We start from the raw sequence: 144,179 nt of genomic DNA on the forward strand, positions 1-144,179 counted from the left end.
CTTCCTGGTCCCTAAAGATTAGGTTTTTGATAACCACCTCTTGAAATTCCAGGAAAGTTCCCCTCTTGCCTGCACATCGACGTAGCACGTACGGATTGTACAAAGCCATCTGTATGATGTGCACGGCCAGCTTCTTATACCACACCCTCGATTTCCGCATGGCGCTGTAGGGCTTCAGGACTTGATCTGTCAAGTCCACCCCTCCCATGTACCTATTGTAGTCCATGATGCAATCTGGTTTGGGGGTCTCTGTACTGGTACCTCGTACTGGTACATGGGTACTGGTGTGGCCATGTATTGTTGTCAATACAAGGACATCTCTCTTGTCCTTGTACTTGACACACAATATGTTTCTGCTAGAATGTGCCCTGCTCTCACCCCTTCTGAGTGTTTGCCCTAGCAGAGTCTTAGGGAGGCCTCTCAGATTTCTTCTAGCAGTGCCGCATACCGTAGTACTTCTGGAAGCGAGGCACTTGAAGAGTGGGACGCTGGTATAAAAATTATCCAGAGGTGGTAACCCTGGTCCAGCAGTGGGTGCAACAAATCCCACACAATTTTTGTGTTAATTCCCAGTAAGGGGGGTCATTCTGGGGGCTGAATACTGCTGTCCTTCCCTTCATATATCCTAAATTTGTAGGTATACCCTGATGCACTCTCGCACAGCTTATACATCTTCACGCCATACCTTGCCCTCTTACTCGGCAGGTACTGGCGGAATTGAAGCCTCCCTTTAAAATGTACCAGGGACTCATCAATAGAAATACACTTCTCGGGGGTGTATGCTTGGACAAACCGGGCACTGAAATGGTCTAATAGGGGTCTCAGTTCATATAAACGGTCAAAACTGGGGTCATCTCGGGGTGGGCACTGCTCATTATCGGCATAATGTAGGAAGCGAAGTATTGCCTCATAACGCATCCTGGACATGGCCATACGGTACATCGGGGTGTGGTATGAGATGTCTGTGCTCCTAATGGATGGATTTTCAGAAGCCCCATATTCAAGAGCAGTCCCCAGAACTTGCCCAACTCTGCTGCGTCTACAGGAGTCCACCTGTGGGATTGGGCATAATATGATGTGGGGTTCTTTGTTATATACTGCTGGGCATATAAAAGAGTCTGGGAGACCATTAGCTCTATAAAGTCATCAGTGAAGAAGAACTTGAAAAAGTCCATCTCACTGAGCCCTGCCGTGTTAAAGTTGATCCCTGGGCTGCCCGTGTACTCAGGGATTTGGGGTTCATAATTGTCTAGTGTGGGCGTCCAAATGGGGTCACTTCGCTCGGGGGTATCACTTGTTGTGGGGTCACTTCTCTCAGGGATTTCAACTATGGTGGTGGTCCTGGGGTGTCTCCTAGGGGGTCCCTCCTCTTCATCGCTCGATGAGGAGGTAGACAAATAAAACAGTGTCTCACCAGCCTACGAGTCTGTGTCGGAGGCCAGAAATGAATACGCCTCTTCAGCAGTAAATGTGCGTTGAGACCTGCTTGTTGTGCTAAGACAAAATGTATATACAGTAAGAAAATAAATCCCTAACTGGGAGCAATAGGCTAGCACAACTAGAACAAATGTGTGTTTTGTTTTTAGAGAGCAAGTGGACTTCCCTAACACTAAAGCTAACTAGGGCGAGGGTTCCTAACACTAAAGCGAACTAAATTTTATGTGAATTTCCCTAACGCTAAACCTAACTACGGCGACGAGTCCCTGACACTAAACCTCTCTAGATTATTCCTAGCTTCCCTGACACTAAACCTAACTACGGTGACGGGTCCCTGACGCTAAACCTAACTACAGTGATGGATCCCTAATGCTAAACCTAACTACGGTGACCGATTAGTGGGTAGTGGATGGGGAGGTGGGAAGCAAAAAAAGTTGTTTTTTCACTTTTTTTTTCACTTTTTTAACTTCTTTTCTCTTCTGTCTCTCTGCTCACAACCGCTCTGAACGCCTCGCTAACTCCAACAGAGGCGTTCAGGGCGGTTGCAGCAGGATGTCAGGGAGAGGAAGTGAAGAGACCGATCACCGCTATTGGTCAGTTAGACTAGCCAATAGCGGTGATCGCCGAGGCGGGACCATAGCAACTGGTCCCGGCACATTATGCTGTGATAGCCTGCTGTCAGAAACAGCAGCTATCACAGCTCGTGAACGCGCGGGCACGAGCACCGCTGTGCTGAATGAGACCGATCGCTGCTATTGGTCAGTTAGTCACTGACTAGCCAATAGCGGCGATAAATGGTCCCGGCATATTATGCTGTGATAGCCTGCTTTCGGAAACAGCAGCTATCACAGCTCATGAACGCGCCGGGCGCGAGCACCACTGTGCTGATTGCAGCACGTACTATTAAGTCATGGAGTGCGAATGATACAGCTACCATGACATAATAGTACGTCCAGGAGCGGGAAGGAGTTAAACGTAGACAGTTTACACTCCGACTTGTGGCTGCACAAAATTAAGCTGGCAAATGTCACGTTGCCAGTCGCACCTATTAACAATTAATGCAATCGCCCACAAATCCAACGGGATCTAACAGCAACGCGAGCACATTCACTACCATTAGGTGTAATGTAGTAGTGTGACATTATGATCTTATGTCGCACATTGTGTAGCCCTAAAACTAGACTAGAATAAATTTGGCGCATCTTGCTATACACCGTGTTCCAAATTATTATGCACATTGGATTTAAGTGTCATAAACATTTAATTATTAGTTTTTCAATTAAACTCAAGGATGGTATTGTGTCTTAGGCCGTATTCACACGAGCGTGTGCGTTTTGCACGCGCAAAACACGCGGCGTTTTGCGCGTGCAAAAGGCACTTGACAGCTCCGTGTGTCAGCCCCGTATGATGCGCGGCTGCGTGCTTTTCGCGCAGCCGCCATCATTATGACACTCCGTTTGGATGTTTGTAAACAGAAAAGCACGTGGTGCTTTTCTGTTTTCATTCATCCTTTTCACAGCAGTTGCGCGAATCACGCTGGTCGCACGGAAGTGCTTCCGTGTGGCATGCGTAGTTTTCACGCACCCATTGACTTCAATGGGTGCGTGATACACGAAAAACGCCCAAAGAACGGACATGTCGTGACTTTTTTTCAGCGGACTCACGCTGAGTACAAATCACGCACATGTCTGCACGGCCCCATAGACTAATATAGGTCCGTGCGACGCGCGTGAAAATCATGCGCGTTGCACGGACGTATATAACGTTCGTCTGAATAAGCCCTTAGGGCTCTTTGGATCATTGTAATCAATCTCAGACACCTGTGATAATTAGTTTGCCAGATGTGCCCAATAAAAGGAAAACTACTTAAGAAGGACGTTCCACATTATTAAGCAGGCCACAGGTTTCAAGAAATATGGGAAAGAAAAAGGATCTCTCTGCTGCCGAAAAGCGTGAAATAGTGCAATACCTTAGACAAGGTATGAAAACATTGGATATTTCACGAAAACGTAAGCGTGATCATCGTACTGTGAAAAGATTTGTGGCTGATTCAGAGCACAGACGGGTTCGTTCAGATAAAGGCATAACGAGGAAGGTTTCAGCCAGACAAATTAATAGGATTAGGAGAGCAGCTGTTAAAATGCCATTGCAAAGCAGCAAACAGGTATTTGAAGCCGCTGGTACCTCTGGAGTCCTGCAAACCTCAAAGTGTAGGATCCTCCAGAGGTTTGCAAGTGTGCATAAAGCTATTATTTGGCCACCCCTAAACAATGCTCACAACCAGAAACGGTTGCAGTGGGATCAGAAATACATGAAGACTAATTTTCAAACCATGTTGTTTACTGATGAGTGCTGTGCAACCCTGGATGGTCCAGATGGATGGAGTAGTGGATGGTTGGTGAATGGCCACCATGACCCAACAAGGCTGCGACGTCAGCAAGGAGGTGGCGGAGTCATGTTTTGGGCTGGAATCATCGGGAGAGAGCTGGTAGGCCCCTTTAGGGTCCCTGAATTTGTGGAAATGACCTCTGCAAAGTACGTAGAGTTTATGACTGACCACTTTCTTCCGTGGTACAAAAAGAAGAACCGTGCCTTCCGTAGCAAAATTATCTTCATTCATGACAATGCACCATCTCATGCTGCAAAGAATACCTCTGTGTCATTGGCTGCTATGGGCATAAAAGGAGAGAAACTCATGGTGTGGCCCCCATGTTCCCCTGACCTCAACCCTATTGAGAACCTTTGGAGCATCCTCAAGCAAAATATCTATGAGGGTGGGAAGCAGTTCACATCAAAACAGAAGCTCTGGGAGACTATTCTGACATCCTACAAAGATATTCAAGCAGAAGCTGTCCAAATACTCACAAATTCAATGGATGCAAGAATTGTGAATGTGATATCAAAGAAGGGGTCCTATGTTAACATGTAACTTGGCCTGCTAAGTTTTTTTGGATTGAAAGAGCTTTTGATTTCTGTAAATATGACCTCCTGATGCTGCAAATTCAACAAATTACCATTTTAGTTCTCTTTACAACCTTTCAAATGTTTTGATCTCTGTTGTGCATAATAATGTGAAACAGTGCATTTTGAGTTTTTTACTTCTAAACAAAAACCTGTTATCATTAGGAGATTTGTTCAATAAAATTCGCATTATACTCCAACGGTTGATGGCTTGACGATTATACTGACTGTCATTTGCATCGACTATTTAGGAAAATCAGCGAAAAATAACATTTGCATAATAATTTGGAACGCGGTGTACATGTAGCACTTTTGGCCTTGTTCACACTGCGGAAAATTTATGGTAATTCCAACATGTTTTCCGCATCGGAATCAGCGTGAATTCTGCTTTTAAAAGGCCTCATATTGTGTTCAATGGGAAACTGCCCCATTGTTAATAAAAGGCATAATTATTCACGGGCGGAATTGCAAACCATCTCGCTCAAAAAAAGAATTGACATGTCACTTCTTAGCGTGGTTTCAGCATCATAATCTGCTGCCACAAAAGCACTGGGTAGCTACATGCAGAATTTTTTCAGTGAATGGGGTTAATCTGCGTGCAGAAATGCATCTGCTTGTACAACAAAACTTCGGCAGAAATCCGAGGATCAGCCTCAAATGTCTGCTGCGGAATCTCGGCCAAATCCACGTTGGATATTTCCTCTTGGAAAAATCCATTGTGTATTCAGTGCCTTTCTCTCCCTTATGACATTCCTTGGTTGGCTTATTTTAAACCAATATTTTGAACCAAACTTTCAGCCACGCCCCTTTTTCTTAACCCCTTAGTGACCACTAATACGCCTTTTTACGTGATTCACTAATGGGCTTTAGGCTAGGCTGACACCTTTTCACGTCAGCCTAGTCTAAGTCCTGCACGGGTCTCCCGTGCAGGCAGGAGCCGGGGCTCTGCTGTCTGATGACAGCTGAGCTCCTGCTCCAACGCCCGCGATCGAAGTTTACTTCGATCGCGGCCGTTTAACCCGTTAAATGCCGCCGTCAATAGCGACCGCGGCATTTTACTTTGTTTACAGAGGGAGTGCGCTCCCTCTGTCACCCATCGGCGGCCCGCGAATGCAATCGCGGGTCTCCGATGGGGTGTCATGGCAGCCGGGGGCTTGATAAAAGCCCCCAGGTCTGCCCTGGACATATGCCTGTTAGGACGCGCCGGAGGCACGTCCTAACAGATTGGCTGTCAGATTTACACTGACAGGCAATAATGCTCTGGTATACGAAGTATACCAGAGCATTATAGCAGCGATCGGAACATCGCACAGTAAAGTCCCCTAGTGGGACTAATAAAATAAGTCATCAAAGTGAAATAAAGATTATTAATAAAAAGTACAGTAAAAAAATAAATAAAACCATTTTTTTCCATAAAAAGTGGTTTTATTTAGTAAAAGTGTAAAAAAAAAAAAGAGTACACATATGTGGTATCGCCGCGACCGTAATGACTCCATTAATAAAGTTAATATGTAATTTAAACCACAAAGTGAACACCGTAAAAAAAAACGCAAAAAACTATGGCGAAATTGCAATTTTTTTCCATTGCCCCCCAAAAAAGTCATAATAAAAATGAATCAATAAGTCCCATGTACCCCAAAACAGTACCATTCAAAACTATGTCTTGTCCCACAGAAAACAAGCCCAAAAAATCACTACATTGATGGAAAAATAAAAAAATTACGGCTCTTGGAAAGCGACGATGCAAAAACAAATAATTTTAGTTCAAAAGTGTTTTTATTGTGCAAAAGTCGTAAAACATAAAAAAACCTCCACATATGTGGTATCGCCGTAATCGTACCGACCCATAGAATAAAGGTAACATGTTATTTACGTCGCATAGTGAACGGCGTCAATTTAAAAACGCATAGAACAATGGCGGAATTTCAGGTTTTTTTTATAATCCCCCCCAAAAAGGTCAATAAAAGTTAATATAAAAATTATATGTACCCAAAAATGGTGCCATTAAAAAGCACAACTAATCCCGCAAAAAACAAGTCCTCATACAGCTATGTAGACGAAAAAATAAAAACGTTATAGCTCTTTGAATGCGACTATAGAAAAACGAATAAAATAGCTTGGTCATTAAGGCCTAAAATGGGCTGGTCACTAAGGGGTTAAGCCTTGATCCATTGACCCACGTGTACTAATGCTATCTATAGTTAGACAGTGTAAACTTAGATCAGGCATGTCAGAAGTTTGGATTGATGGGGTCCGAGCACTGAGACCCCCACCAATCGTTAGAACAAAGCAGCTGAAGCGCTCATGTGAGCGCTCAGCCGCTTTGTGTCTGTTTGGCTTTTTCCGGAAATAAATGTATCGGTGTACAGACTCAGTAGAAAGTCTATGAGCCCGTACTCCGATACATCGGCTTTCCGGAAAAAGCCCTACATATACGAAGCGGCCTAGCACTCACACGAGCACTACTGCCACTTCGTGTTAATGATTAGTGGGGGTCTCAGCGCTCGGACCCCCACCAATCCAAACTTCTGACATGTCACTATGACATATTCAGAAGTTTGTCAAACGTTTAGCTACACTTTAAGGGCTTATTCAGACGAACGTAGAATACGTCCGTGCAACGCGTGACTATGTTAGTCAATGGGGCCGTTTAGACGGTCCATGATTTTGACGCAGCGTATGTCCGCTGCGTAAAACTCACGACATGTCCTATATTTGCCCGTTTTTCGCGCATAGCGCACCCATTGAAGTCGATGGGTGTGTGAAAACCGTGCACGGCACATGGAAGCACTTCCGTGTGCTGCGCACGATGCACGCTACAGTAGTCAAAACTATGAATGAAAATAGAAAAGCACCACGTGCTTTTCTGTTTACAAACATACAAACAGAATGCCATAATGATGGCGGTTGCGCGAAAATCACACAGCCACGCATCATATGCTGCTGACACACGGAGCTGTTATGGACCTTTTGCGCGCGCAAAATGCAGCGTTTTTTGTGAGCGCAAAACACACACGCTCGTGTGAATCCGGCCTAAGGCTCAGAGCCCATTTTTTAAATCTGACATTTTTTAGTTTATGTGGTAACAACTTCGGAATGCTTTTACCTATCCAAGCGATTCTGAGACTGTTTTCTCGTGACACATTGGACTTTATGTTACTGTTAAAATTTGCTCGGTACATTTAGTATTTAATTGTGAAAAACACCCAAAAATTATGAAAAATTGCAAAAGTTTGCATTTGTCTAAATTTAAATGTATCTGCTTGTAACACATGCAGTTATACCACACAAAATTGTTGCTAATTAACATCCCAAAATTGTTGCTAATTAACATCCCCCATATGTCTACTTTAGATTGGCATTGTTTTTTGAACGTCCTTTTATTTTTCTAGGACGTTACGAAGACAGAACATGGGGGTATTTGGCAGTGCACCCGCCATGTTCTCTGCCTTCAGTGCCGGCACTCATTAGGGCAGCACTGGCCGCATCACATCATGCTGACCGTGCGCACACTTGTCAGTAGTGGGGCAATGGCTGTATTACACATCCGCAGCCCCGCTCTGACTACATTCATGTATTACAATACTAAGCTATGCGGCCGCACAGCTTAGTATCAAAATAAATGAATTAACGTTATTGAACACTATTTCGATGCATCATGTAACCCTAGGGCAGACAGTTCCAGGGTATGGGGGATGCTCAGCAAATTCTGAGTTATTAGTACAGCTCAGTGGCGTAACTACCGCCGTAGCAGCAGTAGCGGCTGCTACGGGGCCCGCGGCATGAGGGGGCCCGACTGCTGGCTGTTTTTTTACGGCCAGCGGTCAGGGTCCTTAAAACCCGAGCCATAGACTTTCTACGGCTCGGGTTTTAACTTTCTGCCCGCGCGATCGGGCAGCTGAATGTTGGGTCTCCGGCTGTCAGTGACTGCCGGGGACCCCGAGGAGAGGATAGAAGCAGCTTTTGCTGCTTCTGTCTTCTCTGATCACTTGTACACAGCGCTGAATGCGCGCTGTGTACAGGAATAGAGACAGCAGCAGCGGCGCTGTCTCTATTCCTCCCGGTGATCATGTGACTGGTCACATGATCGCCGGGTGGCGTTAGTGGCAGACTGCTGCTGGGTCTTACTAGACCCAGCACAGCCCTATTAGTGACAATCGTCACTATGAGAGGGCTGATTTCCCCTGATTTCCCCTGATTTCCCCTGTAACTGGGGCTGCTGTGCAGCCCCAGTTACAGTGGAAAAACATAGTGTAAAAGAAAGAAAAAATATATATAAAGTTCCCCAAAGGTCTTCTTTGACCTTTGGGGGACAGACCATAGTAATAAAAAAAAAATAACGTCTATTAACCCCTATCCGCACCAGGACGTAACTGTCCGTCGTCGTGGGAGGTTACTTCCCGCACGAGGACGTACAGTTACTGAGTTTTTCCCGGTGCACACTGTCGGCGACAGTGTGCACCGGGAACCGGGAGGTCAGCTGTCGCCGACAGCTGACACGCCACTCTTGCCGACCAGCGGTCCTTTGCCTCTGGTTTCGGCGAATTAACCCCTTAAATTCGGCGATCAGGTGCAATCGCCGAATTTTGGGGGTTTCTAACATATCGGCAGACCCCGGTCCGAAATCGCGGGGTTTGCCGATAGTTACTATGGCAAATGGAAGCCAAACAATGGCTTCCGGGTCTGCCATGGACGGAAGACCATCAGGACCAACCTTCGGCTGGTCCTGATAGGCTTCCTGTCAGAGTGACAGGAAGTCACTGTGTCGTTCCCGATGGCACACTGTCGGCGACAGTGTGCATCGGGAACTTGGAGATCAGCTGTCCCCGACAGCTGACACTCCAGTGTTGCCGATCAGCGGCTCATCGCCGCTGATTTCGGCAATTAACCCGTTACATGCGGGGCTCGATTGCGATCTCTGCATGTAGCGGGTTTGTTGCGCATCAGCAGCCCCCATGCAATCGTGGGGGCTTCTGATGCTTGTGATGGCACCCGGGGGCCAGACAACGGCCCCCAAGTCTGCCATGTATGTCAGCCTATGAGGATCAGCCTCTGCTGATCCTCGTAGACCAACTGTCAGAGTGACTGTGACGTCACACTGACAGTTGGAATACATTACACTACCTAGGTAGTGTAATGTATTCTAGCAGCGATCAGAGCTGCAGGTCAAAAAAAGAAAGTGTAAAAAGTAAAAAAAAGTTAAGAAAAATGTTTTATAAAAGTGTAAAACTAAAAGGTTTTGTTTTCCTATAATAAGTCAATTATTATAGGGAAAAAATGAAAACGTTAAAAAAAAGGTACACATATTTGGTATCACCGTGTTCGTAACGACCCAAACTATGAAACTATAATGTTAATTTTTCCGCACGGTGAACGCCGCAAACAAAATAAACTGAAAACTGTCAGCATCGCTATTTTTTGGTCACCACCCCTCCCAAGATATAGAATAAAATGTGATCAAAAAGTCGCATTTACCCCAAAATGGTACCAATAAAAACTACAACCCATCCCGCAAAAAGCAAGACCTCCCACAGCTTTTTTGACGAAAAAATAAAAAAGTTACGGCTCAGAATAGCATGTCTCAGAAAATAAATTATTTTATAGAAACTTAATTTTATTGTGCAAACGCTGCAAAACTTTAAAAAAACTATACACATATGGTATCGGCGTAATCGTACCGACCGGCAGAATAAATTAAAATGTAATTTATTGCGCACGGTGAACGCTGTAATAAATAAAGAATTTAAAGCGCCAAAATCGCTGTTTTTTGGTCGCCTTAGATCTAAAAAAGATCCTGAGGGGCCAAAATGCTCACTATACCCCTAGAAAAATTCCTTGAGGGATGTAAATTCCAAAATAGGGTCACTTTTGGGGGGTTTCCACTGTTTTGGTCCCTCCGGGGCGTTGCAAACCCGACATGGCACTGAAAACCAATCCAGCAAAATCTGCGCTCCAAAATTCAAAAGGCGCTCCTTGCCTCCTGAACCCTGCTGTGGGTCCAAACATCAGTTTACGACCACATATGGGGTATTTCCGTAATCGGGAGAAATTGCTTTACAAATGTTGGGCGGCTTTTTCTCCTTTATTCCTTGTAAAAATGAAAAAATTCTATGTTTCCACAGAAAAATAGGTGATTTTCATCTTCACAGACTAATTCCACTAAATTCTACAAAAAAACTGTGGGGTCAAAATGCTAACTATACCCCTAGAAAAATGCCTTGAGGGGGTGTAGTTTCCAAAATGGGGTCACTTTTTGGGGGTTTCGACTGTTTTGGTACCACAAGACCTCCTCAAACCTGACATGGTGCCTAAAATATATTCCTAAAAAAAGGAGGCCCCAAAATCCACTAGGTGCTCCTTTGCTTCTGCGGCCTGTGTTTCAGTCCATTAGGACACTAGGGCCACATGTTGGATATTTCTAAAATCTGCAGAATCTGGGCAATAAATATTGAGTTGCGTTTCTCTGGTAAAACGTTCTGTGTTAAAAAAAAATCTGTATTACAAATGAATTTCGGCAAAAAAAATGAAATGAAATGAAATGTGTAAATTTCACCTCTACTTTGCCTTAATTCCTGTGAAACGCCTAAAGGGTTAAAATATGTAGGAGATAGAGCATTTATAATCTGGTGACAGAGCCTCTTTAAGTTTACTATTTTATGCACCCGTGATCTCATGCACCCCCATAAGGTAAAACTAGCGGCGATAACCTTACGATAATGCACAGCAATCTTTCATGATCAAATACCTTGCACATACCTCCCAACCGTCCCGGATCCGGCGGGACAGTCCCGGTTTCTCACCGCTGTCCCGCCGTCCCGGGCGGTCTGTAAATGTCTCGCTGGGCGCTGCATTAGAACAGCTGTGTCCATATATGGACAGTGTAGTCACTCACTTCTCCTGTAGCGGAATCCCCAATCCCTGGCCGAGGATTGGGGATTCCGACTCCTACAGGGAGCAAAAAAAGACCCTCCTCCTCCTCCTCACATGCACTCTGCACTGTGAGGAGGAGGAGGAGGAGGAGAGAGAGCGACACAGCCGTCACTCGGGACATGTCACTCACCATCAGAAGAAGGCAGGAGTCTTGCGGCGGTGTTCTCACTGGGATCGATGCCGGCCTGTGAGTGGACCAGTCCAGTCACCTGACCTGTCACCGGTCAGGTGACTGGACTGGTTCACTCCCGGGCTGGCATCGACACCAGTGAGAACGCCGCTGCAAGACTCCTGCCTTCTTCTGATGGTGAGTGACATGTCCCGAGTGACGGCTGTGTCGCTCTCTCTCCTCCTCCTCCTCCTCCTCACAGTGCAGAGTGCATGTGAGGAGGAGGGTCTTTTTTTGCTCCCTGTAGGAGTCGGAATCCCCAATCCTCGGCCAGGGATTGGGGATTCCGCTACAGGAGAAGTGAGTGACTACACTGTCCATATATGGACACAGTGACGTCACTCACTTCTGAAGCGGAATCTCCGACGCTGTGGCCGGGGATTCCTCTCCAGGAGAAGTCAGTGACTACACTGTCCATATATGGACATTGAAGTCAGTGACTTCTCCTGGAAGGGGGGGATGGGTGCAACCTACAGGGGGCTGTGTGGCATTACCTACAGGGGGCTGGGTGGCATTGCCTACAGGGAGCTGTGTGGCATTACCTACCAGGGGGCTGTGGCATTATCTACAGAGGACTGTGTGTGGCTACAAATTTAAATGAAATTCATCCGATTTTAAAACGGACAGGGAAAAAAACGGATGCAAAACGGGTCAAAATCAGCCGATAAAAACGGCAACACGGCTCGGAACAGAATCGGAACCGATGCAAAACGTCCGGGAAAAACGGCCCAAAACGGCCGCTCTGGCGGCAATGTGGCACCTGCAGGGGGACTGTGTGTGGAGCTATCTACTGGGGGGCTGTGTGTGGAGCTAACTACAGGGGGGCTGTGTGGCGCTATGTACAGGGGGCTGTGTGTGCCGCTATCTACAGGGGGCTGTGTGTGGCACTATCTACAGGAGGCTGTATCTGATGCTATGTATGGGGGCTATATCTGGCGCTATGTACAGGGGGGCTGTTTCTGGCGCTATCTACAGGGGGCTGTGTCTGGCGCTATCTACAGGGGGCTGTGTGTGGCACTATCTACAGGGGGCTGTATCTGACGCTATGTACAGGGGGCTGTGTGTGGAGCTATCTACAGGGGGCTGTGTGTGGAGCTATCTACAGGAGGGCTGTGTGTTGAGCTATCTACAGGGGGACTGTGTGTGGCACTATCTACAGGGGGGCTGTGTGTGGAGCAATGTACAGGGGGGCTGTGTGTGAAGCTATCTACAGGGGGGCTGTGACTGGAGCTATCTACGTGGGGCTGTGAGGGGCGCTATCTACAGGGGGGCTGTGTCTGACGCTATCTACAGGGGGGCCGTGTGGAGCTATCTACAGGGGGGCTGTGTCTGACGCTATCTACAGGGGGCTGTATCTGACGCTATCTACAGGGGGCTGTGTGTGGAGCTATCTACAGGGGGCTGTATCTGGAGCTATCTACAGGGGGGCTGTGTCTGGCACTATCTACAGGGGGATGTGTGTGGAGCTACCTACAGGGGGCTGTATCTGGAGCTATCTACAGGGGGGCTGTGTCTGGCACTATCTACAGGGGGATGTGTGTGGAGCTATCTACTGGGGGGCTGTGTGTGGAGCTATCTACAGGGGGGCTGTGACTGGAGCTATCTACGTGGGGCTGTGAGGGGCGCTATCTACAGGGGGGCTGTGTCTGACGCTATCTACAGGGGGGCTGTGTGGAGCTATCTACAGGGGGCTGTGTCTGACGCTATCTACAGGGGGCTGTATCTGACGCTATCTACAGGGGGCTGTGTGTGGAGCTATCTACAGGGGGCTGTATCTGGAGCTATCTACAGGGGGGCTGTGTCTGGCACTATCTACAGGGGGATGTGTGTGGAGCTACCTACAGGGGGCTGTATCTGGAGCTATCTACAGGGGGGCTGTGTCTGGCACTATCTACAGGGGGATGTGTGTGGAGCTATCTACTGGGGGGCTGTGTGTGGAGCTATCTACAGGGGGGCTGTGTGTGGAGCAACCTACAGGGGGGCTCTGGTGGATGATTTTTCCATTGACCGGTAGCAGAGTTACACAACTGGAAAAAAAAAATCCCCATCATGTAACTCTGCTACCTGTCAATTGAAAAGTCATCCACCACAGGGTTTTGGTTTGTCCTGCAGCTGCTGCCGCCGTGATGAGCAAATATTATACCCCAGATAGGAAAAGTAACATAAAGATGATATAACCGGATCCATAATATCTCTGATATCCAGACCGACTAGAGATCCGCAGTGACAATGTGCGCTTGTTATTTGCAGAAGGATCTGGCCATGATTTGATGTGTTTTTTTGCGGGATATTGGGCGTGGTTAGAGAGCGTGGCTTAAAATGTTCCTCTTTTACAAATTCCTCTGTGACAGCCCTATTATGGCTATGAACAAGACAGAGCCGTAACACGGCCATGTGTATGAGAGTTAAGGTAAGTTCACACTGAGTTTTTTTACACGTTTTTTTGACGTGGAAGCCGCGTTGGATAACGTGCCAAAAAATGGCCGAAAATGACTCCCATTGATTTCAATTGGGGGTGGAGGCGGTTTTTTCCCACGAGCGGAAAAACAGTCTCGCGGGAAAAAGAAGCGACATGCCCTATCTTCGTGCGTTTACATCTCTGACATCCAATTGACATCAATGGGAGGCAGAGAAAGTGTATTTTGCTGCGTTTTTTCGCCCGCGGCGCTCAATGGCCGCAGGTGAAAAACGCCACGAAAATCGGCGTGCAGGCAGAGCAAATGGAATTTTGAGGCAGATTTTCTGCCTGCAAAAAACTCTGTGCGTACTCAGCCTTAAAGTGGCATTCCAGCCTAAAACATTTATCACCTATCCACTGGATCGGAGAGGATGACTGCAGCAAGGAAGAGTTTAAATGGAGCAGCGGTCAAGCATGTGTGTTACTGCTCCATTCAAAGCCTATGGCACTGATGGAAACAGCCAACAGTGATCGCTGGCGGTCCAAGCAGTCACACTCCCACCAATATACATTTAAGGACACATCCTAAGGACGCAGATACAATTGAGTGCTGGGGACCTGTTCCGGGTTCCCGCTTCACCCCGTTTCTCCAAACCAGCTGGAATTTTAACAAACGGTTCGGGAGAACTGAGGCGAATCGGCTGGATCCCATCCTTGCCCAAAGGTGATTTTGGCTCGTAAATTGCACATTACCTGTCCAGATGATCTCAAAGAAGTTCATTTGGATTGCAATTGGGACTCTGTGGTGGCCAAACCGTGATCCAACCACTGATCATACTTTTTGGAAAAACAGGAGGTATATTTAGGGTTGAAAAAAGCAAAAATTAGATCCAGCGCTGAGTCCTTTTGGTCTGTTTAAAATAGGAAACTTCTTCCAAGTTTTATTGACAAGAGGATAAAAACAAGTGCGGTGAAATAAAATTATTTCCAGAGTACAAATAGAGGGATAATGAAGCAGTGTGAGCGGTGCCTACGCGTTTCTAAGGTCATGGCTTCGATGCGATTGAGGGGCGCCGATGGTTGTCATGGCAGCCAGGGGGCTTAATGAAGGCCTCCAGGACTGCCTTCTGTCTGGCTCTACTAAGCCATGCCTCCGGCAGGGCTTAGCAGAAGTCCATACAAATGACAATATACTGCAATAATTTTTTCAGGAGTGTAAAAAAAAATAAAACAAATATTAAAAGTAAAAAAAAACAACCCTTCTACTATTTTTCCCCAAGCACAATGTAAAAAATAAAAAATATAAACAAAATTAGTATCACCGCGTCCCTCAAAGTCAGAAACCAGAATCTTTCTTTTTATTTTTTTAAATGTAATAAAAAGTGATAAACAGATCGTATATACCAAAAAAATTATACCAATAAAAACTACAGCTTGTCCTGCAAAAAATAAGCCCTCACACCACTCAATTGACGAAAAAATAAAAAATTTATGGCTCTCAAAATATGGTGAAACAAAACAATTTTTTTTAACAAATTGATTTTACTTTGTAAAAGTAGTAAAATATAAAAAAAACTATATAAATTTGGTATCACCGTAATCGTGTTGAGCCGCAGAATAAAGTTAAATTGTTTGTTTTTACCGTACGGTGAAAGCCGTACAAACAAAACCCAAAAAACAATGGAGGATGTAAAGGATCTGCCAGGCACAGCTTCGGGGTTAACTTCCATAGGTAATCAGTCTTCACCTGAGTCTATGTCTCTGAGACTGACTCCAGCTTCCACCACTCAGGCTGGCAGGCTTAGGAGTGGGAGAGCCTATCGCAGCCTGGCCAGACTCAGCTAGCTCCCGCCCTCTGTCTATTTATACCTGCCTTTCCTGTTCCTCCTTGCTTGTGATTCTTCCCGTGTGGTTTCCTGGCCCAGCTACAGCTTCTGACTATTTGATCCTGCTCAATACTGACCCTGGCTTACTGACTACTCTCCTGCTCTGCGTTTGGTACCTCGTGCACTCCTGGTTTTACTCGGCTCGTTCACCACTCTTGTTGCTCACGGTGTTGCCGTGGGCAACTGCCCCATTTCCCTTAGCTTTGTGTACCCTTGTCTGTTTGTCTCGTGCACTTACTGAGCGTAGGGACCGCCGCCCAGTTGTACCCCGTCGCCTAGGGCGGGTCGTTGCAAGTAGGCAGGGACAGAGTGGCGGGTAGATTAGGGCTTACTTGTCCGTTTCCCTACCCCTATCATTACATAATCACAAGCCCATATACCTAGTCTACCCTGGTCCCTGACACTACTATGGACCCCCTTGAGACCCTGGCCCAGCAAATGCAGGGTCTCTCCCTACAGGTCCAGACCCTGGCTCAGAGGGTCAACCAGCCTGATGCTACCATGGTAGTCCCCCTCACCTCACCTCTTGAACCCCACCTCAAGTTGCCTGACAGGTTCTCAGGGGACCGGAGGACTTTTCTCTCCTTTCGGGAGAGTTGTAGGCTCTACTTTCGTTTAAAGCCTCACTCCTCAGGTTCTGAGAGCCAGCGGGTGGGTATTATTATGTCCCGGCTCCAGGAAGGGCCCCAAGAGTGGGCCTTCTCCTTGGCTCCTGACGCCCCTGAACTTTCCTCCGTTGATCGTTTCTTTTCTGCTATCGGACTCATTTATGACGAGACTGACAGGACTGCCTTTGCTGAGAGTCAGCTGGTGACCTTACGTCAGGGTAAGAGACCTGTTGAGGAGTATTGTTCTGACTTTAGGAAGTGGTGCGTAGCTTCTCTTTGGAATGACCCTGCCTTAAGGTGCCAGTTTAGGTTGGGTCTGTCGAACGCCCTGAAAGACCTGCTAGTTAGCTATCCCTCTTCTGACTCCCTTGACCAGGCTATGGCTTTAGCGGTACGACTTGACCGACGTCTCAGGGAACGACAACTTGAAAGTTTTTGTGTTTTCCCCTCTGACTCCCCCATGATGCCTCCCGAGGTCCCGTTGCTTCGCTCTTCCACGGAAGACTCGGAGGTACCCATGCAACTCGGGGCCTCCGTGTCCCCCCGACAACGTAGAGAGTTCCGCAGGAAGAATGGTCTCTGCTTCTATTGTGGGGATGACAAGCATCAAATGAACACCTGCCCTAGGCGTAAGAATAAAGCAGCCGGAAAACTTCCGCGCCTAAGTGATCATCGGGGAGGTCACTTGGGCGCACAGGTATTTCCCGTAAATATGAAACGTAATAAAATCTTGCTTCCCTTTCAGGTCTCTTTTGGGGGTAGGTCTGCTACCGCCAGTGCCTTCGTGGATTCAGGGTCTTCTACTAATATCATGTCTGTGGAATTTGCCATGTCTCTAGCTATGCCTTTAATTGATTTGTCTAAACCTGTCCCGGTAGTGGGTATCGACTCCACTCCTCTTGCTAATGGTTATTTTACACAGCATACCCCTGTTTTTGAACTCCTTGTTGGCTCCATGCATTTGGAGCAGTGCTCTGTACTGTTGATGCAGGGATTATCGTCCGATTTGGTTTTAGGCCTTCCCTGGTTGCAGTTGCATAATCCCACGTTTGACTGGAATACTGGGGAGCTTACCAAATGGGGTAATGAATGCTTGACGTCATGTTTTTCTGTTAATTCTATTTCTTCCCCTGAGGAGGTGAACACGCTACCTGAGTTTGTTCAGGACTTCTCTAAAGAGGCCTCCGAAGTGTTACCTCCTCATAGAGAATACGATTGCGCTATCGAATTGGTACCAGGAGCTAAGCTCCCTAAGGGTAGGATATTTAATCTTTCTTGTCCCGAACGTGAAGCCATGAGAGAGTATATCCAGGGATGCCTGGCCAAGGGTTACATTCGCCCCTCTACTTCTCCGGTAGGTGCTGGCTTCTTCTTCGTAGGGAAGAAGGATGGTGGTCTTAGGCCATGCATTGACTACCGTAACTTGAATAAGGTCACTGTAAGGAACCAGTATCCCCTTCCTTTGATTCCTGATCTCTTTAATCAGGTTCAGGGGGCCCAATGGTTCTCTAAGTTTTATCTACGGGGGGTGTATAACCTTATCCACATCAAAGAGGGGGATGAGTGGAAGACTGCGTTTAACACGCCCGAAGGTCATTTCGAATACCTCGTCATGCCCTTTGGGTTGTGTAATGCTCCTGCGGTCTTCCAGAATTTCATAAATGAGATTTTAAGAGTTTACCTGGGAGTATTTCTTGTAGTGTACCTTGATGACATACTGGTGTTTTCCAAGGACTGGTCCTCCCACATTGAGCATGTCAGGAAGGTGCTCCAGGTCCTTCGGGAAAACAAACTGTTTGCAAAACCGAAAAATGTGTGTTTGGGGTACAGGAGATACCATTTTTGGGTCAAATCCTCACTCCTCATGAATTCCGCATGGACCCGCCAAGGTCCAGGCTGTGGCGGAATGGGTCCAACCTGCCTCCCTGAAGGCGTTACAGTGTTTCTTGGGGTTCGCTAATTATTACAGAAGATTTATTGCTAACTTCTCGGTCATCGCTAAGCCTCTTACGGACCTCACTCGCAAAGGTGCTGATCTCCTCCACTGGCCTCCTGAGGCTGTCCAGGCTTTTGAGGTCCTTAAGAAGTGCTTTATCTCGGCCCCGTTGCTGGTTCAGCCCAACCAAATGGAGCCATTTATCGTGGAAGTTGACGCATCCGAGGTGGGAGTGGGGGCTGTCTTGTCCCAGGGGACCAGGTCCCTCACCCATCTCCGTCCCTGTGCCTACTTCTCCAGGAAGTTTTCGCCCACTGAGAGTAACTATGATATTGGCAACCGCGAACTCTTAGTCATTAAATGGGCATTTGAAGAGTGGCGCCACTTCCTGGAGGGGGCTAGGCACCAGGTAACGGTCCTTACCGACCACAATAATCTGGTTTTCCTAGAATCTGCCCGGAGGCTAAACCCGCGACAGGCTCAATGGGCGCTATTTTTCACCAGATTCAACTTTTTGGTTACCTATAGGGCTGGGTCTATAAATATTAAGGCCGATGCGCTGTCGTGTAGCTTCATGGCCAGCCCTCCTTCGGAGGAAGATCCTGCTTGTATTTTGCCTCCTGGTATAATCATTTCTTCTATTGATTCTGATTTAGTCTCTGAAATTGCGGCTGATCAAGGTTCAGCTCCCGGGAACCTTCCTGAGGACAAGCTGTTTGTTCCCCTGCAATACCGGCTAAGGGTACTTAGGGAAAATCATGACTCCGCACTATCTGGTCATCCAGGCGTCCTGGGTACCAAACACCTCATTGCCAGAAACTATTGGTGGCCTGGGTTGCCTAAAGACGTTAAGGCCAACGTCGCCGCTTGTGAGGTTTGTGCTAGGTCCAAGACTCCCAGGTCCCGACCAGCGGGCTTACTACGTTCTTTGCCCATTCCCCAGAGACCTTGGATCCATATCTCCATGGATTTTGTCACCGATTTGCCTCCATCTCAAGGCAAGTCGGTGGTGTGGGTGGTAGTAGACCGCTTCAGTAAGATGTGCCACTTTGTGCCCCTCAAGAAACTACCTAATGCCAAGACGTTAGCTACCTTGTTTGTCAAACACATCCTGCGTTTCCATGGGGTCCCTGTCAATATTGTTTCTGGCAGAGGGGTACAATTTGTTTCATTGTTTTGGAGAGCCTTCTGTAAAAAGTTGGAGATTGATCTGTCCTTCTCCTCTGCCTTCCATCCTGAAACTAATGGTCAAACTGAGAGGACTAATCAATCTCTAGAACAATATTTAAGGTGTTTTATCTCTGACTTTCAATATGATTGGGTCTCATTCATTCCCCTGGCCGAATTTTCCCTTAATAACCGGGTCAGTAACTCGTCAGGGGTCTCCCCCTTTTTCTGTAATTTTGGGTTTAATCCACGGTTCTCTTCCGTTTCACCTGGTAGTTCCAACAATCCCGAGGTAGAGGTCGTTCATCGGGAACTGTGTACAGTCTGGGCCCAGGTTCAGAAGAACCTAGAGGCGTCCCAGAGCGTACAAAAAACTCAGGCTGATAGAAGACGTTCTGCTAACCCCTTGTTTATGGTCGGGGATCTGGTGTGGTTATCGTCTAGGAACTTGCGCCTTAAGGTCCCGTCCAAGAAGTTTGCTCCCCGCTTTATTGGGCCGTACAAGGTCATTGAAGTCCTCAATCCTGTCTCCTTCCGACTGGAGTTGCCCCCATCTTTTCGAATACACGACGTGTTTCATGCCTCCCTCCTTAAACGCTGCTCCACGTCCTTGGCTCCCTCGAGGAAACCTCCTGTTCCCGTTCTCACCCCTGAGGGGGTGGAATTCGAGGTGGCCAAGATTGTGGACAGCAAGATGGTCCAAGGCTCCCTCCAGTACCTGGTCCATTGGAGGGGATACGGGCCTGAGGAGAGGACTTGGGTACCCGCCCGGGATGTTCACGCTGGGGTATTGGTCAGGAGGTTCCACCTTAGTTTCCCCAATAAACCAGGTCCACTTAGAAAGGGTCCGGTGGCCCCTCATAAAAGGGGGGGTACTGTAAAGGATCTGCCAGGCACAGCTTCGGGGTTAACTTCCATAGGTAATCAGTCTTCACCTGAGTCTATGTCTCTGAGACTGACTCCAGCTTCCACCACTCAGGCTGGCAGGCTTAGGAGTGGGAGAGCCTATCGCAGCCTGGCCAGACTCAGCTAGCTCCCGCCCTCTGTCTATTTATACCTGCCTTTCCTGTTCCTCCTTGCTTGTGATTCTTCCCGTGTGGTTTCCTGGCCCAGCTACAGCTTCTGACTATTTGATCCTGCTCCATACTGACCCTGGCTTACTGACTACTCTCCTGCTCTGCGTTTGGTACCTCGTGCACTCCTGGTTTTACTCGGCTCGTTCACCACTCTTGTTGCTCACGGTATTGCCGTGGGCAACTGCCCCATTTCCCTTAGCTTTGTGTACCCTTGTCTGTTTGTCTCGTGCACTTACTGAGCGTAGGGACAGCCGCCCAGTTGTACCCCGTCGCCTAGGGCGGGTCGTTGCAAGTAGGCAGGGACAGAGTGGCGGGTAGATTAGGGCTCACTTGTCCGTTTCCCTACCCCTATCATTACAGAGGAATTGTTGTTTTTTTCCAGTTCCACCCCACAAAGATTTTTTTCCCCGTTTCCCAGTACATTATATGGTACTTTAAATGGTGGCAATAGAAACTACAACTCCCGCCGCAAAAAGTAAGCCCTCACTCCTCTCTATTGACGGAAAAATATGAAAAAAAGTTATGGCTCTTGGAAGGCGGGAAGTAAAAAACTAAAATGTAAAAACGAAATAAATGTCTGGGTCTTTAAAGGGTTAATGGACCTAAGCAATGGTTTTCGAGTTGCAACACATCCCTTCAAGTCACTGGCTGCAAGGCGGCGTTCGACAGTCGCCATTGACGCGTTTTTCTTCCTTATTTCCATCAGAGCAGCACGGATCCGAGGAGCAGTTTTGAATCTGCCCCATTTGGGGAACCGATAAATTTGTCCTGTTTTGTGGTCACTCATGTTTGTCCAGGTCATAGTCGATCACGTACACTCTTGCTTTCAGCATATCTCTTGAGGGTACACTGCACGCCACCAAGAGAAACCTCCAGACGAGCAAGTTCCCGCAAACTATGCCCTGCATTTCTCAAAGCGACTATGGTAGATCGCATTTCGATTGATTACTCCTTCCTGAGAGCCATTTACCAGACCACTCTACACGTTTTCACACGTTTACACAGTATCACAATACAAGGCGAACACCGGAGTTATTTCACTGTGTACAGTGGGGATTTAGAAACCTGTGTAAAAGAGAAACTGTCTTTATTGCCCATAGCAGCCAATCACAGCACAGTTTTACTGCCTGATTAGAACGATTTAAAATAGATTTTAATGATAAAGTGTTAAAATATGGCTCATGTAGCCCAATTAGACATATGTTCAGGCTCAGACAAAGTGGTCAGGGATAGAAGATGGTCTATTAGACTTCCCAAGTGCAGACCAAGATCTCCTCTTATAGTATACAGCCCTGACAGCTACTTGCTGAAAAATGATTGTTCCAGCCCACCGGACTCACAGCATGTGGTCAAAGAGAAAGAATCTGAAAACAGTCCTGTTAACAGACCGCTACTAGGAAACTCTGAGACCACCTGCTGAACAAATGATTCCAACCCTACGCGTTTCAATGTCACTAATGAATGTGACACATCATCAGGAATTGTTTCAAATTCAAATTAGTTAAATGCCGATTAGCACGATTTCTGTGCTAACATTATTTCTCCCGACTCGTGCACGACTCTAATGCAAATGGCCGCACACGAGCCGGCAAGACTGGGAGCATATGAAGGGCAAGAGCCCTCCCCCTGCACTGACGAGGCTGCTGACTCCCCGCCAATCACAGACAGACACGTCACAAAAGTGACGTATCCGGACTGCGGCGAGCCTCCTTACAGCCTGGCCAATCAGGATGAAGTATGACGACACGGCGTCCCTCGTAACTCTGGAGACCTAAAGCGGATACACCTACAGACTCGGGACAAGCATGAATCAAGTAAATATACTGAGGGAAATAGTCAATACGAGTCACAAAGCAATGTTCAGTGACTTATACTCCATTGCTTGTCGGATAGGACTTGAGTAGTGCAGACAACGGCCATTAGTATAAAGTAAAAGTACTAAACCTCAAATAACAATATCATATTGTAGATAAACAAGGTTGAGGCTATTAGAAGAATTAAGTTCTTTAGTGGAACATGTAAACCACTCAAAAACGCATATAAAACGCATATATGCCGCATCTCTCCCAAAGATGGTAAAAATTGCAATTCAATACTTAGAGAAAACACGCATAGGAGATCTGTTCATTTAAACCCGCGGGCCTAATGGTCTGCATGCGATATATCCACTGTGCTTCCTTTTGTAGGATCTTTTTGTCATGGTCACCACCTCTCGCCAATGGTTTAACATGCTCAATCCCTTGAAATTTTAAAGTCAGAGAGTCACCATGATGGCATTCCCATACGTGCCGCGACACCGGAGTATCTTCTTTTCTCCTTACATCCCCAATGTGGTCCCTGATCCTTCTTCTAAATTCTCTCTTCGTTTTACCAATATACTGCAGTTGGCAACCACACGTAATCAGATAGACTGAGGAGACTATTCGTGGCACCTTTCTTCCGGAACATATTGGTTTGAATATTCCCAGATGGTGTTTTAGAGATCATAACATCGAGGAACGTTACCTTGCTATCATTGACCTCACACGTAAAAAATAAACCAAGATTGTTTTACATTCAGAGTCGCCACGAATTCCTCAAATTCTGCCTTAGTACCTTTCCAGAGGATCAGAATATCATCTATAAATCTCAGCCATAGCAGAATGCACGATGTCCATTTTTCCATTTCTTCGTTGAAGACAAATTCTTGTTCCCACCAGCCCAGGTATAAATTAGCGTAAGTGGGAGCACAAGGGCTTCCCATCGCTACTCCCCTGAGCTGGTGGTAGATCTTCTGGTCAAACATTAAAAAATTATGCTCCAGAATAAATCTAAGCAATATTCCGACAAAGTCATTATGAGTCTGAAATTGTATGCCTTTACCCTTCAAGAAGTATTCAACAGCTAGACAACCTTGATCATGAGGAATGGAGCTATACAAAGCTTCCACATCAAGCGATGCCAACAAGACGTCTTGATCACAGCGTATGCCTTCCAGTTTACGCAAGACATCCATAGTGTCCCTTACATATGAAGGGAGGGACACTACAAAGGGTCTAAGGATCTGGTCAATATAGGCGTTTTGAGATAAGCTGTCAATTCCTGACACAATTGGCCTACCCTTCAGTGGCTTAGTCCCTTTGTGTATTTTAGGGAGGCAATAAAAGGTGGCAGTCTGTGGGAAATCGGGCAGCATAAATGCCATCTCCTTATCACTAATGAGACTGAGACATTTTGCTGAACTCAGGATGCATTTTAATTGATTTCTGAAAATAATGGAGGGATCAGATTCCAACACTCTGTAGCATAGATGGTCATTTAATATCTGATAACAAATCTTGCTATATCTCATGCGGTCCATTACCACAATATTACCGCCCTTATATCAGAGGGCTTTATTATGATAGTATCATCACTTTCAAGTGATCATAGACCGACCATTTCATCTTGCGTTGTATTAAAACCACAAATCCTAGAATGATCCAGTGATCTAAATTGGTCCTCGACCACTTTAATGAAAACGTCAATCGGGGTATTGTCATTAAGGGGAGCAAACTTTGTCGAGGGTACCCTAAGTTCGCTAAAGGGACCCTTCCCCTCCTCCCTATGACTTTCTTCCCACAGGCCCTCCAATAGCTTAAGGTTTGGTAGATCCTCTTCCATTATCCCCAATTCAGCACATTGCCGTTGATCATGCGTCTTAAAAAACTTCTTCCATTTTAGTTTTCGTGCAAACAGGTTTAGATCTTTCACCCATTCAAATAAATCAAACCTATTAGTAGGGACCAATGACAGCCCCTTACTAAGGATGCCCAGTTCCTCAACAGATAACGTTCGGGAGGACAAATTTATCACCTGGGAATCATCATTACAGATAGGTGGCCCCGATCTTACACCTCCCTTCTGTCCCTCAGAAGGTAGTCTGAAATGGGGTGGTTTTTGGATAAAAAAAACCCCCGATTCATTCCTTTTCCTCTGCCTCTACCTCTTTGGTTTCCACGGTTAGGATATCTGCCTGAATCCACCCCCCCCCCCCCCCCGCCCGGTGTCGCCGAGGGTGGCTTCTAAAATGTTCTGAGTCAGATAATTCTTGCTCAGAGGAGGACACATCCGTGTCCAATTCATGGGACACACCTGTTCTTATGCTGTAGTCAAATATTCTCCCCTCTTTGAAATCAAGAGTGTCACGCACGAACTGAAAATGTTTTCTTTCCTTTATGTGACTAATAAATTTTTCCACTGTTTGCTGTAATACAGTCTCTTTTCTCTCATAATCTTGATTGCTGGAGAATTTATGTACCAAATTGATTCCATCTTTCAATTCCTGTGTGCTCCTGACTAGACAATTTTTTTCTTCCTCAAGCAATATTCCCATAAATCTCAAAGAGGATTCAATCGACTCCTTTTCCCACTTTTTAAGAAAATCAGGTGATCTGATTCTCGCTGCAGGTGTCAATGAAATCCTAAGGCCTCTAGGGACGATTTGATTTTTAATGTATGTTTCCAATGTTTGGACCTCCCACCATGATCTAAGATGATCTTTATAGGCTTTTGTAAGTTGACGAAAGGATGCAGTAATACTAAAACTCTGGGTGGACGGCACAATTTCATTCTCAGAGAATACCTCCTTAGCATCATGAACCCATTTATCCATGTCAATGTCCCCTGTAAGAAATCCTGCCATCTCCACTTTAATTAAGTATAAATTGTGTAATAAATTGAATCAAATTGCTGGTTGTATTATATTCCGTTCACTAAATTGGTAATTTTACTGCCTGATTAGAACGATTTAAAATAAATTTTAATGGTAAAGTGTTAAAATATGGCTCATGTAGCCCAATTAGACATATGTTCAGGCTCAGACAAAGTGGTCAGGGATAGGAGATGGTCTATTAGACTTCCCAAGTGCAGACCAAGATCTCCTCTTATAGTATACAGCCCTGACAGCTACTTGCTGAAAAATGATTGTTCCAGCCCACCGGGCTCACAGCATGTGGTCAAAGAGAAAGAATCTGAAAACAGTCCTGTTAACAGACCGCTACTAGGAAACTCTGAGACCACCTGCTGAACAAATGATTCCAACCCTACGCGTTTCAATGTCACTAATGAATGTGACACATCATCAGGAATTGTTTCAAATTCAAATTAGTTAAATGCCGGTTAGCACGATTTCTGTGCTAACATTATTTCTCCCGGCTCATGCACGACTCTAATGCAAATGGCCGCACACGAGCCGGCGAGACTGGGAGCATATGAAGGGCAAGAGCCCTCCCCCTGCACCATCTTTGGGAGAGATGCGGCATATATGCGTTTTATATGCGTTTTTGAGTGGTTTACATGTTCCACTAAAGAACTTAATTCTTCTAATAGCCTCAACCTTGTTTATCTACAATATGATATTGTTATTTGAGGTTTAGTACTTTTACTTTATACTAATGGCCGTTGTCCACACCACTCAAGTCCTATCCGACAAGCAATGGAGTATAAGTCACTGAACATTGCTTTGTGACTCGTATAGACTATTTCCCTCAGTATATTTACTTGATTCATGCTTGTCCCGAGTCTGTAGGTGTATCCGCTTTAGGTCTCCAGAGTTACGAGGGACGCCGTGTCGTCATACATCATCCTGATTGGCCAGGCTGTAAGGAGGCTCGCCGCAGTCCGGATACGTCACTTTTGTGACGTGTCTGTCTGTGATTGGCGGGGAGTCGGCAGCCTCGTCAGTGCAGGGGGAGGGCTCTTGCCCTTCATATGCTCCCAGTCTCGCCGGCTCGTGTGCAGCCATTTGCATTAGAGTCGTGCACGAGTCGGGAGAAATAATGTTAGCACAGAAATCGTGCTAATCGGCATTTAACTAATTTGAATTTGAAACAATCCCTGATGATGTGTCACATTCATTAGTGACATTGAAACGCGTAGGGTTGGAATCATTTGTTCAGCAGTTGGTCTCAGAGTTTCCTAGTAGCGGTCTGTTAACAGGACTGTTTTCAGATTCTTTCTCTTTGACCACATGCTGTGAGCCCGGTGGGCTGGAACAATCATTTTTCAGCAAGTAGCTGTCAGGGCTGTATACTATAAGAGGAGATCTTGGTCTGCACTTGGGAAGTCTAATAGACCATCTCCTATCCCTGACCACTTTGTCTGAGCCTGAACATATGTCTAATTGGGCTACATGAGCCATATTTTAACACTTTATCATTAAAATCTATTTTAAATCGTTCTAATCAGGCAGTAAAATTACCAATTTAGTGAACGGAATATAATACAACCAGCAATTTGATTCAATTTATTACACAATCACAGCACAGCTTTCATTTTATATTCTGCTCTTGAAAAATGAAAGCTGTGCTGTAATTGGTTACTATGGGCAACATAGACAGTTTCTACGATGCATGCGAGTGCTGAAAGTGTTTAAAACAGTAGACTCATTTCTGTGCAAAACACACGTATCACGTTCATCCTTCACAGAGAAATCGAGGAATCTGGGCTGCGCATTGAAATTTAGGGTGTGTTCACACGCTGTGTTTTCTCTGAAAACAGCTCCGTAATTTTCAGCTGTTTTTACTTGAGAGTGTGAACATACAGTTAGCAGCGTTATATATGAGTGCAGTATAGTGGCGTTATGTATGGGTGCAGTATAGGGGCATTATTATTTATTTCAGTTACTTATATAGCGCCAACATGCTGTACAGAGGTCCTCTTGTTTGTGGGGCTCACAATCTAAATTCCCTATTGGTATGTTTTTGGGGGTATGGGAAGAAACCGGAGTACCCAGAGGAAACCCACACATACCCAGGGAGAACATACAAACTCCATGCAGATGTGTCCTTGGTTGCAACAGTGCTAACCACTGAGCCACCATGCTGCACCGTAATGCGTGCTGCATTATTTATGGGTGCAGTATAGTGGTAATATTTATGGGTGCAGTATAGTGGTATTATTTATGGGTGCAGTATAGGGGCATTATTTATGGGTGCAGTAGAGTGGCATTATTTATGGGTGCAGTAGAGTGGCATTATTTATGGGTGCAGTATAGTGACATTATTTATGGGTGCAGTATAGTGGCATTATTTATGGGTACAGTATAGTGGCATTATTTATGGGTGCAGTATAGTGGCATTATTTATGGGTACAGTATAGTGGTATTATTTATGGGTGCAGTATAGTGACATTATTTATGGGTACAGTATAGTGGTATTATTTATGGGTGCAGTATAGTGACATTATTTATGGGTACAGTATAGTGGTATTATTTATGGGTGCAGTATAGTGGAATTATTTATGGGTACAGTATAGTGGTATTATTTATGGGTGCAGTATAGTGACATTATTTATGGGTACAGTATAGTGGTATTATTTATGGGTGCAGTACAGTGGCATTATTTATGGGTGCAGTACAGTGGCATTATTTATGGGTGCAGTATAGTGGCATTATTTATGGGTGCAGTATAGTGGCATTATTTATGGGTGCAGTATAGTGGCATTATTTATGGGTGCAGTATAGTGGTATTATTTATGGGTGCAGTATTATTTATGGGTGCAGTACAGTGGTATTATTTATGGGTGCAGTATAGTGGCATTATTTATGGGGCAGTATAGTGGCATTATTTATGGGGCAGTATAGTGGCATTATTTATGGGTACAGTATAGTGGTATTATTTATGGGTACAGTATAGTGGCATTATTTATGGGTGCAGTATAGTGGCATTATTTAGGGGTGCAGTATAGTGGCATTATTTATGGGCGCAGTATAGTGGTATTATTTATGGGTGCAGTATAGTGGCATTATTTATGGGTACAGTATAGTGGCATTATTTATGGGTGCAGTATAGTGGTATTATTTATGGGTGCAGTATAGTGGCATTATGTAGGGGTGCAGTATAGTGGCATTATTTATGGGTACAGTATAGTGGCATTATTTATGGGTGCAGTATAGTGGCATTATTTAGGGGTGCAGAATAGTGGCATTATTTATGGGTGCAGTATAGTGGTATTATTTACGGGTGCAGTATAGTGGCATTATTTATGGGTGCAGTATAGTGGCATTATTTAGGGGTGCAGTATAGTGGCATTATTTATGGATGCAGTATAGTGGCATTATTTATGGGTGCAGTATAGTGGCATTATTTATGGGTGCAGTATAGTGGCATTGTTTACATGGGTAAAGTATAGTGGTATTATTTATGGGTGCAGTATAGTGGCATTATTTATGGGTGCAGTATAGTGGCATTATTTATGGGTACAGTATAGTGGTATTATTTATGGGTGCAATATAGTGGCATTATTTATGGGTACAGTATAGTGGCATTATTTATGGGTACAGTATAGTGGCATTATTTAGGGGTGCAGTATAGTGGCATTATTTATGGGTGCAGTATAGTGGTATTATTTATGGGTGCAGTATAGTGGCATTATTTATGGGTGCAGTATAGTGGCATTATTTAGGGGTGCAGTATAGTGGCATTATTTATGGGTGCAGTATAGTGGTATTATTTATGGGTGCAGTATAGTGGTATTATTTATGGGTGCAGTATAGTGGCATTATTTATGGGTACAGTATAGTGGCATTATTTATGGGTACAGTATAGTGGTATTATTTATGGGTGCAGTATAGTGGCATTATTTATGGGTACAGTATAGTGGCATTATTTATGGGTGCAATATAGTGGCATTATTTATGGGTACAGTATAATGGCATTATTTATGGGTACAGTATAGTGGTATTATTTATGGGTGCAGTATAGGGGCATTATTTATGGGGCAGTATAGTGGCATTATTTATGGGTACAGTATAGTGGTATTATTTATGGGTGCAGTATAGTGGCATTATTTATGGGTGCAGTATAGTGGCATTATTTATGGGTACAGTATAGTGGCATTATTTATGGGTGCAATATAGTGGAATTATTTATGGGTACAGTATAATGGCATTATTTATGGGTACAGTATAGTGGTATTATTTATGGGTGCAGTATAGTGGCATTATTTATGGGTGCAGTATAGTGGTATTATTTATGGGTGCAGTATAGGGGCATTATTTATGGGGCAGTATAGTGGCATTATTTATGGGCACAGTATAGTGGTATTATTTATGGGTGCAGTATAGTGGCATTATTTAGGGGTGCAGTATAGTGGCATTATTTATGGGTACAGTATAGTGACATTATTTATGGGTGCAGTATAGTGGTATTATTTATGGGTGCAGTATAGTGGCATTATTTATGGGTGCAGTATAGTGGCATTATTTATGGGTGCAGTATAGTGGTATTATTTATGGGTGCAGTATTATTTATGGGTGCAGTACAGTGGTATTATTTATGGGTGAAGTATAGTGGCATTATTTATGAGGCAGTATAGTGGCATTATTTATGGGGCAGTATAGTGGCATTATTTATGGGTACAGTATAGTGGTATTATTTATGGGTACAGTATAGTGGCATTATTTATGGGTGCAGTATAGTGGCATTATTTAGGGGTGCAGTATAGTGGCATTATTTATGGGCGCAGTATAGTGGTATTATTTATGGGTGCAGTATAGTGGCATTATTTAGGGGTGCAGTATAGTGGCATTATTTATGGGTGCAGTATAGTGGTATTATTTATGGGTGCAGTATAGTGGCATTATTTAGGGGTGCAGTATAGTGGCATTATTTATGGGTACAGTATAGTGGCATTATTTATGGGTGCAGTATAGTGGCATTATTTAGGGGTGCAGTATAGTGGCATTATTTATGGGTACAGTATAGTGGCATTATTTATGGGTGCAGTATAGTGTCATTATTTAGGGGTGCAGAATAGTGGCATTATTTATGGGTGCAGTATAGTGGTATTATTTACGGGTGCAGTATAGTGGCATTATTTATGGGTGCAGTATAGTGGCATTATTTAGGGGTGCAGTATAGTGGCATTATTTATGGATGCAGTATAGTGGCATTATTTATGGGTGCAGTATAGTGGCATTATTTATGGGTGCAGTATAGTGGCATTGTTTACATGGGTAAAGTATAGTGGCATTATTTATGGGTGCAGTATAGTGGCATTATTTATGGGTGCAGTATAGTGGCATTATTTATGGGTACAGTATAGTGGTATTATTTATGGGTGCAATATAGTGGCATTATTTAGGGGTGCAGTATAGTGGCATTATTTATGGGTACAGTATAGTGACATTATTTATGGGTGCAGTATAGTGGCATTATTTATGCGTACAGTATAGTGGTATTATTTATGGGTGCAGTATAGTGGCATTATTTATGGGTGCAGTATAGTGGCATTATTTATGGGTGCAGTATAGTGGTATTATTTATGGGTGCAGTATTATTTATGGGTGCAGTATAGTGGTATTATTTATGGGTGCAGTATAGTGGCATTATTTATGGGTGCAGTATAGTGGCATTATTTAGGGGTGCAGTATAGTGGCATTATTTATGGGTGCAGTATAGTGGTATTATTTATGGGTGCAGTATAGTGGTATTATTTATGGGTGCAGTATAGTGGCATTATTTATGGGTACAGTATAGTGGCATTATTTATGGGTACAGTATAGTGGTATTATTTATGGGTGCAGTATAGTGGCATTATTTATGGGTGCAGTATAGTGGCATTATTTATGGGTACAGTATAGTGGTATTATTTATGGGTGCAATAGAGTGGCATTATTTATGGGTACAGTATAGTGCCATTATTTATGGGTACAGTATAGTGGTATTATTTATGGGTACAGTATAGTGGTATTATTTATGGGTGCAGTATAGTGGTATTATTTATGGGTACAGTATAGTGGTATTATTTATGGGTGCAGTATAGTGGCATTATTTATGGGTACAGTATAGTGGTATTATTTATGGGTGCAGTATAGTGGCATTATTTATGGGTACAGTATAGTGGTATTATTTATGGGTGCAGTATAGGGGCATTATTTATGGGGCAGTATAGTGGCATTATTTATGGGTACAGTATAGTGGCATTATTTATGGGTGCAGTATAGTGGCATTATTTAGGGGTGCAGTATAGTGGCATTATTTATGGGTACAGTATAGTGACATTATTTATGGGTGCAGTATAGTGGTATTATTTATGGGTGCAGTATAGTGGCATTATTTATGGGTGCAGTATAGTGGCATTATTTATGGGTGCAGTATAGTGGTATTATTTATGGGTGCAGTATTATTTATGGGTGCAATATAGTGGCTTTTTTATGGGTAGAGTATAGTGGCTTTTTTTATGGGTACAGTATAGTGGCATTATTTATGGGTACAGTATAGTGGTATTATTTATGGGTGCAGTATAGTGGCATTATTTATGGGTACAGTATAGTGGTATTATTTATGGGTGCAGTATATTGGCATTATTTATGGATGCAGTATAGTGGCATTATTTATGGGTGCAGTATAGTGGCATTATTTATGGGTGCAGTATAGTGGCATTGTTTACATGGGTAAAGTATAGTGGTATTATTTATGGGTGCAGTATAGTGGCATTATTTATGGGTACAGTATAGTGGCATTATTTATGGGTACAGTATAGTGGCATTATTTATGGATGCAGTATAGTGGCATTATTTATGGGTGCAGTATAGTGGCATTGTTTACATGGGTAAAGTATAGTGGTATTATTTATGGGTGCAGTATAGTGGCATTATTTATGGGTACAGTATAGTGGTATTATTTATGGGTGCAATATAGTGGCATTATTTATGGGTACAGTATAGTGGTATTATTTATGGGTGCAATATAGTGGCATTATTTATGGGTACAGTATAGTGGCATTATTTATGGGTGCAGTATAGGGGCATTATTTATGGGGCAGTATAGTGGCATTATTTATGGGTGCAGTATAGTGGCATTATTTATGGGTGCAGTATAGTGGCATTATTTATGGGGCAGTATAGTGGCATTATTTATGGGGCAGTATAGTGGCATTATTTATGGGTACAGTATAGTGGTATTATTTATGGGTACAGTATAGTGGCATTATTTATGGGTGCAGTATAGTGGCATTATTTAGGGGTGCAGTATAGTGGTATTATTTATGGGTGCAGTATAGTGGCATTATTTAGGGGTGCAGTATAGTGGCATTATTTATGGGTGCAGTATAGTGGCATTATTTATGGGTGCAGTATAGTGGCATTATTTATGGGTGCAGTATAGTGGCATTATTTATGGGTGCAGTATAGTGGTATTATTTATGGGTGCAATATAGTGGCTTTTTTTATGGGTACAGTATAGTGGCATTATTTATGGGTACAGTATAGTGGTATTATTTATGGGTGCAGTATAGTGGCATTATTTATGGGTACAGTATAGTGGTATTATTTATGGGTGCAGTATAGGGGCATTATTTATCTGTACAGTATAGTGGTATTATTTATGGGTGCAGTATAGTGACATTATTTATGGGTACAGTATAGTGGTATTATTTATGGGTGCAATATAGTGGCTTTTTTATGGGTAGAGTATAGTGGCTTTTTTTATGGGTACAGTATAGTGGCATTATTTATGGGTACAGTATAGTGGTATTATTTATGGGTGCAGTATAGTGGCATTATTTATGGGTACAGTATAGTGGTATTATTTATGGGTGCAGTATATTGGCATTATTTATGGATGCAGTATAGTGGCATTATTTATGGGTGCAGTATAGTGGCATTATTTATGGATGCAGTATAGTGGCATTATTTATGGGTGCAGTATATTGGCATTGTTTACATGGGTAAAGTATAGTGGTATTATTTATGGGTGCAGTATAGTGGCATTATTTATGGGTACAGTATAGTGGTATTATTTATGGGTGCAATATAGTGGCATTATTTATGGGTACAGTATAGTGGCATTATTTATGGGTACAGTATAGTGGTATTATTTATGGGTGCAATATAGTGGCATTATTTATGGGTACAGTATAGTGGCATTATTTATGGGTGCAGTATAGGGGCATTATTTATGGGGCAGTATAGTGGCATTATTTATGGGTGCAGTATAGTGGCATTATTTATGGGTGCAGTATAGTGGCATTATTTATGGGGCAGTATAGTGGCATTATTTATGGGGCAGTATAGTGGCATTATTTATGGGTACAGTATAGTGGTATTATTTATGGGTACAGTATAGTGGCATTATTTATGGGTGCAGTATAGTGGCATTATTTAGGGGTGCAGTATAGTGGTATTATTTATGGGTGCAGTATAGTGGCATTATTTAGGGGTGCAGTATAGTGGCATTATTTATGGGTGCAGTATAGTGGCATTATTTATGGGTGCAGTATAGTGGCATTATTTAGGGGTGCAGTATAGTGGCATTATTTATGGATGCAGTATAGTGGCATTATTTATGGGTGCAGTATAGTGGCATTATTTATGGGTGCAGTATAGTGGCATTGTTTACATGGGTAAAGTATAGTGGGACGGTTTAGGGGCAGATCAGTACATTTTTATAGTAATTTATTTATTTAAGTATTTTCTAATCACGAACCCTCTTGACAGAGCCTGGGTAAGCCCCCGGCTGGGCACAGTATTATGGATATACTTCCTAACACTAAACCGGCAGAACCGCCACCACACATTCCCCGGTGCCGCGCATGTCTTGTCCTGTGTTCACCGCGTCACTTCGCCACGCTCCTCCTCACGTGGTCTCATGTTGCCTAGCAACCCACGCGTCTGGTTGGTAGAAACTTGTCCTGAGCCTGGCACAGCACCGGCCCCGCTGCATCTATAACCCGATCCGATAATCTGAGACCGCGGGAGATCGTCCAATATGATCACCACTCAGGTGGGAGCTGCCAGAGGGCACAGACTGGCAGTACTAGGAGCTCATGGAGGCGCAGTGCAACTGTATACATAACAGTGTAAAGAGATCAGCGCTCTGTCCTCCCCTCTTATACCGGGGGAGGGGGGGGGGTCGTATTCATTGCTGTTATCTCACTGCAATAACTATGGATGACATCAATAATCCTGCTCCAAATTCACCACAGCAGCATCAATTAAAGGGGAATGTATAGAGTATATAGAAATGCCATAGTTGTCTCAGTATTTTGCTATTCCATTGAAATTAGTGAAATCCAAAAGCTCTGTGCAAAATCGATGGGGTAAAAAAACATACAGATTGGTTAATCTAGAATTGACGTGAGCGGTGCCAATCTCTGTACAGCGCTGCAGAATATGTTTGCGCTATATATAAAAAAAATGAATTGAAACAAATTGCCTAAAATCTACACTGTTTTGAAAAATCCCAGAGACTATAATGGGCTGTATATTCAGTTATGTGCCGAAAATAGGCAGCAATTCCTCATGTAATCTATCTAATCCTGCTTTAATCTAAATTAGGCTGGAATCACACATGCAGTTTTGGTGCAGTTTTTTTCCCCAAAAGCCTGGAGTGGATACAAAAGTAAGGAAATGTGTATAGGAAAGACATATATCTCTTCTCTTTGTATCCACTCCTGGCTTTGGCTTAAGAACTGCACCAAAACTGCATGTGTGAATCCATCCTAAAACACATGCAAACTTTAGGATGGATTCACACATTCAGTTTTTTTTAGCCTGGATTCACACATTCAGTTTTTTTAGCCAAGCCATATGCAGTTACTGTATAGACAGAATAAATAACAATTACATCCAGGAACTCACAGGTGACGTCTTCTCTGATTGGAGTCGTTCTCTTTTTACTTTTTTTCTCCATCTGACCCAGACCATCATGATGACTTCTCGTGATGGCTGACAAAACCCCCAAATTAATCAGAGCCTAGACCAGACCCCCAAAATTGATAAGACCCCAGAAAATGTCTACAAGTACTTCATATGTATATATGTTGCTGTTTTTGTGCTCATTAATCTATAGGTCATCCATTGTTACCTATGATAGCAGACTGCATCTTCTCAGATTAATAGATTGAAGCATAAAATAGATTTGAGTGAGTTAGCCAGAGATTAATAGGTAAATAAAATATGTATTTTTTTAGAATGAAAGATATTTTAGCAAGCCTAGGCTTGGAAACTTTTATGAAAGTGCAGCTATTCTAAGGAAAGAATCGTAAGTGGATGAAATGGTGGTGAACTACTCAGCAGTGGAGCTGGACTAGGGGCTTACATAAGCGTACTTCTGGTCTGAGTGCCTGTCTTTTCCCTGTCTACTTCTGTCCAGCATCAGGACCCTGTGCGATTAGGATTAGTGATGGTGCGTTCCGCTGGTTCCTTAATGTTATCTGAATGAAAGAATCCAGGTGTTTTGTGAAGCTCCTACGAAATTGGAAAATTACCTTTGAAAGCCATTCACACAGTTTAAATATCGAATGAATCTAGATACAAATTTTAGTAATTTTGTAAATACAGTATATTTCATTATTAATCATGATAAACGTCCTAGGGTAAGGCCAGACATTTCACTGCAAATCTGCTGTAATGTTTTACAATGCAGATTTTGTTGTGGATGTGCTGAGAATTTCACGCTATGCATTGCAAAGGGTAAGATCCGCCGTGAAAATCCTTACAAATCTGCGGCATGCCTTCAATTCTGTTCTGATTTTCTCCACTACATATGTATGGGGTTTTGAAAACTCCATCTATCTTTATTAGGTTCAGTTCACACATTGCGTAAATGCTGCGGGTTTTTCCACAACGGATTTAGTTGCTGAAAATCCACAGCATAATACAGTAGCAGCAAAGTGGATGGGGAATTTTATTCCGCAGCATGTCAATTGTATTTCCGTAAATGCTGATTATTTGTTGACGGTTTCCCCCATTGGATTCAATGGGGAGGTAAAACCCGCAACAAATAGCAGCGATTCCACCGCAAAAAATGCAATTCATAAAACAAAAATAAAATCTTATACTTACCCAGAAGTCTGTGTTCTTCCTCCAGGCCGGCCTCCTGGGATGTCGTTTCATCCCATGGGACCATTGCAGCCAATTACAGACTGTAATGGCGGTCACATGGGATGAAACATCATCCCAGGAGGCTGGGCTGCAGGTCGCCAGAGGGATGTGTCGCCATAGCTATGGGTAAGTATATACTTTTTTAACGCACTGTTTTCCACAGCGGACATTCCAGCCGAAAAACTGCACCACGGCCTGGATGACGTCAGAGTGCCGCCCTCTTGGGATGACGTTTCATCCTGGGTGACTGCCGCTGCAGCTGTCTCATGAGATGAAACGTCATCCCAGGAGGCCGGCTGAATGCTGCAGTTTATGCAGCGGACAATCTGGCCGAAAAACTGCACCACAGTGTGGTGTGGTTTTTCACCCAGAATTCCCTGAGGCGCACAGGGCGGATACGCTGCGTGCTATTACGCGTGCTATTATGCAGCATATCTGCCACGTATGAACTCTACGCAGCATTATACTGTAAATTACTGCAAATTTTCACTGAGGAATCTGTTTCAACTTCACCATGTGTGATCGTGGTCTTAGGGTAGGTACACAAATGGCAGAGAAATTCCCCCGCAATCTGCTGTGAATCTGCATCAAAATTTGCATGTGTGACATGTGGCTTTTGCTGTAGATCTTCTGCGGATTTCACCCCTCCACATTAAAAGGGTTAAAAGCGGCAGTGAAAATTTGAAAAACAGAAATTGTCATGCTTCACATTTTCCGTGCGCAAATCCACATGGAAAATCTCCTGCATCCGCTATGTACAATGTACTCCCTTCCTGCATTCATTAGTTAGGGGTGGTCTTTAACAAAACTCAATTGCGTGGGACTCCAGAGATCACAGAACCCCTAATGGATCCTTGCACAGCCTGGCGCCAATAACGTTACTACATCGTGACGGCCTACGCAAGGTTCCAGTCTTGCGTCTCATAGGTTGCAGGCCTAACATGGCTGGGGAGGACTGCTGTGCAGCTCCTTTCGTTGTGGGAATTGGGCTAGAGGAGTATAAGTTTGATTATTAGCGTGTGTGTAACACACTCTACAGGGGGCACTGTGTGCGTCACTCTCTACAGAGGGCACTGCTTGTGACACTCTAAAGGGGGCACTATGTGTCACACTCTACATGGAGCACTGTGTGTGACACTCTACAGAGGACACTGTGTGTGACACTCTCTAAAGAGGACACTGTGTGTGACACTCTACAGGGGGCACTGTGTGTGACACTCTACAGGGGGCACTGTGTGTGACACTCTCTACAGAGGGCACTGTGTGTGACACTCTCTATAGGGGCACTGTGTGTGACACTCTACAGAGGACACTGTGTGTGACACTCTATAGGGGCACTGTGTGTGACACTCTCTACAGAGGACACTGTGTGACACTCTCTATAGGTGCACTGTGTGTGACACTCTACAGTGGGCACTGTGTGTGACACTCTCTATAGGGGCACTGTGTGACACTCTACAGGGGGCACTGTGTGACACTCTCTACAGGGGGCACGGTGTGTGACACTCTACAGGGGGCACTGTGTGACACTCTCTACAGGGGGCACGGTGTGTGAATCTCTACAGAGGGCACTGTGTGACACTCTATAGGGGCACTGTGTGTGACACCCTCTACAGAGGGCACTGTGTGTGACACGCTCTACAGGGGGCACAGTGTGTGACACTCTCTACAGAGGGCACTGTGTGTGACACTCTCTATAGGGGCACTGTGTGTGACACCCTCTACAGAGGGCACTGTGTGTGACACCCTCTACAGAGGGCACTGTGTGTGACACGCTCTACAGGGGGCACTGTGTGTGACACTCTCTACAGAGGACACTGTGTGTGACTCTCTATAGGGGCACTGTGTGTGACACTATCTACAGAGGACACTGTGTGTGACACTCTCTGCAGGGGGGCACTGTGTGTTACACTCTGCAGGGGGCACTGTGTGTGACACTCTACAGGTGTCTTTGATTACGGCTCCCAGACATAACTTTGTTGAGGCCACAGAAATTCCAAATCCACCCCTGTCATTAGTCTACTAGCTTCAGAACTGTTCAGATCTGTCCTCTGGTGCATCTTTTTCGATTTCATTAGGGAATAACTCCCCTCTACCTTGAGCTGCGCTCTGATCCTCCTTTCGATCTAAAAACATGTATGGGAGATGCATTGTAAAGGGGCCTCAGCAGTTACGGATGCGACGAGCTTGTTCACTGTTTCCACGCACATCCAGCAGGACTCTGAATGCTGGGTTCACACATAGAGTATTCATTGCAGAATTTTGGTTGTGAAATGTAATTGAACGGGGTCAAATCTAATCAGCCAGGTAGTCAAATACTAGTGCTTAACTTTATCGGTTGTTTTCTATTGATGACTGTGGAGTCCCTATTGCCCGGCTACTCAAAAAAGCTGACTGGCGTCTAAACAATTAAAATGTATCCAAAATATGAAAAGTTTATTGAAATGACATAAAGATTAAAATAAATTAACAAGCAAAAAGAGGCAAATAAAGCATAATTCCAAAAAAGACAGCGGGTGTATGTGGAAGGACATGAGTGGGAATCCTAAAAAGCATTACTAATTTGCATAATGAACTTTTGATATAGAAGGTCAAGATCCCTCACTCAAAGAATCAATCTAAGGGTATGTTCACACGAGGGCGTCCGTTACGGCTGAAATTACGGGGATGTTTCAGCCTGAAAACATCCCCGTAATTTCAGCCGTACCGGCATGTGCAGGCGTTTGAACGCCGCGTCCATTACGGCCGTAATTAGCGCTGCTATTCATTGGAGTCAATGAATAACGGCTCCAGTTACGGCCAAAGAAGTGACAGGTCACTTCTTTGACGCGGGCGTCTATTTACGCGCCGTCATTTGACAGCGGTGCATAAATTTACGCCTCGTGTGAACAGACAAACGTCTGCCCATTGCTTTCAATTGGCAGATGTTTGTCAGCGCTATTGAGGCACTATTTTCAGACGTAATTTGGGGCAAAAACGCCCGAAATACGTCCGTAAATAGGCCGTGTGAACATACCCTTATTGTAATTTTAGTGTTCATTGTGCCCAGCCCCACTATTGATGTCATGTGAACTGATCTTTCTTGGCTTCTGTAGTGATCTAACTGGCTCCGAAAGTTTCCAGCATTTCATTCACTCAAAATATCTGTGTTTACATAAAAACATTCTAATGAAGATTGTATATTTTAGCATTTGTCCAATCAGGACTCTCTCTTTATGTCTTTGACCATATATTTTAGGTGCGTTTTTTACATTTTGATACATAATTAGGTGCATTTTTATGCTGCTGATTTTCTGGAGTTTTTTTTTAAAACTTTTAAAATACACAATTTACGTGCAGTAAAAAATCTGCCAAGTGTAGATGAGATTCATGGAAGGTAGAGCCCGAATGGGAATAACTATTATCTGAGGAGACTGGATGGATTTGTGCAGTAAAATACACATTATAATACCAAATAATAAACTTATTATGTGCTCCATAGTGGAAGCTGTTCTCTGCTTCATCTCCTAGATGTCTTATCAGGGTCAGGAGTGTAGGGCACCTTTTACATCGGCCAATATGGACCCTAAAAACGAGCGCCGATTAAGGTTATGCAATGGATGGACTGGCTTTTTTCTAATGTATCCCACGAGGCCACGAGAAAGCGTGACATCACGTAAAATGGGCGTAGGCCAAGGAACCATTGTCCTCCTATGCAGTCCGCTGGCGTGAATTGAATAAAGCCGTTTTGAAAGGATTGGTGAGTTCCGCTTATATTCATCTTTACATTCACATTTTTTCTAATCATTTCGTAGCTGGGGGGAGACATTCTGAAGCCACAGTTCATGGAGCAGCTGAACTACCTAAAAGATAAAAGTAAATCATTGTTGGAGAAAGAGAAATGTGACCACTTGGCTGCCTGTCTACTAATATCCTCCAAGTTCAGCGGCAGCAACAACAAGCCTACCGGAGCAATAGGCAGAAGTCCACAAAGACCCAAGACGGCAATGGCTTTTCTAGGTAAGATTTGCGTGAGGAAAATATGACAGCATGGATTGTGGGTAAGGACAATGGATTATGAGGTGAGCAGGTGACAGGCATTGTGGAAGTTGTGTGTGTGGAAGAGCTGAGTCAAATGACTGGCCTTTTGAAATACTTGCAGGAACAAGTTCTGTTTCTAATACACTCGCATTGTAAGTCGCAGGAAACTGTATTACTCATTAACATTTACAGAAGACTGCGCTGCAAATCCGACCCAGATTCTGCAGGTAATTCCGGTTTAATGTCTGCAACAAATGGAGTTTGATGCGGTACAGATTTTTGTCTGGATTTGCCGCTGCAGAAAAGAAGAGAGTATTAAACCCCCCCCCATACTCGCCTCCCTGGCGGTTCTGTAGAGACGCATCGCTGCTCCCATTGGCTGCTCTCTGTGGAGCCAGTTACCTGGGATGATGTTTCGCCCCATGTGGCGCTGCAGCCAGTGAAAAACAGCAGAATTATGTTTTTTCTATTCCCCGACCAAAAAAATAAATATAATATAATCAATAATCTATATTTACCCCAAAATAGTTCTATTAACAAATGACTTGTCGCACAAAGAACACCCCCATAGATATCAAAAAGTTATGGCTCTTGGAATTCTACAATATTGAAGCTATTTTTCCATAAAATGTGGTACTATTGTGAAGAAGTAGTAAAACATTTTTTTTATTCTCCCCCAATATGTACACCAAAATAGTGCTATTGAAAATTACAACTCATCCTGCAACAACAAAAAAAGTCCTCATACTGCTGAGTCGATGTAATAAATTGAAGAGTTATTCCACTTGGAATGTCAGGCTGGAAAAATAAAAAAAATTATCCTTGGGCCTTAAGGGTATGTTCACACGAGGGCGTCCGTTACGGCTGAAATTACGGGGATGTTTCAGCCTGAAAACATCCCCGTAATTTCAGCCGTACCGGCATGTGCAGGCGCTTGAACGCCGCGTCATTTACGGCCGTAATTAGCGCTGCTATTCATTGGAGTCAATGAATAACGGCTCCAATTACGGCCAAAGAAGTGACAGGTCACTTCTTTGACGCGGGCGTCTAGTTACGCGCCGTCATTTGACAGCGGCGCGTAAATATACGCCTCGTGTGAACAGACAAACGTCTGCCCATTGCTTTCAATGGGCAGATGTTTGTCAGCGCTATTGAGGCGCTATTTTCAGACGTAATTCGGGGCCAAAACGCCCGAATTACGTCCGTAAATAGGCCGTGTGAACATACCCTTAAGGGGTTGTCCAGGTTTGGGGCTGTTTTTTATACTGATGACCTATCCACGGGATAAAAAATAAATAAATGATACTCACTTCTCAGCTCATCTTCTCCCATTCGGCTCCTCATTACTTCAGCGCCGGGCAGCGTCAGGACGTTGTATGCAACGCAGCACTGATGACGTTGTGGACCTCTTATGTGCAGCGCTAGAAGGGTGAGGGAGCTGGTGGAGAGAAGAGAAGTGGTGAGGTTAGTATGTGTTTTTTTTATTTTATGGGCGAAGGGGGGTAGAATGGATAGCGCATGGCTGCAGTCGTTGCGCCACAATTATGGCGCATGGCCCAGCCAACAGATGCAACACATTTATAAAGAAGCTTTTACCGCTTTATAAATGCGTCAGTGTTTACTCCCATTTTCCTTTCTATTAAAAATGGCATGAAACGCCAGTCCCAATAAATTCCCCCCATAGTGTACAGCACATAAAAAATACACATCTATTCTGCGTTCGTTATAATTCACAATTTGTATGTTTGCTGCAGTAGGCCGCAGCACTGTATTGGTTGTATACTTGAAAATTAGTAATATATCACTCACGTTTTCACAATCGTAGTCAATAGATTATACTGGCAACATGTAGAAACATGCCAGACAGTATGAAAGAGCTATACATTGCTGTTGTCGCTCAAATTCTAAGAACTTTCTAACGCTAGGTAAAAACGGAAAATTAAGGTTTTGGCCACACTAATAAAGCTCTAGTAGGCTGCAGCTGAGGACTCAGTGGCGTAGCTATAGGGGTCGCAGCGGTCGCAACTGCGACCGGGCCCCGTAGCTAGGGGGGCCCGCAGGCCCCCCTCACCACACTAGCGCTGCAATGATTGCTATACATTGCTGGGTCCCTGCTGTGGTACAAAAGAGACCCAGTAATGTAGCTTTAAGCATTGGTGGCAGCTCAGCTGTCAGAGAGTCATTGCGTGGAGGGGGAACAAGAGGGTGGAAAATGAATGATAGATGAATCCACTCATCTTACGAGACCCAGGCCCGCCCACTGTACTGTCCACCCAATCAGCTCACTTCTTGCTGTTTCCCTCTTCCTCGTGACCTGTTCAGAGGGAAAGGAATGGCTACAGCAAGAAGATGGTGTGCGTGTCTGCTGCTCCCCTGCAGTACCAGCTGCTCTCTGACCCCACAGCAGATGTAAGGCGGGATTCACACGAACGGGTCGCGCCCGAGTGCCGGCCGGTAAAATCTGCCATTCTGCCCGGCCGGTTTGCATAAAGTTTTGCATCCGTGCCGGGCCGGGCAGATCCGGACAGTGACATCAGCGGCAACTCCTGAAGGGGAATCCCCATGTGTTCGGGGATTCCGCTTCAGGAGTTTCCCCTGATGTCACTGCCCAGATATGGACAGAGACATCAAGCGCTCTGTCCAGGAGCGGAATCCCCGAAAACACGGGGATTCCGCTCCTTCAAGGAGCTAAAGTGCGGCTAGCACATAGCAGAGCAGGGAGATACCTCCCCGCTCTGCTATAGTGGCGTCGCTGCAGTAGGAGCAGCCGCAGCAGCAGCAGCTGCTGCTACTAGCGGCGCCATCGAAGGTGTCGCCGGGCCAGGAAAACAAGCAGGGGACGGGAGCCAGCGCAGCGCTCCCTTCCACCTGCTGTACACCCCGGCCCTGCCACACCGTGTACAGCGATGCCATTCGTCAGAATGGCATCAACTCCTCCTCCTCACATGCACTCTGCGCTGTGAGGAGGAGGAGATAGAGCGCAAGCGCCGGGAAACCCGGCCATCACTCGGAACACATTCCGGTGATGGCCGTGTAAAACCCGGCCCCATAGACTTCTATGGGAGCCGGGCGGCCGGGTACCCGGGCGAAGATAGAGCATGTCCTATTTTTTGACGGCCGGGTTGCCCGGCCGTCAAAAAATCGGTCGTGTGAATAGCCCCATTAGGGGTCTATTATTCCTAATGCAGCCGGGTGCCGGCCGATTTATGAACGGCCGGCACCCGGCCGGGAAACCCTGCCGTGTGAATGAGGCCTAAGTAGCAACTAGTAATCCAGCTCTTAACCCCTTCACTGTGTGTATGTATGTATGTATGTCTGTCATGCTGAGCAGTCACACCTCAGGGCTGACAGTTTAGCATAACAGACAAAATATCTATCTATCTATCTATCTATCTATCTATCTAGCAGACAAAAAATGGCGACAGCACCCTGCGACACTAATGCCACCTAAACCACTAAATATAAATAAATATGCACTAAAGCTAAATCTACTTATAATAGGGAGGTTCTTAGTGCACATTTTGATCAAAAAGTGTTAGCCCACCTGCCACGACAAGGCGACCTCTGTAAGGTGGGAACCTACGCTGCACATATACCAAGAACTGGGACTAAGCCTACATATATACCTGGGGATGGTAGGATCCAGCATTGAACTGATTAAAATCACCCAGGGCAGAATGGGAGGAGTGCAAGAACAACAAGTGGAGGCAGTCACTAACCCCACATATATGGATCCCATAAACACAACAAAAATTGAACAGCACATTCCAACTAAATGATACAAAATGTGTGCAGGTGCAAGAACACCTATGACTGCAAGAAGATGGTGTGCGTGTCTGCTGCTCCCCTGCAGTACGAGCTGCTCTCTGACCCCACAGCAGATGTAAGTAGCAACTAGTAATCCAGCTCTTAACCCCTTCACTGTGTGTGTGTATGTCTGTCATGCTGAGCAGTCACACCTCAGGGCTGACAGTTTAGCATAACAGACAAAGTATCTATCTATCTATCTATCTATCTATCTATCTATCTATCTATCTATCTATCTATCTATCTATCTATCTATCTATCTATCTATCTATCTATCTATCTATCTATCTATTTATTTCATATCTACACTGGCGTAGGTATAGGGTCGCAATTGCGACCGGGCCCCGAAGCTAGGGGGGCCCACAGCCCCCGCACCACATCAATAAAAAGTTACTATAGTAACTCGGGCCGCGGGCCCCTGTTACTATAGTAACAGACTGACCTTACCTTCCTGGTTCCGGATCGCAGCGGAGGTCCTGACGATCACACATGGGCCATGCATCTAAGCCTACCATGTGATTGTCTTAGATACAGGGCCCAGCAGACAGGATCACACAATCTGTGATCCTGTCTCATGGGCCCTCTAAGCCTGCTACATCGTAGGCTTAAAGGGGTTGTGCAGTCCCTAAACATTGATGGCCTGTCCTCAGGATAGGCCATCAATAGCTGATGTGTCTGGGTCCGACTCCCGGGACCTTCCTGGTTCCGGATCGTAGCGGAGGTCCTGACGTCACAGCGCTATGCGCCGCGCACAACATCGAGAGGACAGAACTTTCGCCGCGGCTGAAGAGGAAGGTAAGATTAGTTGCCCTGACTGGCGGGGTCCGACTCCCGGGACCCGCCACTCAGCTGTTTTGAAGGGGCCGCAGCACTCGTACAAGAGCTGCTCCCCTTCATTCCGGTCACACTGTGAATCGGTGTCGGCGATTCACAGTGTGAGCGAGTAGTGAAATGAAGGGGAAGCAGCTCTCGTACGAGTGCTGCGGCCCCTTCAAAACAGCTGATTGGAGGGTCCCGGGAGTCGGACCCCGCCAGTCAGGGCAACTAATCTTACCTTCCTCTTCAGCCGCGGCGGAAGTTCTGTCCTCTTGATGTTGTGCGCGACGCATAGCGCTGTGACGTCAGGACCTCCGCTACGATCCGGAACCAGGAAGGTCCCGGGAGTCGGACCCAGACACATCAGCTATTGATGGCCTATCCTGAGGACAGGCCATCAATGTTTAGGGACTGCACAACCCCTTTAAGCCTACGATGTAGCAGGCTTAGAGGGCCCATGAGACAGGATCACAGATTGTGTGATCCTGTCTGCTGGGCCCTGTATCTAAGACAATCACATGGTAGGCTTAGATACATGGCCCATGTGTGATCCTGTCTGTGGGACCCTGTATCTAAGCCTACCACACTGTCGGTTTAGATACAGGGCCCCAGCACACAGTAATCTTATACTGTATAAGATTACTGTCTGCTGGACCCTGTATCTAAGCCTACCTTGTGGTAGGCTTAGATACAGGGTCCCATAGACAGTATCACACATGGGCCCTGTATCTAAGCCTAACACATGTGTTACAAATAGTTTTTTGTGTGTTGTCTTACAGGTTCGGTCGTTGGACTACGTCGGATTCCAGGACTACTTAGATGTCGGCTTTTTATATTATCAATAAAATGGTTAATGAGGGTTGTGTGGGTTTTTTTTTTATTTCAATAAAATATTTTTTCTATGTCTTTGTGGTTTTTTTTAAACTATATTACTACCGCCTTAGTAATGGCCGCCGGCTGATTGACAGTGTCCATTGCTAAGGCGGGACTTAGGGTATGTGCTCACACACTAATTACGTCCGTAATTGACGGACGTATTTCGGCCGCAAGTACCGGACCGAACACACTGCAGGGAGCCGGGCTCCTAGCATCATAGTTATGTACGATGCTAGGAGTCCCTGCCTCTCTGCAGGACAACTGTCCCGTACTGTAATCATGTTTTCAGTACAGGACAGTAGTTCCACGGAGAGGCAGGGACTCCTAGCATCGTACATAAATATGATGCTAGGAGCCCGGCTCCCTGCACTGTGTTCGGTCCACTACTTGCGGCCGAAATACGTCCGTCAATTACGGACGTAATTAGTGTGTGTGCACATACCCTTAGTGTTAGCCGATGCAGAGGCTAACACTAACCCCCTTTATTACCCCGGTACCCACCGCCACCAGGGGTGCTGGGAAGAGCCGGGTACGATCCAGTACCTGACCATCTGTAGTGATGGTCGGGCACTGGGGTGGCCGCAGGCTGGTATTATCAGGAGGGGAAAGGCCAAAAACAGTGGCCCTTCCTACCCTGGTGATGCTAGGCTGCTGCTGCTTTATTGTATCTGGCTGGTTATGAAAAATGGGGGGGACTCCACGTCATTTAAAAAAAATAAAAAAAAAAAATTGGAAAGAACGATGTGGGGTCCCCCCCAATTTTCATAACCAGCCAGATACAACGCAGCAGCAGGCAGCATTACAAGGGTGGGAAGGGCCACTGTTTTTGGCCTTCCCCAGCCTAATACTACCAGCCTGCGACCACCCCGGTGCCTGCCCGTCACTACAGATGGTCAGGTACTGGTTCGTACCCGGCTTTTCCCAGTACTCCTGGTGGCGGTGGGTACCGGGGTAATAATGGGGGTTAGTGTAGCCTCTGCACCGGCTAACATTAAGCCTCGCCTTAGTAATGGAGGTTGTCAATCAGCCAGCGGCCATTACTAAGGCGGTGATAATAAAGTTTAAAAAGATACAAGCACATAGAAAAAAATATTTTATTGAAATAAAAAAACAACCCTCATTAACCATTTTATTGAGAATAAAAAAAACGCCGTCATTGAAGTCCTCGTATCCGAAGTCCAACAACCGAACCTGTAAAAAAAACACAAACACACAAAAATAATCAGTAACACATAAAGAAGCAAAATTATTATTCTTACCTATCCTGGGTCCAGCGCTGGAGCCGCAATGTGAGCGTGCTGAGTCCTGTATCTAATCCAATCATGTGTGATACTGTCTGCTGAGCTGTGTATCTAATCCAATCATGTGTGATACTGTCTGCTGGGCCCTGTGTCTAATCGTATCTTGTGTGATACTGTCTACTGAGCTGTGTATCTAATCCGATCATGTGTGATACTGTCTGCTGAGCTGTGTATCTAATCCTATCATGTGTGATACTGTCTGCTGAGCCACTGTATCTAATCCTATCATGTGTGATACTGTCTACTGAGCTGTGTATCTAATCCTATCATGTGTGGTACTGTCTGCTGAGCCACTGTATCTAATCCTATCATGTGTGATACTGTCTGCTGAGCCAATGTATCTAATCCTATCCTGTGTGATACTGTCTGCTGAGCCACTGTATCTAATTCTATCATGTGTGATACTGTCTGCTGAGCCACTGTATCTAATCCTATCTATAGTTTATAGGGTCGTAGTGCTATAGATATGCTATGCTGTCTCATATACACACTATTTTTGGGGCGGACACATATGTATTGGGGCTATTTCCCTGACATTTTAAGCCCTGAGGGTATGTTCACACGGCAGCGTCTGTTACGGCTGAAATTACGGTGCTGTTTTCAGGAGAAAACAGCACCGTAATTTCAGCCGTAATGGCATGTGCAGGCGTCTTTCGCTGCGTCCATTACGGACGTAATTGGAGCTGTTTTTCTATGGAGTCCCTGGAAAACGGCTCCATTTACGTCTGAAGAAGTGACAGGCACTTCTTTGACGCGGGCGTCTTTTTTACACGCCGCCTTTTGACAGCGGCGCGTTAAAAAAATGACCGTCGGCACAGAACATCGTAAGACCCATTCAAATGAATGGGCAGATGTTTGCCAACGCTTTTGAGACGCATTTTCGGACGTAATTCAATGCTAAAACGCCCGAATTACGTCCGTAAATAGGGTGTGTGAACCCAGCCTTAGTGACGCCCCTGGCTGCTAGTGCTGCATTGTTGGGTCACTTAGGAGACCCAGCGATGCAGCTGAAAGCTGCGGACCGTCGGCCATGAGGAGTTTGCGGGGGGGGGGGGGGCAGTAAGAATTTTTGCATCGGGGCCCATGAGCCTTTAGCTACGCCCCTGTGAGGACTGATCTGGTCACAACAATGGAACAATGGATTTTGGTGTTTTTTTTATGATGTGACTATCCTGAAACATTGCCCTTTTCAAACTAGCCACTGGAGCACACACAATAGGCTAACCTTTCCTGTTTTCTGCAGCTCACTTTTTTGCTTTGCTGTGTAGCCTGGTAAAGGTCTGCAGAGTCATCTACTTATCATTAGAGGACAGGGAATTTAGTGGCAGATGACAGCTTTATTGTACTGAAGGAGGCCTGGTTATACAGGATAGTAACACGATTCACAAAGTTAAGGCTCTGCAGCTCCCCTGCCACTGCCTGGTGGAGGGGCTTTACTCCATTTCTTTCTCGAGTCTGTATTAGTTTGAGACATTAATAAAGCTTATTTAGTTCAGTACATGTCCTGCAATTATCTGATGATCTTTTTTTCACACTGGTCATTTAGTGATCTGTATTTCATGATCATTCTTTCTATAATAGAAATCAGCTCTCCCTGCGCTGACTTCCTGGTGAACTTGTGATGGGCTTGTGTTTATACACAGCAGTTAATCAGGAGAAGCAGAGCTACAGTGAGAAGTGAGAGAGCAGCAGCCTGAACCAATGATGAGATTTCAGACTCCACATAGGCACTGTAGTTAAGCTGTAGTCAGGGGTCACAGTTCTACCCTAATCGACTGAGCCAAAAGGCAGCCAAGCAGCGAGCACTGAAGAAAATATATAGCGGGTAAGCATCACCTATAGGTACTGATTTACATATCATTAATGAGCTCACAACGGATATTCGCTTTAAGGCTGGATTTACACACATCCTTTTGGTGCATTTTTTGGTGCTACCAGATGTTAAATTAACCCCTAACGTACCAGGACATGCCTGTACAGTCTGGTGTGGGAGTTGAAGTATGGAGCTCCATAAGCTGCGGGTGTCAGCTGTGATTACAGCTGACACCTCGCACTAATGGCAGGGAACAAAGATCACTCTGATCCTGCCGGATGAACCACTTCGTTTTTGATCAGCCGATAAACAAGCAAACGCTCGTTCATCGGATGATCGCATGTATCCAGTGGCGGATTAAGTAGACCATAGGCCCTGGGCTGTTCCACAAACTTGGGCTCCCCTTCCCCACCGCCACGCTGCCGTGTCTATAGTGAACACCACCTTTTTGTGCGAGCATTGACAAATGGGTGTTACGATTCCTCTTGTCAAAGAGCTGTGTCCCTACATACTGACAGTCTCCAACCATCGCGGACTATATCACACTGTTTAGGGACACATCCTCCTGATAATGGGAATGGTAACACGCATTTGTCTATTAGTCCTGGGTACACAAAGACTTTATGTGGAATACAAGCATTTCATACAACAGATATGTCAGGAGAAAGGACAGATACCCTAAAGCTCCAGTGACTCACAAGTGACGTCTTCCCTGATGGAAGTCGTTCTCTTTTCTCCATCTGACACAGACCAGTATGGCGACTTCTCCTGATGGGATATTTTTGCTCCGCACTTCTGCAGCCATTCCCAGCCTCAATAGAAACACAAAAATTCAGACACAAAGGCACAGGACCATACATTAAAGGGGTTGTCCGGGCACGGACAGGTTTTTCATACTGATAACCTATCGATGTAGTCGGACAACCCCTTTTACTCAGACCCCAGACCTTCTAAACTATTGCAGTCCCCAGACCAGACCCCCCCTAAGCAAATACAGACCCCAAAACAAGCACCCTAAACAAATACAGACCCCAGAACAAGAACCCTAAATACAGACCACGGACCAGACCCCTAAATACAGACCCCAGACCTGACCCCCTAAACTAATACAGACTAGGCCCCCTAACTACAGACCACATAAACTAATACAGACCCCAGACCAAACTCCTAAATACACACCCCAGACCTGACCCACTAAACTAATACATACCCCAGACGAGGCCCCCTATATACAGACCCCATAAACTAATACAGACCCCATACCTGACTCTTTAAACTAATACAGAACCCAGGCCGCCTAAATACAGACCCCCATAAACTAATACAGACCCCAGACTAAACCCCTAAATACGGACCTGAGACCTGACCCCCTAAACTAATACATAACCCAGACCAGACCCCTAAACTAATACAGACTCCGTACCAGGCCCCTAAATTCAGAGCCCCATAAACTAATACAGACCCCAGACCAGACCCCTAAATACACACCCCAGACCTGACCCCCTAAAGTAATGACCCCAGACCTGACCACCTAAACTAATACAGACCCCAGACCAGGCCCCCTAAATACAGACCCCATAAACTAATACAGACCCCCATACCTGACTCTCTAAACTAATACAGAACCCAGACCTCCTAAATACAGACCCCAGATCAGACCCCTTAAATACAGACCCCCAGTCCCCTTAAACGAATACAGACACCCTAAATACAGACCCCATAAACTAATACAGACCCCCATACCTGACTCTCTAAACTAATACAGACCCCAGACCTCCTAAATACAGACCCCAGACCAGACCCTTTGAATACAGACACCAGACCTACTAAACTAATACAGACCCCAGACCTCCTAAATACAGACCCCTTAAACTAATACAGACCCCAGACCAGACCACCTAAATACAGACCTCAGACCACCTAAATGCAGACCCCTTAAATGCAGACCCCAGATCCCTTCATGATCCCCTTATACTTACCTAGCACCTCACCTCACGGTCTTCTCTCTTGCTGCTGTTGTAGGACCTCCGGTCATGTGACCAGCAGGTCTCTAATCAGTATCAAGAACTGCAGACATAAAGTCATGTGCCCTTTATGTCTGCAGATCCTTTACGGGACATACACAATGCCGTTTTGTCGCGGTTTTTGCCATGATTCGAGACAAAAATGCATTGTACTTGGGGCGGCCATGGGCCCCCCGGGAGCCTTGGGTCCCGGACGGCTGCCCAAAACGCCCAATGATGATCCGCCATTGCATGTATCGATAATCGGATGTAAATAGGGAGATATGCTGCTGACATGATGGAAATGCAAGGGGACAAGCGATCGTAGTAATGATTTCTCATCCCCATACATAAACAATTAGTGCTCCTTGTGAAAGAAGCAAACAAGCACCAATCAACAAGCTGTCTCGTTGATCTGTGCTAATTTTCACGCTCCATATTAGCCTGTTTAAAAGGACCTTTGGTACTCCGTTTAGGCTTTCCAGAGGTATGATAAATCTTTATTAGTACATTAAATGTTGCTATTAAAAAACAAGCCCTCATACGCAATTTTACGGAAAAAAAATAAAATAATTATGGCTCATGGAACACATTCTTGTTTTTCTTGCTCTAGTATGGCATAGGGAGAAATGGATTTAAGTTGATTTGAGAATTGTAACAAGAAAACATCTGAAGTTCTATCATACAAATAGTTCATGTTTGATTATTTTTACTGAGGCCTCATACACACGACCGTAGCCATGTGCACGGAGTGACAGCAGCGAGCCCCCCCGCAAATCGCGGGCTGTGCACATGGCCGAGGTAATTATTTTCAATGAGCCCGGACCGCAGAACACGGCCGTAACAAGACATGCCCGTTCTTTCTGCGGTGCGGGCTCCTGGGCCATGCACGGACTGTGGAAACCATGGTCGTGTGTATGGCCCCATAGGAATGAATGGGGCCGCAATTCTCCTGTGGATTTTCGGGGGACTTGCGGCCGCAAAAGCACGTTCGTGTGCATGAGGCCTGAATTAATTTAATGTGGATGCTAATAATCTCTTCCTAGATTCAGTCTAGACCAGGGGTCTCAAGCACGCGGCCCGCGGGTCGCATGCGGCCCCTGGGGCTGTCATCTGCGGCCCACAGGACACAGAGCCGCTAGTATCGGCTCTGCTCCGAGCTCTGGAATTCCCTGACATCGCTGTCCACATATGAACAGCGATGTCTGGGGCTTCCCCAGACCCGGAGTCCCGAGCAGAGCGCTGGCGTCGGCTCTGCTCCGGGACTCTGTGGAATTCCCTGACATCGCTGCCCATATATGGACAGTGTGTCAGGGTCTTGCCCAGAGCGGAGCAGAGCGCTGGTGTCGGCTCTGCTCATGGACTCTGTGGAATTCCCTGACATCGCTGTCCACATATGAACAGCGATGTCTGGGGCTTCCCCAGGGCCGGAGTCCCGAGCATAGCGCTGGTGTCGGCTCTGCTCCGGGACTCTGTGGAATTCCCTGACATTGCTGCCCATATATGGACAGTGTGTTAGGGTCTTCCCCAGAGTGGAGTCCCGGGCAGAGCGCTATTATCGGCTCTGCTCCGGGACTCTGGGGAAGCCTCTGACATCGCTGTCCATACATCGACAATGATGTCAGGGGCTTCCGCAGAGCAGGAGTCTCAGTGATGTCAGGAGCACAGCTGGAGTCCCAGGAAGAGCCTACTAGCGCTCTGCCTGGGACTCCAGCTCTGGGCAAGCCCCTGACATCACTGGGGCAGCCTCTACAGAGGGCACTGGGGCAGCCTCTACAGAGGGGACTGGGGCAGCCTCTACAGAGGGCACTGGGGCAGCCTCTACAGAGGGCACTGGGGCATCCTCTACAGAGGGCACTTTGGCAGCCTCTACAGAGGGCACTTTGGCAGCCTCTACAGAGGGCACTGTGGCAGCCTCTACAGAGGGCACTGTGGCAGCCTCTACAGAGGGCACTGTGGCACCTCTACAGAGGGCACTGTGGCGTTATCTACAAGTGGGTGTTTGACAGTATCTGAAGAGGACACTGGCATTATCTAGGGGTGTGTTGCATTATCTACAGAGGGCACTGTGGCCTTATCTACAGAGGGCACTGTGGCCTTATCTACAGCGGGCACTGTGGCCTTATCTACAGAGGGCACTGTGGCCTTATCTACAGAGGGCACTGTGGCCTTATCTATAGAGGGCACTGTGGCCTTATCTAGGGGTGTGTTGCATTATCCACAGAGGGCACTGCGGCAGCATCCACAGAGGGCACTGCGGCACTATCTAAAAAGGGGCTGCCCAATCGACATGTGTGCTAACTGAGCAGCCGGACTGCATTTAGCGACACTTAAACTGGAAAGCTGGATTGCTGAAATAAGCACGTGGAGAAATATCTCAAATTTTAAACCTAGCGCTATTATTATAGTAATGTAGTATTATTATTCTAGTAATATAGTGTTATAGTAGTTCAAATAACTAATTGATTAACAATAATTTTGTATTGTATCAAATTTGAAAGTAATGCGGCCCGTCAACTTCCCATTTTTTCTTACCCGGCCGAGTTTGAGACCCCTGGTCTAGACAGTCCGCATCTGTTTGGAACACGCATTGGTTGTACCGTGTGTCCCTATTGTTAGTGCAGTTGCACACGACCGAGTTCGGACAGTGAAAAACGGTGTCGGCTGGATTTCCTGACCCCACCACGGTACAGGTGAACGGGACTCCTGGCATCATAGACGTTTTATGATTCTAGGAGTCCCTGCCTCCCCACAGAACTGCTGTTCCGTACTGTATAATTTTGTTCAGTACGAAACAGCAGTTCCGTGAAGAGGCAGAGACTTCTAGCATAATAAATGTCTATGATGCCAGGAGTCCCGTTCACCTGTACTGCGGCGGCCGGGAAATCCATCCCACACACACGGACCGTTTTTCACGGCCTGAACTCTGTCGTGTGCAAGAGGTGTACGTGTATATTTTAACCTTCCATACACAGTAATAGACATTTCCTGTATGTTCTTAATCCTTCAATATTAAAATACTTTTCTGTATTGATATCCCTCTTGACCTTTTTGCTGTTTTTGACATGGTTGATTAACTATTGTGACATTCTTCCCTCCTACAGCATTTGTGGCACTGCCTTTTTGTGACTCACAGTAATTCTTCTTTCAGGTATTCAGATTCTTACAGCTCGCTAATCACATCAGAGATCTAAATACTTAGTCGATGTTCACACAGGTATGGAGCCCACAGGGAATTCCGGACAAAAAAACGCACCAAATTGTGGTGCAGTTTTTGGGTTGGAATGTCCGCTGCGGAAAAGAGCACGTAAAAAAAAAAAGTCTATACTTACCTGTAGCCATGGTGACACATCCCTCTGGCTAGCTGCAGCCCAGCCTCCTGGGATGACGTTTCATCCCATGTGACCACTGCAGCCTGTGATTGGCTGCAGCAGTCACATGGGATAAAACTTCATCCCTGGATGCTGGGCTGGACACAGGAGCACTGTTCTGTGTGAGTATAATATCTCAGCTTTTTTGCAGCAAAAATCGCACCATCTGCTATTTGTTGCAGGTTTTACCTCCCCATTAGATTCAATGAGCAAAACCCGCTATTCCACAACATAAAATGACATGCTGCGGATTAAAAAACCGCACCGCGGATCAATTTCTGAACTTTTTTTCTGCAGGTTTTTTTACGAAACGTGGATGAGATTTGTTCAAATCTCATCCACTTTGCTGTTAATGTAATACGCTGCGGATTTATGCAATTAAATCCGTTGTGGAAAATCTGCAGTATTTACGCTATGTGTGAACCTACCCTTAAAGAGTAATTGTAATTTCAGCTAAATTTTGACATGTCATAGTGATATGTCAGAAGTATTGATCGGTGGGGGTCTAGGGGCCGAAACCCGCACCGATCACTAACGCGAACAGGCAGAAGTGCTCACTCAAGCAATTTGCCTCTTCTGCTGCGATCGGCAATCCTAGTATTCCTGAAGATGGGCTCATATAGAAAGTGTTTAAGTGCTATGTACACCTTTGAAAGCGGTTTTTTTGTTTTGTTTTTTTTAATAAAAATCTCTTCATCAGTGTGTTTGGTGCAACTTTTGAAATGACTTTTTACTAAAAATTATTTTTACTTTTTGAGATACAGCGCTGAGACCTGAATCCGTCAGGCCAGCGGCACTGACGGGTTATGAACTTAGGGCCTGTTCACATCACCGTTCGCTTTCCGTTCTGGGGTTCCGTCGGAGGTTTCCGTAGGGTGAACCCCGCAACGGAAAGTGAAAGTGAAACCACAGTTTCCGTCTCAGTCACCATTGACATCAATGGTGACTGAAACATCGCTAATGGTTTCCGTTCGTCACCATTCCGGCAGGTTTCCGGTTTTCCAACGGAATCAGTAGCGCAGTCGACTCCGCTATTGATTCCGTCGAAAAACCGGAAACCTGCCGGAATGGTGACGAACGGAAACCATTAGCGATGTTTCCGTCACCATTGATATCAATGGTGACTGAAACGGAAGCTGTGGTTTCACTTTCCGTTGCGGGGTTCACCTGACGGAAACCTCCGACGGAACCCCGGAAAGGAAAGCGAACGGTGATGTGAACAGGCCCTTACAGTAGATGAACTGAGATGTCAGAGACACGCAGGACCGGCTGGCACTGAACCAGTCAGTGAATGCACGATCAGGAGTTAGGCAACGGCTGTAATACACACGCAAGTTCTGACTTTACACAGGGATGGAGGGGTGGTTTATTAGTGTATTACAGACCGGGTTCACACAGGGCAATTTTGCTGCAGATTTTGCATATGTTATTGTTAATTTATTTTTTTTGCCAAAACTAGCGTGTCAAAAAAAAAAAAAAAAAGGGAGGAAGATTACGCTTTTTTGCTGTTTAAGTTCTACTCCAGCCTTTAACTAAAAATAAACCTCATGGAAAGACTGCATCAAACTTCTATAGACTTCTATAGGCGAGTCCATGGCACAATTGCGGACAAGAATAGATGTTCTAGATTTTGCGGATCATTTCTACAGCCCGGACACACATATGTATATATTCGGAAAGGTGTCTGTGGCCTATAGAAATGAATGGGTCTGTAATTTCATCCGTAGTTATGGATTCCGTAAGTACGGATGAAAACTACGGTCGTGTGCATGGGGCCTAAGAGAGCTTGATAACTGTCACTGTTTATTAAATAGCTGCAAGCCGTAGTTATACATTTCTAAGGCTGGGCCGTTTTTATTGACTTTGCAGGCGATTCTCTTGTACTGATGACACTGCTTCTATGATTTATAATATCCAGAATCAGTAATAAATTATTGATTACAATTGGTGACTCATTTAACTTTTTTGAAGGAGGAAACATATGGGACCCTTATGAAACTACAATGAATAGAGACTACCCTCATAACGTGTGTTCCCCACCAGTAGCCATACGGTAAGATGCTTGTAGTTTTCTTTTGCTCTAAATTTTTACATGTCCGGCCTAAATTGCATCATAGTCAACATTTTGGCTGTTCTACAGTCCTTTGTGGCTGTTTGTGATGACTTCTCCATCATGCCAGGTAGATATATCTAGTATGGCTTTGGTCCTTTCTTTACGAACAGTTAATCTTTATGGTGATTAGTCCTGTACCATAGAGAAGCCTTTGAATTAAGCAACTTTTTGTAAAGTCAAGGAATCATGCAGACTGCTGCAAATAATTAAATGGTATGTACACCTTGGCAACCTTTTAAAAAAAAAAAAAAAATTGGTCCAATAAAAAATAAGTTTACAAATAGTCTTAAAAAAATAAATAAAATCTTCTGTTTTGTTTCTATAGCTCCAGTACGGACATGTGTCTCCATGGTAACAGACTACAAACAAATCCTATATAGTCTTATTTAATAGTAATACTCACTTCCATCCGTCCACTACTTCTTACTAACATACATTTGGAAGGTTAGCCAGAAGTATGGGACAGATAGATGGTAATATGACTGCAGGATCAGACTGCACAAGTATGCTTGTAGTTTGTTACCATGGAAACACATAGGTTTCCATCGGCGCTGAATACACAAAACAGTAGATGATATTAAATCAACTATGTTTGCAAAGTTGCCTTCATTTTAATTTTAGACGCTTTGGAGCAATTAACAAAAATTTTGTCGCAAAAGTAGACAGGGTATTCCAATCGCAGACATTTATGGCATATCCACAGGAAATTCCATAAATGTCCGATAGATGTGGTCCCACCTCTGAGACCCACACCTATCTCTAGAATGGGGCCCCCTGACCCGCATTCCCACCTGCTGTCACTAGGCTCCAGACACTGACTGGCGAGGTGGCCAGGTTTTCTGAAAACAGCCGAGCATCTTTTGCTACGCTGTTTCCGGAACTCCTATAGAAGTGAACAGAAGTTATGGAACACGCGTAGCACAGTGAGCTATCCTGTAGATATGCCATAAATGTTGGAAGTGGGAATACCCCTTTAAGAGAGCTGGAATCTCATTTCTTGCTATGGGTATCTGCACCAAACCTCCCTAATTTTTTGTACAACTGCTCCAGCTTCTGATGTTGACACCAGGGGTCTGTTTCATAATTTTATTTGAATCCTAGATAATGGAGTTATGTCAGTTTCAGAAAATCCATTTAACCTCTTAGACCTCATACACACGACCGTAGCTGTGGGCAGGGCCCGTGATTGCAGCACGGGCGGCGGATGACACTCCAGGGGGTCGCCCACAAATCACGGACCGTTCACACCTTGATTTCAATGAGCCCGGACCGCAAACCTGGACCGTATAATGACTTGTCCAATGTTTGTGCGGTCTGGATTTCCGGCCAATGCACGGATCATGGAAACCACGGTGGTGTGCATGGGCCCTAAGAAATGAATGGGTCCGCAATTCACCCGAAGATTTCGTCCGTGTGCATGGGGCCTCAGTATGTGTCTGAATATATAGACGGTGTGTAAATTAACTATTCTGAAACTGCTATTATGTTTGTGTGTAATAATTTATAATATAATGAGATAATATAATAATTATGTTGAGATCTGATTGAAATCTACTGCTGCATTTGAGAGTATGTTGTTGAATCATTTAATGAAAATGTCATCAGCAAGGTCACTTTACAGATGTAGTTGTCACATCCATCCGCACACTGCACTCAGCTACATCACTTGTCTATTAAAAAGTCATGATAGCAGCATGCACATTCTATGCTGTGTTTATCTTGCAGACCTAAGACATCTAAAAGCTACAGAAATCCTTACTATCTTTGTGACCCTATTGGGATAAGCATGTATAGTGATGAGTTTTGCTGGAAACCACATTCCAAGCCAGAGCCTATTAGAGCTGCAACAGCATCGGGAGCCAGAAACCATAGGCCTCATCCTGAGAAGGTACTCTATGTATAAATATATATACTGTATCTGCAACTCTTTTAATCCAACATTTGATAATCCAAAAAAACAAATAATCCTGAATTTGTTTCCAGTTCACAACTGTAGTACAAGTTTCAATTTCACAAGACCAGGAGCAGAAGACTGATCACAAAGAACCCGTAATAACAGCCTTTTCCCATTCACTTCAATGGGAGAAGGCTGTAATACTGTGAAACACCGCTACAATTGTGTCAGCGATTCATGTTGTGAGCAGCTCGTACCTCCATAACTTCTGGGGGTGCCGGGAGTCGGACCTCGACCGATCAAATATTGATGACCTATCCTGAGGAGAGGCCATCAATTTTTTGGGACTGGATAACCCCTTTATTAAGTACTGCTTGAAAACAATGGACACAATAGACATTTTTTTCATTGGCTGCCCTATAATTGTTTAGGACCGCTCCCTATTAACTCAGAAATATCTAATAGGATGTTTTAAGATGGGTTTTCTAAACCAGACAACCCCTTAAGTGCTGATCGTTACATTTCATTACACTAATCAAGAGGGTTTCCCGCAGCAAAGGACGTCAGGAGGAACAACAATCTACAATCTAGAAATGTGTTGTCCACAATACTCCTATATGCCTCCTACAGGATGTCATATGACATCATTATATTGCTGTCCCCCAATCTTGAGAAGGGCACTAATAGGGCTGCCGATACAATACTATGATCCACTTAACTATGTGCCCTTACTAAATTTACATAATTAGCATCTATGAGGGTGATAAATACTTCCAAAAAAGATATGGAAGGCAAATGATGGTGAATGGCAAAGACTAATATAGGGGTTAATATATATATATATATATATATATATATATATATATATATATATATATATATATATATATATATAATATTTGTAATATTTATGGACCTCTTCTCCTAAATCATCTTAAAAGGCTATCTGCCCTTTGCAATATGTTTTTACTCTACTGCATCTAAAATAAAAAATATCCTAGTTTATACAGCTCCTATGCAGACCTATGGTCTGGGGTTGCTTTGGTGCTGGTAAAGTGGGAGATTTGTACAAGGTAAAAGGGATTTTGAATAAGGAAGGCTATCACTCCATTTTGCAACGCCATGCCATACCCTGTGGACAGCGCTAGATTGGAGCCAATTTCACCCTACAACAGGACAATGACCCAAAGCACACCTCCAAATTATGCAAGAACTATTTAGGGAAGAAACAGGCAGCTGGTATTCTATCTGTAATGGAGTGGCCAGCGCAGTCACCAGATCTCAACCCCATAGAGCTGTTGTGGGAGCAGCTTGACCGTATGGTACGCAAGAAGTGCCCATCAAGCCAATCCAACTTGTGGGAGGGGCTTCTGGAAGCATGGGGTGAAATTTCTCCCGATTACCTCAGCAAATTAACAGCTAGAATGCCAAAGGTCTGCAATGCTGTAATTGCTGCAAATGGAGCATTCTTTGACGAAAGCAAAGTTTGAAGGAGAAAATTATTATTTGAAATAAAAATCATTATTTCTAACCTTCTCAATGTCTTGACTATATTTTCTAGTCATTTTGCAACTCATTTGATAAATATAAGTGTGAGTTTTCATGGAAAACACAAAATTGTCTGGGTGACCCCAAACTTTTGAACGGTAGTGTAATTTTTCAAGAAAGTTCTCCACCCTTGCCCCTGGCGCTGTCTCATAGAAAAAATAAACCTTGTTTTTTCTCAATTCAAGCTAATCCTTAAAACTACGGCATGCCAAAGGCTATTGACTACAGATTCTTAGAATCTTATCTCACATACATCCGTCATTTAACATTAATACCTATGTTTTGGAGTGTTAAGTTTCGTTTTGAGCTATGTATATGACTTCTTGTAAATCAGATGACGAAGGAGGATGACTTAAAATATTTTGTATTCTTTGATTTTGGTGGGAAATGCATTATTTTGTATAATACTGTATATTTTAGTAAGAAGAGGGGGCAGAGGTGGTGGAGTAACATGATAGCAGGTTCAGACTACACGGGATCCGTTTGTAGTCTGTAATCATGGAAACTCATTACACTAATCAGGAGGGTTTTCCGCAGCAAAGGATGTCAGGAGGAACAACAATCTAGAAATGTGTTGTCTACAATACTCATACAGGATGTCATATGACATCATTATATTGCTGTCCCCCAATCTTGAGAAGGGCACTAATAGGGCTGCCGATGCAATACTATGATCCACTTAACTATGTGCCCTTACTAAATTTACATAATTAGCATCTATGAGGGTGATAAATACTTCCAAAAAAGATATGGAAGGCAAATGATGGTGAATGGCATAGACTAATATAGGGGTTAATATATATATATATATATATATATATATATATACATATATATATATATATATATATATATATATATATATATATATATATATATATATATATATATACAGTGAAGGAAATAAGTATTTGATCCCTTGCTGATTTTGTAAGTTTGCCCACTGTCAAAGACATGAACAGTCTAGAATTTTTAGGCTAGGTTAATTTTACCAGTGAGAGATAGATTATATATAAAAAAAAAAATCACATAGTCAAAATTATATATATTTATTTGCATTGTGCACAGAGGAATAAGTATTTGATCCCCTACCAACCATTAAGAGTTCAGCCTCCTCCAGACCAGTTACACGCTCCAAATCAACTTGGTGCCTGCATTAAAAAGACAGCTGTCTTACATGGTCACCTGTATAAAAGACTCCTGTCCACAGACTCAATTAATCAGTCTGACTCTAACCTCTACAACATGGGCAAGACCAAAGAGCTTTCTAAGGATGTCAGGGACAAGATCATAGACCTGCACAAGGCTGGAATGGGCTACAAAACCATAAGTAAGACGCTGGGTGAGAAGGAAACAACTGTTGGTGCAATAGTAAGAAAATGGAAGACATACAAAATGACTGTCAATCGACATCGATCTGGGACTCCATGCAAAATCTCACCTCGTGGTGTATCCTTGATCCTGAGGAAGGTGAGAGCTCAGCCGAAAACTACACGGGGGGAACTTGTTAATGATCTCAAGGCAGCTGGGACCACAGTCACCAAGAAAACCATTGGTAACACATTACGCCGTAATGGATTAAAATCCTGCAGTGCCCGCAAGGTCCCCCTGCTCAAGAAGGCACATGTACAGGCCCGTCTGAAGTTTGCAAATGAACATCTGGATGATTCTGAGAGTGATTGAGAGAAGGTGCTGTGGTCAGATGAGACTAAAATTGAGCTCTTTGGCATTAACTCAACTCGCCGTGTTTGGAGGAAGAGAAATGCTGCCTATGACCCAAAGAACACCGTCCCCACTGTCAAGCATGGAGGTGGAAACATTATGTTTTGGGGGTGTTTCTCTGCTAAGGGCACAGGACTACTTCACTGCATCAATGGGAGAATGGATGGAGCCATGTACCGTCAAATCCTGAGTGACAACCTCCTTCCCTCTACCAGGACATTAAAAATGGCTCGTGGCTGGGTCTTCCAGCACGACAATGACCCGAAACATACGGCCAAGGCAACAAAGGAGTGGCTCAAAAAGAAGCACATTAAGGTCATGGAGTGGCCTAGCCAATCTCCAGACCTTAATCCCATCGAAAACTTATGGAGTGAGCTGAAGATCTGAGTTGCCAAGCGACAGCCTCGAAATCTTAATGATTTACAGATGATCTGCAAAGAGGAGTGGGCCAAAATTCCATCTAACGTGTGCAAACCTCATCATCAACTACGAAAAACGTCTGACTGCTGTGCTTGCCAACAAGGGTTTTGCCACCAAGTATTAAGTCTTGTTTGCCAAAGGGATCAAATACTTATTTCTCTGTGCACAATGCAAATAAATATATATAATTTTGACAATGTGATTTTCTTTTTTTTTTTTTTTTTTTAAATATAATCTATCTCTCACTGGTAAAATTAACCTAGCCTAAAAATTCTAGACTGTTCATGTCTTTGACAGTGGGCAAACTTACAAAATCAGCAAGGGATCAAATACTTATTTCCTTCACTGTATATATATATATATATATATATATATATAATATTTGTAATATTTATGGACCTCTTCTCCTAAATCATCTTAAAAGGCTATGTGCCCTTTGCGATATATTTTTACTCTAATGCATCTAAAATACAAAATATCCTGGTTTGTACAGCTCCTATGCAGACCTATGCGTCTCAATGGTAACAGACTACAACCCCCCCCCCCCCTGTGTAGTCTGATCGTGCAGTTATGTGTCATTTCACTCCCTCTGGTCCCTCTTCTTTCTAGTCTATGAGGGGGCAGGTGGTAGGGAGTAATACATGACTGCAGGATCAGTCTACACTCTGTAATTATGGAGACACATAGGACTGTATACAGTCTGCATAAGAGCTGTATACCCAACACAATAGCATTTTTTAAAAAGAAAATCAAACTATTTGCGAATATGCTTATTTTAGATGTGTTTGAAGCCATCAAACTGGTTGCGGAAGTGTACACAGCCCTCAGGATTATGTGAGCAATCTTCACAGGGGTTGTATGATATTTGAAGAAAAAGTATTCTTTCAAGAAAGTTCTCCACCCTTGCCCCTGGCGCTGTCTCATAGAAAAAAATAAACCTTGTTTTTTCTCAATTCAAGCAAATCCTTAAAATTAAGGCATGCCAAAGTCTATTGGCTACAGATTCTTAGAATCATATCTCACATACATCCGTCATTTAACATTAATACCTATGTTTTGGAGTGTTAAGTTTCGTTTTGAGCTATGTATATGACTTCTTGTAAATCAGAAGACAAAGAAGGATGACTTAAAATATTTTGTATTCTTTGATTTTGGTGGGAAATGCATTATTTTGTATGATACTGTATACTTTAGTAAGAAGTGGGGGCAGAGGTAGTGGAGTAATATGATAGCAGGATCAGACTACACGGGATCCGTTTGTTGTCTGTAATCATGGAAACTCATAGGTCTCCGTAAGATCTGTAGACACACATATTTTGAATAACTAAAACCTAAGCTAGACTAAACCTAAAAACCTTGCTTACAAAACCTTAGCAATATAGCCAAAACTTCCCATTAAAAAAATCCAACTTTTCAATGTTATTATATGTGGTTAATTTGGTTAATGACGTTTTCCAATAATGAAAACTGGAGGGAATTTTTTAAATGGGTAGGGCATAGCAAAAGGGGGCATGGTGTGCCGTGGCCCAACAAATTTACTATAATTTTCGCCAGAAACTAGTATAAATTATTTTGGAAATCTATGCCAGTTTAAAGCATGAACAGCTAGAGATGCACCTAATTTACTAAGCGCAATCGCCTCTAAATACATTAGGCGCATCTTACTCCAGCTATCTTTATATTGAGACCTGCGAATGAAATACCAGTCCTAATAAATCTCCCCCACTATGTATTCTATCACTCATACTCCACCTATATATTACCTTATCTGGAATAAAACAAATAGAACAGTACTTTATTAATTATTCTAAGTATGAGAAAATTCCTTTAAAGGGAATGTGTTGTTAGCAAAAAATTTTTTTTTTTTTTTAGTTAAACAATTAGTGTGTAGGTGATTAAACATTGTTCTAATTTTTTTTATTTTTTTCACGAGTCAGGAAATATTATAAATTAGATTCTAATTTATAATATTTTCCCAGTGCTGGTCACTAGATGGAGCAATTCCCAAAATTGCAGCATTGCATGTGGTAAAGCAACCACATTGCTTTATGCTGCAAAATTGGAAAAAAATCCCTCGCTCTAGTGAGCTCTCAGAATCCCCACCTCCTTTATCCTGGCTAGTGCCGGGAGAAACGAGGGGATTGAACGGTCAAACCTCCTACACTGTGTTTCACCATTTTTTGAGCTAACACACAGTGTAGTAGGTTTACATACAGTAGTAAACACACTGAAACACGAACATACATAGAAATCACTTACCTGCTCCTGCCGCCGCCGCTCCCTCCGGTCCGTCCGCTCCGTCTGCTGCCGCTGCTCCAAGTGCACAAGTCTGGAAGCCGCGACTGGAAGTAGTAATCTTACTGTCCGGCCGCGACTTCCGGTCTACAGGAAAATGGCGCCGGACGGCGCTCAGTTCAACTTGGACTGTGTGGGAGCGGCGCATGCGCCGTTCCCACACAGACGGCGTACACCATAGTGGTTGGAACGGGCCCAGTTCGCATTCACTATGGGACTGTAGCTGCCGTATTCCATGTCTGTATGTGTCGATTAACGACACATACAGAAATGGAGTAAAAAATGGCAGCCCCCATAGGGAAGAAAAAGTGTAAAAATAAAAAAAAGTAAAACACAAACACACAAATAAATATAAAAGTTTTTACTAAAAGACTAAAATCAAACTGATGTTAAAAATTTTTTTTTCGTGACACTGTTCCTTTAAGAAATCTTCACATTGAAAAATGTCAAATACAATGGAGTATTGCACATACAACAAAATCTTACATACAAATACATTTAAAATAGATTAAAACAAATGAAAAAAGACTGCAGTAGGAGAAAAACTTTCTCTAAACCTACATGTGCGTGCCCTAAACTTTTACTTGATACTAATAAGTCAAACAAACCATGCGACAGGTTCTTCAGAATTTTGTTCGCCGTACGTGCACATCTGCACTATATAGGACATACAGTGGGTTTCATGCAACGGACACTCGCTGTCTGAAAACTCACACATGTCTGAATAGCCCCATTGAAAAGAATGGGACCGTGTGCTGTAAGTTATTTCAACGGACAGCACATGGACGAGTATTACGCTCGTCTAAATGAGCCCTAAGGCAGTTAGCAATCACTGACGGACATTAAAAGGATGTCTATCTAGTCCTGTTCAATGCAATTATTCCTTTCAGTCATTAAATATTAACTAAAATAAATTCTCACAGCTGCTGTCCTAAAAAAAAAAAAATAGTTTTCTGGTTTTGACTAATAGAGGAGGGTTCCCTGCTCAGAGAGGCGAGAAGCTTTAGGGCCAGTTCACACAGAGTCGTAAAAAGCGCCAAAAAACGGCCGAAAATGCCTCCCATTGATTTCACTGGGAGGCGGAGGCGTTTTTTTTCCCACGAGCGGAAAAACCGGCTCGCGGGAAAAAGAAGGGACATGCCCTATCTTCAGGTGTTTATGCCTCTGACCTCCCATTGACATCAATGGGAGGCAGAGAAAGCGTATTTTGCTGTGTTTTATGCCCGCGGCGCTCAATGGCCACGGGCAAAAAAACGCCAAACGGTATTTTGAGGCAGATTTTCCTCCTACAAAAAACTCTGTGTGAACCCTTAAAGAGCATCTCTCTCTGTAGGATCCGACATGTCCTTGCATTACACAGCCCACTGATTTCAATGAGGACTATGTAATGCTTCATTTTCCCTATGGTGGCGCTAAAGGGTAATTAAATGCTTGCTGCCGTGTTCCCCCACGGACTACAGCTGGTCAATGTGGGTCCTAGCAAGAAGTCACTATGTGGTCAACGTCTCATCTTTGGAACCTTCTAACAAAAAAGGAGATTGTCCAAAGCAAACAAATGCCATGCAGTAGAATACATCGTAGGCTGAACCCTTCTTAAATATACCTCTGACAGAAGCCTCAAATGTGATGTGAACAGAGCCTTATGTCATGCAGGTTCTCATTCTTAGTCAGGTGTACTGTACAATGCCAATAAGATATTAAAGGTTTCTTCTCTGATATATTTTTTACCAACAGACTTTTTCAGTCTGGAAGTTACCTCATCAAGAGAAAAAAATCTCCCAGGATAGCCATTCTCCATGGATTAAACCTCCAACAATTGAAGAGGTACAAAGAGCAATGAGGTCTCAATATCTCTCCACATATAAAGGAGACTATTTAGGAACACCACAAGGTAGGTGCTGGGTGGCTTTAAATGTCCTCAGTGGAGGTATGTCCAATATTTTGGCTACCTCCTAATAGCCTAATTTCCTTCCTTTAGAAAACCGTGTCTATGAAGCTGTGTATGACTATGTGGAATTCCCTGGTGAAATATTCTTACTTTTACTTACTGGTGGAGGAGTCCTCTTGTCCTAAACATAATTCATAAGCATATATAATATAATTCATGATATGACTAATCTTTTGAACATAATCTTCCAAATAAAAATGATCTTGCGTTATGTTCACTTATCCAGTCACACCCAAAGCTGCTTTAACCCCTTCCCGACATCCGCCGTATATATACGGTGATGTCGGGCAGGGGTTCCTGCAAAGGGCAGTACCAATTCGTCACGGTGATAGTGCGTGATACTGGCCTCCCGGTTTGCCATCAATTGAAGCCTCCTATGCCCTGCTCGGATGCGGGGCCTAAAAGGCTTCCGGTACTAATGGCAAGATGGCGCCGGCTCAGCATCAGTGGGGGTCAGAAGGTGCGCCGGCATCATCAGCAGTGGGTGTCCGCTGTATGTTACAGTGGACACCCTGCTGTAACGGCAGGAACCGGAGCTAGCTCCGATCCCTGCCATTAACGCCTTAGATGCATCTTTGTGGTTTGTAGCAAATCGGCAGCCGTGCCATGCGATGGCAGGGCTGCCGACTGCTACTATGGCAACAGGAGGCCTTACAATGGCCTCCTGGTCTGCCATTACGGAAGCCGATTAGGCAACGCCCAGAGGCGGAGCCTGAGCAACTTGCTGTCAGTGAACAACTGACAGTTCTTTTTTTTTTAATCAGTTCAATTTTATTCAACAAACTTCACATCTTTACAGGTCATTGTACTTTCTCATACATTGTATAAGCAAATTTCCACAGACCCAATTTTTTATTTCCAACCAAACATTCCCTTCCCCCAAACTCCCCCTTGTATCCCCCCAGCCGGTCTTCTCGATACCACTTTTTCAATCCTATCTCCTTCTCTTCCCCTTTTCCATTCCCCATCCTACGCCTGCTCTCCGTATGTACCCCACCGTCAGTAGCCCTATACCTGAACGTGTGACCGTAGTGTCATTAGCTCCGCAGAAGCATACCCTGATTGATCAATCCACCTAGCCCATTGTTTTTCAAACTTGACCTTGGACCCCCTCTTGGAGTATATCCTATATTCCATCAGAACCTGTGAGTTAAGTGCCCCTATGATTTCTTGTTTTGAGGGTGGCTCCGCATCCAGCCAGTGCTTTGCTATTCCTTTCCTAACTTGGTATAGTATTTTAGCGATTGCCAAACCTGACATCCTATCCCCCTCCAAATCCCCAACATACCCTAGCAGCATTACCACAGGATCCCATGGAATCTGTACCTCAAACACTCTCCCCACTAGCTCCGATATTTCCGTCCACAGAATCCCCAACCTCCCGCATGTCCAGAACATATGGAGGATGTCTGCTTTTTCCTCCGGGCACCTAGGGCACTTGGCATCTGCTCTTAATCCCATTTGTTTCAGCACCCACGGGGTCCTATACACCCTATGTATCAGAAACAACTGCGATCTTCGTTGTGCTACATTAATGGACAGAGTACATGTTGCTGCCAATACCGCCTCCCAGTGGTCTGTCGGGATAGGACCCACATCCCTCTCCCATATAGCTTTCACTGGTGCCATAGGATCCCCCAGATGTTCCGCCAATAACCTGCGATAAACCAATGAAATTAATCCTTTTGACGTTACTGCTTTTGCAATATGTTCCAACACTCCCGCGGCATGTATTGCCATGTCTACACTGGCCGCTTGTGTCTGCACAGCGTGCCGAATCTGCAGGTACTGATAGAACATGCGGGAGTACAGCTGAAACCCCTCCCTTATTTGCTGAAAGGATTTGAGTATGCCTCCCTCGTACAACTGACTCAATCGTATTATGCCTTGCTGCTCCCACCCCTGCATCCCTTCCAATTTACCCAATTCCCCCAGATAGGCATTCCTCCAGAGTGGTGTATATTTAGTGCACTCTCCCATCCCCAGCAATTGCTTGCACTGCCACCACACCTTGTGTATGAGAAGCAGAGTGGGTCTGGTACTCGCCATCCGTTTATAGCTGTGCGCTTCCAGTCCTGCCAACGGGTTCTCCCCCCCCCCCCCAGATATGATAGGATGCGCGCACTGGACCCCCATGTCTCTTCCTGCTCCCACCCCCAGAAATGCTGACATTGGGCAGCTAAATAATACACCCAAGCATTGGGCACCGCCAGGCCTCCCTCCTCTTTAGGCAATTGTAGTTTCTTCAGTTTAATTCTGGGTACCCCCTTCTTCCATACTAGGTCCCTAAAAAGGTTGTGCAACCTCCTAAACCAATATTTGGGGATCCATACCGGGGAGTTATGTAGGACGTACAGCACCTGGGGCATAAGGATCATTTTAATCAGATTCGTCCTACCCAGAGCCGATAGCGGTAACTTATTCCACGCCTCTACTTTGGCTTTTATCGTTGTTAACAGTGGCATTACATTAAGGGACAACTGACAGTTCTAATACATTGCACTACATAGGTAGTGCAATGTATTAGAACAGCAATCAAACAGTTGGACCTTCAAGTCCCCTAGTGGACTAAAAAAAAGTAAAAATAAAAGTTGTAAAAAATAAAATAACAGTTTCAAGTTCTTAAAATAAAACACTATCGACCTTTTTCACTTATCAAGTTATTTATTATTGAAAAAAATAAATAAACCGTACATATATGGTATCACCGCGTCTGTAACGACCTGAACTATAAAAATATAATGTTATTTATCCCGCGCAGTGAATGCCGTAAAAAAAAAAAAAAACGAAAAACATTGCCAGAAATGTTGTTTTTTGGTCACTTTGTATTCCAAAAATGAAAATAAAAAGTGATCAAAAAGTCGCATGTATCCAAAAATGGTAGCTGTATAAACTATAGCTCGTCTTGCAAAAAACAAGCCCTCATACAGCAGCGTCGACTAAAAAATGTAAAAGTTATGGCTCTCACAACTTGGCGACAGAAAAAAATACATTCTTTTTACAAAAGTTATTTTATTGTGCAAAAAGTTGTAAAACATGAAAAAGTGCTATAAATTAGGTATCGCCAGAATCGGACTGACCCGCAGAGTAAAGTTAACATGTAATTTATGATGCGTGGTGAACGCTATATAAAAAAATAAAGAAACAATGCCAGAATTGCTGTTTTTTGGTCACCTTGCATCCCAAAAAAAAGGATAAAAAGTGATAAAGTTGCATGTACCCCAAAATGGTACCAATAATAACTACAGCTCTTCCCGCAAAAAAACAGTCATCATACCACTACGTCTATAAAAAAATTAAATAAGTTAAGACTCCAAAACGTCAGGAAAGAAAAATATGCAGTTGTGCAGGACCGAGGGGAACATTTCTTATGTTTCAAGAGGCAATTTATCAAGGCCTTAAACTTAGGGAACCAGGAAGGGGAGGGGGGCCCAAACATATCTGCTGGAAGCGACGGTGCCCGTATTATACCAGGACAACACTTCCCAGAAAAATTCCCAGTGCAGAAAGGATTCTTCACAGTGTAACACACATCTTTGGATTATTTTACCCCATTATTATACCACCTGACTATGCCCCTGATGTACTCTGCCCTGCTTACATGTACCCCCACATTATAAACTGAAATACCAGTAAAACTCCAAACAAAACTACTACCAAGCAAAATCCACGCTCCAATAGCCAAATGCCGCTCCCTCCCTTCTGAACACCAGTGTGTGCCCAACAGCAGTTTATTTCCACATATATTGCATCGCCAAACCAGGGATAACCCTTTTAACAATTTTTGGTGTGTGTGTCTCCAGTGGCACAAGCTGGGCAAGACATATTTGCCACTGAAATGGCATATCTAGGGAAAAATTGCTGTTTTTACTTTGCACCATCCGCAGCGCAATAATTTATGGAAAAGACCTGTGGGGTGAAAATGCTCACTACACCCCTTAATATATGCCTTGAGGGGTGTAGTTTCCAAAATGGGGTCACAAAATAGGCCTCAATTTCGCATGGTACTCTTTCACTCCTGAGCTCTGTCGATCCTCCAGGCAAAAGATTAGGGCCACATGTAGGGTGTTTCTAAAACCGGGACACACAGCATAATAATTAGAGATCGTCTTGTTATGCTGGCACAAGCTGGGCACCACATATTGGCATATCTATGGAAAAATTCCCATTTTCACTCTGCAACATGGAGTGCACACTAGTTTCTGGAAAACACCTGCAGGGTTAACATGTTCACTACACCCCTAGGTGAATACCACTGTTTTGGTTCCACAGGGGCGTTGCAAATGTGACATAGCAACCAGAAACCAATCCAGCAAAATCTGCACTTCAAAAGCCAAATGGCGCTCCTTCCCTTCTGAGCCCTACTGTGTGCCCAAACAGCAGTTTATGATCACATATCGGGGTATTGTCGTATTCGGGAGAAGTTGCTTTACAAATGTTGGGGTTCTTTTTCACATTTATTTGTTGAGAAAATTAAACATTTTGAGCTATAGCTACATCTTTTTTGGTATTTTCACTGCCCAATTCTAATAAAAACTATGAAACACCTGTGGGGTCAAAATGCTCAGATGTTGGGGTGTTTTATTTATCCTTTTTATTATTGAGAAAATTATTTTTTTTTAGCTAAAGCTACATCTTAAAAATATATATTTTTATTTTCACTGCTCAATTCTAATACAATCTATGAAACACTGTTTTGGTCCCACAGGGGCTTTGCAAACGCGACATGGTGCCAAGAAACAAATCCAGCAAAATCTGCGCTCCAAAAGCCAAATAGCGCACCTTCCCTTCTATGCTCTGCCGTGCGCCCAAACAACAGTTTATAACAACATATGATATATTTCCGTACTCTGGAGAAGTTGCTTTACAAATGTTGGGGGGCTTTTTCTTCTTTATTCCTTATGGAAATAGATTTTTTTTAGCTAAAACGACGTCTTAGTGGAAAAATGTAAACATTTTTATTTTCACGTCCAAATTCTAATAAAATCTATAAAACACCGGGGAGTTTAAAATGCTCACTACACCCCTAGATTGATTCCTTGTGGGGTATAGTTTCCAAAATTGGGGGTGTTTCGTTTGTTTTGGCATAACAAGGCCTCTTCAAACCTGACATAGTTCCTAAAATATAGTATAATAAAAAGAAGGCCCCAAAATCCGCAAGGTGCTCCTTTGCATCTGAGGCCTGTGCTTCAGTCCATTAGCACACTAGGACCACTTGTGGGATATTTCTAAAAACTGCAGAATCTGGGCAATAAATATTGCATTTAGTTTCTTTTGTAAAACAGAAAAGATTAATTAAAAATGAATTTCTGCAAAAATGTTTTGTAAATTTCACTTCTACTTTGCTTTCATTCTTGTAAAAGCCTAAAGGGTTAAGAAACTTTCTAAATGCTGTTTTGAATACTTTGAGGGTGCAGTTTTTAAAATGGGGTGTTTTATGGGGGATTTCTAATATATAGTTGCCTCAAAACCACTTCAGAACTGAACTGGTCTATGAAAAAACAGCCTTTTGAAATTTTCTTGAACATGTGAAAAATTGCTGCGAAAGCCTGTAACGTCCTAGAAAAATAAAAGGGTGTTCAATAAACGATGCAAACATAAAGTAGACATGTGGGAAATGTTAACTAGTAATTATTTTGTGTGGTATTACGATCGGTTTTACAAGCAGATACATTTATATTTAGAAAAATGCTAATTTTTGCAAATTTTTGCAAATTTTCTTTACATTTTGGTGTTTCTCATAAATAAATATTGAATTTTTCTACTAATTTTTTTTCACTAAGGTAAAGTTCAATATGTCACGAGAAAACACTCTCAGAATCGCTTCGATAGGTAAAAGCATTCCAAAGTTATTACTCCTTAAAGTGACACGTCAGATTTGAAAAATAAGGCTCTGGCAGGAAGGTCAAAAGTGGCCACAGCGGGAAGGGATTAAAATACTACAAGTTGTGATTTGAAATCTTTACACCCTCATAGACTCATACCTGGTATATATATAGTGGATATAAAAAGTCTACACACCACTGTTAAAATGCCAGGTTTTTGTCATGTTACAAAGTCAGTCCAAGATGTATAATTTCAGAACTTTTTCCACCTTTAATGTCACCTATTATCTGTACAATTGTATTGAAAAAGATATGTAAATCTTTTAGGCTATATTCACACGACAGTGAAAAAAAATGTCCATTAAAAACTGATCAACTGTCAGTTTTTCATGGCCATTTTGCATCAGTGTGTCTCTAAATTTTCATCAATGTCCAGCTTGTCTTCACGTGTGGTCTCTCGTCTTCACGGGATCTGCGAAGGCCATGCGATGACGTCATCACGTCACCTTCGCAGAACCGGTGAAGACGAGAGACCACACCTGGAGAGTATGTAATCGAGCCGCAGAAACTAGTAGTTCCCTTGCCAATCCCCATGTCACAGATCAGTTTTTAACGGTTGTTACATGTATTCACAGCCGTTAAAAGCGGATCCATTGACCTCTATGGGGTCGTCAGGCCGTTAAAACGGCAAAAAATAGTACATGTCCTATTTTTTGACGCCCATTATCCACGGGCCGTTAAAAAAACGTTTGAATAAGGCCTTAGGGTGGAAAAATAAAAATAAAGAACAAAAATAATCTAGTTTCATTTATATGTACACCTTTAAACTAATACTTTGTTGAATTACCCTTTGACTTTATGACAGCATTCAGTCTTTTTGGGTAAAATCTATCAGCATGGCACATCGCACATGGTAATCGTTGCCCACTCTTCCTTGCAAAAGCGCTCCAAATCTTTCAGATTGCAAGGGCATCTCCTGTGTACAGCCCTCTTCAGATCACCCCACAGAGTTTCAATGGGATTAAGTTCTGGGCTCTGGTTGGCCATCCCACAACTTTTATCTTCTTCTGGTGAAGCCATTTTTTTGTTGATTTGGAGGTATGCTTTGGGTCGTTGTCGTGCTGAAAGGTGAAATTCCTCTTCATCTTCAGCTTTTTAGCATAGGCCTGCAGGTTTTGTGCCAATATTGACTGATATTTGGAACTGTTCATAATTCCCTTCACCTTGGCTAAAGCCCCAGTTCCAGCTGCAGAAAAATAGCCCCAAAGCACAATGCTGCCTCCACCATGCTCCATAATGCTGGCTCCACCATGCTCCATAATGCTGCCTCCACCATGCTCCATAATGCTGCCTCCACCATGCTCCATAATGCTGCCTCCACCATGCTCCATAATGCTGCCTCCGCCATGCTCCATAATGCTGCCTCCACCATGCTTCACTGTGGGTATGGTGTTCTTTTAGTGATGTGCAGTGTTGGCTTTGCAGCAAACCTACCTTTTGCAATTATGGCCAAAAAGTTTAACCTTGGTCTCTTCAGACCATAACACGTTTTCCCACATGCTTTTGGCAGACTTGATGTAGGTCTTTGAAAAACATAGCCGGGCTTGGATGTTTTTCTTTGCTAGAAAAGGCTTCCGTCTTGCCACCCTACCCCACAGCCCAGCCATATGAAGAATACGGGAGATTGTTGTCACATGCACTACACAACCAGTACCTGCCAGAAAGTCCTGCTGCTCCTTTAATGTTGCTGTAAGCCTCTTGGTAGCCCCCCGGACCAATTTTCATCTTGTCTTTTCATCAAGTGTTGAGGGACGTCCAGTTCTTAGTAATATCACTGTTGTGCCAAGTGTAATCCACTTCTTGATGACTGTCTTCACTGTGTTCCATGGTATATCTAATGCCTTGGAAATTCTTTGGTACCTTCTCCTGACTGATGCCTTTCAACAATCATATCCCTTTGCTGTGTTGTAAGCTCTTTACGGACCATGGCTTTTGCTGTCACATGCAACAAAGAAAATGTCAGGAAAATCCTAATAGAAGAGCTGAACTTTTTATGGGGTCACTCAGAATCACTTTAAATAATGGCAGCTGTGTACTGACTACTATTTAACATGAGTTTAAATGTGATTGGCTAATTCTGAACACAACCACATTCCCAATAATAAGAAGGTGTTCACACTTATACAACCACATTATTGTAGTTTTGTTATTTTTATTATTCCCCTCTAAATGATTTCAGTTTGTTTTTCAATGGAATTGTACAGATTATGGGTCACATTAAAGGTGGAAAAAGTTCTGAAATGATTAATCTTGTACTGATTTTTTGACATGACAAAAACCTGGCATTTTAACAGGGATGTGTAGACTTTTTATATCCACTGTAGTTATATGTCAGGAACCTTCTCTAAAGAAGGTTGCCACCGTAGGTAAAGCTGATTTCTTTGCTCTTTACTGCCAGAAAATGGGATACCACTTTTTGTGATTTTTAGCTTCAATTGAAAAACAATCTAAACTCAGGAAGCTCTCTGCTTCTTCTGTTCAGGAGGTTGCATCCCAAACACTGGAATCCGAGAGCTTTGGTCAAAAGCCATTCCTGAGCATCTGTCCGAGCAAGTGCCATAAGTCAGCATTGGGCATCTGTGGCAGGCAGACATCTGGGGTATTGACAATTGGAGCATTGCTGGCAGGCACACTGTTTTGGAGGCATTTGTGGCAGGTACACTAATATAGGGGCATCTGTGGCTGGTATAGTGATATGTGTGGTATGTACACTGTTATGGAGGCATCTGTGGCAAGTGCACTGTTATAGGGGCATCTGTGGCAGGTATAGTGTAATTAAGGAACATGTGGCAGATAACCTGTTACAGAAGCATCTGGGCTAGGTACACTGTTAAGGTGGCAGGTATACTGTTATGGAGGCATCTGTGGCAGGTATACTGTTATAGGAGGCATCTGTGGCAGGTAGACTGTTATAGGAGGCATCTGTGGCAGGTACACTGTTATAGGAGGCATCTTTAGCAGGTACTTATAGTGTTATTGTGGAATTTGTGTCAGGTACACTGTTATGGAGGCATCTGTGGCAGGTACACTATTATGAATGCATCTGTGGCAGGTACACAGTTATGGAGGCATCTGAGGCAGGTATAGTGTATTTGAGGAATCTGGCAGGAACCCTGTTATGGAAGCATCTGTTGTAGGTACACTGTTATGGAAGCATCTGTGACAGGTACACTGTTATGGAAGAATCTGGCAGGTACACTGTTATGGAAGAATCTGTGGCAGGTACACTCTTATGGAAGCCTCTGTGGCAGGTACACGGTTATAGGAGGTATCTGTAACAGGTATAGTGTAATTGAATAAACTTTGGCAGGTAACCTGTTATGGAAGCATCTGGGCTAGGTACATTATTATGGAGTCATCTGTGGCATGTACACTGTTATGGAAGCATCTGTGGCAGGTATAGTGTAGTTGAGGAATCTGTAGCAGGAACCCTGTTATGGAAGCATCTGTGGCAGGTACACTGTTATGGAAGCATCTGTGGCAGGTACACTGTTATGGAAGCATCTGTGGCAGGTACACTGTTATGGAAGCCTCTGTGGTAGGTACACTATTATAGGAGGCATCTGTAGCAGGTATAGTGTAATTAAGGAAAATTTGGCAGGTAACCTGTTATGGAAGCATCTGGGCCAGGTACATTTTTATGGAGTCATCTGTGGCAGGTACACTGTTATGGAAGAATCTGTGGCAGGTACACTGTTAGGGTATGTTCAAACTGAACATGTTTTCAGTACGGGACAGTAGTTCCACGGAGAGGCAGGGACTCCTGGCATTGTACATAACTATGATGCTAGGAGCCCGGCTCCCTGCAGTGTGTTCGGTCCGGGACTTGAGGTCGAAATACGTTCCGTCCATTACGGATGTAACATGCTCGTGTGAACCCAGCCTTATAGGGCCATCTTTGACAAGTATAGTGGTATTGAGGAATCTGTGTCAAGTACACTGCTATGCAGGCATCTGTGGCAGGTACACTGTTATGGGGGCACGTGTGCCCGGTGCACTGTTATGAAGGCACCTGTGTCTGGTACACTTTTATGGAGGCACCTGTGTGCAGGCACAGTTTAGGAGGCATCCGAGGCAGGTGCACTGTTATGTAGGCATCTGTGTCAGGTACAGTTTTATCGAGGTACTTGTGGCGGCACAGTTTAGGAGGTTTCTGTGTTCCTGTCCGGAACCATAGGCCTGTGAATATTTAGCTATGCGCTATTTCTATTTTTTAGATAGTACACTCGTTGGTTCTCAACCTGCTGTTTAAAGGGAATGTGTCGCTAGAAATTATTATTATTTTTTTTGTTATAGTTAGTATATAAATGATTACACATTGTTCTAATTTTTTAATTTTTTTCACAAGTCAGGAAATATTATAAATTAGATTCTAATTCATAACATTTCCATGTGCTGGTCACTAGAGGGAGCAATTCCCAAAATTGCAGCATTGGCATGTGGTAAAGCAACCTCATTGCTTTATGCTGCAAAATTGGAGAAGACACACTCGCTCTAGTTTCCTCAAACAATCCCCCCTACATTATCCTGGCTAGTGCCAGGAAAAGGAAGGGGTTGAATGTTCAAACCTCCTACACTGTGTGCCGTCATTTTTTGAGCGAATTAGGAGGATTAGATACAGTGGTAATCACACAGTATAACACGAACATACACACACATCACATACACAAACATAACTTACTTGCTCCTGCCGCCGCCGCCGCTGCCTCCGCTCCTAGTCCTTTCTTCTGAACATATGGACGGAAGCCGCGACCGGAAGTAGTCGTCTTACTGTCCGGCCGCGGCTTCCGGTCCACATGAAAATGGCGCTGGATGTCGCTCTGCCGAAGACCTTCCTTTTGGTCTGTGTGGGAGCGGCGCATGCTACGTTCCCACACAGACGGCGTACACCATAGTGAATGGAACGGCTCCCGTTCGCATTCTCTATGGGGATGTATGTGCCGTATTCCATCTCTGTATGTGTCGTTAATCGACACATACAGAGATGAAAAAAAATGGCAGCCCCCATAGAGAAGTAAAAGAAAGAAAAAAGAAAAAAGTACACCACAAAAACACAAATAAATAAAATTTATTTTAATGACATACTAAAAGCAATAACATACAATTTTTTTTTTTTTCGTGACACCTTCCCCTTTAATTCCTTCACCTGTTGTGAGAAATAGTAAACAATTATCAGTAAGAGAAGTGACGACCCGCCCTTTCTCTGACCGCACGTCACCCTTATAATCTTTACCACAAGGCATTTTAAACATAAATTATGTGCAGCACAAAGTTCCCCCTCTACTGTCAGTTTTACACATTATATATTTCTTGACTTCTAGTCAAAGTTTGCATAACGAAAAAAAACACCATATAGGGGTTTCAGTGCCCTAATGTTTTTATTTGTGGGGCTACCGAAACAATTTTAGGGCTGTTTGTTTCATATCATTTTTATAGTATTATTTCGTCATTTCATTAGGCGTAAGGACTCATGCACACGACCGTAGTGGTACGCACGGCCCATGATTTGTGGCTCGGATGGCCACAGAGTGTATTCTGTGGGCCGTGCATATGGCCGTGTACATTCATTTCAATGAGCCTTAGTAAGACATGTCCTATCTTTTTGCGGTCCAGGCTCCCGGGCAATTCACGGACCGTGGAAAACACGGTCGTGTGCATGGGCCCATAGAATTGAATGGGGCCGCAATTCACATGCAGGTTTGCGGGTGAATTGCGGCCGCAAAAACACGTTCCTTGTGCATTGGGCCTAAATTGTGCAAAAACATTTTGTTTCATTTTCAGGTAACTTTTCAGAATAGGCTGTGTGTGTACATAAGTAATAACACTATTTCTGGCCCTTATATAACTTGTATTCTGCATTATTTAGCAGTTTTCCCCTCTGCAGGCTCTATCTCTAAGGCCTTATTTACACGAGCGTCGCACGGACCAATGTAACTCAATGGGGGCGTTCAGACAGTCCGTGATTTTCATGCAGCGTGTGTCCGCTGCGTAAAACTCACGACATGTCCTATACTTGAGCGTGTTTTGTGCATCATGCACCCATTGAAGTCAATGGGTGCGTGAAAATCACGCGCAGCACACGGACGCACTTCCGTGGGCTGCGCATGATTCGCGCAACAGTAGATCAAGAAATGAAGGGAAAAATAAAAGCACCTCCTTCATTTCTTTTTCTAAACATCAAAACCGCGTGTCATAAGTATGGCATATGCGCGAAAATCACGCAGCCACGCACCAAACACTTATGACACACGGAACTGCAACGCGCGCAAAATGCTGCGTTTTTTGCTTTTGCAAAACGCACACGTTCGTGTGAATTTCACCTAATTCTCAGTTTTATTAGAATTGATGTCAGGTGGTATTTTTATTCCTTCCACCAAAGGTTTTTTATAGCATAAATACTCTATTTAGAATTAGTAAAGAATCACTGGAATAATGATAGAGCTTTATAAAATATAACTTTTACTTCATATTGTTTAAAATAATGTGCAAAACATACACACAGGACAAATTTAAAGGCTAAAAATGTGCTCTCTTTTGTGAGAGAAAACTGACATTCTGTACGTTTTGTGCAGAGTAAATGCAACTGACATTCTGTACGTTTTGTGCAGAGTAAATGCAAAGCTCCAAATATTACTGCATAAAGGAGGAGGTTTTTTCAAAGGTATATTTTGGGGTAATCCACCCCCCTACCCATTCTATAGTGTGTCCAAGTCCATCTTGATCCTGTAGCTGGGGACTGGGAAACCTCCTATTTTCCTTTTATATGTGTCCAGGCAGATAATGCTGTTCTCCCGACGCGTTTCCTTGTGGCCAAGATTCTTCAGGGGAGTTTAGGCCAATTAGCCTCTATGGTCAGAGGCTTTGGAGCAAGAAAAAAATTTGAGGCATTTTGCATCTCCCCCATGTTTTAGATGTACATGTCTGGCTACTGGTTTATCCCTATCGTTCGCAATGTCCCCTAGGTGTTCCAAAACCCTCTTTTTAAATTCCCTGGTAGTTTTGCCTATATAATCCATGGGACAGCTACAGGTGATTTTGTACACTACATTTTTGGAACTACAATTAATGAAGTCTCTGATTTTATAGTTTTTGCCAGTGTATGAGCTTGTAAATTCTTTCGTGTTTGATACTGCAGGACACACTAACTCATTGGCTGTCGGCCCTGGTGGGAGGAGCTATGTGCTGCTCATGCAGACATGGATATCTGCCTTCTTTTGGAAGGTTTTTTCCTTTGTTGACATCGCTACAGTTGCTACTCATGAACACACCCACAGATACGTCATAGGGGTGGGGAGGATCTCCTGAGATAAATAGAGGACTCCTTACACATGTGAGGGAGGACGTTACACGCCGTGACAGGCGTTTATCCCAGCATCGTGGGAACAGATGCACTTAACTTTCTTTGCCACTGCATAGGATTTATCTTTTTTCTTGCTCCAAAGCCTCTGACCATAGAGGCTAATTGGCCTAAACTCCCCTGAAGAATCTTGGCCACAAGGAAACGCGTCGGGAGAACAGCATTATCTGCCTGGACACATATAAAAGGAAAATAGGAGGTTTCCCAGTCCCCAGCTACAGGATCAAGATGGACTTGGACACACTATAGAATGGGTAGGGGGGTGGATTACCCCAAAATATACCTTTGAAAAAACCTCCTCCTTTATGCAGTAATATTTGGAGCTTTGCATTTACTCTGCACAAAACGTACAGAATGTCAGTTGCATTTACTCTGCACAAAACGTACAGAATGTCAGTTTTCTCTCACAAAAGAGAGCACATTTTTAGCCTTTAAATTTGTCCTGTGTGTATGTTTTGCACATTATTTTAAACAATATGAAGTAAAAGTTATATTTTATAAAGCTCTATCATTATTCCAGTGATTCAGTTTTATTAGAGTTAGCGGTTGTGAGCCTAACTGCTGTGCTGTCTCCCATACACTGCACACATAGAAGAGGAGAATCCTGCTCTCCTATCTCTATCTATCACATGTATAAAAGCTGCAGCAACATGGAAGACATTATACGTCAGTACTGAGTAGTGTAATGTTAGTAAGGAATTGGGTGAGAGAGAACACTTGCTAGAAGCTGCAGCAGCGTCTCTGTGTGTCTCTGCCTCTCCCTCACTCTGCTCCTGCTCCCTCCTCCCCCTTCCCTCTCCCTAGACATTTATGGGCAGCATGTTTCTTGATACCTCAGTGAATTGATAATCTATCTCTGAATACAAATTTTAGCCGTGAACTGAGAGGGAATGATCAGCAGTGAGGGGGAGAAGAGGAATTTTTCTATAATAAGATATATTACAAAGTTTCTTATATACTGTACACTTGATTAATGCAAAGTTTGTTGAATGGTTAGTTACCATTTAAATGTATATTTCTTTAATTTTTTATTTCATAAATACACATTAAAATAAATAATGTATTTACATTTATGGGATCCTTTTGATGTATGACTTGTATAGTTTCAGGTAATTGGCGCCGGCTATGGGTAGGGTTGACCTCTGAAAAATACAAATGTTATATTTATTTTTTACTATGCAGTTTTATACTGTGACCAGGGCATAGATAGGAGATAAGACCTCTGTGGTGAGAGTCATATATGATCATAGTCTATTATGCCAGACCATTACGTGATCGGTCATGTTAATGTCACGTTCAGTAGAGGCAGCGGCAACTATACACAGCACTCTGTGAGCATTGTGTATGCACAAATAGGGAAGACATAAGCGATAATAAACTGCTTCTGTCTTCTCTAGGGTCTCCGGCTGTCTATGATAGCAGTACACTTAAAGAGGCTCTGTCACCAGATTTTGCAACCCCTATCTGCTATTGCAGCAGATAGGCGCTGCAATGTAGATTACAGTAACGTTTTTATTTTTAAAAAACGAGCATTTTTGGCCAAGTTGTGACCATTTTTGTATTTATGCAAATGAGGCTTGCAAAAGTACAACTGGACGTGTTGAAAAGTAAAAGTCCAACTGGGCGTGTATTATGTGCGTACATCGGGGCGTTTTTACTTCTTTTACTAGCTGGGCATTCTGACGAGAAATATCATCCACTTCTCTTCAGAACGCCCAGCTTCTGGCAGATCACGCTGTGACGTCACTTCCCCAGGTCCTGCATCGTGTCGGACGAGCGAGGACACATCGGCACCAGAGGCTACAGTTGATTCTGCAGCAGCATCAGCGTTTGCAGGTAAGTAGCTACATCGACTTACCTGCAAACGCCGATGCTGCTGCAGAATCATCTGTAGCCTCTGGTGCCGGTGTCCTCGCTCGTCTGACACGATGCAGGACCTGTGAGTGACGTCACAGCGTGATCTCTCGAGAACACGCTGTCTGCACTGCCAGAAGCTGGGCGTTCGGAAGAGAAGTGGATGAATACAAAAATGGTCATAACTTGGCCAAAAATGCTCGTTTTTTTAAAATAAAAACGTTACTGTAATCTACATTGCAGCGCCTATCTGCTGCAATAGCAGATAGGGGTTGCAAAATCTGGTGACAGAGCCTCTTTAAGCTGCTCATGTCCATTTGCAAAACAGGCAAGGAAACTTGCACTGGTTATTAATAATGGTGCGGATTTAAATCCCAGGACCACACTCCGTGGTCATCACCAGGTTAGATTGTTGTATTAAAGCAATACACCTAGAGAGCAGGCCTTGCTGATTCTGCTTTAGTACAGTATTATCAGACAATACCCTCATTAATTGTTCATTTTTTCATCTTCTTCTGCTATGTGATATTACTTACAGGTTACCAGATTAAATATGCTATTGATACATCTCCAAACTGGAGGAAAGATGTCCCTCAGCCTCTGGCCACCGAATCAAGATTTAATTATCAAGTCCAACCACGTTGTCCTAAACTGGATGATTTCACTCATAAATACGGTTGTTATGCAAATCGACATCTTTCAGCTACAGGAGTTGGTAAGCATATTTTTCCTAAAGAAAAGATGGTCACCAAGTTTCCCCCATATTGAGGGTCATTTGTATCACTATATGCTTGGGAGCACTGGCGTAGCTATAGGGGTCGCAGCGGTCACAATTGCGACCGGGCCCCGAAGCCAGGGGGGTCCACGGCCCCCCGCACCACATCAATAAAAAGTTACTATAGTGACTCGGGCCGCGGGCCCCTGTTACTATAGTAACATACTTTACTTACCTTCCTGGTTCCGGATGGCAGCGGAGGTCCTGACGTCAGGCGCTGTGCGCAGCGCATGACGTCACAGCGCTATGCGCCGCGCACAGCATCGAGACGACAGAACTCCCGCCGCGGCCGAAGAGGAAGGTAAGGTTAGCCCTGACTGACGGGGACCGACTCCCGGGACCCGCCAATCAGCTGTTTTGAAGGGGCCGCAGCACTCGTACGAGAGGTGCTCCCCTTCATTCCTGTCACTTCATTCCGGTCACACTGTGAATCCGTGTCGGCGATTCACAGTGTGAGCGAGTAGTGAAATGAAGGGGAAGCAGCTTTCGTACGAGTGCTGCGGCCCTTTCAAAACAGCTGATTTGCGGGTCCCGAGAGACACATCAGCTATTGATGGCCTATCCTGAGGATAGGCCATCAATGTTTAGGGACTGCACAACCCCTAAGCCTACGATGTAGCAGGCTTAGGGGGCCCATGAGACAGGATCACAGATTGTGTGATCCTGTCTGCTGGGCCCTGTATCTAAGCCAATCACATGGTAGGCTTAGATACATGGCCCATGTGTGATCCTGTCTGCTGGGCCCTGTATCTAAGCCAATCACATGGTAGGCTTAGATACATGGCCCATGTGTGATCCTGTCTGGTGGGCCCTGTTTATAAGCCTACCACACTGTAGGCTTAGATACATGGCCCATGCGTGATCCTGTCTGCTGGGCCCTGTATCTAAGCCAATCACATGGTAGGCTTAGATACATGGCCCATGTGTGATCCTGTCTGCTGGGCCCTGTATCTAAGCCGACCACACTGTAGGTTTAGATACAGGGCCCCAGCACACAGTAATCTTATACTGTATAAGATTACTGTCTGCTGGACCCTGTATCAAAGCCTACGTTGTGGTAGGCTTAGACACAGGGTCCCACAGACAGTATCACACATGGGCCCTGTATCTAAGCCTAACACATGTGTTACTAATAATTTTTTGTGTGTTTTCTTACAGGTTCGGTCGTTGGACTACGTCGGATTCCAGGACTACTTCGATGACAGCTTTTTTGTTATTATCAATAAAATGGTTAATGAGGGTTGTGTTTTTTTTTTTTATTTCAATAAAATATTTTTTCTATGTCTTTGTGGTTTTTTTTAAACTATATTACTACCGCCTTAGTAATGGCCACCGGCTGACTGACGACGTCCATTGCTAAGGCGGGGCTTAGTGTTAGCCGGTGCAGCGGCTAACACTAACCCCCTTTATTACCCCGGTACCCACCGCCACCAGGGGTGCTGGGAAGAGCCGGGTACGATCCAGTACCTGACCATCTGTAGTGATGGTCGGCCACTGGGGTGGCCGCAGGCTGGTAGTATTAGGCTGGGGAAGGCCAAAAACAGTGGCCCATCCCACCCTGGTAATGCTGCCTGCTGCTGCTGTGTTGCATCTGGCTGGTTATGAAAAATGGGGGGGACCCCACGTCATTTAAAAAAAAAAAAAAACAATTGGAAAGAAGGATGTGGGGTCCCCCCCAATTTTCATAACCAGCCAGATGCAACACAGCAGCAGCAGGCAGCATTACCAGGGTGGGATGGGCCACTGTTTTTGGCCTTCCCCAGCCTAATACTACCAGCCTGCGGCCACCCCGGTGCCTGCCCGTTACTACAGATGGTCGGGTACTGGTTCGTACCCGGCTCTTCCCAGTACCCCTGGTGGCGGTGGGTACCGGGGTAATAATGGGGATTAGTGTAGCCTCTGCACCTGCTAACATTAAGCCTCGCCTTAGTAATGGAGGTTGTCAATCAGCCAGCGGCCATTACTAATGCGGTGATAATAAAGTTTAAAAAGATACAAGCACATAGAAAAAATATTTTATTGAAATAAAAAAACAACCCTCATTAACCATTTTATTGAGAATAAAAAAAAACGCCGTCATAGAAGTCCTCGTATCCGAAGTCCAACAACCGAACCTGTAAAAAAACACAAACACACAAAAATAATCAGTAACACATAAAGAAGCAAAATTATTATTCTTACCTGTCCTGGGTCCAGCGCTGGAGCCGCAATGTCAGCGAGCTGGGCCCTGTATCTAATCCAATCATGTGTGATACTGTCTGCTGAGCTGTGTATCTAATCCAATCATTTGTGATACTGTCTGCTGAGCCACTGTATCTAATCCTATCATGTGTGATACTGCCTTCTGAGCCACTGTATCTAATCCTATCATGTGTGGTACTGTCTGCTGAGCCACTGTATCTAATCCTATCATGTGTGATACTGTCTGCTGAGCTGTGTATCTAATCCTATCATGTGTGATACTGTCTTTTTTACGAGCCGCCTTTTGACAGCGGCGCGTTAAAAAAATGACCGTCGGCACAGAACATCGTAAGACCCATTCAACTGAATGGGCAGATGTTTGCCAACGCTTTTGAGACGCATTTTCGGACGTAATTCAATGCTAAAACGCCCGAATTACGTCCGTAAATAGGGTGTGTGAACCCAGCCTTAGTGACGCCCCTGGCTGCTAGTGCTGCATTGTTGGGTCACTTAGGAGACCCAGCGATGCAGCTGAAAGCTGCGGACCGTCGGCCATGAGAAGTTTGCGGGGGGGGGGGGGGGCAGTAAGAATTCTTGCATCGGGGCCCATGAGCCTTTAGCTACACCCCTGCTTGGGAGTGACTTGATCTTTTTTTTCAGTCTCTTGTAGTTTATATTTGTTGTTGTGAAAATCAAATTTCCATGCACTGATGTCCTGGTGGGCCTGTGCTTACACACAGCAGCCAATCTGTATAGGGAGAGCTACAGTGTAAAGCATGGAAGAGGGGCAGAGCAGCAGCTTGAACCACTGATGGCACAGGAGATGGACATTAGACTGTCTCAAAGTGCAGTATGACAATGCAGCTAAGCTAAGGATTGGGGGAAATTTGTCAATAGTGTTAAATGGTGCCTAAATTTACAATTTGGTGAAAGTGGAGCAATTTGACACAAATTTATCAAACTTTTTAAAACAAAAAGATATGTTGAATACATTTCTCTCCTTTATGCCACCTCGTTGTTAACAAATATTTTGTAACAAAAAAATGGCGAACGTCTTAATAAATTTTACCCATTTTAAGATTCCTCTCGGCCTCTCCTCTTTTCAAAAATGTTAAACACATAATATATTTTAGGCATGCCGTGTACATTGTTGTGGCATTTTGTGATAGGTCTGTAACACCTTTTTACTTAGTCTCCTCTTATTATTTATAGCTGTTACCTAATGTAGCAGAGCTCAGTCATAAAAGTTATTTCTTTTTTTTTTGGTAACTTTTGATTCAAAAAGGATTCTTACTAACAAAAACAATTAAATCCGTTTAGACATCAGGGGAAGGTTAAAAAAAAAACTCACCTCTACTTTGTCTATCCATTGCTCTTCTTATGGCTCCCGGCCTCAGAATGGAGTGGGTGGGCATGTGCTGGTGAGTGACGTCACTAGTTGTGCCACCTGCTCCATTCACTTACACTGTGCTGACGGCTGCGGGCCGTCAGCTCCAATCCCACCTGACAGCCGAAGCCACAAGTCGGCAAGCGCTGGCCCCAACCTCCTCAGGAGACGCCAGCGCTCGCTTCCACTCACCTCAGCCGGATCCCTTAGGGTGCGCGCGCACGCTCGTGCCCGCTCTTAAATGGGCAGCGCGCGTACCAGACTTTTTGATGAACTTTGACCCGTGAGTACCCTGGAATATAAGAGGGGTCCAGCCCCCTGCTTCTATGCCTGAGCGTTGTTGATGTTTCCTAAGTTTGTCTATGTGATGGCCTCCTAGTGTGTTGCTGGTCCTGTTCCTGCATTCCATACTATCCTGGTCGAGCACTGTGCTGTGCCAAAGTCGTGTCGTGCTGTATCCCACGTCTGACCTGCTTCACCTCGCCTGACGTCTACCTGCTGCCTAGTCCCAGCCGAGCCTGCTTTGCTGCTGTCCGAGCTGCCACAGGTACCTATATGAACTGTAGACATTTACCTGCGCCCTGTTGGCCAGCTGCCATACCGCCAAGGCGGTACGGCCCAGTGGGTCCACAGACCCTTCTTGACTCAGGCCATGGACCCCGCTGGTCGATTCAAGACTATGACGACGTCTCAAGAGATGCGGGCGGATATGCTAGACCTCTGGTCTCGACAGGACAACCTCCTCCAGGCGTTGAACATTCTTGCACGTCGGCAGGAGGCACAAGCTGCTGTTCCTCCTACTACACCCCCTGGCAATGTTGATCCTCAGACTACACCTCTTGGCAGTGTTGACCCGCGTGTTTCTTTGCCACTTCCTGACCGCTATGATGGAGAAGCAAGTACCTGTCATGGATTTCTGAATCAGTGCCAGATCCACTTCAGTCTGTATGCTAGGACATTTTTGTCTGATGGCGCAAGGGTCGCTTTCATCATCTCTCTCCTCACTGGCAAGGCTCTTGCATGGGCGAACTCTATCTGGGAGAGACAAGGACCAGAGACCCGTGACTTCCGAGCCTTTTTCCGGACTTTTCGCATGGTGTTTGAGGAGCCTGGACGGGTCTCATCTGCAGCGGCCTCTTTGATTAACCTACGCCAAGGAGACACCTCCGTGAGTGAGTATGCCATCCACTTCCGCACCCTGGCAGGAGAGCTGTTATGGAACAATGAGGCTCTGGTGACTGCATTCTGGCATGGACTGGCTCCTAAAATTAAGGACGTACTTGCCGCTCGGGATCTGCCGCCTACCCTGGATGACCTCATCCTTCTGTCCGCCCGGATTGATATACGGATCCGAAAACGCCTCCAAGAGGTTCGACGGGAGGGAGCCCTTCCCAGTCTGGCTCCTACTTTGCAGCAACCCCTGCTGTCCTCAGATGACGATCCTCCTAAGGAGTCTGTGATAATGGACCAGTGTAAGTTATCCACCCAGGAGAGACAACGCAGATGCACATCTGGACTCTGTCTTTATTGCGGCCTCGGTGGCCATCTTGTGCGCCTGTGTCCCCAAAGATCCCAAAACCTAGGGTTGCTAGGAGTGACAAGCTTGGGTAAGAATGGACTTCCGTCTAGATTGTCCATACCTGTGACCATAGTGTCCGGTGAGAGCACTCATCAGGTCTCTGCGGATCTGTACTCTGGATCCGCTGCTAATTTCATCCGTAGAAACCTGGTGGACCTTCTGCAATTACCCACCACCCCTCTGGAGAACCCGTTGAGAGTTGCTTCAGTAAATGGACTACCTCTACCAGACCCAGTTATAGCTGTGGAGAGAATTGCAGGAGAAAAGGTGGATCTTTCCAGGGGCGCTGCTGTGTGGTGGAAATGATAGGAACGAAGTCCGAAGGTATTGATAATAAGTTCAATTTATTGTGAGTGGCTACGCGTTTCAACGATGTACAATCGTCTTCCTCAGGCCATGTACACATTACAATGTACACATCTTATATAGCATGTGGGTTCAAATTGACACAAGTGAAAAAAAACGCCAAATCTGCAGAGGTCAAGGTGCGATCGTGACGTCACTCCCGGCTTTTTCCGTTATTCCCACTGCGGGGCAGTGAATGCGTAATATGTTTAATAATTATTTGTAAACAGATATACAAGTCGAGAGCTGATAAAAATGAAAAATAAAGAATAAAAATGGAAGAAGTATGAAGAGCTCACAAACATCTCACTGTAATTAATATACGACTAGACAGGGAATCATACATTAGTCAGTACGTAGTAGGGTGAAAAGAAGTAAACTGAATTATGAAATAATAATATAATCATTTAGACATAGGGCTACAGTAGAAGCCAATGTGTTGCTGGGTTAAAATGAAAGAAGCCAGGACGCGGCTTCGTTACCAGGACAACCAAGCCGCATCCCGGCTTCTTTCATTTTCTTTCATCTTTCGTTCCTATCATTTCCACCACACAGCAGCGCCCCTGGAAAGATCCACCTTTTCTCCTGCAATTCTCTCTACCTAAGCGGTCCCATCTGGTTACCGACTCGGATCTGGCAGCAGCACTGTGGTTCATACATGCCTTAAAACTTCGTATCCAGGTGAGCACATTTCTTGCTCTTTTGTCTCACCTTTACCAACTAATCTGCACAAGGTGGCGCCGTTTTTTTCTCTTATCATTTCAGTTATAGCTGTGACCAAGCCGCTGAGGCTCCAAATGGGAGCCCTTCACTCCGAACTTCTGCCTTTCTATGTGCTATCCAAAGCTGTTAACCCTGTGTTGCTGGGCCTGCCTTGGCTCCGACTGCATGCCCCAGTCCTGGACTGGAATTCTGGAGAGGTTCTCCATTGGGGCCCTGAGTGTCAAGGCCGTTGCCTGGGGCAGATTCGTTCGGCTCAGCCTTCGCTGCCTCGGTTATTGGCAGGATTGCCGAGTCATTATGCTGCATTTTCAGACGTCTTCAGCAGGAGGGAGGCGGAGACATTGCCTCCTCATCGGGCGTATGACTGCCCTATCGAGCTGCTTCCTGATGCATCCCTTCCCCATGTTAGGGTATATCCTCTCTCCTTGCCAGAGACTATGTCCGTCTATGTGAAAGAGAACTTGGAAAGGGGCTTCATACGGAAGTCTTCCTCCCCGGCAGGAGCCGGGTTCTTCTTTGTCAAAAAGAAAGATGGCTCTCTTCGTCCTTGTATCGACTACCGAGGCCTCAACCAGATCACGGTGAAGAATAAGTATCCGTTGCCACTGATCTCTGAACTATTTAGTCGTATACGTGGTGCCAAGATTTTTTCTAAATTAGACCTGCGTGGGGCTTGCAACCTAGTCTGGATTCTCCGGGGTGATGAATGGAAGACTGCATTTAACACCCGTGATGGACACTATGAGTATCTAGTAATGCCCTTTGGGCTGTGTAATGCTCCCGCGGTCTTTCAGGAGTTTGTTACTGACATTTTCCGTGACCTCCTCTATGTTTGTGTAGTAGTCTACCTTGATGACATCTTGATTTTTTCTCCAGATGCCATGAGGCACCAGAGACATGTCCGTCAAGTTCTGCTACGGTTAAGGGAGAATCGTCTGTACGCCAAGTTGGAGAAGTGCCATTGCCTGTGCCCAATGCTCCCTGGCAGCATAGAGCTATGTTCTTTATTACGGACCTGCCTCTCTCTGTTGGATACAGTGCTGTCTGTGTGGTCGTAGATTGATTTTCGAAGATGGCCCACTTCGTTACTCTGACCGGTCTTCCTTCTGCTTCTCAGCTGGCCAAGCTGTTCATCCAACACATCTTTCACCTGCACGGCTTGCCGCAGCATATTTTATCTGATCGGGGGGTTCAGTTTACCTCAAAGTTCTGGAGAGCCCTCTGCGGACTCCTCGGTGTGAAGTTGGACTTTTCATCAGCCTACCATCCTCAGTCCAATGATCAGGTCGAGAGGATCAATCAGATCTTGGAGAACTACCTACGCCACTTCATCTCCAAGCAGCATGATGACTGAGTGCAGTTGCTCCCAAGGGCTGAATTCTCCGACAGTAATCACACCAGCGAGTCCACAAGGAATACACCGTTCTTCATTGTTTACGGCCAGCACTCACGAATTCCTATCCCGGTGCCCGATACTTCCGAGGTACCAGCAGTTGACTCTGCTTTTAGAAACTTCCTGCAGATCTGGCAGCAGACTCGATCCTCCATCCTAATGGCAGTTGACCTCATGAAACGGAAGGCTGACACAAGGAGAAGAGAACCTCCTCAGTTTCTTCCTGGCACGAGGGTCTGGCTGTCTTCTAGGAATATCTGACTAAGGGTGCCATCATGCAAATTTGCTCCCAGGTTCCTCGGATCCTTTGAGATCCTACAGCAGATCAACCCTGTCGCCTACCCTCAAGATCCCCAACTTCTTCCATGTCTCTCTCCTGAAGCCGTTGGTTCTGAACCTCTACACCAAGACTCCTATCCCTGTAGTGGCCTCCAGTGGCCCTTCAGACACCTTTGAGGTTAAGGAGATCCTGGACACTAAAAATGTGAAAGGAAAGACCTTTTATTTCGTGGATTGGAGGGGGTTTGGTCCTAAAGAGAGGTCTTGGGAGCCAGTGGAGAACCTCAATGCTCCTGCTCTTCTGAAGAAGTTTCTCTCTCGCTCTGGTCCCAAGAAGAGGGGGCGTAAGAGGGGTGATACTGTAATGTCCATGGCTGCAGGCCATCAGCTCCAATCCCCCCCTGACAGCCGTAGCCACGAGTTGGCAAGCGCTGGCCCCAGCCTCCTCCAAGGGAGATGCCAGCGCTTGCCTCCACTCACCTCAGCCGGATCCTTTAGGGTGCGTGTGCACGCTCGTGCCCGCTCTTAAAGGGGCAGCGCGCGTACCGGACTTTTTGATGAACTTTGACCCGTGAGTACCCTAGACTTTAGGAGGGGTCCAGCCCCCTGCTTTTATGCCTGAGCGTTGTTGATGTTTCCTAAGTTTGTCTATGTAATGGCCGCCTAGTGTGTTCCTGGTCCTGTTCCTGCATTCCATACTATCCTGGTTGAGCACTGTGCTGTGCCGTAGTCGTGTCGCGCTGTATCCACATCTGACCTGCTTCACCTCGCCTGACGTCTACCTGCTGCCTAGTCCCAGCCGAGTCTGCCTTTCTGCTGTCCGAGGTGCCACATGTACCTATACGAACTATAGACATTTACCTGTGCCCTGTTGGCCAGCTCCCTTACCGCCAAGGTGGTACGGCGCAGTGGGTCCACAGACACTTCATGACAGCTGATGTCTAAACAGTGCAGGGAGTGTCTCAGACTACTGCTTCCCCCATATTGCCACTGCGGAGAAGCTGTAGTCTGAAGTCACAGCAACATTGCTCAGTATTACTACTAGCTTCTAAACTCCATTAAAACTGAAAACCAGAACTGTATTTTCTATGAGGATAGGTGAAGTATTCCTCTTTTATACCCATTAAATCCAGACCACTTAACTGGAGGGCACATTGAATATAACCTCTATTTAATGAGCTCTCTCCACATAATTGAACTGAAGATCCTTCACAGAGACAGCACATATTCTAAAGTTGGTGTTATTTAATTTCCCCTGACATTTCAGTTCCATCGGTGACATATTCTCATATACGGAACCAAGAGAATAAGATGCAACTGACCACATATCAGAGGCATTTCGGAAAGCGCTTTCTTGACCTTTCAGCACTTGCACATTCATTGAATCCTGAGGAAGTGGCGAGCTATCTGCAGAATGTTCCTAATGAAGGTAACTCATGATGTCATCACCTGTCTGTGCCATGAGAATTTCTGATCTGTCTTCATTTGATGTAATGGATTAAATTTCTTCTAATTGCCAGAAAGAAGAGCGCAGGAGAAGCTACTGAAATCCTTCCACTGAGCTGACAATCAACATATAGAATTGTTGTCAGCTCGAGCAAAGCTAAATGGTCGCTAGTAAAATTATAGGAACGGATAATCCTGACTTTGCTGCTGACAACTAAGGCACATGCTCTAAACTGAACTGAACGTTGAGTTAAAGGGGATGTATGAGGACAGACATTGATGGCATATTGCATATTATCAATGTTCGATCGGCGGGGGTTCGCCTTCTGTTACCCCCAACAACACTATGAAAGCGCCATGCCACTTTTTCTCCTTATTTGTTTCTCTGGAGGTTAGTTGGCCAGTGACAATAATGGGCCAACCGTGTAACCTCCAGAAAAAAGCTGAGCAGAGCTTTTAGGAAATTAAGTGTCACGGCACATAGTTCGCGTCACTTTGTTCTAGTGATTGACAGGAGTAAAAAGCAGTTGGATTACTGCTGATCAGACATTCATGGAATGTGCTGCCGATATTACATTAATGTCTGTCCTGACAAACTCTTTAAAGAAAATTTAATCTAAACTCAGGAATGACCTGTAAGTTCTCCTCCTCTGTCAACTCGACAAAATTTCTATTCAGCGTTTCTTTATTTATATCTGTTTCTGAGAAAGCTTGGTGAAAATAATATATCTATTACCATAAGGGTATGTTCACATGTAGTTTAAACACTGCGGATTTCCAACAATGAATTTCATTGCGCAAAATCTGCAGCGTATTACAGTAGCAGCAAATAGGATGAAATTGTAACAAATCTCTTCCACACGCTGCGTAAAATATCTGCAGAATTTTTTTTTCATAAATTGATCAATTTATGCTTCGGAATCACTGGTTTTCTGTTGCGGGTTTTCCCCATTGAATTCAATGGGGTGGTAAAACCCGAAAACAAATAGCAAATGTTGCGATTTTTGCAACCGAATAGCTGCGGATCTGCTGCAAAAATCGCAACTCAGAAAAGTAAAAAAATCTTTTTTTGGTTTAAAATAATTAAAAAGGTTTATACTTACCACCTAGGCGTTGTCATAGCGCCGGTTTCTTTTGTTCTCCGTCCAGTCTGGCCTGGTATGACATTTCATCCCATGTGATTTCTGCAGTGGTCACATGGGCTACGATGTCATCCCAGGAGGCCAGACTGCACGAACAACAGAGGGACGCGTCGCCATGAGAACAGGGTAAATATAAACTTTTTTTTTCAACCACTGTTTTCCGCAGCGGAGATTCCGCCGGAAAAACTGCCCCACAATTTGGTGTGGTTTTTCAGCAGAATTCCATGTGGGTTTTAGAACGCATACGCTGTGTACTTTTACGTAGCGTATCTGCCCTGTGTGAACATGGCCTAATGGATCACACAGCTTTCCCACACTTGTGAATCTCCAGTCTGCCTAGTTATCCAGTGATTTATTCCCTGCTCCTATATCGTTTTATAACTAGGTAGACTTGTCATTCAGGGCTTTTGGCAAGTTCTGCATTATTGGTTGTCAGTTTTAACAAAGAGATGTCTGAATAGAAGTTGTTACTAACTAGACAGAAGAGTATATAACTCTGGATATTTACTGATGATTTTTTTTTTTCACTATGGGGAAATGCTCCTTATTAGATAAATGATTTTATTTCATATACACATATTATACAGAGCATTGATTACATAATTCATTGTGTGCTGTTTAAACCATCCGTCAGTTGTGAACTGTCATTCGCTCCAGCTCCCTCACTGAATATGTGTCTGCCTGTCGATTTCTAACTCATCATAGTGTATAAACACATCAGACCTTTACTGAACTAGAATATCACATTTGGACAAAATACTAAAAATGCCTTGCAGTGTTTGAAATCTTGAAAGACCTCGTGGTACTAACGTGTGATGTTGGCTAAAGAAATGGGAACATAAAAATAAAGGAATTTTGTTTTAACTGGTTGCCAACACAGGACAAGAATGCTTGTCCTGAGCGGCGGGTACTTCGTGCATTAGGACGAGCATTCTCGTCCTGTGGGACAGCCGTCTCCGCGCTCGACCAGGAGAGCGGCAACGGCTGTAATACACAACCACGGCCCCGCTCTAACGTCGGAGAGAAGAGAAACATCTTCTCTCCGCCGTTAACCCCTTGAATGCCGCGATAAAAGCTGATCGCGGCGTTCAAGGAGGGGGGACTGCCCTTTGATTGCGTCACCGAAAATTCCTGCGATGTAATCAAAGCCCATAACTTGTATGGCCAGACAGCACAGCGTCCATTGAAGTGCTGTCTGAACATATTTCCTGTTGTTAGGGCATACTTAGGTATGCCATAACAACTGCCTGTGTACAATCAGTGGACAGGCTAATGTACTGGCATATAGACATATGCCAGTACATTACAGTTAAAAAATCAAAATCAAAATGAAAAATCCCTTTATGCCATTCAAAAAAAAAAGTTAAATTAATGTGAAAAAAAATAAAATAAATAAATAAAAGTAATAAAATACACAGAAATACACATTTTTTACAATAAATAAACTTTTAAAAATATAAGTCCCAAAACATGAAATAATATAGAAATATTTGGTATCACCACGACCATAACAACCTAAACAACAAATGTATAACATTATTTATGAGGATCGGTGTATGGTGTAAAAAATATTAAAACTGCAGCAGAACTGCTTTTTTTCTGCATTTTCGCCAAAATAAAAATGTACCGTATATAAATTAAAAGATAATGTATTTGTACCAAAAACTGCTACCTACATAACGTACAACTTGTCCCGCAAAAGCAAAGTCTAATACAACTACGTCGCACAAAAAATAAAAAAGTTATGAGCCTCAGGATGCAAAGAGGGAAATATTAAAAAATTGTTCTGTCATCAAGGCCAAAATTGGCCGTGTCCTTAAGACCACATTCTTGCCAATGGGTTTACATAATAGCGTATCTTTGGAAAGTTATACAATTACAAAACTAAGTCATTCACTGGAAAAGTAGAATTATCTTGGAACAGTTATGAGTGATGCATAGGAATGTTCCATTCTTCACAAACTTTACATCCCTCAAAACCTGGAAATTCACGTGGGCCTGCATTTATTCCCAGCAACCACCCTAACTGTGTTATTTAGTTCCATGTATAACAGTATGCACTAAGCTCCCTCTAGTGGTGGCAGTATGTTATCTTTTTATATATATGTATAGTAGTGTTAAAAAAAATAGAGTGAGTTTAAAAAAGCAAATAAAGTGCAAAATCATTATAAGGCTGTGTTCACATCTGCGTCAGGGCTCCGTTCCTGACGGAGCTTTTCGTCGGAACGGAGCCCTGACTGATACAAACGGAAACCATAGATTTCCATTTCCATCCCCATTGATTTCAATGGTGAAGGATCCGGTGCAAATGGTTTCCATTTGTCTCCGTTCTGCAAGGATTCCGTCGTTTTGGAGGAATCAATACTGTAGTCGATTATGGTATTCATTCCGTCAAAACTATGAAACCCTTGCACAACCGAGACAAATGGAAACCATTTGCACCGGATCCTTTATCGATAAAATCTGTGAAACACCTGTGGGGGTCACAATGCTCACTACACCCAATCCAGAAAAATCTGTGCTCCAAAAGCCAAATGGAGCTCCTTCTCTTCTGATCCTTGCCGTGTGCTAAAACAGTAGTTTATGACCACATATGGGGTATTTCCGTACTCCTCAAGTTGCTTTACAAATGTTGGGGTTCTTTTTTTCCTTTATTTGTGGAGAAAATGAAAATTTTTGAGCTAAAGCTTTGTCTTATTGAGGAAAAGGAATTGTTTTTATTTTCACTTCCCAATTCTAATAAAATCTATAAAACCCCTGTGGGGTCAAAATGCTCAGTACACCCATATATGAATTCCTCAAGGGGTGTAGTTTCCTTAATGGAGTCACTTTTTGGGCGTTTTCACTGTTTTGGTCCTTCAGGGGCTTTGCAAATGCGACATGGCCGACGCAAACCATTCCTGCTAAATTTGAGCTCCAAAAGCCAAATAGCACTCTTTCCCTTCTAAGACCTGCCATGTGTCCAAACAGCCGTTTATGACCACAAGTGGAGTATTATTTTACTCGGGAGAAATTGCTTTACAAATGTTGTGGTGCTTTTTCTCCTTTAGTCCTTGTGGAAATGAGAAAAAATTAGCTAAACCTACATTTTCTTTGAAAGAATGTAGATTTTCATTTTCACGTCCTACTTCTAATAACTTCTGCAATAAACCCGTAGGGTCAAAATTCTCACTATACCCCTTGATAATTTCCTTGAGGGGTGTAGTTTCCCAAATGGGGTCACTTGTGGGGGGTTTCCACTATTTTAGCACCGCAAGAGCCCTTTAAGCCTGATATGGTGCCTAAAATATATTCTAATAAAAAGGAGGCCTAAAATCCACTAGGTGGTCCTTTGCTTCTGAGGCCTGTGCTGCAGTCCATAAGCACACTAGGGCCACATGTGGGATATTTCTAAAAACTGCAGAACCTGGGCAATAAATAACTTTCTGTGTTACAAAACAAATGGATTAAAAATGAATTTCTGCTAAAAAATAGTGTAGTACCGTGTTAGCCAGAGACAATATCAAATGTTAAATACTTTTGTGTCAAAAAAGACAAAAGTATAATAGGTATGATACCTTTACTCATTCTGAAGGGTCATTTTAAAAACAACAGAGAAAGAAAAATTTGGGAATTCAAGATGATGATAAAATTCCAGTCATTGACACAAGGCCTCAATCTAACACCAGGATTTATGAGCCACTACATGAACACATGTCACATCTCCCATCAGACTGACTCCAAATGCCTTAAAGGAACAGTGTCACCCCAAATTTTTTTTTTATATCAGTTTGATGTTAGTGTTTTATTAAAAACTTTGGTATTTATTTGTGTGTTTGTGTGTTACTTTTTTTTATTTTTTTACTTTTTCTTCCCTATGGGGGCTGCCATTTTTTTTTTTCCATTTCTGTATGTGTCGATTAACGACACATACAGACATGGAATACGGCAGCTACAGTCCCATAGTGAATGCGAACGGGGCCCGTTCCATCCACTATGGTGTACGCCGTCTGTGTGGGAACGGCGCATGCGCCGCTCCCACACAGTCCAAGTTGAACTAAGCGCCGTCCGGCGCCATTTTCCTGTGGACCGGAAGTCGCGGCCGGACAGTAAGATTACTACTTCCGGTCGCGGCTTCCGGACTTGTGCACTTGGAGCAGCGGCAGGAGACGGAGCGGACGGACCGGAGGGAGCGGCGGCGGCAGGAGCAGGTAAGTGATTTCTATGTATGTTCGTGTTTCAGTGTGTGTTTACTAGTGTATGTAAACCTTCTACACTGTGTGTTAGCTCAAAAAATGGCGACACACAGTGTAGGAGGTTTGACCGTTCAATCCCCTAGTTTCTCCCGGCACTAGCCAGGATAAAGGAGGGGGGGATTCTGAGAGCTCACTAGAGCGAGGGATTTTTTTCCAATTTTGCAGCATAAAGCAATGTGGTTGCTTTACCACATGCAATGCTGCAATTTTGGGAATTGCTCCATCTAGTGACCAGCACTGGGAAATATTATAAATTAGAATCTAATTTATAATATTTCCTGACTCGTGAAAAAAATAAAAAAAATTAGAACAATATTTAATCACCTACACTAATTGTTTAACTAAAAAAAATAATACATTTATTGCTAGCAACACATTCCCTTTAACTCCTAAGTCATCACCCCTATAACCTCAGTTTTATTGCCCTGATTTATCTTAATGATATATCACTTCATGTACTAATTGTCTTTGTGTAACATCTAAATGTTGTGCTTTTTTCTAAGTAATTCATTTGTAAACAGCCTGAAGAAGGAGCCTCTGTGCTCTGAAAGCTTGCATATAGAACTTTTATGGTTAGCCAATAAAGGTATCATACCTATTATACTTTTGTCTTTTTAAATGCTGTTTTAAATACTTATAGGGGTGAAGTTTTTAAAATGGGGTGACATTGTAAAGGATCTGCCAGGCACAGCTTCGGGGTTAACTCCCTTAATTAATCAGTCTGCACCTGAATCTACATCCCTGAGACTGACTCCAGCTTCCACCACTCAGGCTGGCATGCTTAGGAGCGGGAGAGCCTATCGCAACCTGGCCAGACTCAGCTAGCTCCCGCCCTCGGTCTATTTAAGCCTGCCTTTCCTGTTCCTCTAGTGCTTGTGATTCTTTTTCGTGTGGTTTCCTGGCCCAGCTACAGCTCCTTCTATTTTGTTCCTGCTCCATACAGACCCTGGCTTACTGACTACTCTTCTGCTCTTCGTTTGGTACCTCGCACACTCCTGGCTTGACTCGGCTCGTTCACCACTCTGGTTGCTCACGGTGTTGCCGTGGGCAACTGCCCCTTTCCCTTGCTTGTATTCCCTTGTATGTTTGTCGTGTTTGTCGTGCACTTACTGAGTGCAGTGACCGCCGCCCAGTTGTACCCCGTTGCCTAGGGCGGGTCGTTGCATGTAGGCAGGGACAGAGTGGCGGGTAGATTAGGGCTCACTTGTCCGTTTCCCTACCCCCCGGTCATTACATAATCACAAGCCCATACCTAGTCTACCCTGGTCCCTGACACCACTATGGACCCCCGTGAGACCCTGGCTCAGCAAATGCAGGGTCTCTCCCTACAGGTCCAGGCCCTGGCTCAGAGGGTCAACCAGCCTGATGCTACCTTAGTAGTTCCCCCCACCGCACCTCTTGAACCCCACCTCAAGTTGCCCGACCGGTTCTCAGGGGACCGGAGGGCTTTTCTCTCCTTTCGGGAGAGTTGTAGGCTTTACTTTCGTTTAAAGCCTTACTCCTCAGGTTCTGAGAGCCAGCGGGTGGGTATAATTATGTCCCGGCTCCAGGAAGGGCCCCAAGAGTGGGCCTTCTCCTTGGCTCCTGACGCCCCTGAACTTTCCTCCGTTGATTGTTTCTTTTCTGCTCTTGGACTTATTTATGACGAGACTGACAGGACTGCCTTTGCCGAGAGTCAGCTGGTGACCTTACGTCAGGGTAAGAGACCTGTTGAGGAGTATTGCTCTGACTTTAGGAAGTGGTGCGTAGCTTCTCGGTGGAATGACCCTGCCTTAAGGTGCCAGTTTAGGTTGGGTCTGTCGAATGCCCTGAAAGACCTGCTTGTTAGCTATCCCTCTTCTGACTCCCTAGACCAGGCTATGGCTTTAGCGGTACGACTTGACCGACGTCTCAGGGAACGACAACATGAACGTTTATGTGTTTTCTCCTCCGACTCCCCCATGATGCCTCCCGAAGTTCCGTTGCTTCGTTCCTCCCCGAAAGACTCAGAGATACCTATGCAACTCGGGGCCTCCGTGTCCCCCCAACAACGTAGAGAATTCCGCAGGAAGAATGGTCTCTGCTTCTACTGTGGGGATGACAAGCATCAAGTGAACAACTGTCCTAAGCGTAAGAATACAGCCAGAGAACTTCCGCGCCTAAGTGATCATCGGGGAGGTCACTTGGGCGCACAGGTATTTCCAGTAAATAGGAAACGTACTAAGATCTTGCTTCCCTTTCAGGTCTCTTTTGGTGGTAGGTCTGCTACCGGCAGTGCCTTCGTGGATTCAGGGTCCTCTACTAATTTTATGTCTGTGGAATTTGCTATGTCTCTTGCTATGCCTCTGATTGATTTGCCTAAACCTGTCCCGGTAGTGGGTATCGACTCCACTCCTCTTGCTAATGGTTATTTTACACAGCATACCCCTGTTTTTGAACTCCTTGTTGGCTCCATGCATTTGGAGCAATGCTCTGTACTGTTGATGCAGGGATTATCGTACGATTTGGTTCTAGGCCTTCCCTGGTTGCAGTTGCATAATCCCACGTTTGACTGGAATACTGGGGAGCTAACCAAATGGGGTAATGAATGTTGTACGTCATGTTTTTCTGTTAATTCTATTTCTCCCCCTGAGGAGGTGAATACGCTACCCGAGTTTGTTCAGGACTTCGCTGATGTTTTCTCTAGGGAGGCCTCCGAAGTGTTACCTCCTCATAGATAATACGATTGCGCTATCGAATTGGTACCAGGAGCTAAGCTTCCTAAGGGTAGGATATTTAATCTTTCTTGTCCCGAACGTGAAGCCATGAGAGAGTATATCCAGGAATCCCTGGCCAAGGGTTACATTCGTCCCTCTTCTTCTCCGGTAGGTGCTGGCTTCTTCTTCGTGGGGAAGAAAGATGGTGGTCTTAGGCCATGCATTGACTACCGTAGCCTGAATAAGGTCACGGTAAGGAACCAGTATCCCCTTCCTTTGATTCCTGATCTCTTTAATCAGGTTCAGGGGGCCCAATGGTTTTCTAAATTGGATCTACGGGGGGCGTATAACCTTATTCGCATCAAAGAGGGGGATGAGTGGAAGACTGCTTTTAACACGCCCGAAGGCCATTTTGAATACCTTGTCATGCCCTTTGGGTTGTGTAATGCCCCTGCGGTCTTCCAGAATTTCATAAATGAGATTTTGAGAAATTACCTGGGGATATTTCTTGTAGTGTACCTTGATGACATACTGGTGTTTTCCAAGGACTGGTCCTCCCACATTGAGCATGTCAGGAAGGTGCTCCAGGTCCTTCGGGAAAACAAACTGTTTGCCAAAACCGAAAAATGTGTGTTTGGGGTACAGGAGATACCATTTTTGGGTCAAATCCTCACTCCTCATGAATTCCGCATGGACCCCGCCAAGCTTCAGGCTGTGGCGGAATGGGTCCAACCTGCCTCCCTGAAGGCGTTACAGTGTTTTTTGGGGTTCGCTAATTATTACAGGAGATTTATTGCTAACTTCTCGGTCATCGCTAAGCCTCTCACGGACCTCACTCGCAAGGGTGCTGATCTCCTCCACTGGCCTCCTGAGGCTGTCCAGGCTTTTGAGGTCCTTAAGAAGTGCTTTATCTCTGCCCCGGTGCTGGTTCAGCCCAACCAAATGGAGCCATTTATCGTGGAAGTTGACGCATCTGAGGTGGGAGTGGGGGCTGTCTTGTCCCAGGGTACCAGGTCCCTCACCCATCTCCGCCCCTGTGCCTACTTCTCCAGGAAGTTTTCGCCAACTGAGAGTAACTATGATATTGGCAACCGCAAACTCTTAGCCATTAAATGGGCATTTGAAGAGTGGCGCCACTTCCTGGAGGGGGCTAGACACCAGGTAACGGTCCTTACCGACCACAAGAATCTGGTTTTCCTAGAATCTTCCCGGAGGCTAAACCCGAGACAAGCTCGATGGGCGTTATTTTTTACCAGATTCAATTTTTTGGTTACCTATAGGGCTGGGTCTAAAAATGTTAAGGCTGATGCACTGTCGCATAGCTTCATGGCCAGCCCTCCTTCGGAGGAAGATCCTGCTTGTATTTTGCCTCCAGGTATAATCATTTCCTCGATCGATTCTGATTTAGTCTCTGAAATTGCTCCTGATCAAGGTTCAGCTCCCGGGAACCTTCCTGAGAACAAGCTGTTTGTTCCCCTGCAATTCCGGCTAAGGGTACTTAGGGAAAATCATGACTCCGCACTATCTGGTCATCCAGGCATCCTGGGTACCAAGCACCTCATTGCCAGAAATTATTGGTGGCCTGGGTTGCCTAAAGACGTTAAGGCCTACGTCGCCGCTTGTGAGGTTTGTGCTAGGTCCAAGACTTCCAGGTCCCGACCAGCGGGCTTACTACGTTCGTTGCCCATTCCCCAGAGACCTTGGACACATATCTCCATGGATTTTATCACCGATTTGCCTCCATGCCAAGGCAAGTCGGTGGTGTGGGTGGTGGTAGACCGCTTCAGTAAGATGTGCCACTTTGTGCCCCTCAAGAAACTACCCAACGCCAAGACGTTGGCTACCTTGTTTGTCAAACACATCCTGCGTCTCCATGGGGTCCCTGTCAATATTGTTTCGGACAGAGGGGTACAATTTGTTTCATTGTTTTGGAGAGCCTTCTGTATGAAGTTGGGGATTGATCTGTCCTTCTCCTCTGCCTTCCATCCTGAAACCAATGGCCAAACGGAGAGGACTAATCAATCTCTAGAACAATACTTAAGGTGTTTTGTCTCTGACTGTCAATATGATTGGGTCTCATTCATTCCCCTCGACCAATTTTCCCTTAATAACCGGGTCAGTAACTCGTCAGGGTCTCTCCCTTTTTCTGTAATTTTGGGTTTAATCCACGGTTCTCCTCCGTTTCACCTGGTAGTTCCAACAATCCCGAGGTAGAGGTCGTTCATCGGGAACTGTGCACAGTCTGGGCCCAGGTTCAGAAGAACCTAGAGGCGTCCCAGAGCGTACAAAAAACTCAGGCTGATAGAAAACGTTCTGCTAACCCCCTGTTTATGGTCGGGGATCTGGTGTGGTTGTCGTCTAGGAACTTGCGTCTCAAGGTTCCGTCCAAGAAGTTTGCTCCCCGGTTTATTGGGCCGTATAAGGTCATTGAGGTCCTCAATCCTGTCTCCTTCCGGCTGGAGTTACCCCCGTCTTTTCGTATACACGACGTGTTTCATGCCTCCCTCCTTAAACGCTGCTCCCCGTCCTTGGCTCCCTCGAGGAGAACTCCTGTTCCCGTCCTCACCCCTGAGGGGGTGGAATTCGAGGTGGCCAGGATTGTGGACAGCAAGATGGTCCAAAGCTCCCTCCAGTAGCTGGTCCATTGGAGAGGTTATGGGCCCGAGGAGAGGACTTGGGTACCCGCCCGGGATGTTCACGCTGGGGTATTAGTCAGGAGGTTCCACCTGCGTTTCCCCAGTAAGCCAGGTCCACTTAGAAAGGGTCCGGTGGCCCCTCATAAAAGGGGGGGGTACTGTAAAGGATCTGCCAGGCACAGCTTCGGGGTTAACTCCCTTAATTAATCAGTCTGCACCTGAATCTACATCCCTGAGACTGACTCCAGCTTCCACCACTCAGGCTGGCAGGCTTAGGAGCGGGAGAGCCTATCGCAACCTGGCCAGACTCAGCTAGCTCCCGCCCTCGGTCTATTTAAGCCTGCCTTTCCTGTTCCTCCAGTGCTTGTGATTCTTATTCGTGTGGTTTGCTGGCCCAGCTACAGCTCCTTGTATTTTGTTCCTGCTCCGTACAGACCCTGGCTTACTGACTACTCTTCTGCTCTTCGTTTGGTACCTCGCACACTCCTGGCTTGACTCGGCTCGTTCACCACTCTGGTTGCTCACGGTGTTGCCGTGGGCAACTGCCCCTTTCCCTTGCTTGTATTCCCTTGTATGTTTGTCGTGTTTGTCGTGCACTTACTGAGTGCAGGGACCGCCGCCCAGTTGTACCCCGTCGCCTAGGGCGGGTCGTTGCAAGTAGGCAGGGACAGAGTGGCGGGTAGATTAGGACTCACTTGTCCGTTTCCCTACCCCCCGGTCATTACAGACATATTGGGATTTCTAATATATAAGACCCTCAAAGCCACTTCACAACTGAACTGGCCCCTATTAAAATAGCCTTTTGAAATTTTCTTGAAAATGTGAGAAATTGCTTCTAAAGTTCTAAGCCTTGTAACATCCTAGAAAAATAAAAGGATGCTCAAAAAACTATGCCAATCTAAAGTAGACATATGGGGATGTTAATTAGCTACATTTCACGACTTTTATGCCTCTTTATACAACACTGACTCTACTAATCCAGCTACACTATCTAGTAATTTTAGGTCAAATATTAAAGCCTACATTGCTGACTCTGGCCTCCCCTCCCTGTCAGAGGAAACTCTTTCTGGTTTGGAAATTCCGATTTCTATACAAGAATTATCTTATGCCCTCAAACAATCCCAGTCGGGCAAAGCTCCCGGACATGATGGGTTTACGCTTCCGTACTATAAAAGATTTTTTGATATCTTGAGCCCGCATTTCATAGCCTCTTTGAACTCATTTTCCACTTCTTCTACCACCCCCCCCTCCTGATGCACTCAGAGCACATATTGCGGTGATTCCAAAATCCGGCAAAGAGCTCTCACAATGCGCTAGTTACAGACCGATTTCCCATCTCAACACAGACATTAAGATCTTTGCTAAGATTCTTGCTGTTAGTTTGGCTCCACTGTTGGGGGATGTCGTTCACACGGACCATGCGGGGTTCATGTCAGGAAGGGAGGCACATGACAACACTACCAAGACCATTAATTCTTATCCATAAAGCTCAGTTGTCTGCTTTTCGGAAGAGTTCTCCATTCAGAATGGGACTAGACAGGGTTGTCCTCTATCTCCCCTAATTTTTATTCTGACCCTAGAACCTTTTCTCCGACATATCCGAGCAAACCCCGATATTAACGGTATAAAACTACGTACGAGAGAGGATAAAGTTGCAGCCTATGCAGACGACCTTCTATTGTTTTTGACCAACCCCTCCATTTCACTCCCGAACCTTATGCATGAGTTTCAGCGCTTTTCTAAACTCTCACATTTAAAAATTAATTTTTCTAAGTCAGCGGCAATGAACATCTCCCTTCCTCCATCTCTCTTACATCCCTTGGAACAGTCATTTAGTTTTAAATGGACCACGTCAGCTCTTAATTACCTTGGGGTTAAAATCTCATCTGATCTGACAGACCTTTTTAGATTGAATTTTCCCCAGCTCCTTGCTACCATACAGTCTGATTACGCTAGGTGGATGAAAGGTACTTTCACATGGATGGGTTGATGTACCATATTCAAAATGAATATTTTACCCAGGCTCTTGAATTTGTTCCAGGCTCTTCCTATAGCTATTCCTCCTTCGTTCTTCAAAGCGGTCAACTCCCTGCAAACTTGTTCGTTTGGGCTGGCAAACCTCCTAGGCTTAAACGCTCGTTGTTGTGTAGATCTAAGGAGCCAGGGGGCTTAGCACTTCCGGATAGCAGATCCTATTACATTGCCTCCCACCTTTCGAGGAAGGTGGATTAGTGCAGGCATGCTCTTCTCAAACCATGGGTATGTTTGGAACAGAGTTTCACTGAGATCCCTCTTTCTGTTATTCCCTTGTTAGACCGTAGTCAACTCAGGCCCCTTCGCCAACATCCTACCATTGGCCCTACATTATTATCCTGTTCCCTATCCTCAGTGAGGTCCTCCCTATTACCAGTCCACTCCTCAATGTATCCCATTTTTGGAAATCCACTCTTCCCTTCGGGTCTGGAAGACTCAATATTCCGGTCTTGGTTCGCCTCCGGCACCTTTAGGGTCTTCCATTTTCAGAATGGTTCAGATTGGCTCTCTATTGTTGAAGTGTCCCGTTTGCCTAACCTCGTGCCCTTGGGCCACTGGAGATCTTTTCAGCTTAGGCATTTTTGCTCCTCCCTTTCGCCTCCCTCCTTGTATCAAGCCAGCAGGACTCCTATGGAAGATTTGTGCGGAGGATCTGGACTAATTCACGATACATTATCGATAATCTATACCATGCTTCAGAACCCTCCGGATCTGTCTCCCCCTAGCTACCTCTTGCAATGGGAGGTCGATTTGAATATTTCTCTCTCAGATGCACAAAGATCTTGTGTACTCATCCTGGCACACAAGAATTAGATCAGTTCCCGTTACCAAGAGGCCAGTTATAAATTGCTTTCTCGTTGGTACCGGGTCCTGGTTCGTTTACATTGCTTTTATACTTCACTTTCTCCTCTTTGCTGGAGATGCGGTTTGGAGGATGGTACCCTCCTTCACACCTTTTAGTCCTGTTCTCTACTTACGCCATTTTGGGATGGAGTTCAGCAGGTGATCCGCGAGGTCACGGATACAGACCTTCCTTTGGATCCAGCCTTCTTCCTCCTCCATCACTGCGACATCCCAGTGGATGCTTACCGGTGCTCTCTGCTACACTTTTTGGTGATTGCAGCTCGCCACTGCATCCCTTTAAGGTGTAAAAATACCTCTCCTCCTTCTCTGTCCCTCTGGATTTCCAAGGTCAATGATCTCATGCACATGGAAGACTTAACCTCTTCTCTCCATTATCCATATAAGAAGTTTTTTTCAAATATGGGCTCCTTGGATGGATTTTCAGAGCTCTGATTCATACACAGATATCCTGCGTATGACGAATCTTGACCAACAGCCTGATTGAGAGTCTACTGTCAAGATGCGACATGCTACACCCTGATGCCCTAAACTCTTCCCTCTCTCTCCTTTCTACTAGTCTTTTTATTTGCTTTGTAGCTTGGAGTTTTTTATTTTTTTTCTCTTTCCAACTGTTCTGGGGTATTTGTATTTTGCCTTACATCCTTTGTATGTATAGGGCTTATTGCTCTGATTTACTTTTCATATTAAGTACCTTGGTATTTATTTCTTGATTCTTGTATCCTGTACCCTTATGCTATGAAAATGGACCTTCTGGGTCGTGAAAATAAAGAATTAAAAAAAAACAAAACAATATTTCTCAATACATTTCATTACCACTGATGTTACTGGGACTGGACACGGTAGAGCAGGCTCCGTTGGACTCAGGATGTATATTCATATTCTCCCATAGGAACAATGTTTTCTGAATGTCCAATGGAGCTTGTGAGAATTCAACAACAATAAAATAGTCGTAAGCTCCATCATTTGAAATCAGAGGCATACAAAAGTGCGGTAGTGGCCTCATGCCCCTCTATGACAGCCCGGTTACTGCACCATATAATGCGGAGCCACAAATCGGCTGTGTAAATGAGTCTTAAAGGGAACCTGTCAGCAGCATTTCACCTATAAAACCAGCATAACATGGTGGTAGTGGGTGAAAAATCCTTTCTATATAACCTATAATTGTCTTCTTAGTCGGCTCTATAGCTTTAGTATTCAGTTTTTTAGTGTTCCCACACCGTATGCTAATGAGCATAAAAGAGTAATATCTTCATTCCTCAAGTCTTTCCCGAGTTTACCCCGCCTCCTTACTTTTGATTGACAGCTCCTCACCTTCCCCAGCACACAAAAACCTGTGCTTGTGCATTGACGTCCTCTTCTGGTGTGTGCACACAAAGGGACACCGGATTATTACGATAAAAGGCGCAAAATGTTTGCAGACCATTATTTACAGTCAGTGGAGGAGTTTAGGAGAGGGGATAACGGCAATGAACTTTTGATAGCAGCGGCCAGTGAGGGATATGTAAAGTCCAATAGGTGAATTGCTGGTGACAGGTTCCCTTTAAGCCTCAGCTGATTTGAGTAAGACAGTCAGATCAGTGATGAGACGCATGGCCGCCATCAGGGAGGTACTGCTGTCAGGGGCACGGTCAAAATGTGAAAAAACGAGGGCCCGTGCTCCACTGCCGGAATGCATTTGCTCACGGGCCCTTATGATTTCACTTTGGTGAAAGGAACAGGTCCCATCACGGAGCCGGGGCCCGTTCTTTGCATCAGAGTAAAATCATAAGGGCCCGCTGTTCACATAGTGCCCGTCCCTCCTTCTCCTCCACAGCGGCGTGACAGCGCCTGTGGAGGAGACGTCATGAAGGTGGCGGGAGGTTTGAATGCAGTGGAGGCGACAAGAAGCAGCAGCAGAAGACTCCTGACACAGTGAGTACAGTATGTAATGTCTGTCTGTTAGGCTGCTGCTGCCCGGAGCCTTCTCACATCACATCCCCCCAATAATGAGCATGTCGGCACTATACACTCTCAGCTCTGCTTCATATTCTTGTATCACCAGCAGCAGTTCTTACCTGTTATCTCCCGGGCTGTGTAGCAGAGGGAGAAGACAGGATTATTGTCCCGTTATACGCAGCCCAGGAGATGAGAGCCGTCGTAGAGCTGCTGCTAGTGATACAATGTGGTGCTTCAGTGTCCAGAGGCTCAAACAGTCCTGGTTATGACACTTGCTTTCTATGGGGAGGGGGGGGGCGGTTGGATGACAATGGGGACAGGGAGATGATGGTGTAGTGGGTAGGAGATAATAATGGAGGGTGGATGACACTGAAGAAGACATTATACTAGGGGGATGATAACTGGGGGAAAAGGATATCTGAAGGGAGGGGTAGAGGAAGGAGAGCGGATATGTGGTGGGGGAGGGGGAGAGATCTTTAAGGCTATGTACACCTCTTTTTTTTTATACAAAAATGTTTATTAGTGTGTGTTATGAAACTTTGTAAATACTTTTTATTTAAAAAAAAATTTACTTTTGGAGATACAACTTCTTTGTATCCTGTATACATAGCAGCTGTATCGTGCGCTGAGACCTGAATCCGTCAAGTCCGGGGGACTGACGGGTTCAGTGTCGGCGGGCCAGGATCCACCTGTTATCGATCAAATCTAAATTATGAACAGGGACACTAATTATATAGATTTTTACAGCTTTTATTGATTTCTATGGTAACTGTATGAATTCAGATTAACCAGTCTCCTCCTAGTGGTGACGGTAGGCAGCTTGTGTGTTATAATTATTTAAGCTGTTTGGGGTAAACTTATCAATGTATTTATGCCCGTTGTCTGGTGTAAATACATAGAAAAATATTGTGTTCAGACTTATTCTACTTTTTCCAACTTACGAGTTAGATACTTGGATAAGTCGTACACAGTGCATTAGTATTAATTACAGGGCTTCCACTATAAAGATCTCTTATAAAATAAAGGTGAATATCAACTTAATAAAAAATGTGTGAATTTATCAGAGCTCTCAGTGGGGGGGGGGGGGGCCATATTAAGTTTTGTTTTGGGACACTATGATTTCTGCGTATGCCCCTCTATTTAGTAGATGACCCAATATAACCTCAGTAGAAGAAAGTGCACCTCCTCATTCTTCAGAATGTATAGGCTGCATTTAGGCCTTATTCACACAAAAGTGTAATACGTCCATGTGACGGCCGTTAAAACAGCCGTCACACGGACCTATGTAATTCAATGGGGCCGTTCAGACGGTCGTTGTTTCAACGGACCGTGTGAAGGGTCCGTTAATAAATAGGACATGTCCTATTTTTTTGCACTTAGACTCTAGTCAATGGGGGATGCGTGATAACGCGTCCCGCAGGAAGCAGCACGGATACACTGCAGTTTTTCACGTCCGAGGTTTCATGCGCACTGTGAATCTAGCCTTACACACAGATTTCTGAAAGCCAGTTGACACATTTCTCACATTTCGACAAAAAAATTTAAAGTAAAGATGCGATTGTAATGACTATTGGCGTGTGTAAATGGGTTAACGACCAAGACGTTCATCATTTGTAAAATTGATTGTTCATACAAAGCTATCTGATAAATCAATAAATAATCATCTCGTATGAGATTTTAACAAAAATTGTAACCTGTGCATTGGCCTTGATCTAATTGAAGTCAATCTCATCTATCGGAAAATCTATGTGACATGGTGAGAAATTTTGGTCGCCATTATTACTTTGATTGTAGAATGTGAACGGCGATCTAAAAACATCTGGAAGAACACACTAATAAAAAAGTGTGTGTGCGTGCGTGCGTAAACAGCCAACTCAGGCCGCTGTTCAGATATAGATTTAGGTATGATTGCATACAGGGCCGGCCCTAGGATAGATGGCGCCCTGTGCAAAATGATCTTTCGGCTCCCCACCCCATCATTAAAAAAAATGCCCCATAAAAAATTATAATGCCCCTTTAGTGCCCCCGTACAGTATAATAATAATATTTAATAATATTATATATTACAACCCCTTCAAGGACACAGTATTTTGTCCTCTAATTGTGCCCACAGTATTATGCCACCTGTAGTACCCCTACACAATATAATGTCCGCTTAGTGGCCCCCACACAGTATAGTGCCCCCTGTAGATTTTGCCATATAGCCTCCCTGTAGACAGTACCATAATCCCCCACCTCCTTTTTGTAGATCGTGCCATACAGCCCCCCTCACCTCCCCATTGTAGACAGTGCCCCCAAACAAAAACAAAAATAGTACTCACCTAGGCCCCGATCCCATGACGGACTGAGCTGCTCCATGACGGGACCCTGTAGCCTAGTACAGAGTTTCCCAACCTTTTCGGACTCGAGGCAGCACTGGAAAAATAAAATTTCCTCAGGGTCCCCCTACCAAAAATTGTTTTGAGAAAGACAGAAAACTACTATGAACAAGCACTACACTCGTAGGTTATGTCCACACACGTTTTTTATAAGGCAAAAAAAATCTGCCTCAAAATTCCTTCAGCAACTGACAGCGTTGTTTGACCTTTTTTTTGTGTTTTTTCTTAAGCTGTTGAAGCGAATGCAAAAGACACAGGAAAAAAAGCTCCAAACTAGCGCTGCAGGTATTTTTTGCCTCCTATTAATTTCAATTGGAGGTCAGAGGCGGAAACCACTTAAAGACCATCAGCCCCAACTCACAGTAAAATGACCATCAGCCCACCGCTCACTGTAAAATGACCATCAGCGCCACACAGCCCCTTGTAGGTAGCGCCACACAGCCCCTTGTGGGTAGCACCACACAGACCCTTGTGGGTAGCACCACAGCCCCTTGTAGGTAGTGCCAGACAGTCCCCTTGTAGGTAGCGCCACACAGCCCCTTGTGGTTAGCGCCACACAGCCCCTTGTGGGTAGCGCCACACAGCCCCCTCGTGGGTAGCACCACACAGCCCCTTGTAGGTAGCACCACACAGCCCCCTTGTGGGTAGCGCCAGACAGCCCCCTTGTAGGTAGTGCCAGACAGCCCCCTTGTAGGTAACGCCACACAGCCCCCTTTTGGGTAGCACCACACAGCCCCCTTGTGGGTAGCACCACACAGCCCCTTGTAGGTAGCACCACACAGCCTCCTTGTAGATGGCGCCACACAGCCCCCTGTAGGGAGTGCCGCACAGCCCCCTGGTAGGAAGTGCTGCAAAGACTCCTGGTAGGGAGTGCCACACAGCCCCCTAGTAGGGAGTGCCACACAGCCCCCTGGTTGGTAATGCCCCACAGCCCCCTGGTTGGTAGTGCCCCACAGCCCCCTGGTTGGTAGTGACCCACAGCCCCCTGGTTGGTAGTGCCCCAAAGCCCCCTGGTTGGTAGTGCCACACAGCCCCCTGGTTGGTAGTGCCACACAGCACCTTTGTTGGTAGTACCACACAGCCCCCTGGTAGGTAGTGCCACACAGCCCACAGCACCCTGGTTGGTAGTGCAACACAGCCCCCTGGTTGGTAGTGCCACACTCCCCACAGTCCCCTTGTAGGTAGTGCAAGGACTACGAAATGACCCTGATAGCTAGCGGGCAATAGACATTCAAAAAAGGACAACTGTGCAGGAGCACACAAAATACCCAGCTTTCCCCGCTATCAAATAAATGTGTGCAAATAAACTAAGATATAACTTTTATTTAGTCTAGCTAAAGGATTAATCCTTTTAGCTAGATTAAATAAAAGTTATATCTTAGTTTATTTCCACACTTTTTTTTTTATACCCGGGAAAGCTGGGTATTTTGTGTGCTCCTGCACAGTTGTCCTTTTTTGTAGGTAGTGCCACACAGCCCACAGCCCCCCTGTAGATAGCAACCACCCCCCCTTCCAGTATAGATAGCGCCACTGTAGCTCCCTGAAGGAGCGGAATCCCCGTGTGGCCGGGGATTCCGCTCCTGGAGCGCTGCTTGATGTCTCTGTCCATATATGGACAGTGACATCAGGAAAAACTCCTGAAGCGGAATCCCCGGTCACAGCGTTGCAGACGCTATGACCGTCGTTTCCACTCCAGGAGAAGCTGCTGTCGTCTGTGTCCATGACATCATTGGCTTCTCCTGGAGTGGAATCCCCGGTCATAGTGTCTGCAACGCTGTGACCGGGGATTCCGCTTCAGGAGTTTCCCCTGATGTCACTGTCCATATATGGACAGAAACATCAAGCAGCGCTCCAGGAGCGGAATCCCCGGCCACCTGGGTATTCCGCTCCTTCAGAGAGCTACAGTGACGCTAGTAGATAGCAGAGCAGGGAGATACCTCCCTGCTCTACTATAGTGCCGTCGCTACCGCTATAGCAGCCGCAGCAGCTGCTAGCGGCGCCACCGCCCTCATGCCCGGTGTCACCACTAGCAGCCGCTATGGCTGCTACAGCGGTAGCGACGGCCACTAAGTGTAGAAGCGCCCGGTTGGAAAGGCGACTGCAGTTAGTGTGTGTATCCCCGCTGGTAGTTGTAACGGTGCGAGGATACACGCACTCGCTGGCGCCCCTCTTGCAGTGTGCGACCGCACTGGTCGAACTTATCTAAGGCCGGCTATGATTGCATACCTCCCAACTTTTGAATTCGGAAAAGAGGGACATTTTAAGCCACGCCCCTAACCACGCCCAATATCCTGCATAAACACATCAAATCACGGCCAGATCCTTCTGCAAATAACACGCGCAAATTCTCACTGTGGATCTCTAGACTGTCTGGATATTACAGATATTTTGGATCAGGTTATATTGTCTTTATGTTACTTTTCCTATCTTGGGTATAACATTTGCTCATCACGGCGGCAGCTGCAGGACAAACCAAAAGGCAGAGAACAATGAAAGTCAAGAGGGAGACCCTGTGGTTGATGACTTTTCAATTGACAGGTAGCAGGGTTACATGATGGTAATTTTTTTTTTCAGTTGTGTAACTCTGCTACCGGTAAATTGAAAAATCATCCACCAGAGCCCCCCTGTAGATAGCTCCAGATACAGCCCCCCTGTAGATAGCTCCAGACACAGCCCCCCTGTACATAGCGCCAGATACAGCCCCCTGTAGATAGTGCCACACACAGCCCCCTGTACATAGCGCCAGATACAGCCCCCCTCTAGATAGCTCCAGACACAGCCCCCCTGTAGATAGCGCCACACACAGTCCCCTGTACATAGCACCAGATACAGCCCCCTGTACATAGCACCAGACACAGCTCCCTGTACATAGCACCAGATACAGCCCCCCTGTAGATAGCTCCACACACAGCCTCCATGTAGATTGCTCCACAAACAGCCCCCCTGTACATAGCGCCAGACACAGCCCCCCTGTACATAGCGCCAGATACAGCTCCCCTGTAGATAGCTCCACACACAGCCTCCATGTAGATTGCTCCACAAACAGCCCCCCTGTACATAGCGCCAGACACAGCCCCCCTGTACATAGCGCCAGATACAGCCCCCATGTAGATAGCTCCAAACACAGCCCCCCTGTAGCTAGCGCCAGACACAGCCCCCCTGTAGATAGCTACACACGCAGCACCCCTGTAGATAGCTCCACACACAGCCCCCCTGTAGATAGCTCCAGACACAGCCCCCTGTAGATAACACCACACACAGCCCCCCTGTAGATAGCTCCACACACAGCCCCCCTGTAGAGTGCTCCACACACAGCCCCCCTGTATATAGTACCAGACACAGCCCCCCTGTAGATAGCTCCACACACAGCCCCCTGTAAATAGCTCCAGACACAGCCCCCCTGTAGATAGCTCCAGACACAGCCCACTGTAGATAGCGCCAGACACAGCCCCCCTGTACATAGCGCCAGATACAGCCCCCGGTAGATAGCGCCACACACAGCCCCCCTGTACATAGCGCCAGATACAGCCCCCTGTAGATAGTGCCACACACAGCCCCCTGTAGATAGTGCCACACACAGCCCCCTGTACATAGCGCCAGATACAGCCCCCCTCTAGATAGCTCCAGACACAGCCCCCCTGTAGATAGCGCCACACACAGTCCCCTGTACATAGCACCAGATACAGCCCCCCTGTACATAGCGCCAGACACAGCCCCCCTGTACATAGCACCAGACACAGCTCCCTGTACATAGCACCAGATACAGCCCCCCTGTAGATAGCTCCACACACAGCCTCCATGTAGATTGCTCCACAAACAGCTCCCCTGTACATAGCGCCAGACACAGCCCCCCTGTACATAGCGCCAGATACAGCCCCCCTGTAGATAGCTCCACACACAGCCTCCATGTAGATTGCTCCACAAACAGCCCCCCTTTACATAGCGCCAGACACAGCCCCCCTGTACATAGCGCCAGATACAGCCCCCCTGTAGATAGCTTCACACACAGCCCCCCTGTAGATAGCGCCATCACGGCGGCAGCTGCAGGACAAACCAAAAGGCTGAGAACAATGAAAGTCAAGAGGGAGACCCTGTGGTTGATGACTTTTCAATTGACAGGTAGCAGGGTTACATGATGGGGATTTTTTTTTTCAGTTGTGTAACTTTGCTACCGGTCAATTGAAAAATAATCCACCAGAGCCCCCCTGTAGAGAGCTCCAGATACAGCCCCCCTGTAGATAGCTCCAGACACAGCCCCCCTGTACATAGCGCCAGATACAGCCCCCTGTAGATAGCGCCAGACACAGCCCCCCTGTACATAGCGCCAGACACAGCTCCCTGTACATAGCACCAGATACAGCCCCGCTGTAGATAGCTCCACACACATCCTCCATGTAGATTGCTCCACACACAGCCCCCCTGTACATAGCGCCAGACACAGCCCCCTGTACATAGCGCCAGATACAGCCCCCGTGTAGATAGCTCCACACACAGCCTCCATGTAGATTGCTCCACATCAGCCCCCTGTACATAGCGCCAGACACAGCCCCCCTGTACATAGCGCCAGATACAGCCCCCCTGTAGATAGCTCCACACACAGCCCCCTTGTAGATAGTGCCACACACAGCCCCCTTTAGATAGCTACACGCAGCCCCCCTGTAGATTGCGCCACACACAGCCCCCCTGTAGATAGCGCCACACACAGCCCCCCTGTAGATAGCACCAGACACAGCCCCCTGTAGATAGCACCAGACACAGCCCCCTGTAGATAGCTCAACACAAAGCCCCCTGTAGATAGCTCCACACACATCCCCCCTGTAGATAGCTCCACACACAGCCCCCTGTAGATTGCTCCACACACAGCCCCCCTGTACATAGCGCCAGACACAGCCCCCTGTAGATAGCTCCACACACAGTCCCCCTGTAGATAGCTCCAGACACAGCCCCCCTGTACATAGCACCAATAACAGCCCCCCTGTAGATAGCTCCAGACACAGCCCCCCTGTTGATAGCTCCAGACACAGCCCCCCTGTTGATAGCTCCAGACACAGCCCCCCTGTAGATAGCTCCAGACACAGCCCCCCTGCAGATAGCGCCACACACAGCCCCCTGTACATAGCGCCAGATACAGCCCCCCCTGTAGATAGCTCCACACACAGCCTCCTGTAGATAGCTCCAGACACAGCCCCCTGTACATAGCGCCAGATATAGCCCCCCTGTAGATAGCTCCACACACAGCCCCCTGTAGATAGCTCCAGACACAGGCCCCCTGTAGATAGCTCCAGGCACAGCCCCCCTGTAAATAGCGCCAGACACAGCCCCCCTGTAGATGGTGCCACACACAGCCCCCCCTGTAGATTTCTCCACACACAGCCCCCCTGTAGATAGCTCCAGACACAGCCCCCCCTGTAGATAGCTCCAGACACAGCCCCCCTGTAGATAGCTCCACACACAGTCCCCCAGTAGATAGCTCCACACACAGCCCCCCTGTAGGTAGCGCAACACAACCCCCTTATACTTAGTGCCACATTGCCGACAGAGCAGAGAGCGGTATAGGTAGCCTATTCTTTGACGTCACTCACCGTCAGAAGAAGGCAGGAGTCTTGCAGCGGTGTTCTCACTGGTGTCAATGCCGGCCCGGGAGTGGACCAGTCCAGTCACCTGACCGGTGAGGTCAGTTGACAGGTCAGGTGACTGGACTGGTCCACTCCCAGGCCGGCATCGATCCCAGTGAGAACACCACCGCAAGACTCCTGCCTTCTGATCGCTCCTGCAGTCAGCAGCGATCAGCTGTTTTGATGCAGCCCCCAGCAGGACATTTTGCAGACCACCCGGGACAGCGGGACAGCGGTGAGAAACCGGGACTGTCCCGTCGGATCCGGGACGGTTGGTATGTATGTGATTGGTCTGAAATCTGTTTGTATATATTTTGGTGCCTTTCCATCACATAAAAGAGAGTGACAGGCACAGTCTGAATGCAGATATCTGTGCTGTTTTTTTTAGATGTCGGGTACCATCGTTGGCTGAGGCAGAACTACTGCTATAGCAGCCATAGCGGCTCTATGGGTCCTGCGGCATGAGGGTGGCCGTACCGCTCGGCTGAGCACATAATCTACAAGGGGGTGTTTGTGGCACTATCTACAAGGGGGCTGCGTGTCAGTATTTACAATGGGCTGTGTGGCATTATCTACAGGGCCGTGTGTGGAACTATCTACAGGGCTGTGTGTGGCACTATCTACAGGGCACTGTGTGGCACTATCTATAGGGCTGTGTGTGGCACTATCTACAGGGGGCTGTGTGGCACTATCTACAGGGGTGTGGTCCTTCCTGTCCCAGTTTCAGGTCAGTTTATTTTAATAACTATTATGACTATGAAATAGCCTAATTAAGTGCTAATTTTTTTTAAAATATCAGTGCTTGGTCATGTGATGGACACAAAGGTGCTGGAATCATTAAAAGTCACAGCTCTGATACACATACTATAAATGAAACGAACCATGCACCTGTGTGTCCATCACTTTATCATGGACAGAATTGTATCCACTGGAAGTAAAACATAAATGTTCCTACTGAGTAACAAATTAAATGTATTAATACAAAAAATAACATTAATTTGATGAAACCAAACAAAATCTTAAATAGTAGGACACAGAAGAAAAACCTGGAGGAATTAAATGGTCAGGATCAGAATTATCTCTCATCCTGGCCATTGCAGTTTGCTGTTAGCTGTATAGAACAGTCGGCACCCGCCGCGTTTGGTGAATGCTAATCCGCCATACATATATGGCGTTAATAGGTTAAAACAAAACCTCCACCATTAAAAAAAATAAAATTACAATGCAGTATTACATAGAATCCATTTAGATAAATAGCCATTATTATAATACATGGACAGCTTAGAGAAGTTCTTACACTTTATTATGTGACTTCTTATCCTATATCCATATATTTCTTCTTTACACAGTCAATGTGTCATCTAAAGAAAAGCGGGATGACATGGAGGAAAATCAAATAATCAAGACCGATGACAAGGAGACAGAACTGGTGACAGACAGTTTTGGGGAACAGGAAATACTGCAAGAATACCAACAAATTCATGATCTGATCCACGGCATAGAAGACCTGTACATCCAGTACTATGGTGGACAGGATGGAGACAAACCAAACGAAGTACAGGAGAAACTGAAGAGTAAAGTCGGAGATGATGGAGAAGTATAGATCAGAGAGGATAGAGAGGAGGGAGTGGAATGGAGGCAGAAAGAGACAAGAAAAGCCAAAATATCAAGATTTTAGTCCGCCTAAAGAAATCATGGGCAAGGATTGCTGCATTAAAATGGAGAAGAAGTCCCCTCAAAGACAAAATAAATTCTTGTGAGATCCCAGGGCCCAGTCACATCAGTAGCAAAGGTAAGAAATCATGAAGTAACTGGGAATGTTAATGGGACCCAAAATTAATTTGTAGTCTGTAACCATGGAAACACGTAGGTCTGCATAAGAGCAATAAACACAAAACGGTAGATTTTTAATCACCACTATTTGCTAAATGTCTTAATTTTTTATATTAAATACACTGAAGGAAAAGAAGAAAAACAACACAACATGGTTGCAAAGGTAGACATATCCTTTAACCCCTCCAGGACTGAGCCTGTTTTGGCCTTCAGAACAAAGCCGATTTTTTCAAATCTGACGTGTCAATTTATGTGGAAATAACTTTAGAATAGGTGAAATTTACAAACTTCATTATTTTGTGCCAAAATTAATTTGTAATACATTTTGTTTTGTACCACAGAAGATTTTACCCAAGAAATGCAACTCAATATTTATTGCCCAGATTCTGCAGTTTTTAGAAATATCCTACATGTGGCCCTAGTGTCCTAATGGACTGAAACACCGGCCTCAGAAGCAAAGGAGCACCTAGAGGATTTTGGGGACTCCTTTTTTCTAGAATATATTATAGGCACCATGTCAGGTTTAAAGAGGTCTTGTGGTGCCAAAACAATTTAAACCCCCCAAAAGTGAACCCATTTTGGAAACTACACCCCTCAAGGAATTTATCTAGGGGTATAGTTAGCATTTTGAACCCACAGTGTTTTTGCTAAATTTATTTGAATTAGTATATGAAGATGAAAATCTACTTTTTTTCTGAAAAAACTAAATTTAAAAAGAAATGTAAACTTTTTACAAAGAATAAAGAAGAAGAAACACCCCAACATATGTAGAGCAATTTGTCCCGATTACAGCAATACCCCATATGTTGTAATAAACTGCTGTTCAGTGCCGTGTCGCGTTTGCAATGCACTGGAGGGACCAAAACAGTTGAAACCCCGCAAAAGTGACCGCATTTTGGAAACTGCACCCCTCAATAAATTTTTCTAGGGGTATAGTTAGTATTTTGACCCCACAGTTGTTTTGCTGAATTCATTGGAATTAGTCTGTAAAGGTGAAAATCTACTTTTTTTCTGAAAAAACGTAGACATTTTTAATTTTTACAAGGAATAAAGGAGAAAAAGCACCCCAACATTTGTAAAACAATTTCTCCCGATTATGGAAATATGCCATATGTGGTAATAAACTGCTGTTTGGACCCACAGCGGGGCTTAGAAGGGAAGGGGCGCTATTTGGCTTTTGGAGCTCAAATTTAGCTGAAATGCTTTTCGGGTGCCATGTCGATTTTGCAAAGCCCCTGATAGGCCAAAACAGTAGAAACAACCCAAAAGTGACCCAATTTGGGAAACTACACCACTTAAGGAATCTATATAGGGCAAGGGTCTCAAACTCAGCAGTGTAAGTGGGCCGCATATAGAAAAAATGGGAAGTTGACGGGCCGCATTACTTTCAAATTTGATACAATACAAAATTATTGTTAATCAATTAGTTATTTGAAGTACTATAACACTACATTACTATAATAATACCACTAGGTTTAAAATTTGAGAGAATTCTCCACGTGCTTTTTTCAACAATCCAGTTTCCCAGTTTAAGTGTCGCTAAATGCAGTCCGGCGGCTCAGTTAGCAGCATTTGGCAGACACACATGTCAAGATTGGGCAGCCCCTGTTTAGATAGTGCCACAGTGCCCTCGGTGGATGCTGCCGCAGTGCCCTCTGTGGATGCTGCCGCAGTGCCCTCTGTGGATGCTGCCGCAGTGCCCTCTGTAGATGCTGCCGCTGTGCCCTCTGTGGATGCTTCCGCTGTACCGTCTGTGGATGCTGTCGCTGTGCCCTCTGTGGATGCTGCCGCAGTGCCCCCCGTGGATGCTGCCACAGAGTCCTCTGTAGATGCTGCCACCAAGTCCTCTGTAGATGCTGCCACCGAGTCCTCTGTAGATGCTGCCACCGAGTCCTCTGTAGATGCTGCCACCAAGTCCTCTGTAGATGCTGCCACCGAGTCCTCTGTAGATGCTGCCACAGAGTCCTCTGTAGATGCTGCCACAGTGCCCTCTGTAGATAATGCAACACACCCCTCGATAATGCCACAGAGTCCTCTGTAGATGCTGTCACAGTGTCCTCTGTAGATGCTGCCACAGTGCCCTCTGTAGATGCTGCCACAGTGCCCTCTGTAGATGCTGCCACAGTGCCCTCTGTAGATGCTGCCACAGTGCCCTCAAAGATGCTGCCACAGTGCCCTCAAAGATGCTGCCACAGTGCCCTCGTAGATGCTGCCACAGTGCCCTCGTAGATGCTGCCACAGTGCCCTCGTAGATGCTGCCACAGTGCCCTCCGCAGATGCTGCAACAGTGATGTCAGGGGCTTGCCCAGAGCTGGAGTCCTGGAGCAGAGCCGCTTCTAGCAATCTGCCTGGGATTGCAGCTCTGCTCCTGACATCACTGTCCATATATGGACATGGATGTCAGGGGTAACCCCAGAGCTGGAGTCCTGGGCAGAGCACTAGTAGTCTCTTCCTGGGACTCCAGCTGTGCTCCAGACATCACTGGGACTCCTGCTCTGGGAAAGCCCCTGACATCATTGTCGATGTATGGACAGCGATGTCAGAGGCTTCCCCAGAGTAGAGCCTATACTAGCGCTCTGCCGGGGACTCCAGCTCTGGGTAAGCCCCAGACATCATGTGTCCAAACATGGACAGCGATGTCAGGGAATTCCACAGAGTCCCGGAACAGAGCCGATACTAGCGCTCTGCACGGGACTCTGGCTCTGGGGAAGACCCTGACACACTGTCCATACATCACCCCCCACACCACAACATGCTATTAAGTCGTGGTACATGACGGGGTTAATGCGCAGCGGATGGTGCAGAGTGAAAATTACATTTTTCTACTGATATGCCATTTTAGTGCATAATATGGTATGCCCAGTTTGTGCCACTGAAGACAAATATCTTATAAAATATTAACCGGGTTCTCCCGGGTATGGCGATGCTATATCTGTGGACGTAAACTGCTGCTTGGCCACTCTGTAGGGCTCAGAAGGGAGGGAGCGTCATTTGGCTTTTGGAGCGCAGATTTTGCTTGGTAGTTGTTCTGTTTGGTGTTTTACTGGTATTTCAGTTTATACTGTGGGGGCATATGTAATCTGTGCGGAGAACATCCGGGCATAATAAGAGGGTATAATAATACGGTAAATAAATAATAATGCATAGATATGTGGCCGCAGTCGCACTGATAAATGTTGCCCTATCTAAACCGCTTTTGGAACACTGCACATTTTGCATCCACATATTCTGAGTGCCAGAACTTCTTTATTTTTTCTCCACCGGAGCTGTATGAGGGCTTATTTCTTGCGGGACAATCTGTAGTTTTTATTGGTACCATTTTGGTGTACATTGTCTGGCTTCCAGTTGCCATGGCAACCATCGCCAGCCCCCGTGATTTCATGTGGGGGCTGCCGATCTGCTCTAAACCTCTTAAACCTCTAAGGGGTTAATTGCCAAAATCAGCGGCAATGGGCCACTGATCGGCATCATGGAGAGCAGGGCAGACACCCTGCACGGTTAACCACCGCTGTGGTAGACAGAGAAATTGAACGCTCTGTCCTCTACCATTCTCCACTCTACCCAATGTCTCTAACTCCTGACACAGTAAACATCTTAGAAGGGCTGCTGTGTAAAGATCAGTTTCAGCGGCTGGGAGTAAAAAGAGACATCAAGAAACATCCATTTTTTTCAAGTATTAATTTGGAAGATGTGGATGCCAGGAGTATGGCATCACCAGCGATCTTGATGTCTGTCACGATCTGTGAATATGTGGACCCACCGGGCCACACCACTGTAGCGGAGTAGCAGCTGGCCCAACAGCAGTGTAACAAGTCAATATACAGTCTAAGCACAAGGGTACCTGTAATAGTCCAGAGAGTAGCAATGGCTGAGGCACAGATGGAACCTTGGCGGCAGGAGTTGCAAAACGTGGCGGATGACACCTGACGTGGTGTAAGTCAGCAGCAAAGTAGACGGCACAACACTACTCTAACACTAGAGATGGCACAGGAACAAATACGGCACGGGACACAGGATACAGGTAGCAGGACACGGGAACAGGATACGACTAAGGGACCATTTGCAAGACTAACATAGGAATACAAACAACATTCAGGCAAGGAGTGAAAGGGTAGAGCCCCTTTTATAGTCCAGAGTGATTAAGGCTAATGTGTAACATATTTCATGTGCGCGCGCTGGACCTTTAAGGCTGGGCACGAGCTTGCGCGCGCACCCGACGGGACACTGCAGAGCGGAGCGGAATTGAGTGCTGATGTCTCCTGGGGAGGAGATTCGGGCCCGCACTCACAGATCCATTTCCGCAGCCGTCGAGGGGTGAGTCAGAACGACGGTCCGCGGCCATGGCAGCTTTTGTTGACCTGAGTGTTAACCAAACTCTGGACTATGCTGAAATGCCGAACAGAATAAGGACCAAATGTAATGATGGGGGTAGGGAAACAGACAAGTGAGCCCTAATCTACCCGCCACCCAGTCCCTGCCTACTTGCAACGACCCGCCCTAGGCGACGGGGTACAACTGGGCGACGGTCCCTACGCTCAATAAGTGCACGACAGACAAACAGACAAGGGTACACAGAAGCAAAGGGAAATGGGGCAGTTGCCCACGGCAACACCGTGAACAACAAGAGTGGTGAACGAGCCGAGTCAAACCAGGAGTGTATGAGGTACAAAACGCAGAGCAGGAGAGTAGTGAACAAGCCGAGTCAAACCAGGAGTATACGAGGTACCAAACGCAGAGCAGGAGAGTAGTCAGTAAGCCAGGGTCATATGAAGCAGGGTCAAATAGTACAGAAGCTGCAGCAGGGCTAGGAAACCAAACAGAAGAATCACAAGCAAGGAGGAACAGGAAAGGCAGGTATAAATAGACAGAGGGCGGGAGCTAGCTACGTCTGGCCAGGCTGTGATAGGCTCTCCCACTCCTAAGCCTGCCATCCTGAGTGGTTGAAGATGGAGTCAGTCTCACAGACATAGAAGCAGGTGCAGACTGATTACCTATGGGCGTATACACAGAAGCTGTGCCTGGCAGATCCTTAACACCAAAGATCCTCAATAAATTCAGCTTTGTATGTCCAGAGTGGTCAAAGCACTATCATCCTGTCATCATTCAGAACAAAACTCAATGGCCAAACTGTTTACCAAGCGGTCATTCAAGAAAAACGAAAAGTAACTGGTTAATGGACAAAGCTGGTGGATGACCAAATCAAACCAGCAGAGCTAATTAAATCTTACAGCAAACACTGGATGAGACGACTCATTGATGAGGAATTTCTTCTTTACCGGACTGTGACAAACTTACCACGTTTCCACAAATAAACATCCAAGTAGATATGAGCACCAACGATCCAGGGATTTATTCCGATTTATTCCGATCGCCATATTTCGGGTCAGGAAGGAATTTTTTCCCCTTATACAACAACAAACCAATAAGATTCTCAGGGGTTATTTTTCGACTTCCTCTGGATCACCATAGCAAGTAATTAATAGGTTGAAATTGAAGGACTCTTTCAACCATACTTGCTATGTAACATCTGGATATCTTATCTACAAATGTGGTGGCAAAGACAAACAGAAGGAACCAGCTGAGATAGAATGCAGCTCCTTCTCCTACCGACAATGGTCATACAGTAGTAAGATGCTGAGACAAAAAACGCCTTCTCCTATTGACCACAGACACACAGAAGGAAGCTGCTGAGACAGAAATCAGCTCCTTCTCCTACCGACAATGGTCTTTGTCTAATCGACCATAGACACACAGAAGGAAGCTACTGAGACAGAAAACAGCTCCTTCTCCTACCGACAATGGTCTTTCTCTAATCGTCCATAGACACACAGAAGGAAGCTGCTGAGAGGGATAGCAGCTCCTCCACCTATCGACCATGGGCAGACAGAAGAAAGCTGCTGAGAAAGAAAACAGCTCCTTCACCTGCTGCTCATAGACAAACCGAAGGAGGCTGCTGAGAAAGAAAGCAGCACGTTCACCTACCGACAATGGTCAGACAAAGGGAAGATGCTGAAACAGAAAACAGCTCCTTCTCCTACTGACCATAGACACACAGAGGGCAAGCTGCTGAGATACAAAGCAGCTCCTTCACCTCCCGAAAAGGGTCAGACAGACGGAAGCTGCATAAACGGAAAACAGCTCCTTCTTCAATTGACCATAGACACACACAGAAGGAAGCTGCTGAGATACAAAGCAGCTCCTTCACCTCCCGAAAATGGTCAGACAAAGGGAAGATGCTGAGACAAGGATATGAATCAGCTCCTTCACCTATTGATATTGGACAAGCATAATGAAATGAAAAATGAAAACATCTACAGAGGCTTTGTCTTCATTATTTCCATACACAACTTAAAAATTGACAATTTAGATAAGAGAATGAAAACGTATATAAATTTGACCATACAAGTGCATCGATTGAAGGCTATACATGTATCTTGTACACACAGAGGAGCTGCCTGGACCAGTGTAAAACAATAAATCTCCCTGTGTGATGTGCAGTATAGGGTCCCCTCTCTGGCCTGCAATAAATAAATAATTGGTCCAGGTCACGCGGTGTTCCCCCTCCAATAATGAAATTGGGCCATTGGACTTGGTGTTAGTTATAGTTAATTTTTCAATTTTTCAATAAAATAAAAGCAGCGGTCCCCAGCCTGTGGTTCCCCAGCTGTTTCAAAACTACAACTCCCAGCGTGCGATATGTTTGGAGACCACAGCAATAGTGCAAATAGGCTTTAATGGCACAAATAAATTGATGGGGAATCAATATATCATCTGCTTAACAGTTAATAATAATAATTATCTTTATTTATATAGCGCCAACATATTACGCAGCACTTTACAATTTAGAGGGAACATAAACAGACAATATCAGACATGACATACTGACAAAGCTAGTTTACAATTCAGACCAGGAGGATTGAGGACCCTGCTCGCAAGAGCTTACAATCTATGAGGAAATAAGGAAGACAAAAAATGTAAAAGTGCTTGTTCAGTACAATGTTTCAGCCATCTTTTATACACATGGGGTGGTACACATAAAGCTGCATGAGTCGGTCACCACCCATTATCTGTGTATGACGGACATGAAATGCAGTATAGTGCAAGGAGTGTGAGGGAATCTTATTCTGAGGACTAATGGGGCCAAGGAAAGGAGTCAGATTACGGAATGTTATAGGCCTGTCATGTTTAAAACTGTGGATATTGGGAATTAATCTGATTGTCTGTGGTAGCGCATTCCAGAGGACTGGTGCAGCACAAGAGATATCCTGGATACGAGAGTGGGAGGTTCGGATAATGGAGGATTTTAATCTAAGGTAGTTGGCAGAACGTAGAGCGCGAGTATGGTGGTAGACAGATGAGGGAGGAGATGTAAGGAGGTGCAGCACTGTGGAGAGCTTTGTGGGTGAGAGTTAGGGTATGTGCACACAACCTCTTTTCAGATGCAATGGAGGCGTTTTACACCTCGAATTACGCCTTAAAAGACTGCTCCAATACGTAGCCAAACATCTGCCCACTGCTTGCTATGAGTCTTACGATGTTCTGTGCAGACGAGCTGTCATTTTACGTGTCGCTGTCAAAATACGGTGCGTAAAATGACGGCTCGTCAATAGAAGTGCAGGACACTTCTTGGGACGTTTTTGGAGCCGTTTTCTCATAGACTCTATTGAAAACAGCTCCAAAAACGGCCGTAGAAAACGCTGCGAAAACGCCACGAAAAACGTGAGTTGCTCAAAAGACTTCTGAAAATCAGGAGCTGTTTTCTCTTGAAAACAGCTCCGTATTTTCAGACGTATTTTGTTAATCGTGTGAACATACCCTAATAAGTTTGAATTTAATTCTGAAGGGGATGAAGAATTAATAAAGTTGATAAAGAAAGTGGAGGAAGAACTTCTCATCTCCAGTCCTCAGTTTCTGTGTATGGTGAAAGATGCACTTTGGTTGCTATAGGCCAGGAGTCTCCAATCTGTAATTTTCCAGCTGTTACAAAACATAAAATCCCAGCATGCACTGATAGCCCGCAGCTGTAAAATAACTTCCTAGATCCAGACAAGAGATGTCTGTCACCCAGAATCCCTAACACAGCGCCATTAACCCTCCTAAATGTTGTGAATCTGAATTCTGAGTAATGACATCCATCGTTGCTACACTTTCTCAAATTATCCAATAATATAATATTAGTACTCAGAGCCATTTTTACACATTGGTGTGCCCAGTGCTTGGATTTCATGAGTGGGCCTCTTTACTGATCATTTTCATACCAACCAACATTTAAAATAAAAATGGAACAACGCAGCACCCTGCCTCTTCCCCGCAATATACACACATATAACACATACAGTGAAGGAAATAAGTATTTGATCCCTTGCTGATTTTGTAAGTTTGCCCACTGTCAAAGTCATGAACAGTCTAGAATTTTTAGGATAGGTTAATTTTACCAGTGAGAGATAGATTATATAAAAATAAAAAAATAAAATCACATTGTCAAAATTATATATATTTATTTGCATTGTGCACAGAGAAATAAGTATTTGATCCCCTACCAACCATTAAGAGTTCAGCCTCCTCCAGACCAGTTACACGCTCCAAATCAACTTGGTGCCTGCATTAAAGACAGCTGTCTTAAATGGTCACCTGTATAAAAGACTCCTGTCCACAGACTCAATTAATCAGTCTGACTCTAACCTCTACAACATGGGCAAGACCAAAGAGCTTTCTAAGGATGTCAGGGACAAGATCATAGACCTGCACAAGGCTGGAATGGGCAACAAAACCATAAGTAAGACGCTGGGTGAGAAGGAGACAACTGTTGGTGCAATAGTAAGAAAATGGAAGACATACAAAATGACTGTCAATCGACATCGATCTGGGGCTCCATGCAAAATCTCACCTCGTGGGGTATCCTTGATCCTGAGGAAGGTGAGAGCTCAGCCGAAAACTACACGGGGGGAACTTGTTAATGATCTCAAGGAAGCTGGGACCACAGTCACCAAGAAAACCATTGGTAACACATTACACCGTAATGGATTCAAATCCTGCAGTGCCCGCAAGGTCCCCCTGCTTAAGAAGGCACATATACAGGCCCGTCTGAAGTTTGCAAATTAACATCTGGATGATTCTGAGAGTGATTGGGAGAAGGTGCTGTGGACAGATGAGACTAAAATTGAGCTCTTTGGCATTAACTCAACTCGCCGTGTTTGGAGGAAAAGAAATGCTGCCTATGACCCAAAGAACACCGTCCCCACTGTCAAGCATGGAGGTGGAAACATTATGTTTTGGATGTGTTTCTCTGCTAAGGGCACAGGACTACTTCACCGTATCAATGGGAGAATGGATGGAGCCATGTACCGTCAAATCCTGAGTGACAACCTCCTTCCCTCCACCAGGACATTAAATATGGCTCGTGGCTGGGTCTTCCAGCACGACAATGACCCGAAACATACAGCCAAGGCAACAAAGGAGTGGCTCAAAAAGAAGCACATTAAGGTCATGGAGTGGCCTAGCCAGTCTCCAGACCTTAATTCCATCGAAAACTTATGGAGGGAGCTGAATATCCGATTTGCCAAGCGACAGCCTCGAAATCTTAATGATTTACAGATGATCTGCAAAGAGGAGTGGGCCAAAATTCCATCTAACATGTGTGCAAACCTTATCATCAACTACAAAAAACATCTGACTGCTCTGCTTGCTAACAAGGGTTTTGCCACCAAGTATTAAGTCTTGTTTGCCAAAGGGATCAAATACTTATTTTTCTGTGCACAATGCAAATAAATATATATAATTTTGACTATGTGATTTTTTTTTTTTTTTTATATCATCTATCTCTCACTGGTAAAATTAACCTATCCTAAAAATTCGAGACTGTTCATGTCTTTGACAGTGGGCAAACGTACAAAATCAGCAAGGGATCAAATACTTATTTCCTTCACTGTATATACATACACATCATATATATAATTACCACACATAAATACTGCACATACACACACACTACCTATATAAACTCCAAATATATACACACGAGACATACCATATTTTTGGGACCATAAGACGCACCTAGGTTATAGACAACAGAAAATAGGAAAAAAAATATTTGTTAAAAAATAATTTATTCTGTATCACCACATTCTGAGAGCCATAACTTTTTAATATTTGTTTCATCAATTGAGCGGTGTGAGGGCTTATTTTGTGCAGGACGAGCTGTAGTTTTATTGCCACCATTTTTTGGTAGATACGATTTTTTTGATCACATTTTTTATTTCATTTTTTAACCCATTAGTGACCACCAATACGTCTTTTCACGGCGGCCACAAATGGGCTTTATTCTGATGCATACGCCTTTTCACGGCGCTGCATCAGAATAAATAAACAGAGCAGGGAGATTTAATGGCCACCAGAGGCAACTAAGGGCTGATGGCATCCCTGCTCGAACGGGAGAGATCGATATCAGTATCGATCTCACACGTTTAACCCCTCAGATGCGGTGCTCAATAGCGAGCGCCGCATCTGAGTTGTTAGGGGGAGAGAGAGTGTCTGTGTCTTCTATGACAGCTGGGGACCTAATAAAGGCCCCCAGGTCAGCCTGTAGTAAATGCCTGCTAGGACGTGCATGCTTAGCAGATGCCTGTCCGTTTTAAAAGGACAAGCAGTAATACACTACAATAAAAAAGTATTGCAGTGTATTATAAAAGCGGTCAAATGATCTAGTGGGACTAGTAAAAAAGTAAAAAAAAAAGTTTCATAAAGTTAATAAAAAAAATAAGTTTTCCCCTTACAAAATGCTTTATTATTTAAAAAAACAAAATAAAGTAAAAAAGTTACACATATTTGGTATCGCCGCGTCCTTAACGACTCCAACTATAAAGTTATTAAATTTTTTAACCCGCACGGTGAATACCGTAAAAAAAAACAAAATAAAAAACAATGGAAAAATTGCTGTTTTCTGTGAATCCTGCCTTAAAAAAATGTGATAAAAAGTGATCAAAAAGTTGCATCTACTCCAAAATGGTACCAATAAAAACTACAAGTCTTCCTGCAAAACAAAAGCCCTCATACAGCTGCATCGGTGGAAAAAGAAAAAAGTCATGGCTCTTCAAGTATGGAGACACAAAAACAAATAATTTTGAAAAAAAGGTGTTTTTACTGTGTAAAAGTAGTAAAACATGCAAAATCTATACAAATTTGGTATCGTTGCAATCATAACAACCCGCTGAATAAAGTTATTGTGTTATTTATACCAAACGGTAAATGGCGTAGATTTAGGACGCAAAAAAGAGTGGCGAAATGTCAGGTTTTTTTTTATTCCCCCCCAAAAAGTTAATAAAAGTTAATCAATAAATTATATGTACCCCAAAATGGTGCTATTAAAAAATACAACTTGTCCCGCAAAAAACAAGACCTTATACAGCTATGTCGATGCAAAAAGAAAAAAGTTATAGCTCTTGGAATGCGACGATGGAAAAACATAAAAAATAGCTTGGTCATTAAAGTGAACCTGTCACCAGATTATAAGTGCCCTATCTCCTACATAATCTGATCGGCGCTGTAATGTAGATAACGACAGTTTTTTGTTTTTTTTGAAAAACGATCATTTTTGACCAAGTTATGAGCAATTTTAGATTTATGCTAATTACTTTCTTAATGCCCAACAGGGCGTTTTTTAACTTTTGACCAAGTGGGCGTTGTAAAGTGGAGTGTATGATGCTGACCAATAAGCATCGTACACTTCTCTCCATTCTTGTCCATTTGTACTCAGCACAGCGTGATCTCGAAGATCACGCTGTGCTGTCACATACACCCACATTAACTTTACTGAAGTGTCTTGAGAGTGAATAGACATCACCTCCAGCCAGGACACGATGTCTATTCACACCCCCGACACTTCGGTAACATTTTTGTGGGACTTAATAGCTGCACAGTGTGATCTTGCGAGATCACGCTAGGAGTGACAGTACAGCGAGATCACCCTGTGCAGCTATTAAGTCCTGATCATATTATGTAGGAGATAGGGCACTTATAATGTGGTGACAGAGCCTCGTAACTCGCTGAGCTACGCTGTTTCCGTAACTCCCATAGTAGAGAATGGCAGTTACAGAAGCAGCTACGCTGTTTCCGTAATTACTATTCCGTTCTATGGGAATTACACTGTTTCAGTAACTCCACATGTAATCAAGTGGCCGGGAGAGCACAGAAAGCTAGAACGGGGTTTAGGGGGCCCCATTCTAGAGATAGATGTGGGTCCCTGAGGTGGGTCCTGCATCTATCTGACATTTATGACATATCCTGTGGATATGTCATAAATGTCCTGCATAGAAAAACCCCTATAAATGCCGCCGTCGGTATTGACCGCGGCATTTAACTAGTTAAAGGGGTTTGCCATAGAACACATGTAGCCCCTATCCACATAGGGGCTACATGTGGGATCGCTGGGGGTCCGACCGCTGGGACCCCCAGCGATAAGGAGAACAGGGGTCCGAAAGCCATCCAGAGCACTACATCAGAAACTTGGACTTCCGGGTTCTGTGTCCAGCTTATTTGTTCGGCAACTCCATGGAAATCAATGGAGAGTCGCTCACGCATGCGCAGAAGAATCCCATTCATCTCTATGAGGCTGCCGGACCGAGAATGCGAACGTCAACACTTCTCAAGTAGCGCTCTTGTTGACTTTCGGTCCCCGTTCTCCTTATCGCTGGGGGTTGGACCCCCAGCGATCACACATGTATCCCCTATCCTGTGGATAGGGGATACATTTGTTTTATGACACAACCCGTTTAAACGGCCAGGAACAGCTAAATTGCTGTTCCTGGCCGTTAGAGCAGCGTTTCCGCTGTAAAACACAGCTGACACCTGCAGTGCACAGAGCAGGCTAAGCGCGTGAGCCCGCTCCATACATGATCCCCCCCGTTCCATGATGCGCCGGCACGTCATGGGTCCGGAAGGGCTTAAGTAATGAAGCTTTCATAGGGCCCGGCGACACTGGATTAATTTGTTAAAAAAGGGAACTAGGAAACAGCAAGCAAAATTGAAAGGGGGTAACTTCAATATTCACAGAAGATTGCCAAACTCTGTCTCTTGGTTGAAACTGGTAGAGATATTTCCTATTGGCAAACTTTATTAAAACGCCTGGAAACTAGAATAAGGTGCTCTCAAGTTTTTTTCTCCAGAAACTGTTTAGATGTTGGTTGTCCCCAGGCACTCCAGTGGAGCTGCATACGGATGTATCCATCTTTATCTGGAATATGATAACTTGCTGCAGCGTGATATCAAAGAACAAAAGCCATTGAAAAAGTCAATATAAAGGATCTTGCCACTGTGTATTTACTGCACAGTCAAGATAAAGACGGCTACATCTGTAGCATGTACAATATAGAAAGGACAATTCCCAGCAGAACATTCCATAAGATTTGCTCCCTTATGAGTAAAAGCAGAAATGGGTGCCACAAGAAAGGAATAGTGGTGTCTATAAAGTGTTGAATGACCTTTAAGCCCAGTGGTAAGGGCCAAGTAAGTACTAATGAAAACTTCTGGGGATCCATTTGGCATTCTTCAACTAAAACAATGTAGCCCAGGCAGGGTAATTGTACTTTTTTTTTCTTTTCAAGCTTGGCAAATAGTTTATATTTCTGTAAATGTTGAAGTACAGTCCTCACATATGAACGGTGTTACTGGAGATGTGGAGAGAAAATTAAAATATCATCGAGATATACAACCACAGAATGTCATGGAAGATGTCGATCAAGAATTCCATGACAGAATATTTGTAATAGCAATCCTAAGTATTGAAAGTCCAATGCCGCATATAACATTGGTAAATGCGTAATAAAATATAGGTGAATCTCAATTCCAGCTTAGTGAAGACCCTGGCCCCTTGGTGAGGGTCGTACAGTTCTGAAAATAGTGGTAAAGGATATTTATTCTTCAATGTTATTTTGTTCAACCTTTGATAGTCAAAGAAGCCTGAGTCTGCAGGGGAGGATGTCTTGAAGAAAAAAAAGTACATGTGACATGGTCTTGGCCTCAGGTGGAGACAAGGGGTATACTTGGTCATGAGGAGGAGAGGTACCAGGCAAGAGCTTAATTAAGAACTTTAGCCACCTCTGGAAACAGGCAGGGCAGGAGGATATCTGTTGACAAACAGTCTAAAGTGGTTGCCTGAAGGCTTGATCCAAGAAACCCCAGGAGCAGAGGGCTAACAGACCTTTGGATAGCGTAAAATGAAATATTTTGTATGTGGATAACACCCACCCAGAAAGTCAGAGGAGCAATGACAAATTGGATGGTCTCAGACAATGATTTGCCATCTACAAAAGAAATGTAGAGCAGCCTTGGCAGAGTTTGCAGTGAAATGCGATGTTGTTCAATCCAGCAGAATCAACGCATATTTATTAAAGGGAAAAGTTAATCGTGGCTTTGAAGAGTTGGTATTCTCACCTAGAGAATCCTTTCCTACTAAGCCTACAGTAAGTTGAGACATTTCTAGGCTTGACAGAACAATTGGGTACACAGTGATCTTTACCAGCACTGTATCGACAAAGGTTCTTCTGGTAGATGATGAAGTCTCTTGGATTTAGATATTTGCATGGGCTCTTCAGAGGGTGCAGGTGTAGTAGACTGCAGGTGTCGGAAGCAGATGTACTGTATATAGTGTGCAGGAACCTTGGGGTCTCAAAAATGGGCATGTAAAAAAAATTCCCGTTGGGCGCTATTCTAAATTCATTGCTATCGGGGACTTTTAGTTATAATTTGATTTCAGGGCATTGGATAGTATCAGTAGTGGATCCTCGTATGGGTGGTTCGGGCGTAACCCGAACTGCACATAACTTAAAAAACCTATGCAGGGCTGCTGCCGGCTACATTCTAGCGGTCATCGGTCTTACCTGCTGTTGAAAAGGTGGGGGGGGGGTGTGTAGGGGGAGGCATTTGCAGGGGCGAGCTAGGCCAGGGAACCCCCTGTTCCCTGGCCTATCTCGTGCCTGCAAATGACCCCCCCTACACACACACACACACCAGCGGGCGGCACATCACATCAGCTGTAGAGAACAGACTGTTCGAGATAGTGATGGGCAGGTGCTGGAGTCACTCTCCCTGAAAGTCTGAACCTCTGTGCTGCTGTGCACTGTCCCACCTGTCTATACCTCCAGCAGCTGCTTGATAACAGCAAGACTGCAACTAGGAGGTGTAGGACCTGTAGTGACATCACAGTCACATGATCAAGGTCCTGTAGGCTGTACCCAAGCACCACAGTGGAAGAGGCTCTGGTAAGTGTGGTGTGTATATAGTGAACATAGTGTAAGTTTATATAGTGTGTGGTGTGTGTATATAGTAAACATAGTGTAAGTCTATATAGTGTGTGGTGTGGGTGTGTGTGGTGTATATAGTGTAAGTCTATATAGTGTGTGCTGTGTGTATAGTGTATATAGTGTAAGTCTATATAGTGTGTGGTGTGTATAGTGTATATAGTGTAAGTCTATATAGTGTGTGGTGTGTGTGTATAGTGTTTATAGTGTAAGTCTATTGTCACGTTGGGTGCCTGGACCCACTGGGCCGTACGGTATGGCAGCTGGCCAACAGGACACAGGTCAAAGTCTATAGTTCAAGTAGGTGTACCTGTGGTAACTTCAAAAAGTAGCAAGACGGGCTCGGATGGGACTTTGGCAGCAGGGAGACACCAGGCATGGTGTAACAGGACAGGCATAGTACTCAGGGCATTAAACCAAAAAGAAACATTTTGATATCATACAAATTCGATATGTCAAAATAGAATTTATTTTATTACATTTTTAATAATTACACATAAGTACAAAAATACAAAAATAACCCCCCTCCCAAGTATATACTATAGACATATAAAATGTAGATTAAAATAAGCCAGGTGTCATATGATATTAAATTGTAGACCATAAATATTGAAAACAATTTATAGTACTCAGGGCAGCACGACTCCAACTCTCTATGGCACTTGGACTAGGATAACACGGGTTACAGGTAGCAGGAAAGAGAACCTGAGGTGGAGATGCGGGCCAGCGCTCACTGATCCATGGCTGTGGCCATCAGGGGGTGAGTAAATCTGATGGCCCGCGGCCATGGGTATTACAGTATCCCCCCTCTTACGCCCCCTCCTCTTGGGGCCAGAGCGAGAGAGAAACTGCTTCAGGAGGGTAAGGGCATTGAGGTTCTCTTCTGGCTCCCAGGACCTCTCTTCAGGATCAAACCCCTTCCAATCCACCAAATAAAAAGTTCTTCCTCCCACTCTCTTGGTTTCCAGGATCTCCTTAACCCCAAAAATATCTGATGAACCGCTGGAAGCAACTGCCGGACTAGGAATCTTGGTATAGCGGTTCAGGACCACCGGCTTCAGGAGTGAGACATGGATGAGTTGGGGATCTTGAGGGTAGGGGCCAGCCAAAGCTTACAGGAGTCAGGGTTGATCTGCTGCAAGATCTCGAAGGGTCCGAGGAACCTGGGAGCAAACCTGGATGATGGCACCCTCAGTCGAAAATTCCTGGAGGACAGCCAGACCTTGGTGCCTGGAAGAAATTAATTGGGGAGGTTCTCTTCTCTTTGTGTCCCCTCGTTTCATGCGGTTGACCGCCAGCAGAATGGAGGATCGGGTCTGCTGCCAGATCTGCAGGAAGTCCCTAAAAGCAGAATCCGCTGCGGGTACCTTGGACTTAACGGACACCGGGAGAGGAATTCATGGGTGTTGGCTGTAGACGATGAAGAACGGAGTAGTTCTTGTGGATTTGCTAGTATGATTATTGTACGAGAACTCGGCCCAGGGAAGAAGCTGCACCCAGTCATGATGCTGCTTGGAGATGAAGTGGCGTAGGTAGTTCTCCAGGGTCTGATTGATTCCCTCGACTTGACCATTGGACTGAGGATAGTAGGCTGAGGAAAAGTCCAGAGGTGAACTGGACCCAATGATCCGACACGATATACCGCGGTAAGCCATGCCGGTGGAAGATGTGTTGGATGAACAGGTTGGCCAGTCGAGGAGCAGAAGGAAGGCTGGTCAGCGGAACGAAGTGAGCCATCTTCGAAAATCGGTCCACCACCACCCAGACCGTACTGCATCCCACAGAGGGAGGCAGATCCATAACAAAGTCCATTGCTATATGCTGCCAGGGAGCATGCCAGCAGGTTTGGAGTGAGCAATCTTGTTAGCTGCGCACACCGAGCAGTATGAAACAAAGTCCATGATGTCTTTGGGCAGCCTGGGCCACCAGAAATGATGGTAAATCAGGTCTTGGGTCTTATGGGTACCCACGTGACCAGCCAGTCTTGAGCTGGGTCCCCAACTGAGGATTCTGCATCTGTCAGCCAGGCGCAAAAAAGTCCTCCCCGGAGGGATGTCTCTAACTGGCAGGGGGTTGACAGAGACAATGCAAGACGGATCAATAATATTTTGTGGAGACTCCATGGTGTGCTCTGTCTCGAACGACCTGGACAAAGCATCAGCCCTCACATTCTTGTCGGCCGGACGGTAGTTGAGCTCAAACTGGAACCTGGCAAAGTACAGCGGCCAATTGGCCTGACGAGGGTTCAGCCGTTGGGCTATCTGGGGATAAGTGAGATCTTGTGGTCAGTGAAAATCAGGATGGCATGAACTGCGCCCTCTAGTAGATGTCCCCACTCCTCCAGAGCCAATTTGATGGCCAGTAACTCCCGATCCCCAATCGAGTAGTTACATTCTGTGGAAGAGAAGAGTCTAGAGTAATAGCCACATACCATTGCCTTGCCCTTGGAACCTCACTGGAACCGGAGTGCACCAGCACCAACAGAGGAGGCATCCACCTCCAATTAAAACGGTCTAGATACATCAGGATGATGGAGGGTAGAGGCTGACGCGAAGGCACTCTTTAGGCTATTAAATGTGGATTCCACGTCTGGAGTCCACACCTTGGCGTTCATGCCTTTCTTGCTGAGGGTAGAGATGGAAGATGTCAGTGAGGAGAAGTCTGGGATGAACTGCCGGTAAAAATTGGTGAATCCCAGAAAACGCTGTATGGACCTTAAGCCTTGAGGGCACGGCCATTCCAGTACGGCCTTCACTTTCTCTGGATCCATCTTAAGACCTTGGTCCGAGATTATGTAACCCAGGAAGGGTAGAGAGCTCCTCTCACACATGCACTTCTCCAACTTGGCATACAGGCGATTCTCCCTTAAATGCAGCAGAACATGGCGGACAAGTCTCTGATGAGTCAACGGATCTGGGGAACAAATTAAGAAATCATCAAGATAGACCACAACACAAACATAGAGGAGATCCCGGAAGATGTCATTGACGAATTCTTGGAAGGCCGCGGGAGCGTTACATAGGCCGAAGGGCATCACCAGATATTCATAGTGCCCGTCTCAGGTGTTAAATGCCGTATTCCACTCGTCACCCCGGCGAATCTGAATTAGGTTGTAAGCCTCACGCAGCTCTAGTTTGGAAAAAACTTTAGCTCCTCGTATGCGGTCAAAAAGATCAGAAATCAATGGCAATGGCTATCTATTCTTGACCATGATCTGATTGAGGCCCCGGTAGTCGATGCAGGGTCACAGAGAACCGTCCTTTTTCTTGATGAAGAAGAACCCGTCTCCTGCCGGGAAGGAGGACTTCCGTATGAAACCTCTCCCCAGATTCTCCTTAATGTAGCCGGACATGGACTGGGTCTCTGGCAAGGAGAGAGGATTTACCCTACATCTCTGCCTCCTTTTTGCTGAAGACATCTGTGAATATAGCATAATGAGAAGGTAATCCTGTCAAAGACTGAGGATGAGGAGGCGGGGCCAGATGGATCTGGATAAATGCGTGTTACCATTCCCATTGTCAAGAGGATGTGTCTCTACACAGTGTGATACTGTCAACGATGGTTGGAGACTGTCAGTATGTAGGGACACAGCACTTTACCGAGGGGAATCATAACACTAATTTGCTCACACAGAAAGGTGGTGTTTAACCCCTTAATGACCGCCGATACGCCTTTTTACGGCGGTCATTAGTGGGCTTTATTCTAGAGCGCCGCTATTCTACGTCGCTGCTGTAGAATAAAGTAAACAGAGCAGGGAGCCGTGAAATCTCCCTGCTCTCAGCTGCCAGAGGCAGCTGAGGGCTGGGGGCGTCCCTGCTCTGCCGGGTGAGATCGATATTAGTATCGATCTCACCCGTTTAACCCTTCAGATGCGGTGCACAATAGCGAGCACCGCATCTGAATGGTTTTGGAGAGAGGGAGGGAGCTCCCTCTCATCTCACTGACACCCGGCGATAAAATCGCAGAGTGTCTGTGTCTTCTATGGCAGCCGGTGGTCTAATAAAGACCCCCAGGTCTGCCTGGAGCGAATGCCTGCTAGATCATGCCGCAGGCATGACCTAGCAGATGCCTGTCCGTTTTAAACGGACAGGCAGTAATACACTGCAATACAAAAGTATTGCAGTGTATTATAATAGCGATCGGAGGATAGTGAAGTCCCCTAGTGGGACTAGTAAAAAAGTAAAAAAGTTTAATAAAGTTAATTTAAAAAAAAAAGTGAAAAAAAAAAAATGAAAACCCCACTTTTTCCCCTTACAAAATGCTTTACTATTAAAAAAAACTACAATAAAGCAAAAAAGTTACACATATTTGGTATCGCCGCATCCGTAACGACCCCGACTATAAAGCTGTTACATTATTTAACCCACACTGTGAACGCCGTAAAAAATAAAATCTACTCTCAAATGGTACCAATAAAAACTGCAAGTCGTCCTGCAAAAAACAAGACCTTATACAGCTATGCCGACGCAAAAATAAAAAAGTTACAGCTCTTCGAATGTGACAATGGAAAAATGTAAAAAATGGCTTGGACATTAGGGCCCAGAATGCAAGCAGGGGGAAGGGGTTAATATAGACACGGCGTGGCAGGGTGGGGGTGGAGAGGGGGGCCAAGCTTGGGGAACAGCCCAGGGCCAATGGTCTCCTTAATCCGTCACTGGATATTATGCAGTATACAACAGATAGAATAATATTCCAGAGTTGGTGATTGGGACAACTACAGAAGTTTTAATTTTTGGACTTGTACCAACAAAGCCAGTGCTTAATGTTTTTAATTTATCACCCATTTCAAAAGCTGCTGACAGTCTATGTGTTGTGTACACACAGCTCTAGAAGTGTGCCTAGATACAGTTACCAGTCTATTGCTATAAAATAGAACTGCTATGCAAACTCCACTTCCACCAGGCCCACAAACAAATAATCGTATTTACTATTGACTTTCACATGTGACATTTCTTTGCTAAGACGTGTCACTTAAGGTAACACAGATACAACTGGGATCATATGTAAAACAGTAAGTTCAAACATGGCATCACAAAGATAGAGTCCTTTCCTTAACCCCTTATTGACCAGCCTATATTAGGTCTTAATGACCAAGCAATTTTTTACGTTTTTCCTTTGTCTCAATCAAAGAGCTATAACTTTTTTATTTTTGCGTCGCCATGGCTGTATAAGGTCTTGTTTTTTGCGGGACAAGTTGTATTTTAGAATAGCTACATTTTCAGGTACATATAATTTATTGATTAGCTTTTATTACATTTTTTTGAGGGGGAATAGAAAAAAAACTGAAATTTCGCCAAACTCTTTTTTTGCGTCCTAAATTTACACCGTTTATCGTGTGGTATAAATAATACAATAACTTTATTCAGCGGGTTGTTACGATTGCAACTATACCAAATTTATATAGGTTTTTTATGTTTTACTACTTTTACACAGTGAAAACACTTTTTTTTTTCAAAATTATTTGTTTTTGTGCCTCCATATTTCAAGAGCCATAACTTTTTTATTTTTCCGCCGATGCAGCTGTATGATGGCTTTTCTTTTGCGGGCCGACTTGTATTTTTATTGGTACCATTTTGGAGTAGATGCGACTTTTTGATCACTTTTTCTCACGTATTTTTTATGGCAGGATTCACAGAAAACAGCAATTTTTGCATTGTTTTTGATTTAAGTTTTTACGGCGTTCACCTTGCGGGTTAAATAATGTAATAACTTTATAGTTGAGGTCGTTTTGGATGCGGCGATACCAAATGTGTGCAATCAATCTCCCTCAGCGCATAGGGATCCTGCTAGATCAGTATGTGCTGTCTTATACTGACACATTAACGTTACTGAAGTGTTTAGACAGTGAATAGACATTTCCTCCAGCCAGGACGGGATGTCTATTCACAATCCCGACACTTCGGTAACGTTTCTGTGGTACTTACAGCAGAGCAAAGCGTAATCTCGCTGTAACCTGTCATTTACAGCGTGAGATCGCGAGATCTTCCTGCCAAACGACGGTACCCCGCCGAACTCCATTATAAGTCAATGACAAAAGTCAGAACAAAACGAATAAGGGTTTTGTTCTGTCTAGAAAATGCAATAAACCTGTCACGGCCACAGGGTATGTGGACCCACTAGGCCGCTCCGCCGTAGCGGGGAGGCAGCTGACCAGGTCACAGTCTAAGCAGAAGTAAATGGTAGACAGTATGCTTGGGTATCTGAAATAGTCCGGGCGGTAGCTGTGGCTTCAGCACGGATGGAGGCAGGTGCGGCAAGTGGCGCCAGACGTGGCGGGCAGTATCCGATGACACTTGACGTGGCAGAAGACACTTGACATGGCAGATGGCACTTGACGTGGCAGATGGCACTTGACGTGGTAGATGGCACTTGACGTGGCAGATGGCACTTGACGTGGCAGCTGGCACTTGACGTGGCAGAAGACACTTGAACGCGGGTAGGCACAGGAACAACACGGAATACAGGAACGGAAACAGGGCACGGGTAACAGCTGGAACGGGAGACACTAAGGAACCATTTGCGAGACAGACTGGGAAAGACTAACAACGCTCAGGCAAGGATTAAAAGGCCAGGGGCCTTCTTATAGACCAGGAAATCGTGGCAGTTGATGGTGATGACGATTTCCTAATTGCGCGCGCTGGCCCTTTAAGGCCGGGCGCGAGCGTGCGCGCGCACCCTACGGGATCCAGCTGAACGGAGCGGAAGTGAGTGCTGGCATCTCCTAGGAGGGAGACGGAGGCCAGCGCTCACAGATCCATGGCTGCGGGCGTCGGGAGGTGAGTAAACCCGACGGCCCGCGGCCATGGGCGCTACAGTATCCCCCCTCTTACGCCCCCTCTTCTTGGGGCCAGAGTGAGAGAGGAACTTTTTAATAAGAGCAGGAGCACTAAGGTTCTCTTCTGGCTCCCAGGACCTCTCCTCAGGACCAAACCCTCTCCAGTCCACCAAATAGAAAGTCCTTCCTCCTACTCTCTTGCGGTCCAGGATCTCCTTTACCTCAAATACATCAGAAGGACCGCTGGGAGCAACTGTGGGACTAGAGTTCTTGCTGTAGCGGTTCAGGACCACTGGTTTCAGGAGGGACACATGAAAGGAGTTAGGGATTCTGAGGGTAGGAGGCAGCCGCAGCTTATAGGAGACAGGGTTAATTTGTTGCAAGACCTCGAAAGGACCAAGGAACCTGGGAGTGAACTTGTATGAGGGCACCCTCAAGCGAATGTTCCGAGAGGACAGCCAGACTTTAGTCCCCGGAAGATACTGAGGCGGCTCTCTTCTCCTAGTATCTGCCTTTCGCTTCATGCGTTCGACCGCCAGCAAAATAGAGGACCGGGTCTGTTGCCAGATTTGCAGGAAGTCCCCATATGCAGAGTCAGCAGCGGGTACCTGAGATGAAGTCGACACTGGAAGAGGAACTCTGGGATGTTGACTGTACACGATGTGAAACGGAGTGGAAGTGGTGGACTCACTTGTGTGGTTGTTGTATGAAAACTCGGCCCATGGAAGAAGCTGTTCCCAGTTATCGTGCTGTGAAGAGATGAAGTGGCGGAGGTAATTTTCCATGATCTGGTTGATCCTCTCAACTTGCCCATTGGACTGGGGGTGATAGGCAGAGGAAAAGTCCAAACTCACATCCAGGAGTTTACAGAGGGCTCTCCAGAACGTGGAGGTAAACTGAACCCCCCGGTAGGACACAATGTGAAGAGGCAAGCCATGCAAGCGGAAGATATGCAGAATGAAGAGACTTGCCAGTCGAGGAGCAGAGGGTAGGCCGGTCAGCGGAATAAAATGTGCCATCTTAGAGAACCGGTCCACCACCACCCAGATGGTGTTGCATCCTGCTGAGGGAGGAAGGTCCATGACGAAGTCCATAGCAATGTGCTGCCAGGGGGCACTGGTTACAGGCAGGGGTTGAAGCAGGCCGGCAGGCTTGCTGTGAGTCACTTTGTTGGAGGCACACACCGTGCAAGCAGAGACAAAGTCCAGAACATCCTTAGGTAGCGTGGGCCACCAGAAGTAACGAGCGACCAGGTCTTGGGTTTTACGGACACCTGCGTGCCCAGCCAGTTTAGAACAGTGTCCCCAGCGGAGAATTCTTTTTCGGTCTGCCAACCGAACAAAAGTTCTCCCCGGAGGGATATCTCTAAGCTGCAGAGGATTGGCGGTGACAACGCAGGATGGGTCTATGATCGTCTGAAGGGACTCCACCGTGTCTTCCGTCTCACATGATCTGGACAGGGCATCGGCCCTCACATTCTTGTCAGCGGGACGGTAGTGGAGCAGAAATTGGAAACGGGTAAAGAACAGTGACCACCTGGCTTGACGGGGATTCAGTCGTTGAGCAGACTGAAGGTAAGTAAGATTCTTGTGGTCGGTGAAGATCAGGATGGGGTGAGCAGCGCCCTCCAGAAGATGTCTCCACTCCTCCAGGGCCAATTAGATAGCCAGTAGCTCCCGATCTCCAATGGAATAATTGCGCTCAGCAGAGGAAAACAGTCTTGAGTAGTAGCCACATACTACTGCCTTTCCTTTGGAGCTCCTCTGGAACAGAAGTGCGCCTGCACCAACAGAGGAAGCGTCCACTTCCAGTGAAAACTGCCGAGATACGTCAGGGTGATGGAGGATTGAAGCTGAGGTGAAGGCTTTCTTGAGGCTAATGAATGCGGACTCTGCCTCTGGAGTCCACACCTTGGCGTTCACACCCTTCTTGGTAAGGGTAGAGATGGGGGTCGTCAGAGAAGAAAAGTTCGAAATAAACTGCCGGTAGAAATTGGCGAAACCCAGGAACCACTGTATGGCCCTTAGGCCTTGAGGACGTGGCCATTCCAGGACAGACTTTAGCTTCTCAGGGTCCATCTTAAGGCCTTGATCCGAGATGACATAGCCCAGGAAGGGCAAAGACCTCTTTTCAAAGGTGCATTTCTCTAACTTGGCATACAAGCGATTCTCTCTTAGTCGCAGAAGAACTTGACGAACATGCCTCCGATGGGTCATCAGATCTGGGGAGAAAATTAGAATATCATCGAAATAAACTACAACGCACATATAGAGGAGATCTCGGAAGATGTCGTTAACGAACTCCTGAAAAACTGCGGGAGCGTTACACAGTCCGAAGGGCATCACTAGGTATTCGTAGTGCCCATCGCGGATGTTAAATGCCGTCTTCCATTCGTCACCCTGGCGAATCCGGATTAGATTATAGGCCCCCAATGGGTATTTGTTCTTGACCGTGATCTGATTGAGACCACGATAATCAATGCAGGGTCGGAGAGATCCATCTCTCTTTTTAACGAAGAAGAATCCTGCCCCGGCCGGGGAGAAAGATTTTCGAATAAAACCCCTCTCCAAGTTCTCCTTGATATAGGCTGACATCGATAAAGTCTCTGGCAAGGAGAGAGGATTGTAGCGCCCATGGCTGCGGGCCGTCGGGTTCACTCACCTCCCGACGCCCGCAGCCATGGATCTGTGAGCGCTGGCCTCCGTCTCCCTCCTAGGAGATGCCAGCGCTCACTTCCGCTCCGTTCGGCTGGATCCCGTAGGGTGCGCGCGCACGCTCGCGCCCGGCCTTAAAGGGCCAGCGTGTGCAATTAGGAAATCGTCATCACCATCAATTGCCACGATTTCTTGGTCTATAAGAAGGCCCCTGGCCTTCTAATCCTTGCCTGAGCGTTGTTAGTCTTTCCCAGTCTGTCTCGCAAATGGTTCCTTAGTGTCTCCCGTTCCAGCAGTTACCCGTGCCCTGTTTTCGTTCCTGTATTCCGTGTTGTTCCTGTGCCTACCCGCGTTCAAGTGTCTTCTGCCACGTCAAGTGCCATCTGCCACGTCAAGTGCCATCTGCCACGTCAAGTGTCTTCTGCCACATCAAGTGCCGTCTGCCACGTCAAGTGTCATCTGCCACATCAAGTGCCATCTGCCACGTCAAGTGTCTTATGCCACGTCAAGTGCCATCTGCCACGACAAGTGTCATCGGATACTGCCCGCCACGTCTGGCGCCACTTGCCGCACCTGCCTCCATCCGTGCTGAAGCCACAGCCACCGCCCGGACTATTTCAGGTACCCAAGCATACTGTCTACCATTTACTTCTGCTTAGACTGTGACCTGGTCAGCTGCCTCCCCGCTGCCTCCCCGCTCCGTCCGGCCGGGTCCCGTAGGGTGCGCGCGCCCGCTCTTAAAGGGCCACCGCGCGCACATGAAAACTATGACCATTAACCCACGTGATTCCCTGCTCTATAAGAATGCCCCAGCCCTTCTGATCCTTGCTTGAGCGTGGTTAGTTTTTCCCTGTCTGTCTCGCAAATGGTCCCTTAGTGTCTCCTGTTCCAGCTGTTACCCGTGCCCTGTTACCGTTCCTGTATTCCGCTTTGTTCCTGTGCCTACCCGTGTTCAGGTGCCATCTGCCACGTCAAGTGCCATCTGCCACGTCAAGTGCCATCTGCCACGTCAAGTGCCATCTGCCACATCAAGTACCATCTGCCACGTCAAGTGTCTTCTGCCACGTCAAGTGCCATCTGCTCATCGGATACTGCCTGCCACGTCTGGCGCCACTCTCCGCACCTGCCTCCATCCGTGCTGAAGCCATAGCCACCGTCTGGACTATTTCAGGTACCTAAGCATTACTGTCTGCCATCTTACTTTCACATAGACTGTGACCTGGTAAGCTGCCTCCCCGCTACGGCAGAGCGGCCTAGCGGGTCCACAAACCCAGCGCCCTTGACAAGGATATACTCGTCCATGGGGAAGAGAAGCATTGGGAACCAGTTCAATGGGACAGTCGTAATTCCTATGTGGAGGCAACGTCTCAGCCTCTCGTTTGCAAAAGACATCCGCAAAACTGGCATACTGAGAAGGTAGATCGGAGAGTGACTGAGGCAGAGGAGGCACATCAGAACGGACTTGTGACAGGCAATGGCTATGGCATCTGGAACCCCATTGAAGAACTTCTCCAGAACTCCAGTCAAGTGTCGGGGCGTGTAGACGGAGCCATGGCAGACCCAGCAGGATAGGATTGATAGCCTTGGGTAGTACCAGGAAGGAGATCTGTTCCGAGTGAAGAGCTCCGACCCGTAGTGTCAACGGCTCAGTGATGAGCATGATCGGATCAGGCAACAGTAGACCATTCACAGAAGCAACTGCCAGGGGTCTCTCCAGACGGACTGTGGGTAGTTGAAACCGGTCCACTAGATCCTGGTGGATAAAATTAGTAGCCGCTCCAGAGTCAAGATAGGCGGAGGAAGGATGTGATGCCTGTCCGGTGACGATGGCCACAGGTATCGACAATTTGGAAGAGGTTTTAACGTTTGGAGACGTTCCACCTAGAGTTGCCTCTCCAATCAACCCTAGGTACTGGAGTTTCCCAGTTTCTGTGAGCATTGGCGCACAAAATGACCCTTGAGGCCGCAATACATGCAAAGTCCAGAGGAGCGTTTGCGCTGCTTCTCCTGTTCAGATAACCGGACTCTGTCTACCTGCATAGGTTCCTCAGGTAGCACACTAGGAGTGGACAATAGTGGTCTCTGGGCAGAGGGTGCTGGTCTGTGGGCCCGGCTCTCCTGACGAACCTCTTGAGAGCGCTCCCGGATTCTCATATCAACCCGGGTGGCTAACAGGATGAGGGCATCCAAGGTAGAAGGAAGGTCGCAGGCTGCCAGTTCGTCCTTGATGTGAGAGGACAGTCCCTGCCAGAAGGTCGCCACCAGTGCCTCATTGTCCCATGCCAGCTCCGCTGCTAGGGTACGGAAGGAGATCGCATACTCCCCTACTGTGGAGCCCTCTTGCTTGAGGGTCAGCAGAGTGGCTGCGGCAGAGGATGTTCGACCCGGCTCCTCGAACACGGCACGAAAGGACTGCAGGAACAAGGCTAGGTCCGCGGATACAGGTCCTTGTTGCTCCAAGATTGGGTTCGCCCATGCGAGGGCCTTGCCAGCGAGGAGGGAGATAATAAATGCCACTTTGGCCTCCTCGGAGGGGAAGAGATG

The 144,179-nt window shown here is 45.2% G+C and overlaps 1 protein-coding gene across 3 annotated transcripts; it reads left to right on the forward strand.

Moving 5' to 3' along the window:
• Positions 1–34,198: 34,198 nt before the first annotated feature.
• Positions 34,199–116,787, forward strand: TEX26 (testis expressed 26). Of its 3 annotated transcripts, none has more exons than XM_075851687.1 (8): positions 34,199–34,313; positions 40,210–40,414; positions 56,394–56,475; positions 58,261–58,423; positions 66,149–66,305; positions 81,997–82,173; positions 91,388–91,549; positions 116,430–116,778. In XM_075851687.1, the coding sequence occupies exons 1-8, from the start codon at positions 34,299–34,301 to the stop codon at positions 116,681–116,683; spliced, it is 1,215 nt and encodes a 404-aa protein (XP_075707802.1). In that variant the 5' UTR covers positions 34,199–34,298; the 3' UTR covers positions 116,684–116,778. The 3 variants fall into 3 exon arrangements, with proteins under 3 accessions (XP_075707802.1, XP_075707804.1, XP_075707805.1); XM_075851689.1 differs by lacking the exon at positions 116,430–116,778 and adding an exon at positions 91,641–93,283; XM_075851690.1 differs by lacking the exon at positions 40,210–40,414 and having other exon boundaries at positions 116,430–116,787.
• Positions 116,788–144,179: the final 27,392 nt, after the last annotated feature.

Source organism: Rhinoderma darwinii, chromosome 2 (assembly GCF_050947455.1).
Source record: "Rhinoderma darwinii isolate aRhiDar2 chromosome 2, aRhiDar2.hap1, whole genome shotgun sequence".
NCBI classification, from domain to species: domain Eukaryota; kingdom Metazoa; phylum Chordata; class Amphibia; order Anura; family Rhinodermatidae; genus Rhinoderma; species Rhinoderma darwinii.

Bases quoted from the DNA above. Each gene is read 5' to 3' on its own strand.
- TEX26 (XM_075851687.1), top strand. The intron at 56,476-58,260 runs GTAAGATGCTTG...TTTATCTTGCAG, and splicing joins TCCCCACCAGTAGCCATACG to ACCTAAGACATCTAAAAGCT. The intron at 91,550-116,429 runs GTAACTCATGAT...TTCTTTACACAG, and splicing joins GCAGAATGTTCCTAATGAAG to TCAATGTGTCATCTAAAGAA.